General features: G+C 45.8%; 11 protein-coding genes and 2 long non-coding RNA genes across 16 annotated transcripts; 9 read left to right on the top strand and 4 right to left on the bottom strand.

Annotated features, from left to right (window-relative positions):
• The first annotated feature begins 15,321 nt into the window (after positions 1-15,321).
• LOC129589530 (uncharacterized) lies at positions 15,322-18,935 on the top strand. The gene is made up of 5 exons (XM_055484322.1): positions 15,322-16,074; positions 17,022-17,124; positions 17,190-17,762; positions 17,876-18,008; positions 18,105-18,935. Exons 1-3 carry the CDS (start codon positions 15,436-15,438, stop codon positions 17,294-17,296), a joined length of 849 nt encoding a protein of 282 aa, XP_055340297.1. The 5' UTR covers positions 15,322-15,435; the 3' UTR covers positions 17,297-17,762; positions 17,876-18,008; positions 18,105-18,935.
• Positions 18,936-26,114: 7,179 nt separating this feature from the next.
• Positions 26,115-28,898, bottom strand: LOC129589523 (uncharacterized). The gene is made up of 4 exons (XR_008690610.1): positions 27,876-28,898; positions 27,517-27,669; positions 26,884-27,453; positions 26,115-26,668 (listed from the first exon to the last, which is right to left on the bottom strand). It is a non-coding gene; the product is annotated as an uncharacterized LOC129589523 (long non-coding RNA).
• A 1,703-nt stretch (positions 28,899-30,601) lies between these two features.
• LOC129589524 (uncharacterized) lies at positions 30,602-35,611 on the top strand. Its single transcript, XM_055484317.1, has 6 exons — positions 30,602-30,978; positions 31,713-32,233; positions 32,389-32,475; positions 32,982-33,081; positions 34,399-34,751; positions 34,942-35,611. Exons 1-6 carry the CDS (start codon positions 30,698-30,700, stop codon positions 35,421-35,423), a joined length of 1,824 nt encoding a protein of 607 aa, XP_055340292.1. The 5' UTR covers positions 30,602-30,697; the 3' UTR covers positions 35,424-35,611.
• A 10,832-nt stretch (positions 35,612-46,443) lies between these two features.
• Positions 46,444-47,597, top strand: LOC129589458 (uncharacterized). Its single transcript, XM_055484235.1, has 2 exons — positions 46,444-46,716; positions 46,824-47,597. Exons 1-2 carry the CDS (start codon positions 46,564-46,566, stop codon positions 47,262-47,264), a joined length of 594 nt encoding a protein of 197 aa, XP_055340210.1. The 5' UTR covers positions 46,444-46,563; the 3' UTR covers positions 47,265-47,597.
• Positions 47,598-47,730: 133 nt separating this feature from the next.
• Positions 47,731-50,172, top strand: LOC129589496 (dynein axonemal assembly factor 3-like). Its single transcript, XM_055484273.1, is given in 13 exon segments — positions 47,731-47,980; positions 48,069-48,181; positions 48,281-48,362; positions 48,427-48,520; positions 48,584-48,650; positions 48,714-48,805; positions 48,893-49,007; positions 49,085-49,210; positions 49,282-49,359; positions 49,361-49,424; positions 49,673-49,793; positions 49,852-50,008; positions 50,062-50,172. Coding segments are annotated over 13 exon segments (1,353 nt in total). The 5' UTR covers positions 47,731-47,847.
• Positions 50,173-51,110: 938 nt separating this feature from the next.
• On the top strand, positions 51,111-54,041 carry LOC129589451 (uncharacterized). Its single transcript, XM_055484225.1, has 3 exons — positions 51,111-51,701; positions 51,935-52,591; positions 53,318-54,041. The coding sequence occupies exons 1-3, from the start codon at positions 51,389-51,391 to the stop codon at positions 53,680-53,682; spliced, it is 1,335 nt and encodes a 444-aa protein (XP_055340200.1). The 5' UTR covers positions 51,111-51,388; the 3' UTR covers positions 53,683-54,041.
• Positions 53,098-58,989, bottom strand: LOC129589449 (mucin-2-like). Of its 3 annotated transcripts, XM_055484219.1 has the most exons (8): positions 58,820-58,989; positions 58,649-58,710; positions 58,406-58,595; positions 56,942-57,198; positions 56,253-56,436; positions 55,834-56,087; positions 53,949-55,261; positions 53,098-53,802 (listed from the first exon to the last, which is right to left on the bottom strand). In XM_055484219.1, exons 1-8 carry the CDS (start codon positions 58,869-58,871, stop codon positions 53,742-53,744), a joined length of 2,373 nt encoding a protein of 790 aa, XP_055340194.1. In that variant the 5' UTR covers positions 58,872-58,989; the 3' UTR covers positions 53,098-53,741. The 3 variants fall into 3 exon arrangements, with proteins under 3 accessions (XP_055340194.1, XP_055340195.1, XP_055340196.1); XM_055484220.1 differs by lacking the exon at positions 58,820-58,989 and having other exon boundaries at positions 58,653-58,713; XM_055484221.1 differs by lacking the exon at positions 53,098-53,802 and having other exon boundaries at positions 55,096-55,261; positions 55,799-56,087.
• Positions 58,990-59,249: 260 nt separating this feature from the next.
• Positions 59,250-60,957, bottom strand: LOC129589452 (ropporin-1-like protein). Its single transcript, XM_055484226.1, has 5 exons — positions 60,603-60,957; positions 60,320-60,434; positions 60,086-60,247; positions 59,727-59,902; positions 59,250-59,664 (listed from the first exon to the last, which is right to left on the bottom strand). Exons 1-5 carry the CDS (start codon positions 60,749-60,751, stop codon positions 59,475-59,477), a joined length of 792 nt encoding a protein of 263 aa, XP_055340201.1. The 5' UTR covers positions 60,752-60,957; the 3' UTR covers positions 59,250-59,474.
• A 356-nt stretch (positions 60,958-61,313) lies between these two features.
• Positions 61,314-64,311, top strand: LOC129589450 (uncharacterized). 2 transcript variants are annotated; one of them, XM_055484224.1, is made up of 5 exons: positions 61,314-61,549; positions 61,707-61,763; positions 61,982-62,682; positions 62,755-63,540; positions 63,654-64,311. In XM_055484224.1, the coding sequence occupies exons 3-5, from the start codon at positions 61,990-61,992 to the stop codon at positions 63,819-63,821; spliced, it is 1,647 nt and encodes a 548-aa protein (XP_055340199.1). In that variant the 5' UTR covers positions 61,314-61,549; positions 61,707-61,763; positions 61,982-61,989; the 3' UTR covers positions 63,822-64,311. The 2 variants fall into 2 exon arrangements, with proteins under 2 accessions (XP_055340199.1, XP_055340198.1); XM_055484223.1 differs by having other exon boundaries at positions 61,314-62,682.
• Positions 64,312-76,613: 12,302 nt separating this feature from the next.
• LOC129589476 (uncharacterized) lies at positions 76,614-77,324 on the top strand. Its single transcript, XR_008690607.1, has 3 exons — positions 76,614-76,655; positions 76,762-76,935; positions 77,181-77,324. It is a non-coding gene; the product is annotated as an uncharacterized LOC129589476 (long non-coding RNA).
• Positions 77,325-92,056: 14,732 nt separating this feature from the next.
• On the top strand, positions 92,057-94,206 carry LOC129589497 (uncharacterized). Its single transcript, XM_055484274.1, has 3 exons — positions 92,057-92,832; positions 92,970-93,821; positions 93,900-94,206. Exons 1-3 carry the CDS (start codon positions 92,110-92,112, stop codon positions 94,038-94,040), a joined length of 1,716 nt encoding a protein of 571 aa, XP_055340249.1. The 5' UTR covers positions 92,057-92,109; the 3' UTR covers positions 94,041-94,206.
• An 18,926-nt stretch (positions 94,207-113,132) lies between these two features.
• LOC129589475 (uncharacterized) lies at positions 113,133-114,996 on the bottom strand. The gene is made up of 2 exons (XM_055484252.1): positions 114,312-114,996; positions 113,133-113,942 (listed from the first exon to the last, which is right to left on the bottom strand). The coding sequence occupies exons 1-2, from the start codon at positions 114,622-114,624 to the stop codon at positions 113,323-113,325; spliced, it is 933 nt and encodes a 310-aa protein (XP_055340227.1). The 5' UTR covers positions 114,625-114,996; the 3' UTR covers positions 113,133-113,322.
• An 8,645-nt stretch (positions 114,997-123,641) lies between these two features.
• LOC129589498 (uncharacterized) lies at positions 123,642-136,939 on the top strand. The gene is made up of 3 exons (XM_055484275.1): positions 123,642-124,257; positions 124,339-125,930; positions 136,752-136,939. The coding sequence occupies exons 2-3, from the start codon at positions 124,346-124,348 to the stop codon at positions 136,937-136,939; spliced, it is 1,773 nt and encodes a 590-aa protein (XP_055340250.1). The 5' UTR covers positions 123,642-124,257; positions 124,339-124,345.
• Positions 136,940-141,755: the final 4,816 nt, after the last annotated feature.

Consider the following 141,755-nt stretch of genomic DNA (forward strand, 5'->3'; position numbering starts at 1 on the left):
GGGCAACGGGTGAAGAAAAGTACAAAGCGCCAAAAGGTCAACGTAATCAGGAATACGTGACTATCCGCCAAGGCCAAGTTGAAAATGTACTACAACACAGGATGGCAGCTGCACCAGCTCAACAGCCAGTGGAATACCGTGTGGAGACTCCGGTCAGAGAGGTCACAGAAAAGGTGACCTTTATCGACAGTCAGACGGGGCAACCGATGACATATGCAATGGTTGCGGCGCTACAGGCGGCGGCCCAAGTGAGGCCAGTACCCCAGAATGTGGCACCACCGAACGCGGCGATACCGCAACAGGGAATGCCAAATGGAAACTTCGGTGGAAACGGTTATGGAAATGGAAATTGGAATGGAGGTCAGGGAAACTTCCAGAATCAAGGGCAAGGTCAAGGCAACTTCCAGCCAAATAGAGGAAATCAGAACAATTTCCCGAATCAGCAAAGTCAGCAAGGGTCACGAACTGAGTTCAAGTTTCAGATGATCGACGGATGGGTTGCAAATGGCGTGCAGATGTGCCAGTACTGTATGTATGGCAATCATCAGACACAAGGATGCAAGTTCGCCAACACACCGCTGGACCAGAATCCAAACTTGTTTGCCTTCAGAGAGTGGCAACGGCTGCGCAATTCGGGCGGTTGGCGACAAGCAGTGGCAAACGGATATGACCTGATCGCTCAATGGTATCAGGCCAAAGCGAACTTTCAGCAAGGAAACGGAAATTATGGAAATGGAAACGGAAATGGCGGCCAAGGCGGTGGCAATCGTGGCGGCTACCGCGGCGGCTTCAGAGGAAGGAACAGAGGCTTCGGTCGCGGAAATTGGAACGGTGGCAACCAAGGCAACGGAAATGGTGGTGGCCAAGGAGACTACCAACAAGGTGGAGGCGGCCAAAATAATGGTGGCGGCCAGAATAACGGAGGCGGACAAAATTATGGCCCGGTAAACGACGGCGGACAAAGAAACGCACAAGGAAATGTGCAAGGCGCTCAACAAGGAGGTGCGCCGGTTCAGGGAAACGGGCAAGATCAGTAGGCGCCGGTGAGCCTACTGATCGATCCGACCCTAAACCACCGGATAAAAGGGAAATGGAAGGGTCACCACTGCAGAATAGTACTGCAGTGAATGTGACCACTGCGACGGCTATAAGGATGCCGTCGGCACAGAAAGAAAGTGGACCGGCTATATGGATGCCGCAACCACAGCAAACGGCTATATGGATGCCGCCACAGCAAATTGAAACGGCTAAATGGATGTCGTCATTGCAAAAGGAAATTGAAACGGCTATAAGGATGCCGTTACAGCAGCAAAACGAACTGGTTATCGGGAAACCAGAACAAGTGGATAAAAGGCCACCGCAGAATGGTACTGCGAGTGGAAACGCGCAACGGGACCAAAGGTCACCGCAGAATGGTACTGCGAGTGGGAATTGTCGTGACGGTAGCGCGACACTGCACAAAGTGCAGCAAAACGAAAGGTCACCGTACTGCAGCGAAGAGGTGTTAGCGCAACGACGCGCACAACGAAACGCAAAGATTCAACAGGCGCTTCTGAATCAAAAGAAACTGCAGAACGACACTGCGCAAGAGGAAAACGAGCAACATGCGAAATTCCGAAAATATTTGGCAGAAAATGACAAAGTGAATGAGTCACGTTGCGACTGTTACGGAGGGATAAAGCCAAAGTTCTGGAATTGTCCAGAGGACGAGGATGAGAAGTTGATAAGACAAAAATGGATGGAGCAGAATATTACTGCTAACAGAAAAGATGAAAGGTCACCTTCCGTAGGAAAAGTCCAAGTGAAAAGTAAAGGAGCAAGTGCGAACGCTAAAGGTCACGGTGAAAGCGCCGTGCTGAAAGGTCAAGAAACAGACTTGACACTGCGAACAGCGCAGCAAAAGAATAGCGAACCGGCACAACAGAACTCCGATGACTCACTTGTGGACGCAGTAACGCTGCAACGGAAGGAAATATGGCAAAAAGTGGCCTATAGACCGAACGGGAATCACGGGATGTGGATACCCGTAACGCCGAAAGCGAAACAGAAAGTGGGAATGTCTCAAGAAGATTACTGGGATATGCGAGAATTGCGAAAGGAAACATGAGAGAAAACGACTGGAGGAATTGGTTACCGGGAGAGAAGTTAAAAGGTCACCGAACTCTGCTCCAGTATTCAACGCAACGGAATACAAGAACGCACAAGTCGACCTGAATAACCCGCGAAATGCACCGCCGGAACATAAACCGCAAAATTATGGAGAAAAAGTCCCCATACAAAAGTTGTCAAACGGTGGATTTGTTATAAAGCGCAATGAAAGGTCACAGGACTTGGCGCAAAATGAACAAAAAGGACGGTCAAAAGAGACGGTACAAACGCAACAGAATAGTGCAGTTAAAAGGTCACGGGACTTATCGCAAGCATTACAAAAGTATGCCAACGACAAGTCACCAGCCCGAACGGACGGAATGTCTTCGCAGACTAATCCGACGAAAACGAATAATGAAGTGTCAGCAAAGGTGATTGAATGGATGACCGAAAAGGGATATGATATGGTTACATATGAAAGGTCACCAGACGAGTTGAAAGAGAGCGAAGCAGATGAACTGAAGCGAGCCGACCAAATAACAAGTGAAGTAATTGAGAAGCTGCGAGATAAGCGAAATGAAAACCGTAAAGAGGAACTGATCCATCAGACGATAAATGAAGTGACTAAAGGTCACGTGGACAGCACAAAAGCAAAACCGCAAGTGCAGAATAACGAAAAGGTCACCAGCGATAAAATGGCTGCAGAGAAGCAAGCAGATACTAAAAAAGGCGCCGAAATATTACGATGTCCGAACTGACGTGCCACACAGGATTGACAAATTGAGGGAGATACTGAAAGGTCATAGCACTCCCGCGAAAGGACAAGTGCTTCCCGACATGGATCCGGGACCAGTATCTCTAATTCCTGTGAAATGCAAGATACACACATTGAAGATTCAAAACGGAAAATTGCCCAAAAGAATTGAAGCGTATACACATGAAGTGAAAGTGGGAGACATGAAGGTCAACGCAATGTTGGACACCGGCGCTGAGACGTCGCTGATCAGCAAACCGTTTTGTGAAAAGAATGGACTTCATATGCTCCCATTGCCACCAGACAGACTGGTGAAGATAAATGGAATTAGCGGAATGTCAGGATTCCTGGTGACGCATTATTGTGTAGCACCAGTGACCTTAAGGAAGAAGACTAGCGAGCATTCGTTCTACGTCCGACCGAAGTGTGACGACGTGCAGGTGCTACTGGGATTCGACTTCTTAGAGAAGAAGTTCGTACTGATGGATAATGAAGGGGAAGAAGAAAAAGAAGATGACCCGAAACCAGTTGCCAAAGTACAAGTCGGAAAGGTCACCGAACTTGAAAGACAGACGGAGAATGCTCAAACGGCTAATAAAACGCTAATCCCAGTACCAGAGGCACCGGGAAAGGAGAAGAAAAAGATGGCGAAAAAGGAATTGTCAACATTTGAGCAGTTGAAAATGATCCAACAGGAGATTGAGAACACATTAAACCGGACACTGGTGACACAATGGGGGAAAGAAAAGGTCATCCCAGTACCAGAGGCACCGGGAGTGACAAAAGTGCAGCAGAACGTGATAAAAGCGGAACAGGAAGAAGTTATCCCAGTACCAGAGGCACTGGAAACGACAAATGAAAATGGAAATGTCGAAAAAGTTATCCCAGTACCAGAGGCACTGGGAACGAAGAATGAAAGGTCACCAGTTGAGAACTTGGCGTCAGAGCTGGATCCGAAAAACGTCAGCAAGACCTTTTTCAAACCACGATCTGCTACCGAAAATGAAACCGAAGAAAAAGATTTGCAGAGAGTACCAGAGCGTACCCCGAATCTTTTCGAACCTCGATCTGCTACCGAAAATGACGAAAGGTCACCAACACTTGAAGAGATAGCTGCCACACAGAAAGAAGCGACAGCTGCAGCGAAACAATCGCTTGTGCCTGGTATGGAGTGGGCAAAGCCTATCCCAGTACCAGAGGCACTGGGAATAAAGACGGCCAAAGTCGGGAGAGATAAAAAGAGTGAAAGGTTGCGGAAATTGAAACGAATAGCTGAAGAAGAACAGATGTTCGCGAGCGAAATCCGCAACAAAGCGCTTGAACAGTTGAAAGGTCACCAACTGCACAATGAAACAGAGATTATTGAAATATCCTCCGACGAAGCAAGTGTAACCCAAATTGAATGCGAACAAGATGCCACAACACAGGAGAAGGTGGTTGCCAACCCGCAAATGAGTCGAAGGATATTAACTCCAGAAGAACGAATGGGGAGCTGCGGACACGGTTACTACGAGGATCCGTGTAGAGTGCAACCACATTGGGCATGCACAGAATGTTGCCAAAACGCCTCCCAAGATGACCTTTCAGAATGGCCGAGATGTAACGCTGCATTAGTAGATCTTAAAGGTCACGTCCAGAAAGAAGTGAATAGCATAATGCGGACAAACGCAATGTGGAAACCACACATCGAACGGTATCATTGGAACAGATATCGGACTTGGTTGTCATGTGTGAAAAACTTCATTATGGGGAGAGGAAAATGGCTAAACCATTGGCAGCAACGTGTGGAGAATGGAATCCAAGATCCCTTCGACCCGGTAAAAACGGAACGGAAACTTGAAAGGGAAATGAATGAAGAGGTGCAGTTGTGGGAAGAAGCGAGGATAGAACTGTTCTGGGACTTCCGCATAAACCACATGTACAAAGGTCAAGGGAGAACGGTTATATTCCCAACAGGACTTGGTACACCGGTATACGAATCGGTGGTGGTATTCTGTAAAGCACTCAAAGATGATAACTGGGAGATATTCGACAAATACTGGAGGAAATTTGAAGCGGAGATTCCTACATTCGACATAAAAGAGATGCGAGAATTGCAAGTAACCCGGAAAAGAAGGTTACCGGGGTTGATAGAGAAGAAAAAGGTGACCTTTGCACAAGATCCAGATGGAGTGGACTACCCAGAACGAGGTGGTGACACGTGGTGCATGTATGAAACGATTCCGAGTGATGATTGGGTTACCGAAGAGCTGATGGCGAATTGCGTTTTCGTTGGTTCCAAACGACCAAAAGGTTACGAAGCGGTCCAAAAAGAAGCAGAGAAGGAAGAGGCAGTTAAAGAGATAGCTGAAGGAGGATCGAATGAGACAGAAGAATCACACACGTCAGCTTTTAACATTGCAAAGATGTTAACGGACAGAGGAGAGATGTGGAAGAAGTTTAAAGAGGAAGTTGAAAGGGTACCAAACAACAGCAAAACCCAGTAACAGAAGCAAAAAACGGGGAAAGGTCACTCGATAACGGTGAGGAATGTCCGCCAGTCGAGTTGACCGAAAAACCATTAATGAGCCTTGAAGAAATCGATGAACTGGAAAAATCAAAATCGGAAGAAGAAAGGTCAAACTCCGACCAATCAGAAAGGTCATCAACAAGAATCCGGGTAGCAAGGAGTCATCCCAGAATCGCCGCACGAAATGGACGAAAGACAAAGGGAGCGGACAAACCTCTGCTCAAAAATCCGAAAGCGAAAAAACTTGGCGATTCGCGAGAAAACGAAAGTGACCTTTTACCAGAAGACGAAGGAGTTGATGAGCGTCCACTCGAAAAGGCTGACAAAGGTCAAGCCGCTGCACAAGAATACGAGAGCAGCGATTCGGACTCGGAATGGACGAGCTCAAGCGATAACTCAACGACTTCAGAAGATTCGGGAGTAAGTGACCTTTCAGAGCAGGAAGACTTATTGGACCTGGATGAAGATGATGAAGTGGACGAAGAAAAAGAAAAAGAGATAAAAGTCAGAAGACTGAAAATAGAAAGCAAGGCTTTCGAAAGATGTGATTAAAGTTTACAGTGACCAACGAATCAAATTGAAACCGTCAAACTGCACACGGGTAAAGGTCAAGATGGGAAAATATGCACCGGCTCAAAACAAGCTGATGTTCACACCGGTCCCACAAGTTGAAACTGATGTGCAACCGTTGGCAGGAGTGACGGACCATAGAGGAAAATATTTCGAAATCGTAATCGCGAATCACAGTAGCAAATACCAAATCGTGAAGAAAAATCAGCTTCTCGGCTACGTTGAACCGTATGAACATATGGAGAATGTAAAGGTCAATGCTGGGACAGTAAAGAACGTACTCGAAGACCCAGAGGTGGATGATACGACGAAAGCAGAATTGACAAAGATAATTGGAAATCTGAAACTAGGACCTGACCTAACTGAGGAACAAAAGAACGACGTGTATAACGCGTTCTGGGAATTCTGGAAGGTCTTACCGACATCAAAGAAACCGTATGGAGACGTGAAAGGAGTCACTCACGTAATTGATACGGGAGATGCGAAACCAGTTAAATGTAACCCGGCCAGAACGAGTTGGACAGGCCGCGAGTTTATAACGAAGCATATAGAAGAGATGTTGGCACAAGATGTGATCGAACCGTCAGACGCCGAGTGGAGCTTTCCAGTCGTGCTGGCAAAGAAAAATGGCGACGGAACAATGGGAACAAGATTTTGTGTCAACTACATCATGCTGAATAAGTTAACGAGAAAGAACAATTATCCGTTACTGAATCCGGACGAGTTGCTTGATGCGTGTGCAGGCAATAAATACTACGGAAAAATGGACCTGCAAAGCGGATTCTGGCAGATCCCAATGGATCCAGCGTCAATCAACAAGACGACCTTTGTAACGCAAGATGGAATGTATCGATTTAAAAGAATGCCATTTGGAGTCTGCAACGGACCAGCAACATTCCAATTGTGCATGGATAAAGTACTGTCGAAAGCAAAAAGAAAAGGTTGCGTTTTCGGGTACATTGATGACGTTATTTTCGCCGGAAAAACTTGGGCGATCTTCATGCAGAATTTGAGAAATGAATTGATGAGCCTAGTCGAAGCGGGATTTACAATAAAGCCAACGAAATGTGAATTTGGAATGAGACAAATGGGATTTCTGGGGCATATACTCAGTGAAGACGGAATCAGAATGGATCCGGAAAAGGTCACCGCAGTATCCGAATTCAAACGACCTCACACTGAACGACAATTAAGGTCATTCCTTGGACTGGCGAACTATTACCGCAAGTTCATAATGGGATATGCACAAAAGACTTGCCATTTGTACGAACTGTTGAGACAAGATAAACAAGTGAAGAAGGACTGGACAAAGGTGCACGAAGAGGAATTCAACAGTCTGAAACAACTGTTATGCGAAGGTCCAGTATTGGCGAAATTTGACCCGGCAAAGCCGACCGTTATTGAATGTGACGCGAGTAAAGAGGGAATCGGAGCGGTATTATCTCAAGATGGCCACCCGATCGCATATGCGAGTCGCGTGTTACATGGAGCTGAAAGAAATTACGGCGTAACGGAATGGGAATGTCTGGCGGTAGTGTTTGCTGTCAGAAAATTCAAGCCGTTTATTGATTATGCGGAATTTACTGTAAGAACGGACCACCAGGCGCTGACCAACCTATTGAGTTCGGAAACGAATAAAGTTGGAATGAACCCGCGTTTGACGAGATGGGCAATGGCGCTGCAAGGTCACCAATTCAAAATCGAGTATAAGCGGGGAAAGTATTGTGACAATGCGGACGCGTTATCAAGAGCGCCGATCGAAGGGCCAACGTGTCAAGAGGAAGAATTCGACGAGATTCCAAACTTTGAAGATTATAAGAAAGAATTCGACACGAAAGAACCAGCAATTGAAATTGGACAGCTGTTCCTACAGATGGTGGAACAGAGAAAAACGCTTAAAGGTCACTTCAGCTACGGCGAACGAGTCGGCTGAAAACGAAGCAAAAGTGAACCGGGTGAAAAGCTGGTTACCCACCAATAGCGATTTAAAGGTCACCGGACTTGACGCAGAATCGAAAGCTCAAAACCAAAAGGTCACGGAACGTGATGAAATACCGGAGAATAGAGATGACCTTTGGGAAACGGACAAAGTGACACAGGCGTTGAACGAATGCCCGATCAAGTTGTTGAGATTCCCAAAACAGACGAAAAAGAGATACAAACCGCTACCACGCTGCAAGGTCATCAAGGACTGGAATGAACTCAGCACAGCGACAGTCCGCATTGTCAACCTGCAAGGTGATGAGGAAGGGGAAGATGACTCGAACTTGCAGTTGCGAAATAAACAGTTAAAGGACCCCCATCTGGCAATGATAATAGACGAGTTGGAACATCTACCAGACGCGGAAACAAGATCGAAATTTGAAGTGCATTACCAGTTATGGAATGGCATGCTGTACCGAGTAAAGGATAAAAATGGGAAACTTGAAAGGTCATATGTGGTGCCATTGTCAATGCGAAGACCGATAATCCACGCATTGCACGACGAGAAAGCGGCAGGACATTTGGGATTCGAAAAGACGTTGACAGTAGGGTTGTTAACGGTGCGGTTTTTTACCAGTGCACCGGTGCAATTAGAAAAAATTGCGGTGCGATTTTGAAAAACAAATTGGTACAAGCGGTGCGGTTTTTGAGAAAAACCGCACCGGCGCACACCGGTGCGTTTGGGAAACCGCGTTGACGTACACCGGTTAACCACCGGTTAATCGACGATATTCCTAAATTCATAATTATCATAAATAATACTTATGCGATGACGCTGCAAGCTGTGCACACGCCCACGGGAAGCACGGGCTGTGACGATCGTACGTCTCAAAATCGTATGAAAACTGACAAGTACAGTACTCAGTGCTCACTCACACTCCCTACTCCCTAGTTTCAACTTGTAGCTGCTGCAGCAACCGGGTTGCCATAAGAAAGAAAATGCGTAGCACTGCTGCGCAAGAACAAGACAGCTTGATTTTCCACGCTCTACATTGAGTTTGTTTTCGTCACAGAAATTCTTAGAGAATTTGTTTTCGATATTTTACGTTTCGTGACAGTTTTGCTACGACTGGATACATCCTGCTAGTCTGCTAGTGATGCCCTTAGAAGGCTTAACGCTAGCAGTGTCAAAAGGTTCTGGAAATTGATAAGTAATAAAATCGGTAATTTGTTGCTTGTTCGGCAACTAAAGTGCGCTACACCGGTGTAAACCGGTGCGGTGCGGTGTGAAAAATTGCGGTGCGATTTTGATTTTTCACCGCACCGTTTGGTGCGGTTTTCCCTTTACACCGGTAAGGTAAGTGCGATTTCTTGCACAAAACCGCACCGACGGCACACCGGTGTACACCGCACCGCACCGTTAACAACCCTAGTTGACAGCAATCCGACTACAATATTATTGGCATCGAATGAGCACAGACGTGAAGAATTACATAACTGCCTGTCAAGGATGTCAATTTCGTAAGACACCAAGGAAATGCCCGCCGGGTAAATTACAAGAAATAAAGGTCGGACACCCGTTCTTCCGGGTCTACGCGGACTTGAAAGGACCACTGCTACCAACGAAGAAACGGGGATATAAGTACATAGCGGTGTTCATCGATCAGCTGACGAAATACGTGATTGCCGTACCAATGAAGACGGCTACAGCCAAAGAATTTGCAAAGGTGTTCGTAAAGCACGTGATATTGGTACACGGAGCACCGCACATCCTACATACGGATCGTGGACGGCACTTTACGGCCGAGGTGTTGACAAAGGTCACCAATGTGTTTAAGATTAAACACACATTTGGAACAGCATACCATCCAGAGGGCCAAGGCCAAGTCGAAAGACAGATGCAGACGATTGCGGACGGCTTGGCGCAATACTTGAAAGCGGGAAACGAAAGAAAGTTCAACAAGTACCTTCCATACGTCATTTCGGCGATGAACAGAGTTGTACACGCCACGACCGGATATTCAGCATATTATATGCTGCACGGCAGAGAAATGACCATGCCGGAGGATGTGGTCACAAAAACGAATATCCCAGACGATTATGGGACCCCAGATGAATGGGTGGAGACCATGAAAAAGAGTTTGACCTTTGCCGAAGAAGTGGCGAGATGCAACATCAAAGACGCTTACGAAAAAAATGCGGAAATTTACAATAAGAAGAAGTCGGACCCGAATTTCAAAGTAGGCGACTTGGTACTCATACGTCTCCCGAAGGATACGAAACCAGGGAAGAAGGAAAACCAGTCCGACTTTAAAGCAAAATATGATAAAGTGTGGAAAATTCTTAGCTTTCCAAAATTCTTAGCTTTCCAGCGAAATGCAACGTTAAAGATGCTTACGAAAAGAATGCAGAGATATATAATAAGAGGAAGTCAGAACCGAATTTCAAGGTGGGTGACTTTGTGTTGATACGACTTCCAAAGGATACGAAACAAGGAAAGAAAGAGAACCAATCGGACTTTAAATCGAAATATGACAAAGTATGGAAGATTCTCAGTTTCCCGCGAGCAAACGAAGCGGAGGTCATTGAACAGAACCCGAAGAAAGAAGCAGACTTAAAGGCGGTTTCGATCGACCGATTAAAACCATGGCATCCCCCATTACCGGATGAAGAAAAAGGAACGATAGAACGAGTAACAGAGCGTACTCAAAAAGACTCGGAGAAATCTTTTTTCAAACCACCTCTGCTACCCGAAATGGAAAAAGCTGAATGCGAGCACGCTCCGAAAAACGACACGAGCCAACTTTTCGAAGCACGCTCTCTGCTACCGGATACGAGCGGAGACAAACCGAAAAAGAAGAGAGGAAGAAAAAGGAAAGAAGATAAAGATTTCGAAACAGCAGTTACAATTAAGTTAAACACGGAAGCTGGAAATTTGGCAGAAAGGTCACCAGAACTGAAGATGAAGTAGCCGAACGCGCTTCGCAAAAAGAACTTGAACCGAACCAAGATCCTTTTTTCGAACCACGCACTGCTACCGACAATGAGAAAGACCTCATAAAAAAGAGAAAAGAAGAGATAGAAGCGGTCAAATCGAAAGCTGAACAATTGGGCCGTGATATAGCGAAAGCAATCGATGAGCGAAAGGTAAAACAGAAGAAGAAGAAACTAACTCCCACAGAATTGCTCACCCAGAAAGGTGAAGTGGAAGATGCGGCCGACAAAGAACTCCTTGATCGGATAACTAAAGGACGCAGAGATATTAATCCGAAAAATTAGATTAACGGGAGTTTACGATACTAGGAATGGAAGTTTGGAAGGTGTAAAGGTCATACGAAGTATAGTGGAAGGTCACCAAACTCGGACGAAAAGTCATCAAAAACGTTAAAAGGTCATCGAAACAGACGTCAGAAAGGTCATCATGGATGAAACGTCAACAGAAAGGTCTCCCAGTCAAAAGGTCATCAGACTCTGACTGAATCATACGAGAGAAGCGAAAGGTTATCGAAAAGTCGAGATACTCCGACCGAAATTCAAATGAAAAGGTCACGAAAGTCCGGAATCTTCAGAAATTATCGTCCAGTCGAAAGGTCATCGGACTCTGACTGAAGTACAAAATGAAGTGCAAACGTCGATTGAAGCAAAAGCGGAAGAAGGTCAATCGAAAGGTTAAGAGACTCGGGCAGAAATCCAAATGGAACAGCCAAAAGGTCACGAAAGATCTGGATCAGCAAAAATGAAAGGTCACCAGACGAGATTGTGAAGCCGGATCACCGAAGTCCATAAGGTCAAGTGACTAACGAACCAAAGGTCAAGCGCAAATAAACCTAAAGGTCAATTGTCAAATGAACCAAGTGTCAAGTGAAACGTCAAGTGACAGACCAACTGAAAGGTCACGGGAATTGGTCAGAAAAAGACGAATAACCTAAAGGTCAAGAGACGTATGGAACCGTGGAAGAGGAAGCGCAACCTAAAGGTCAAGAGATTTCCGCGTCTACGGAACAACTGAAAGACCATGAAACTTCGGAAGAAGGGGAGAAAGAAAAGGTCATGCTCCCCATGGAAAAAGCGGCAGCAGATGCGGAAAGCGATTCGGCGCGTCAAGTGTTTCAGAAATCCTTGAAAGAGGCTACGGGAACGGAGAAACCGAAAGGTCACGAGACCTTGCCGCAAGAAGAGAAGAATAATGAGCCGAAATTGGCCCAGTCATCATTGGCATCGTTGGCGAAGTTGAAGATTGTTGAAACAGAGAGCCAGGAAATCGACCCAACGGACTCGGCATTATCCCCCCAGAAACCGGATGCTAGCGGTATACCAGCGAGAAACGTACCGGTGTACATACTACCGGGGCACAACAATAAAAATTCGTGAGGGCGGCCATAACTGATGCGGCCATGGATATTATCGTCGGAACAAACGCAGTGACGTTGAATGACCTTTTGAACTGCATGGCTGTCTGACTTTGATATGTTCAAACTGAATATCGGAAAGGATGGAAAGTAAATCAGAAACTCTGTTGAATGTTTGATTAACGACGGAGCACTTGAACTGGCGTAAACGACAAAACGTGAAAGGTCACCGCGTTAGAATGAAGCAAATGACCTTAATGATGTAACGAAAAAGGTCACGAAAGGTCATCAGAAGCGAATATCATGGTTAAGTATAAAGGTCACGTAACATGTTAACTTAAACTGCATTCGTGTAATTGTTGTTTTCAGCGTTTATAGCACAGAATCAGAAGAAAGAAATCATGTGGAAAGTGTTTGGGGTTAAAATTGATTCGGTCACCAAAGCCGGCCCCAAAGGAGTTGCTACGGCAGTTAGCCGGCTCTCCTCTCTAAGCGATTCAGTGTTATAAATAAACTAGAGAAACTACGGTAATCAAGCCGGATCTCTTGAAGACGAAGGGGGCCAGAAGCGGCGGAAAAGAGAAAGACAACAGGTGGAAATATTAATGGGGTAGACTTGATGCGGCAGTCAGCCGGCCTCATTAGAGTTGCTACGGTAAACTATGCCGGCAATCTCTCCAAGCGACTCAGTGTTATAAATCAACGAGAGAAGCAGCGGTAATCAAGCCAGACCTCTCGTACCGAAGGTGGGCCACAAGCGGCGAACAAGAGTCAAAGATTAAATGTGGAAGCGTCGTGGGGTAAATTTAATGCGGTAGTTAGCCGGCCCCATCAGAGATGTTACGGTAAACTCTGCCGGCACTCTGGCCGCTCAAGGCATGTTGAAGTTGGATGTGCGACGGAAAGGTCAAATCGAAAGTTTTACCAGGGAGGCAAGCGAAGAAATGCTTGACGGCCGCAGAAAATTGGCTAAGTTCCTCCATGACCTTTGATGGAAGTTTGAAGAGAAGTCGGATGACCCCGCTCAAGAGAGTCACCGTATCAGAATTTAAGTCGCATGACCTTTTGGGACCATTAACCCAATACGAGTCGCACATCCCGGATCATCTCAACAAAGGATGACCTTTACCAGGGAGGAAGCGATCTACGCTTGTCTTCATTGACGTCCCTCCATGACCTTTTATGGATCTCATTTGAAAGTCGTACAATTGATACGCACCATATTCCAAAGATTGAAGCAGTATTCCTAAGTCGTACTTGATACGCACCTTATTCTCAAGCGGATTGTGATGAAAAGTCGCACTAAGGATGCGCGGAATTGCTCAACAGAGCGGAATGGGCCAAAGTGCGGAAAACGGTGGACAGGACCTGTGACCTTTACGAGTCAGAAATGGAGGATCCTAGTCTACATTGATTAATTGCTTTTGTTGATCTGTTTAACTGTTGATCTGTTTTGTATTAGAATTGATATGGAATAGTATTTTGATACAGATCTCTTTATTTCACATTGTGCATTTGGAGTTGATGTGATAAATGGAATAAGAGAATTTGATGTTTTGAGCACGCACAGACACCGGCGATCGTCTCTTCGTGGATTCGGGAGTGTGTCCAGCCTCAACGGAGCTCGGCATCCCCCCAGAGGCATGTGAGACAAGGCTTCACTAGCGTTCACGTCCGTGGCGCTAGGCGCTACGCCTTTGGATTACGGTCTGTGTTGTGTCTCGCTCTGATTGGCTTGAGTTGTGTCAGCGGGCGCGGCATAGCACGTGCTGCACACTGTAGAATTGGCTCTACGATTGACGATCGAGCTGCGCCGATCATTATGTTGATTTCTGTTGTGCAGATTTTCAATATTATTAAAGTTATCAATTAGCGGTGCGACGTCTTGTGTTTCCGCATAGCTCGCAATACATATCGCATTGCTCGCTCCACGGGATCTATTCCGTTTAGGTCGCCATCTCTGGATCACAGTTGGATCTAGCATTAGAACGCTGTTGCGCCCCAACACCAATGGGCGTCAGCGGGTTAATAAAAAATAAAAATAATTTCATTTCACTGCTATGGTGCAAGCAATAACACCGGATGACATTCGGGCCTGTGATAGAAGGCATAAAAATCCTAGTATTTTCAAGCCCTTCATACAAGAAATTGATATAAAAAATTAAGGTTTCTTATTACAGCTTCCAGTTCGTGAGTTTCTAATTTTGAATGAAAGTTTTTCTTGCGCATTCAGCTAATATTTGTTTGCACAAAGTGGCAAAGCCAGTATAAAATGCAGTGGTTTACATCGCGTATTACACAAGTAACAATAACAAAAAATTCTAATTGTATCTGTAGAATGCAGAAATAGTACGTAATTCAATCCTGGACGACTGCGTCTGCATCTATAATAGAACAGTAACTATAAGTAAAATAACTGTTGCAACATACAACAAAATAGTTATTCTATGCACAGAAATGGCAATCTAATTGGTATGAATACGCACTTGAGTTAACTCAAGCCAAGTACTTACTATAGGCTAGCGATAGTAACTCCAACGTACGCCTGCTTTCAGTGAACCAACCGGCACAGTAGTATCCAGTTAACGCGTACCGTTTGCGCCCAATCGATTTTCTATACCAGCGCAGCATAGACAAAGCAATGTATACGGCATGACTAAGTAAGCTTATACCGTGTTCGGTATTCCCATAGTTCCCATACCGGTCGACCAGAAGTATCGATCGAACTTGATCCTATAACCAACGCGCTGCCCATCTTGGATATGCTGTTAACTGCGTTGAGCAACGGTTACGGACACACACCGGATCGGATGCTAATGCACTGGCGCTTACAAAATCCTTAAACTCCCACGTACGTGTAATGCAATTTTGATCATTCAAACGTATTTCTATCAAATTTTTTCATTTGTTCCTAGCTGAAAACGTTTTATTATTTACTCTATGACAAGGATAAAATCAACGTTGCATGATTAAGTGCGCGAAATCATTGCAAACGGAAACGGAAGTTTTTTTTTCGAAAGTTCTCTTACCATTCCATCATTGTGTTAACGCCATGTCTGCATCCACCGTATTCCTGTTCGAGCGAATTTCACACCCACACCGAAACTTTGTTCCGGTGGAAAATATGACAAATTTCTGGTGGATATAACCAGCGATACAGGCTTTTTAATCCGGGGATACGTCTGCGACTTGAAAGACGGGCACTTGTCCGTGAAGACCAATGTCTGGGACGCAACCGGCTTATGGATCCCGTTCGACCGCCTGTTCGTACAAACAGGGGATTCTGCATCAATGCTGCACGGAGCATCGGTTGCTGGATGATCCGGCGCCGCAGCGTGGCACTGATCAGCCTTGGTCCCGATCAGCCAGCCGTCTGGCTACCGGCACGCGGTTTGCAGCTGCACATGTATAGACGCAGCAGTAACCGTTCTTGGTGGCTGCGGTGTATTCAGGTTAGCGTCGACGGTGTGGGGAACGCTGAGTATCTCATCGGGGAAGACGCACGCTCTTATGTACAGCAGCGTTTCTGCTACCGCGGATTTGGACGTCGAGGGGGAAACGTGACACAGGACACCTTTCGCAAAACGGTTGTGCAGCTGGAGTCACGGGTGGCCGAGACGTTGCAGAAATGCCTGAGCTGCCCTAATTTTCATGTTGACTGGTTGGAAGATACGCGCACCCTGCTTACTACTATAGCGGACGACTGCATGGAACTGCTGAGCCGTGGCCCACTAAAGAGGAGGGCACAGCAACGAATCGAGCGGCTCACCGGCGCTGACGCCTTCGAAAGGTTATTCTGGGTCAAACGTATTATCTTGTCGCGTCTGGTTCCGCAGCACAATCAGTTCCACCAGAAACTGTACTGCATCTCGACAATACTGGTAAATGTGTTAATGATGACCTTGGTTTAAGCTGTAGATATTAAAGTGAATGGTCGTTTTCATAAAAATATTTTCAATTGTTCAGTAACTTACAATAATTACCTGCTTAAGGGATTTGGCCGGGTACATAGTAACAAATTCGGGTACATACACGGGAACTTTCACGGTCGCGCACTCCCAAACACTTTTTACATTGCTTTATGACATTTTGTAGCCAAAGATTTGTACACGTAGGCGTGAAATCCGTCTGCGCGCGCAACATCCGGTTCGGGAGTTATTGGTGAAATAAAATTCAAAGCGCGGTGAAAGTTATGTCCGATGCTCTTCATGCGAAAATGCACAGTACTCGTTTTGGTACCGAACCAGCTTTCTACCATTTTTTTTCAAATTTTAAAATGAATTTTAAAATGGTCCAAAAATTAATTTAAAACTTTAAAAAAATATTGGAAAGTTGGTTCGGTACCAAAACGATATTCCCAGTAATGTGCATTTTCGTGCAAAATTTGAAGAGCATCGGTACATAGCGAGACTTTTGGTACACCTCCGCGCTTTTAAACTTTTGGAATTTAATTTCACTAATAACTCCCGAACCAGATGTTGCGCGCACAAACGGTTTTTTCGCCTATGTATATGAATCCTTTAGGCTACAAAATATCATAAAGCATTCTCGTATCATGCGCATTCTCGTAGCTACAAAGATCGTTGTTGCACCGATACCGCATTCCGGCACTTTTTTAATGTCAAAATGAATATTTTAATCAAATATCAGCGGTGTCCAGATTCAAAGTTATTATTATGTAAAATAATCAAAATTTTGAGTACAAGTAGCGAAACCACACTTTTATGTTATGTGAACTGTGTTTATTCTGAAACCATCTGAGAGCGTTTCGTCAAATGCCGCAAATAAGAAAGCGTTGAGAGGAATCTCACATTGGCTTTGAACATAGATTACCCAGATCCAACGACGTCGAACAGCGGGAGCATTCCCGTCGACATACTGGCAGACGTCCTATCGTATCTCGACATCTACGACCGTACGCTGTTGCAAAGGTAACCTTGTATTCCCGTCAGGTTTTGATGATTCATCCAACGACTGGGGTTTGTTATCTTTGTAGAGTTTCTGAAAACTGGAAAGCGGTCATGCATTCCACAGGCGTTCATTGTGACACAATTATACCGCATCGTTCTTATCGATGTGACCCTCAAAACGCCCACGACCTAGCCTATCGCCTTCAAATGTCCGTGACCAGAAACACCACCGTCGTTTATGTGACTGGACATTGGTGGGACTTCCTAGAGACGGTCTCGATCGTCCTTTTCTACATGTCCGTCAAACTGGAGTGGCTGGTGATCGCTGACAACGAATCTGCCGGCACAAAAAAACTATTTACAACCGATTCCTCGTCTCCAACCGAACCGCTGCAGCTTATTTGCTGCTATATTTCCCTAAAACGATGTGGCTACCACTTCTGGCCGGGCTTAGTGGAGAGTTTTGACTTCACATATTCGTTCAGCACTGCATCGTCCCACGATGTGCAACTAGCATTTTTTAATCACCTGAATGAAGTGGCCAATCCAATACGAAAATCGAAATTCACTGAGATACAGTCGTGCATCGACATTCTGTCTAAACAGTCACGATTTTGGAGAAGAGCAAACTGGAAAAGCTTTCGTGCATGTTTTACCCGGTAAATTGTTACGGATAAGGTTTTGTCAGATTAATGTTTTTTTGTGTGTTCAAACTGCCGCTTTGGGTGTCGGGGCAAAACTTACGAATCCATCAGCAAATGTGTTATTTCAGATGGAGAGTGCCGCCGCCAGAACATCTGAAGGGTCTGACAATAGCTGCGTTGGCCAGCATGCCCCGGAAGAACTTGGTCTTTCACAGCTTAGCGCTGTGGGCAGCGCATATCGGTGATCAGCTGCGAAGTTAGGTATTAAAAACTGAGATTACCGTTAAACATGATGTACTGAAATTTGAATTTTTTTCAATTTTACATTCGTTTGCTCTAATTCCTACTGTGTTGCAGAGCCAATGTCGATATACCCGAGAATATTGTGTGGTCTAAATGCCGGCGGAATTTCTGTAGCCTGTGAATTTCAAGCATAATGCTCACAAAATTTTCTCAAAACAGTTCCTGCTAGTGAACGACACGCTGGCTGGAGGCCATGCTGCACTACCGACAGGACGACCGCATCATCTTGCCCGGGCTGGCGCCGAGTGCTGCCGTGACCAATAGCATGGTTAGCCGGCCGCGTCTCAATGAGGACACGATGGTCCACTGCAGTGCGCCTGCCGGGGTCGGCTGGCGCGGTGTGGCGTGGCTGCACTAGAACTGCCCGTCTTCGATGTCGGACAGCCGCAAGCGCTGCTGGAGGAGGATACCACCGGGCAGCAGTACAGTTTCAGCCGCGTCAACCACGCCCTCTCCCAATCACGTGATGTGGGCAGCATGGACGCATCGTCTAGGGCCCCTGGGAAGCGCCGTATGGGCTTCCCGGACCCGCCGCGGAAGAACTGCAGGAAGTCCGATCATACGCCGACCCCGGGCGCGACAACAGTCCTGGACCGGCGGCCTACGCGACACTGCTCGTGCAGCCGGTCACCCTGGACGACCACGGTTACATCCACTGCCTCTTCCGGCCGCACCAGGACGTTCACGAGTGGATCGTTCAGACGATGAGGCTGCTGGTTTTCCCCAAGAACAACTCGCAATAGCCCGTAGCACTGGCAGTATGTGTGTATAGTTGTAGAATATTCGGCAAAATGTTCTCGTGTTAACAATCAGCTGACACTTTACGTTAGCTTACTTACTGACGTTACAGTAACAGTAATAAATCCACTGTCGGTTTCGTTCATGGATGTGCAAATCTATAAGTGCAACAGTGTCATCCTTTATACTAAAAGAATAAGAAGTGCTCAAAATTCAACTGCGGGGAGTCAGTCCTAGCCACACACAAGACCAAACTTCGATATCTTGGTATCATTAGATTCTTATCGCCCCACAGACGCGATATACGGTCCGGTGTACGATACGGTGGGACATCGTATCGTGCTATACCGTTGATAAGCTAGAGTGATCGCAGCGCGCAGACGGTAAACGATACGGTCCAATCCTGCCTCTGACGTGAAACATGCTGTGGTTCAAATAAGTTTTAAGGCTTTGGCAGATGGTAACAATCGTTCAGCTGAAATCTTGATGAAAACTAAAATTCTAAACTATTTTTTGATACCAAAACATCCGGATTTAACAGCCCATGAACTTTTCTACGAGCATTTGAATTTTAACACAGGCGCCTATGGAGTTTAAATGGCAGCTCGCGCAGAGTACTCCAACGGCTCCGTAAGCTTGGCATGCTAAATTCAGATGGCTGCAGAATCGTTCGTTTTCAGATAAACTGCCCTCGCTTGGTATCAAAAAATTCCTTAGAATTTTATCTTTCTTCTAATATCCTTTTCTGATGAATCAAGAAGAATTAAAAACCAGAACAATTTTAAAGTTGCATGATTTGGCAGCTGCACACGTTGTGCTTCATGCCACTGCCACTACGGGAGGTTGCTATATCGCAGATGTCAACGGTAGGCATTACGATATCTCAGCCTTCTACCGTCAATCCTACCGTCAAACGGTCCGGTAAGGGTACGCCGTGATGACGTAGAAGAGCCTACCGTATATCGTACCGTCTATCGTAGGTCCATTTTGCGTTGCGATAAGAATCTATTCGATAGCTCTTATCGTGTAGTAGAGCCATCAAAAGTCAGATCTGAGAAAAACAGTTCCAGTTTCATAAAAAATTGAAAAAACGTAACATGCCGAGTCTACGGGAGAAGTGAAGAATCCACCATTGCAGAACCGACCACCTCACCATTGTCTCAAATAAACAGCCAAAAACCTCTTTGCTGCCAAGCAGCCACGGGCTTCCAGAACGTTTCACTGGAACGAAACTTGAATGTTTATCAATTATAGGGTAGCCTTGCGTTTCTAATTTCTCATCGAAACTCAGACTCCGAAAGAAAGGAGAGTTTGACGAAAAAAGCAACGAAGAGTCGAAGCGTATCGCGCAGTTTCAACCATAATCATTAAGACAACTGCCCTCCGCAGAAGTATGACCAGTTTTAAAGTAGCAGCGCGCCCAAGGGCAGCAGCTGGTGACTGGTGAGCAATGGAAATACGCATTTTTTGGCAGACATGGCTCGAAAGCAGTACGAAAGGATTTTCTAAAAATTTCTGTTTGGTAAAATCTGTGACAACCAGCAGAAGGCGAAGCAGCCTGGGAGAAAAAGTTTAAAAAAAATCAATAAAAATCTGCAGCAAAAAATTATCTACAGAACGATGTAAAGCCGATTTAAACCGCGCAATTGCACGGAGTCTGTCATTCGATACACATCTTACATATCAAAGTCAGCAGCAGAACCAGCAAAAGTCTGATTTGAGAAGAGTAGGCAACGGTGGCTCCAGATGTCACGGACCATTAGGTTTTTCCTTTGCGTCATAAATTTTCAGAAAATCTGATTGTTCTCCAACGAGTTGAATAAGAACCGAAGACAAAGCCGCAGGCGACGCCGAGCTGCGGCGCGAGCGGAGCATCAAGTGATGCAGTAATCGTGGCAATTTTTTTTGCACGGGATTGCATTCCGCTTTCCCACCACTTCCCATACTGATACTTTCGGATTTAAAGGGCATGGTGGAAAAATTATTTTTATGGGTGGGATATGCAGAAACCAGAAACGTCAAATGAGCAACATGTGCTCCATAGTTCTGAATCATAATGCTGTTTCCGGTGTCCGACCTTGAGAATTTACGATTGCTCCAAGTTTGTGACGTGGCTACGAAAAATTATTCGCACATACAATACAACGCATAATACGAAAAGTTAACCGTGATCTTTTTCACCAACAAATAAATAGTACGAGGACATTTGGGTGCTGTGAACATACCCTGCACGATAAGGCTGCGATGAACAGCCGGCTAAATTTATAGCCGTTTGCATTCAGACCGAGCTACGGCTAACCAGCTGTTCATCGCAGCCTAATCGTGCAGGGTATGTTCACAGCACCCAAATGTCCTCGTAATCATGATATCCTTATGATTTTAAATCGTTCCTATTCCGTGCCTATATGTTGCGCGCAATTTGCGCGGGGTCTACTAGTTATATTATGTTTCTCATGTTCAAGTTCCGACTCTTTCAACACCATATCCGCGTCTTAGTTGCCAAATGTATTTCGTATTGACATAGATTAAACTTGAACACTACTTCGTATCTGTAATTCGACACTATAATATTATACTCTTACAGTCACAACACGATTGCAACGTACGAAGGAATTTATTTTCCGCGTGAGAAAACTTCGCTGCTAAGAAACTCACGGTCATTTTTGATTTAGAACAAATACTGTTAATCGCTCATGGTTTTAAGCGTGCATGTGAAGTGAAACGTACCTGTCACCTGATATCTTTTCCTTTAAAAATTTCAGATATTATTATGCTCCTAACGGATATGGATTTACAGATTATTTCGCAATAGCTTGACTAATGTGCGCTGTGTAAGACGAAGAAACGGCATTAAAGCCGCACCCTCGTCAAAAAGTTTGTTCTAAACTGTATCAACATACCTCAGATGTTAAGACGTTTATCATAAAATGTGCCGACGGCATGATTTTGGCAGCAGCTCTTATGTAATGATTTATATCAATACGAAAACGTATCGAAGTTACAAAATTTATTCGAAACTCGTACCCGCGTCTTCGCAACTGTTTAGCCAAAACGTTAAACAGCAGCAAACGTAATACAAGAAGAACAAAAGCTTTGTCGGTCGACCGACATGTAAATAATATCTCGCTCAGCAAGAAACAATTCCAGAAAAATAAAAACGATAAACCAGCCAAATTCCAAAATCCTGCACTACGAATTACTCCGCCCATGTTAATTGCCAACAGTCCCGCTCATGGTTTTAAGCGTGCATGTGAAGTGAAACGTACCTGTCACCTGATATCTTTTCCTTTAAAAATTTCAGATATTATTATGCTCCTAACGGATATGGATTTACAGATTATTTCGCAATAGCTTGACTAATGTGCGCTGTGTAAGACGAAGAAACGGCATTAAAGCCGCACCCTCGTCAAAAAGTTTGTTCTAAACTGTATCAACATACCTCAGATGTTAAGACGTTTATCATAAAATGTGCCGACGGCATGATTTTGGCAGCAGCTCTTATGTAATGATTTATATCAATACGAAAACGTATCGAAGTTACAAAATTTATTCGAAACTCGTACCCGCGTCTTCGCAACTGTTTAGCCAAAACGTTAAACAGCAGCAAACGTAATACAAGAAGAACAAAAGCTTTGTCGGTCGACCGACATGTAAATAATATCTCGCTCAGCAAGAAACAATTCCAGAAAAATAAAAACGATAAACCAGCCAAATTCCAAAATCCTGCACTACGAATTACTCCGCCCATGTTAATTGCCAACAGTCCCGAAGCCGTCGCGGTTCTGGTTCATTGCAAATAACAATGCAAGATATTGCATCTAAAGCAAAAGCTTTGTCGGTCGACCGACATTGATCGCTACGACACATAACCTAAAAAGCGATTTTGATCCATGTGTCGCGGTTATAGAGCAGCAAAGTTTTTTTGCAGAACCTTGATAATTAAGCAGTTATGAAAGGCATAATTTCTGTGCAAGGACATGATCCGTCGACCGACTAGAATTATCCTCAAAAGCAAAAGTCGCAAAAACAAAAAAGAAAAAATCGCAAAAAAGAAGCAAAAGTTTGTCGAAACAAAAAACAAACTCCTCCAATTTACCTAGTTGGAGGCAAAACGTTAACGACAAAATTTTGAGTAATACCTGACACTGCCCACGCGGTGGCTGCATTACTTTTGCTGCCGACTACACACACACCGTAGGCTACTTTCATGCTGCTTCTGATTGGCTGTATGGCAGTTTCAGTGCTCACGGCAAGTCTACGTTCAGCGCCGTTGTACCCAAGCTGATTTTGACAGCCAGCTTTGGTAAAGGCAATTCTCAACTTTTTTGTAACTGTACTTTTGAAATGGTTTCTCATTTCTGGTATTTTGTTTGAAGCATTGACGTTTTTTGTTTTATGGCTGTCGACAGCCAAATTTTATTTCAAAACATTTAAAAAAACACTGCTAGTGTTGATATTTTTGCGTGATCCTGTCACACACGGCATGCTTATGGAAAACGTGCAACATTCGACAGTATGCAATGATGCGAGGACCCACAGCAATTTCGGACGAGTTCTAGGGTAAGGGCTTATCGAATAGTTTCCAATTTAAACATCATAAAGATAGCACGTGTCCAATATTGTGTGCGTTTTTATTTCCAGATCCTTAGGAGGTTCTGCTTAGATGGACAAAAGTGCATGAGGACATGCAGTCAAGCAACAGGTAATCCAGTTGTGTAATAGAGCGCTATTTTCAGCTACAATACGATAAAACAAATTTTAATTTAAGGGGAATATTAGACCTTTTTGTTACCTTAAACACAAGAAGCGAGCAGAACCTTAATTTTTTCCTAAAGTTTTCTTTGGGTATTTTAAAGTGCAGCAGGGACAAGTTCAACGTATTAAAATTGGAGTTGATTTAAGTCTTTTTTATCGGTTATTTGCATGTCGACATGCCTATTTCAAAAGTTGCAATCAGTGCGTAATTGGTGGTGCGTATATGAAGTGTCCATAACTTGTTTTTGCCATTTTTCTGATTCTGTTTCAAATAATAATTTTTTAAGAAATAAAAAATAATGAATTAATGCGTTGTTGCTGCACTGTCCTGACCATTGCAGCTGGCTCATGAAAACAATACAGAATATTAATGTCAAAGTGTCCATTTTCCATTCGCTTTATTCTATTGGCCAAATGCTCCGTTAACAAAAACATTAATTCTTAATTTAAGGTTTTTCGTTTGAAAACTGCATGTCGACATGCACAGCAATTTTGTTGCTGGTGTATTAAACGTCCTAACACGCAGCGCTTTTTTATGATGAATAACCGTACTTGAATGCAGTAGATCAGGAACGCAGCATCTGTTGCGTTCCAATAAACCTTGATTGCAGTTGTTGTGCATCTGAAATTATCTTATTGTAAGTAAGTTAACCATGCTGATGGTTAAAAATTTGAATGTTTTGCAGGGCAGATGAAGTGTTGCTCTCCAGTCCTTTGCCAGACGCGAATTCACCGGGAAGTGCGTGGATGTCGACATCCATGATTGTCCTTGCCATCGTGGCGATAATTGACTTGTTATGCATTTAGAAGTCGCTAATGCTTCCATGCTGGCTCTTTTGCAATTTCTATCGCTCTTGTCAGTTTTTCGTTTATGCTTCTGGCGCATTATCCAAATCGATTTTTTTACTAAATTATGATTGTGTTTTCATGAGAAAGTATTTCTCGGATGTTGGCTTTTTTGTGCAAAACTAGTTATGTGAAATATGCCGAAATAAATACAAAATGCTATCTGATATCCATACCTAAATGTTTCATATTCGTAAGTTTTATATAAAAAATGAGGTAATCTGTAATATCTAAGGCTAATTCAAAAGTAATCTTTAAACTAGATGATATTTCTGACGAGGGGCATCTAGAAACGCGCTGATTGGCTGCAACCTTGCTGACTATTGTTACTTGCGCTGGCTTGACCATAGCGAATTCGGTACAAAAGCCGACACTAAATTTCACTGCCAACACAACTATCAATACGGAAAACCATCATTTCCCGCTGACTGGCATACGACAAGTGCGGTGCACTATAGTGCTTGTGGCGTGACTCATAGAGATAAGCACGAGTATATTAAAAACGGAGCTGTACAGCGCGGTATCTTGAATACGCGCCGTGTGGTTGTTTTTCCCATGCGGAGCCCAAAATAAGCTCCGGATTGTGATGGCGATTTCTACTACAAGTTATGCACAAAGAAAAACAACTGGCGTTTGGAAGATACTCATGTGTGTCTGAAATTGCGTCTGAATTTTCTAGCCGTTACTAGTGTCACCATCAATAACTACCAGAGTGAGTGAAAAGACTATTGGTATTGATTGATGAACGTGATTGTTTTGTTACTGTTCGCACTGTTTTATCAGCATTCTCAACGAACATTTAACCAAGTTGGGTGCAGAACTGCTCTTTGCTCATAATTGGACTGGTGTAATTTATCTTGTTGAATTTTTTGGAAAAATTCACAACCGCAGCAAAGTAGAATCTGGAATGGACGATGGTACACCTCTATGCTTACAATTACACAAATAGTTCCAACCATTATCACATTCATTTCGCTAATCATAGCTAAAAAACGTCTCCACCGGGATCCTCTGCCCACAGTGACAAACTCTTCAGGATCCAGTTTTTCCGTGGCATTCTTTCCAAAACAGTAGTTGTGAGAGCCTTCAGGTCTTGTGGTGGCGGCACTCTCCAGCTGAAACAAAAAACATTGTGAAATTTCCTAATTTCCTTTACCCGTACTAGAACACAGTACTATGATAACGCAAGCTGCTTTCTCATGCGAAATTAAAAACAACAACCGCTCTCAACGTTCTCTCCAAACAACCAAAGCAACGGTTGGAATGGAAATTAAACCGCAATTCTGCTCTGTTTTCTGCCATAACAACTTACCGAGTGAAACAAAAACGAAAGTTTTTCCAGTGCGATGTCCATGTGCCTGTCACGTCCCAGAAGTTGGTCTTCACGGACAAGTGTCCGTCTTTCAAGTCGCAAACGTATCCCCGAGTTAATAAGCCAGTGTCGCTTATAATATCCACTAGAAATTCGTCATATTTTTCACCCAAGCAAAGTTTCGGGGTGGGGGTAAAATTAGGTGTAACAGGAACTCGTTGCGATGCGGTCATGGCTCATGTAAACTACAGGAAAAATCTGCGGGCAGCTTTCGATAGAAAATGCGCCGGCACCGTTTCGTTTACAACGACTTCGGGGGATCAATCGTGCACTTTTAATCTGATTTCTGCAATTAAAAACATTTTAGAATGCTTTCAGCAAGGAAATAACAAAGCTGTTCTGGTAGAAAAAGATACGCCTCAAAGATTTAGACTATACGATTTAGATTTAGACTAAGACCTCAAAGATTTAGATTTAGACCCCAACAGTATAAGAATAAGGTCACGAGGGTATAAAATTCGGTGTGCTGAGAGTAGCTTAAGATGCGGACACGTTGCAGGTAAAACAACAGTAAAATGTACACATAATTTCCGATAAAAATACTCTCCGGTAAAAATAATTAACTTAGTTATTTTTACCGGAGTTTTTTTTTAATTTTCTCATTCTTCCATTAAGGATCGATTTTCAACACTCGCTGGATTACCTTGAGTGATCATCGTTAAATCTTATCAGTATCTAGGGCAACTTTGTACGTGTTTTTATGGAGTGCAATTTTTCAACGGCAACAGTTACAAGTTACAACAACTTTCACTTTCTATCAGTTACAGAGTAATTGCACTTTTCCAGCTGAATTTGAAACTTTTCCGCCCATAATGCTAAACTTAGAAGGACTAGGTTTCTTCGTGGCATTCTTTCCAAGGAAGCTGCAGTCAGTTCTTTCATACTTTGTGGTTGCGGCACTCTCCATCTGTAATAAACAGCACTGTTAACGACTACGAAAACACAATGCGCTTTTTCGATGGTACGCGCCGCCTTCTACTGAAAGCACAACGCTCTGTACGACGGCAGCTCGGATGACATGCGATTGGCCGAACAGGTTTGTTTTTCGGAACAACTGAAACGCCGGTTAGCTAAAATTATTTTAAACTGCTTTCGCACATTCACACAGCCAAATGAACATACTGTTTAAAACAGGAACGCAGGGATTTCCAGTGCTTCTTCTTCCATAACCATGGCTTCTTGGACAGAATGACAATGCACGACTGTATTTTAACGTATTTCGCCTCTTCTACTGGATTGGCCAATTCATTAAGGTGGTTAAAAAACACCCCTTGCAGGTCGTGTAAGCAACCATGGGTGAACGAATACGTAAAGTCCAAACTGTCCACCAAGCAAGGCCAACGGTAGAAAGCATAACGTTTTAAAGCAATATGCCGGCAGATTTGCGGCAGGTATTTGGCGAGCAACGTGGTGTCGCCCGTAGTAAATAATTCTTCGGTACCGTCAGTTTCATTGTCAGCAATAACTAACCAATCCAGTTTGATGGACATATAGGATAGAATAGTCGCGACCGGTTCTAGGAAATCCCGCCAGGGCCCCGCAAGATAAACGACTTTTGTGTATTCGGTCACCGACATTTGAATTCGATAAGCTAAGTCGTGGGCGGATTCCCAACGGTTTGGAGCGTGCGGTATAACTGCATCAGAGCACACGGCTGTGGATTGTATGGCCCTTTTCCAGTTTGTAGAAACCCTGCGAATTTTACACACGCAGCGGTTGGAACAGTCGGCCTACTATGGTATTAAGGTATTGTACCTTCGCAACCTGGTACGGTCGTACATGTCGAGGTACGAAAGGATAGCAACCTGTATCGGTAAGGTGATGGATTCGATGGTCGACTCACAGCAGTTACCGCTTATTCGCCCCTTTGCCAAAGTGCGCACAGAGTGCATGCTGGTTCGTTCTCACCTACAACACGACTTAAATAATACACAGGTTAAGTTTTGTTATATTTGCAAAAAATTGGCTCAGCCTGGCAGGCTAGCATTACGGTCGAAGTGGTAAATAAAAATTATCATCTGCTGAATTTGCTGAATAAAAGTTTTATGAGAGCATTCCTGCAATAGCATGCGGACACCATTTGGCTTATGGTGCTGTGTATCTACCGGTCATACTGAAGCGCATCATGTTGTTTTGGATCACAATTTGTGATGTGGAACGCGCCGCGGGGAGAAACTGCGCAACCCAGTTAACTCTCTCGAAGGCTTCGACGCAAATAAATACGTCAATCTGGCGCTGTGAACGCGGATTCAGCGGACCACGGCTCAGCACTTGCATGCGATCACTGACTATAGCCGTAATAAGGGTCCCGGTATATTTCAGCCAATATTCGTGAAAACGGCGGCAGTTTAGGCATTTCTGCAGTTTCATGCCCACCCGAAGTGGTAACCGCAGAGTAGTTTTGCGGAAAGTGTCTTGTGACACGTTGCCCACCGTTGGGTGCCCAAATCTGCGGTAGCGGTAGCGTAGTTGCACGCGTGACCGGATATCTTCCCCGATGAGATATTCAGCGCTCCCCACGCCGCCGACGTCGACGTGAACATGCCGCAGCCACCAGGACCAGGGATAGCTGCGTTTATAAAAGTGCGTTTGCAGCTCGCGTGCCGGCAGCCAGACGGCTGGCCGACCGGCGCCTAGACTGATCAGGGCCTCGCTCGGGCGTCGGAGCATCCAGCAACCGATGCTTCGTGCGAGGTTTATGTTAAAACCTCCCTTCCCACGATTAGATGGTCGAACGGGATCCATTTGCCAAGTTTATCCCAGAAATTGGTCTTCACTAACAAATACCCGTCCTTCATGTCAAAGACATATCCTCGGACTAGAATTCCTGTGTCGCTGATTACATCCACTAGGAATTCGTCATATATTCCGTCGGAGCAAAGTACCGGTGTGGGCATAAAATTCAGTACGAGAGCAAGATTTGGGGATGGGGACATGGTGCTCGTAAATGTTATAGAAATGTATCAGAAGATTTCGATAATCAAATTTTCGGTTTCGCTTATGACGGTCTTGGAGAAATTAATACTGATCCAAGTCAAAGAACAAAATTAATAATAGCACGCTATTAAATAATAATAGCAGCTAGTTTGCTCTGGTATCGTTGTAAGGAGTTAAAAATTGATAGGCTCTGGTCGTAGTCGGATGATTTTGATTGAATGGTAAGCGATAAAAGTGAGATATTTACAGTATGCTATTACTGAAAGTCTGAGCATAAGCTGTACAATTGAAAATACAATACGCCCTTTACAGTATTAAGTCTTAGCGGTGCAGCCTGCTTCGGCGGAGATGGGTTGCCGTTAGATGTACGAGGAGTATAATTTTCGATCGATACCTAATGCCGATGCTCGAGCAGCGACACTGCTGGAAGCCACCGCAACGCGCCGCAGTTATGTATTCGCTCATGCATCTGCAAATCGCAACGCTTTGCTGCTTCCCGTAGACGAAATTTTGATTTCCACCTGTCGGCAAGTGTGAAATTGGTATGGGTCAATAAGTAAAAATACTGCACTAAAAACAAAATATGTGAAATCAATCTGTTGCGTTTGTTCCTTTTCGGCCAGCGATGTCATGTATTTCCTTTCACATTTTCACAAGTAGTGCATAATGCCTTTAAAGGTGATAAAACGCCAACATACTGAAAGAATTTGTTACTATTTGCTATGCCTTTTTGCTTTTTTTTAGCGGCGTTGTACAATGCCGCCGACATACTGCAAGATTTTACAATACATTTACAATACACCATTTACAATACACCAATACATTACAATACATTTACAATACACCATTTACGATACACCAATACATTACAATACATTTACAATACACCATTTACAATACACCAATACAATACAATGCATTTACAATACACCATTTACAATAATTACAATACGTTTACAGTGCATTTGATACGCCAATACATTACAATACATTTACAATACACCATTTACAATACAGCAATGCGTTACAATACGTTTACAATGCACCGTTTACAATACATGATACGTTACAATACATTTACAATACACCATTTACAATACGCCAATACGTTACAATGCGTTTACAATACGCCATTTACATGCGCCAATACGTTACAATACATTTACAATACACCATTTACAATACACCAATACATTACAATACATTTACAATACACCATTTACAATACGCAATACATTACAATACATTTACAGTACACCATTTACAATACGCAATACATTACAATACATTTACAATACACCATTTACAATGCAGCAATACGTTACAATGCATTTACGGTACACCATTTACAATACAGCAATACATTACAATACATTTACAATACACCATTTACAATACAGCAATACATTACAATACATTTACAATACACCATTTACAATACAGCAATACATTACAATACATTTACAATACACCATTTACAATACACCAATACATTACAATACATTTACAATACACCATTTACAATACACCAATACAATACAATGCATCTACAATACACCATTTTCGAAAGGCTAACACGAAATGTTCCTGTACTCAGAATGAAGTTGAATGAACTTATAACTACTGTGCTACAACGGGATCCGAGCAGGCTGACTGATAGTTGATTCTACAGAATTTTCCGCAAATACGGAGATCGATATTAGTGCGTATAGTGTGTAACTAACATAAGCGCCTCGAATGGGCGCTAGTGTCATACTCCTCCATTTCGCTCGCGCAGCTTGTTTCCATCGACGCTATATTATTGATTTTCTTCCACCTTAACCATTCACCGCCTGCATTCTTTGCATAAACACTGCTACATACAAGTCTACCTCGGTACAGCATTTATCAGTAAAATCGAATATTGTGTGGATGTGTAAACCAGCCAGCGGTCGTCCAACATTTGTAAAAATGAATATTATGTGGATGCGTAAACCGTATCAAAGAATTTCGAATGTAAATGATTATGGCCAATGCAACTAAGATTCTCAAAGATCGACTGTATTTATCACAGTTTTACGACAAATTTGCCATTGATGTCGTAAGGGATAGCACGATTTACAGAGGGTACGTGGTAGATGTGGCAGATGATGGGCTGATTATCGACTATCACCATTCTGGTCCATGCGTCGAGTGCGTACGTTTCTCGTGCGCCCGAGTGTTGCCGATAAAGCTAACTTCGGCCAGTCGTTATTGCCAACTACCACGTGAAAACGAGGAAGTGCTGACAAGGAATTCTATGTAAGCCTTGCTGCTTAAGATCGGCCGAACTGTCTTTGCTGTTGATTTTGGAGTTTCCGGGGTTCATTGCCGGCTACGGCATTACAGATTGCTCAACGTTTTCGTTATAAAAAATTGTTTGAGCTTTTTTACGGTTACATACAGTATATGCATGACTCGACCACAATTACTGTCCAGTTGCTCTGTCGCTCGTCGCTAGGGAAATTTGGTTGTTCGGTCCCTGACATCTGGTAACGGCTAGGACAGAAAATTTCTACTCATGAACTTCATTCCATACCTTGTTCAAAGTTTAATATTATATTTTCTTTTATCGTTGGGATTCGTTGCTAATGTCGATAATGGTTGGCGCTTTTCATTTTTTTTTGTCGTTATTTATCTGAAAGCTATCCTTTTGTGCGTGGCACTTGCAGTTTTCTTATCTAAAAAATAGTTGTTTCTTTAGACTGAGTTACGGCAGTTGTACGACTTCGAAATTATGCTGTGTATTACTACATTTTGATACAATATTTAATGTCAATATTTAATATTTAGTTTATGGCACTACGATATTGCAGAAGATGGATGTTTCCAAACAAATTCAGTGGTAAAGCGAAAATCCGTGTTATACAGCCTCCACATGCAGTAACTGTCAACTCGATGGCCTAATAAACTTCTACTTTGCTATTCTTCGACGTTCCTTGGTTTGAATAATAACAATACATGTTTTTCTCATGATAGCACTGTACTTGTTGTAGAAATCACCCTCTGACGTGGACGCCAGCTACATGCTTAGCCCTGGTACCTGAATACGGCGATAAACCACCACTTCCTGCCGAAGAAGTATGCGCAATAGTGCGCATAACAGCATCTGTACCACCGCAGCTGCTGGCGGCAAAAAACGAACACTATTCTTATCGCGCGTCACAAGCCCGCGTTCGCCAGGCGCGATGCTGGATGCCGGTGACCCATAAGACTTTCGAGAAATTCACCGTGCGATTCACCGCGTGTAGCCAGCCAACCTGCCCCTTTCCGGTGACACCGCTGTCTTACATGCTGAGCAGCCTGGACGTCGGACTTAAGCTATTCTGGCTGCAATATACCGGCACGCTGATTATATCGGCCAATGATGATGGTATCACCGTTCTGCGTCGCCAAAAATTTAAAAGGGTTTCAAAAAGATTCCATCGATTGGTATTTCATTTGTACGAGCGCTTCTTGGCTTCCTTTTTCCGCAAAGATTTAGCGCTTTACAGAAGGATATCATTCACACAAAAAGGTGATTTTCTGAAGTTATTGGGTTGCTGGCAGAGGAAAACAAACAAAGATAATCAAGAAACGAACGTTGCAGCGAGCTTAATTAATTATCACGAACTTATGTGCTTTTGCAATGCTCCTCTGTGCGTCCATTAAGTTGACTGTATGCATTCTTAGATGCAAATGGGAGTTGGTTTATGACTACTTGGCGGAAGATGCAACTCTTTCCGAAATGGTTGGAAACTCATCGTCTGGAAGCTCTCGGTATACTGTGATCCTTATGAGTACTCTATAGCTGCCAGATAAATTGCACCACAGAGCCTGGTGTCCGGAAACTGGCGCTCACTATGCGCGATGTCAGGCAGCGGCCGGATCGGAAGGCGTTGGCATTTCGTCCAGCGGCAACAGTGATTTTCATATCATTTTATAGAGCGATATCTGCTTTAAAGTGGAAATCGCATAAATGCGAAAACCACGGTTCATTTGCAATAATAAGAATTTCATTGGCCAGTGCAGAGTGCAGTGTAGATGACCTTTTTGCACAGCTGAACACTATCGTTCTGATGCGATTGTCATGGAATATGTTTGTCAGTGATTTATATTCTCATTTTTTCGACAAATAATTTTTCTAAGCGTAGCTTCATGGCATAATTTGGTCAAATTACGGTATTTATAACTTCCGAGGTATCACAGCAGTCTACTACTGTATGTTCAGAAATTTACGGACTGATCCTGGTCTGATAACCCTATATTGTGTCTTCCAATTTCAGATCTTCCCGAGAGCTGCTTTACGTTCTCTGACTGCCCTGATGACGTCCTTGTGCAGATTGTGTCGAATTTAGATGTCATTACCCAGAAGAGTCTACGACGGTGAGAAAATCACACTGTGAAAAGCTGTGTCACTTGCTGTAAAAAACCATGAAAAACATACGTTTAGCATGCTTGCTTGGCATGGGAAAATATTTTAATGTCGCATCCCAAATGAACAGAGGTAACGAGAAGGCCAAACCCATTACCAATACGTACGTACTCGTATATTACGCTGCGTTGCTGGCGCCTAGTAGTAGTAAGTATTGAAAAATTTGAAGCTGTGAAAGCAGTAGTGACCGCTCGAATATTTGTTCACATATGCAGGTGTTTTTCGATTGCAGTTATCGAAAAACAGGTCGACGGTTTTTCGACGCCAATCCATATTGGTTGTTTTTTTTTATTGTAAAATCCATTGCAAAAATGATGGGGCTTTCACATCAAAGATTTTGGCGCTTGCTATGGGAAAATTCAGTACTAATGATAAGTTACAAGATGTCGCCGTAAAACACGAACAAAACTTGAATTTTAATGTCTGTCTAGCACAAAGTTTGTACAAACTGAATTTGCATTTGCTAATTTGCATCTATTTAATTGTAAGTAAAAAGTATTTGCTAATTTGTATTTGCTAATTTACAAATATTTAATTGTACTGTAGCGGCTCGATCAAGTGGCACCACAGAGTTGGTGTACGGGAAAACAGCACACATGCAGGCTGCAGCGTGTGCATGTCATGCGCTCGCAAGCTCGAGCAGTGCACACACTTTGCAAGTGCTGATTTCCCGTACACAAACTGTGTGGTGCCACTTGATCGAGCCGCTACAGTAAACAAAAAGTGCAGGCTATGTACAGCTAAGGAGCTGCTTTGCAAGGGCCAGAGTACCATATGTATCACCCTGCTGCATTGTATCTGTATCTATGTATTTAAAGATTCTGCGCTGCACTGTATCTGCATCTACGTTTACTGTAAAGAAGTTAAAACAGCAACAAACCTTACTTATACTAGGAAAAATTCACGTTGGCGTGCATTTGGCAGACCGGAGCGTAGCAGCTTTTCCGGCAAAAATGTCCGGGGGGACAGGGGGGACATTTTTGCCGGTCACACTCGCGAGTGATAATAAATATTTAGCATCCTACTTGTAGCACGTTTAGCAAATACGTAACATACAGTAATTTAAATATAACAACAATACCAGCCAGCAGCAGTTTCGTAATGACCTTCCATCACGGACAGGAATCAACGAAAGCATTAGTCTTGAATACAGAAGACCTTCGCTACGCTCCGGTCGATCAGTATATGCAACGTTGTAAACTGCTGCTAACGAATAAAGACATTTTTATTGTATCTCTACGTATCTCTGACATAACTGATCGCTTTAGAATATGTCGGACATGGAACCGTGTGTTGTCCTGCGCATCCATCAGCCGTGAAGTGATTGTCAGTGCTCCCTTAGGCTACCTTGCTGGATATAATCAGGCGCTGTATTTGGCCGATACGCTTTTCAGCTACACCACGACAAGAACGCGAGCTGTACTGCTGGACCAGTTCAGCCACAGTCACAGCGGTACGATCCTTCCTGTTCTCCACGTCATCGGCTGTCCGGTTGGCTATTATCTGTCTTACCGCCACCGCAGCATCTGTCTGTGGCATGAACTTGATCTCTATCCAGACGCTGACAACATGCACATATACTGCACCATGGTAATGGAAGACGACACGCGGAAAACACTAGGTAGGTTGCGTGAAGGCAGGGAACAGGGTGGTGAGTAATATAAGGAAAGAGCGGCCTTGTACAATTGTAGCCATGCTGAGTACATCATTATAAGAATGTCTTGAACACGGAGAAGCGCGTTCACCTGCATGCGATCCATAGTGCACACAACACATTTAATACAGTATTTCATGACGTGATTCTGCTTTAGAGATTCTGCTAGGCACGAAGAAGACATGCCAGAAAACCATAGCCTCATCGGACAAAGACTGGACGTACTGCTGCACGACCGGTACAATGAAGCAGGCCATTCACGGAATTCCGCTAACGCTAAATGTGTTAAACAATTTGTGCTATCTACACGAGCAAAAGAAGGAACGATCCTTAGAAATATGCAGTTACCAAACCGAGTGCGACGAAACACTACAGAGACTGGAAGAAGCACGCAGCATTTGGCCTATTGCCGCAGCAGCCACCGAAGTTCTGAGGAAAGCTTTCAAAGGCTACCGCTATACAATGCCTGATCGTAAGCTTCCGGTTCTGCAAGTTCCTCGGACGAGAGATTTGGATGACTACGAATCTGGCTCCATGTTCTGTCCGGAAATCCTAAAAGTGCTCATCCGCGAACGAAGGAGCCAACACACCGGGTGCCACTCATCGGTCCCAGTGGCAAGCTGGCTGCGCTTTTGGTGAATACATTTTCGCTTTAATTTGCCGGCACCGCTTGGGAGAAGTTAAAACATTTGCGGGCTTGGGAGAAATGATTCTGCTACAGTCGATAACCGGAACGGATATTCTAGTGGGCTTGGCGTTATTGAGAGCCTGCCCGTTTTTACGAATCGAGGGAAGCACTGATGTCCAATACAAACGCTCGGTTTAATTTTGAAATGTTCCGTCACTCAAGTAAACAACATAATTAGTCATAATAAGACGAAATTCGGTATTAGCAGTACCAGCAGATCCTCCCCTTAAGCGTTCACAGATAATGGACCACGAAATTGTAAAACGCGCTTCTACAAAACGTTTGCACCTGCTTGCGGTTGATACAAGTAAACCAAAAATAGTGAAAATTGTAAACAAGACAGATTTTCATACCAGAAACGCAATGTATCAAAAAATAGCAGAAGTTACCCTGACAAAGAAAAACGGCTGCCGACGAACCTCAGGAAGTTTAAAGGACGTCGTAAAGATCCGCAATAGCCGTCAGCTCCGCGAAGGTGCCGGTGCTTTTAACCACTTGAACAACGGGCATTTCCGGGGAGCTATCGATAAAACTGTCATCAGTAGCATCCCACATTCTTTGCGCGATGACGATGATCTCCGGCAGCGTCGGCATGTACTTCGAAATGAGCTCTGCCGACTCCGATCCAGTAAAACAGTACTTCCGTGGAGAATCCGCGCCCTTGTTCAGCCCCTTGCTGAAAATTAATGCAATTAGGCAGGATTTTACATATAGAAATAATTTTGACTAAAAACTCCAAAGTGCTTGGAAGAAAAGCCACTGAACCGAAAACATGTCGCCCATTAGCGAACAGATATTCCTGTGTCAGTCATTGCATAATATTAAGGCTACCTACTTCGCTGGGCTAGCGCGCTTTACAATCCATCGCTTTAGACTTTCGCAAGTCATTCTTCCTGGGTTAATTGTAAATAGCAGAGTGTTGAATGGAGAACTCTTGACTTCATGGTTGGCAATAACTATCCCCTGGATACCCTTTTCCGAAAGGCGCCGAGTAGCGGTGGGTATCTCAGACGACGTATCTAAAACATACAACAGATGCAATGCGAACGAAAAATACAAGCTGAAACGAGTTCACTTACTGTTGGTTATCAAGACGATGTACTTGTATAAACGATCGGGGGGTCGCTGTTGGGGAAACGGCGACTGGTTTGATGTGGAAGAAGCGCAAAGCGTTGGCGACCGCTTTTGCGGCGATGCGCTGCTCGAAATCGTCAGCGAAGGGGGCACTTGCAGTGATTCCTCAGAATCGGGGTTCTGCGCCGATCGCGTTTTGGAAGGTTATGCGCTTGCGTGCATTTTTACTAGCATTTGAATTCTAAGCGTGCACTCATTCAGTGATTACCAGGCTAAATACAGGCATCCAATCAAAAATCGTTGGTGAGCGCAATTCACTTCCGGTTCTTGCAACTAGAACCATAGCCGTTTGTTTTCCGAGTACAGTAACTTTGTTTTGCGCGTGGAGCTTGAATTGTAATTTACCGATGATAACTGCCGGGGAATATACCAGCCGTTTAAAGTGCCAAATATACAATTTGTAACAATGGTACAGTAGGATGCAACGGCTGTTGCCTTACTCCAGTCCGTTATATTCTCGCATGTGCTTCGCTGCCAATGGTAATAGCAATCACAGATTTCGGATTTGTTGAACAACAGGATTCCTTCTGTGACCTTTATTAAGTATTTTAGTACAAGTACACATTCCGCGCGGTTTACTTTAGTGGAAACCGGTTTCACTAAAATTTCTTCGGTGTCAGTAAGTATTAGGAAAATTCAATTTGCTTGAGCTTTCCCGTATATTTGTACGGTCGCTTTTAACTTCGCATCATTTAATTGCCACCTGTAGAAATTGCTAAACATAATCCACTACGTCGTTAAACATCGCAGCCGAAGTCCCGACCACGAGCATTCCACCTGGAAGGCTGCAAGCTGGATTTGTAATTCAATTGCGCTGTAGATGGCTTGCAATGAAGCCAGTGCACGCATCGCAAGTCTGACCGTACGGAATTCCAGCATGTAAGCGCTTTCCTACCCGATTTTGCTCAATTCTTTTATGGTGTACTGTGTGATGCCCTCCGCATGACGCACATTACTGTGGAATTGATGTGGGTACTTATTATGCACCCATGCCCAGCCGGCCCCAGCGGAATCGACCGTTTTAACCATGTCCTCGTTTTGGGCGACGAAGGGTTTCTGCGTCTTGGACGCGTGGTGGACGTGGCGGCCAGCGGACTTATCGTCGACTATCTCTGTCCTCACCGGGGACGCGAATTCCACCCCTTGGGCACGTCTTCCTGCCCTTCCCCATTTGCACAAATGATTTTCTCGAGGAATTTGCCGAAAACATTCCCTTGCAAGTGTTGGTATCCGAGACGCCGTCCGGACCATGGACTTGACTGGACGCCCAAATACTGAGTAAGTAACGCGGTTTGCAGTATCGGAGCTGCGAGGCGGCCCTTGGTCTATGGAGGAACAAGGGCAGCGAAGGGGACCGCATTGATGTTGTCCCGATTCAGCGTCTTCGCTGGTCGCTTTCTGTCGAGCGGGAGTACATAGATTACGTCAACGATATCATGCAGAGCGTGCCTGTCAAATTAATGACCCTTCAGCTGAACCAGGAATTCCGCTCATTGCCTAATGAAGAAGCCGCTGATCAAGGCAGTCAGTGCATATTACCTGCATTTCGATGGGGCGAAATTCTGCATGACGAATCTCGTGGATGGATAGTTGGACCTGGTGCACATTTCGAGGCACTGGAAGAAACGAGATGCCAAAGAGAAATCTCGTCTGGTGAGGAAGATGAAAAATGTTAAGAATTCTATTTTGCCGTGTCAAGTAGTCAGAGTGTAATTTGCAGGCAAAGCTGGCTGGTCGCAAACTCAACCAGATTCGCTGCCTAAGATTCCCACAGGAACGACAGAAAAACGTTGGTGACAACTTCCTGCCTCCGGAGTTATGGATGCAAGTATTTTCCCATTTGGACACGGTGGGCGCAGAAATTGGCTGCGCGTCTGTTACGTGCTTATTTCGTAAAGGCGCGGATGTTACTGTGAGCTTTAATGATAGAACAAGCTAAAGGATACAAATGTCAGCCGGCGCTTTATAAGCCGAGCTGAGTTCCAAAACACATATAAATAGATTAGGGCAGGCGCAAGAAAGATACTTCTATGATACACATATAAGGAGATATTATTAATAGTTAAGCTAATGTATACTCGTAACACGTCGTATCGGCCTTCTGGAACGACATCATCACCTCGTCGACGCTGGCTGCCACGATTGTTATTCCCAGTCGGGAATACCATGTTTACTCCCGCTTCCTTCTCTCGGCCGCTATCTACAAATGCCTCTGCACCCGCACCCAACACCTTCTCCTGGCGGAAATCGAAGGCGAGGACCCTCTTCGCACTAGGAATATTTTGGCGGTGCTGGGCATGATCCACCATGTCGCTACGCATCAGACCGGAATCTGGCTGCGGACCGTGTTCTTCCGCCGTTTAACGTTGCGCCTGTTGCTAAATCGCTCCACGGATTTTGTATCTGTAGCATGGGAGGGGTACAAATGCGTGCTGCATAGAAAAGAGAGGGAGAATTTCGGAATTTGCGATAAGCAAGCGGCCAGTACCCATGTTATAGATAGCATGACTTGGAGGCACCGCGTCCTGCGTCTGAAAGGGATGCTTGCCCCTTTCGCCTTGCGAAAAACTGCACGCGCAATGGACCGACCACGGGCAGAAACAGGGCAGACCAATTTCTCCCTCCTCCTGTGTCTCCTCCATTGCTTTACATCGTGTATGCGCATGACCACTACCGGACTCCGCATAGTCACTTTTGTGAGTCGGGCCCGTGCCTGTGGGAGCAGGCCATGTCGTAGAGAGCAGCGTCTTAATTACTTTTTAATTACTTTTTATGGCCCCTGCGCCCGGCTTGTGCGCCTGCTCTCTTGATCGGCGGCTTATCGCAAATCAGGTATTATCAACCGATAGTGAACACTATGGCAAGCTACTTTTGTCCCCTGCAGGATTTTGTGGAATTATGCAGCGGTCTTCCGTGTGAAGCTTTGAAATGTGGTTTACAGATAAATGGTAATGTAGCGGCTCGATCAAGTGGCACCACACAGTTTGTGTACGGGAAATCAGCACTTGCAAAGTGTGTGCACTGCTCGAGCTTGCGAGCGCATGACATGCACACGCTGCAGCCTGCATGTGTGCTGTTTTCCCGTACACCAACTCTGTGGTGCCACTTGATCGAGCCGCTACAGTACCATTTATCTGTAAACCAAATTTCAAAGCTTGATTGGCGTTGCAGATACTGTGTGCTGTTCAATCCAACGATCCGCGTCCTTCGTCAAGTTACCGCAGGAAAGATGGTGTGTGGACGGCGGGCGTAAAAGATTTGCAGCCGGCGAAACTGTCGCGGCTGTCCCTTCACGTTCTTTGGGTTTTTCGAGTATCCTGTATGCACTGAAGAGCGAGCTGTGTGACACTCGTCGTGCTCCGCTGATCTTGATCCATTCGTCTGGGTAGTTACTCGGCGTATAAAGTCGTTAATAATCCTGTCGATATAACTAATTTTTCTGTTTTGGGTAGATTGTGCATTAACAATGTTTTTAGCGGATTAGCAGATTGCAGTTTTTTTGGGGGTTAAACAAGCTGTGTTCGGCAGCATCTTGTGATCAAACATTCTTTGAAGTCTGTGCAAACTTTAATAAGCAGGCACGCATGTACCTCTTTCTGTTTCGCTAAAATCTGAACCGAGTAAACCGATTACCAAGGTGCTTGCAGATTTCATCTGAGTTGGGTGTCTACAGTACATCGAGTTCATTGAACGCGGCACCCGGTATACCCGGTACAGCTAGAGTATCCTCAGAGTAAGGATGCCTATCACGTCGGCCGAAAGCAGTGTACTGGGTGTGTGTGTGTGTGTGCGAAGGGATTGGTAGATAAAGCGAATACGGACCATGTTCCCGAGTACCAATGACCAATGTGCGCTTCAGTGTCGGCGAACCGATGGCAGGGTCCCATAACGCCAAGACGGTGCACAGTACCAGAGTACCTTCTGCATCACAGTCTCCAAATGGCTAAACACTTCTAGCTAACATATGCGACTGGTTGATTCCTCAAACTGCATAATCTAAACGATATCAACCCGGAACCTCATGACGGTCGTCGTGTGCGGCCAGCGCAGACGATTAAAAGAAACGATGCCGGTGCACGGCATTTCCGTGCCTTTATTTTTCCACTGGACAACGTCCGCACCGAAGCACTGGCCCCGTACACCGCATGTCAATCGGCCCATTGCAGCGTCCAGCAGACCCACGAACCGGACGCGGTCTCGGGTACCAGCGCTTGCACAATAAGCTTCTTTACATACTTTCCAATTGGATCCCGTTCATTAGTAAGACAGTGCCAGAAGACGCTACCAAACGAGAAGAATTCGTGTTTTCGATTCGAAGATAGCAGTTCGACGAAGAAGCCGTTGTCGGCAAAGTCCACAACGCAGCCGAAGCGCAGGAACCCGTCGTCGACCAGGACTTGAATGTCATTGAGACGGCCCATGCCTCGAGGCATGGCTGATAATCGATTCGTTCAGGAAAACGTCAAAGTTTAGGAAACGTCTGTGAAAATGTTGCTTTTCGTGCCGATTGTAAGAAGAGCAATCATAGGACCCCAAACAGAAACAAATATAAAACGTGCTCGAACCTCTGCGATTTTTCCGGCTATCGACCTGGTTAATTTGAGTTTCATCTTTATGCATACTATGTAAAATGGGCACCCGCCTCGATGGAGGCGTTCAATTCTTCGTACTCCGCTGTGAACCTGTTATGACTGCATGTGGACAGTTGCAGCTATTTTAGAAGCACTACCAGCCAATCAAAAACGTTCCAGAAGGTACGTCATGCACAGATTGTACGCGTTGGCTCACTCGGATCCGAAATAAGGGCACCTAATTACGACTAGCCGAGGCACTACCGCACGGCGCACATGTGCACCACAGTTTACTGTTGGGATTGTTGGTACTAGTATTCTCACCTTTGGAAGGAAATTCATGCACATTAAATTTTATCGTAGTTTTCCGCGAGTCTTCTTACGGCAATCAACTAGACTGCCGCTGCTGCTTTTTATATCATCACCCAAGGACTTTGCTCTCTTAACCTGGCCGATCACCGATAGCAGCCATGCCCAGCGGAATCGGCCTTTTCAACAGTGTCCATGTTCTGGGCGAAGACGGGTTCGTGCTTTTTGGTTGCGTGGTGGACATGACCGCCCATGGGTTCTATGACCGCCCATGGGTTCTACATCCACCTACTCTGTTCTCATCGGAGACGCGAATTCTACCCTCACGGAAGCGTATCCCTGCCTTTCCGAATTGATGCTCTTGAATATTTCGAGGATTTTGTCGAGAGAGTTCCCGTGCAAGTGCTGGTACCCGAGACGTCGTCCGGACCATGGATCTGGCTCGACGCCGAAATATTGAGCACAGAACGCGCCTTGCAATATTGGAGGTGCGAAGCGGCCGTTCTTCAGTGGAAAACCAAGGGCAGCGAAATGAGCCGCACAGATATTGTCCCAATTCAGCGTCTTCGTTGGACGCCGGCAGTCGCGCCGGGATACTGGAAGCAGAGTGTGCCTGTCCAACCTACGGCGTTTGCCCGTGTAGCTGTGCAACTGAATGAGGAATTTCGCTCTATGTCCGCCGAAGAAGCCGCAACGCTGATGAAGGCATCCCGTGAATATTATCATTCTGTGCTTCGGCCGGACAAGATTTTGCATGACTGATCTCGTGGATGGCGGGTTGGACTTGGTTTAAAATTCGAAGTACCAGGGAGACCTAGATGCCTCTTAGAAAACCGATCTGGTGAGCAAAGTGTTCTACAGTCAAAATTTATTCTGCCGAGTAAAGTAAATATAGTGCAATGTGCAGGCAGAGCTGGCTGCTGGCAAACTCAACCGGCTCCGTTCCCTACGATTCCCGCAGGAACGACAGGAAAACATGGGGAGCAGTGTCTTGCCTCCGGAATTATGGACGCACGTGTTTTCCCACTTGGACACGGTGACGCAGACGAAGCTGCGTGTCGTATCGGTCGCATGGAACGCAATCATCACCGCGCCGACGCTGGTCGCAACGCTACTTATCTCGAGCCGCAGACACTACGACTATTCCCGTTTTCTCGTCTCGGCGGTCATTTACAAATGTTTGGGCACCCATACCCAGCACCTTCTAGCGGAAGGCGGCCGCTTGGTCACTAGGGATATTGTGGTGGCGCTGGGCATGATCCACCATGTCGCGGCGCATCAGACCGAAACGGCTGCGGACCGTGTACTTCAGCGGTCTTTTATTGAGCCTGCGAATCCATCGCTCCACAGAAGACGTGTGGTGGAAGCCGAACAAATGCGCTGTGCATGGAACGAGTGAAGGCAGTAATCAGGCGGTAGTCGATGCCAAATACCTGTGTTCCCTGTCGGATTTTGTGGAATTATGCAGCAGCCTGCCGTGTGACGCCATCCGCCTGGCCAACTGCACGGTCACCCTGCTCCGCTCCGTAGGTGAGGAGCTAGTACATGGAATTGGTCCGTTTTCGTCGCGAATGTCACTGGGTTCCGATTCCGGCTGTTCGCTGTGGGATGCCCTGGAAGCGGCGCTGCCAGCGCTACTGGAGTCAGAACGGCGGGATTTGTGCTCGTTCCTGGCTCAGGTCTGTAATGGAACTGGCAGCGCAGAAGATTGGCATATTGACAACGCCCTGCGGAAGGTGAGAATTGAAACTGTACGAGGCAAGCGACAACTCCTTCCCATCGCTTGAGTAAATTTTATCACTTTCCCTGTTGCATCTTACCCGTGTGCAGGCGCTCACGTGATACTGATATCGTATCCACTGTAATCAGCGCTTACTGAGCCGGCGATAAAATCTCGCCTGCCGTGCTCTTCTCTATATTCTTTATCAGTTTGCACAATCAACTATAGCTGAAAAACCGACGTGAAACGGCTGGAATCAAGTATCACGTGAGCGCCTGCACACGGGTAAGATGCAGCAGAGAAAGTGATGTAATTTACTAAAGCGATGGGAAAGAGTTGTCGCTTGCCTCGTACAAATGCTTCCAGCGCCGGTTGCAGTACGGTTATCTGAAACAGGAGCTGTGAACCCGAATGAGTGCCGTTAGCATTTATCTTTAAACCACAATTCGAAGCTTCGTTGGCGTTGCAGACACTGTGTGCTGCGCAGTCGAGCGATCCGCGCCCTTCGTCCCACTACCGCGGGAAACGGTGGTGTGTGGACGGACTAAAGGATTTGCAGCCGGAGAAGTTGCCGCGTCTGTCCCTTCACCCTCTTTGGCGTTATCAAAAACCTCGGCTCAGCTGATTGTGAAGAGATGGCTGTGTGACATTCATCGTGCTCCGTGCATATTATTAATTTTGCTGTCCATTCGTTCGGATGGTTACTCGGCGTATGAATGATGTTGATAATAGTGGTGATATAATTTCACTGTTTCTTGTAGAGTGTTCAGTTCAGTTTTTTTTGGGTTAAATGAGCTGCGCTCGGCAGCATCATCTAATTAGATGATGCGCGTTTGCTACGAGAGTTCAGCTGTTAACCGCTTAATTTCCTTAATTAATCATAATGATTAAGGAAAATAAACAGGAAAACATAATACCGCGGTATTTTTTAATTATATTTTACCGTAAGTATACTATGCGTATCAGCGTATGTTAACAAAGTATGCATATCGAGCTGTATTTATTCGTTAGATGGATTTAACTTTACTACCGGTAAATTACCAGGTATCTGGCTCTTGAAATAATTATTTTTGCATTTATCATAAGTTCATAAGCATACAGATGCTTAAGAGTTTAGTAACAGTACTGTAAATAAAAGCGGACCGTTTCAGTTTTGTGCTTACCATGGTTAGGAATCTAGATTTAATCTGCAAAATTGCAAATAGGTTTAATTTGCAGATACAAGGCCATTAATTTTTTTAAGTAATTAACTTAATCGGTTAGTATTTCATGGCGCGTGTGAAACATTACACATGCCGACTGTCATTTACAACGTCGTACTCATTTTTTAGCTGCTACCAAAATACGTAAGTTTGCAAGTCATGTCTCTGTAATTGTGCGTACTCTCTCTAGATCAGTGAAAGTGATATTAATATAATAATAATTACAGAGTGCTTCCTATATACATACATATGATTATATACGTATATGCAGGTGCATAAAGATGCATACTGCGCTTTACGCATGATTGCTGAGTTAAAGGCAGATTTCATAATCAATTATGAAGAATAAGAAAATTAAGAAAAAATGCACAATGGGCGACTGGAAGTGGAAAGCGCTGCGCCTGATCACTTGTTTTCACAGTGTTCTAACATTACATATAAAGCTTATACAACCGGAGCTTTGCACATAAACATGTAGGTCTATGTGTAGAAGCGAACTGCATTCCGATAGATTCTTGTCATGAGCTGAAATTAGTTTTTGTATTTCGGAACAAAATTTGTCAAAATACGACGGAATTCGTGACGAACGAGGTACAGTTATAACTGCCCAGGCCTTATCAGTCAGCGCTGTAAGCGATTTGAGCGATTTGCATGAACCGACATGCACTCTTGTGAATCATATGCGGTTATCTGTGAGCCACTCATCCGAAACATATGAAACTGTTGTGAGCGCGGTGGTACTGTGCGTTAGCATTTCCATTTGATTTGGAAATTCAGTGCGTATCTCCCATATGGAGATTCAGTTCAGATAGAGCCTTTATATGATCTATAGATTTACTAATGCAGCCGGTGTAGATCAGTGGTAAGACGGACGGCTACAGGCGCAGCTGACACGGGTTCGATTCCCGTCATCGGTGATTTTTATTTATGACCAAAAACCTATTACCGAACCAACATTCGCACAGTATGCATTTGCGTTAGCACCCTTTCCTGTCGAGAAGCGTCGTCGTTCTAGCACTGTCTTTCCATATAAATGTTGTTAATAGGGTAATAAAAATTTCTGGGACGTATACAGTAGGTATTCAGATATCCATCTGCCTTTTTTCTGCTTTTCCTAATATTTGCTACCAGCTGACTTTCAGATGTAGCTGCAGCGCACAAAGACGCTGCTCGTGGTCGTGAATATTAAATCGAATGAATGTAAGCGGTTTACCATGTGTGACTAACAGGTCTGGTCAGCTTCCTATGAACGTACTCGTAGCATGATTGGCGCTTGGCTGGCATCCGCACAGTGAACGGGTGTTTCTCTCGCTCTGGTGATCGTGATCATAGCTGATTCGTGACCTTACATCCTTTTCCAACCTGTACACTCGTAAGCGCCCTCAAAGCGTTGATAAGCAGTACGACTTGAGATGCTTTAAGAGCACCGTTTTAATGTACACTGGCTCCATTTTTGCAAGTTCCAAATGGAAGGAATAAAGAGCGGCATTTCTCACCATTGTACTGTAGTATGGGCCCGATGCTCTGTAGTTAATTTCGGTGATTCAGAAGCAGGTCTTTTTTCAAAACAAAGACCAGATGACCCCTTTATCTAGACATGGTGCATCCGGTGGTGCTAGTAAATTTTTAGTTTATTTGTTGGTGTTTTCTTCAAAGTTCGTTAATTTTCTTGAATATACAGCGTCCATTAAATATCCCACGAAACTATCCGTTTCTACGCAGATCAGACTACCGCACTTGTTACAACGCATTATTGCTGTCTTTTTATTTTAATTTTAAGCCTAAATGATTTGTTCTAAGAATTTGAGATCGAAATAAACTTTAAATAATGATATTTTTCACTAATGCCGTAACTGTCTTTAGCGTTTTAGTGGTAGCGTTCTCGATTGACCCTTTTATTACTGTATATAAATTAATAATGTCGCTTCAAACACGTTTAATGCATGACCGTCCTTGTAAAGGTGATATTATATTGTAAAGTATTAGATTTACAATCATACGAGTGCTTTATATGCAGCCAGCTAGCAACCAGACACAAACACAACCCATCAAAAACCAATTATCCAAACACAATTATTCAAAAATTTTAACACACAGTTCATGCAGTACTTTACTACCTCATAAATAACACATACTACGGGCGAACCGCGCCATCATGAATCGTCTGATGCTGTTCGTACTCTTCACCGGCCTCTTGGCCAGTGTGTCCGCCGGATTCCTGGACGGGATTAGCAGCGCTTACGAGAGCGTCGCGGGGAAAGCGGTGGAGACCAAGGACGACGCCAAGAAGGCCATCGACGACACACAGGTGAATTTACAGCGCAAAACATCCGCCGAGAAAGCGCTGATAGAGTACGTCGTCGTAGCGAACCCTGTTAAAGCCAAAGCGTAGTTCGTTAATTCGTTCTCCTGCAGGAATCGTTCAAGGAACGCTGGACGCAAGTTCAGCATCAAGCACAAGACCTCAAAGACCACGCCGTCGACACGGCGGCCCAGAAAACTACGGAGGTGAAGGCTCAGGTCGCCGATACGGTGGAAGCGGCCGCGGAAGCACTGGAATCTGCCAAACAGCATTACGAGAAGAAGAAGGCCGAAGCGGATCATAAACGTGAGGAAGAGCAGAAAGCGGATGCCAAGCATAAACGGGAGGAAGAGAAAAAGGCCGAAGCGGAGCACAAGCGGGAGGAAGAGAAGAAGAAACAGGGTGATGTGTTGCAAGCAAAATTAGATGCCATGGGCGACCTTACGGCTAACCAGTTCGATGATTTGACCGAGGCTGCTAAGAAGAAGTACGAAGAGCTCAAAGACACGGCGGGCGGGGCTTTCGATGCTTTGAAAAAGGCCGTCGGAGTCTGAGGCCGTCTGTTAACAAAGGTCACAAACCGGAAATATGATTTTCGCTTCCAGCCAACAGATTTGGGTTCGAAAGGCAATGTTATCCGCGAGAATTTTCATTCAATTTTATAGTACGTACGTGTATCAGTGAACGCAGTTAACTGCAAGTGAATAACAACTGATGACAGTACTGCAGTTTTACAGAGCGTGTATCACGGTATGTATCATTCGTCTCGTTACTGTATTGTCGGGAAATTTTGCTTTGCCCGTTGCAGTGTTTAGCTTGGCAACCGTCGTACAGCTTTTCTTTCTTTCACGGTTGTTTGATTAATGTGGAAATAAATAAATTTGTTGCTTAAAGTTAATATTGAATAATACTTCAAATGTACAAGTATTCGTGGCGTACTAATGTTGCGCCAATGCAGCTGCAAGTGCACAAACACGCATAGCAAGAAAGTTTCGAAAATAGTAGGTCACTTAGTATTTTCAAATAGAATGCAATTTTTAAATAGAGTAAATTGAAAGACTGCTCTCTTCTTTGCCTTGAGTTTTTCCTATTTTTGGCACTGTTGATCGGTTTTGAGTAAAATCGTGTGTAATTTATATGGCGACAAAATCTCTGTCCAGCCATGGAACGGTTGCGTACTGGGGCATCACCCCGGCGCTGGACCTGCTAGCCGAGCAGCAGAATACTACGCATGTTAAAGAGCTTAATTCATCACAAAGTACGGACGTCTGTAAGTGCGTATGTCTTTCGTTACATCATTATTCGCAGCTCGTCGGTTAATTTTCCTTCCGCATGTAATTTTGCGTGCAATTTACCAGCTTCAAAAAAGCCCATCAACGTGCTGATATGTGCGGCTGCGGATTGTCGTCACATTATCAAAACACTGGCTGAACGCTGCCGCGATCCAGAAGCGGCTCAGCAAGATATTCATGTAAGAAAAAAAAATGATAAAAATGTGATCAAATTAACAAAACACAAGGTAGTCAGTAAAATATTAACAAACAGTTCACTGTTTTTTAATGCTGTTTAGTTTTACATCCTTAATCCGCTGCCCGAAAACACAGCGCGGGACATTCTGCTGTTGAGTACGCTGTTTGAAGATATCACTCGAGGTACCTATGCAGTTCTCTGAACAGCGAAAGCGCCAAAAATTGGTTCTTATTAAACTCTTTGCAGCCAAGTCAGAGACGTTCCTTGATCTATACGGTAACCTCAGGATTCGCGACCAGACACAAGCGTACCTGAAGCAAGCCTGTCAAGAACTGACCAAGTAGTGTGCTGATCATAGCCGCATTTACTTGCTGTATCCGTTAGAACCTGCTGCATATTGTAGGTGGGTGGCGAACGATCCCGCAACGAAGGTCTTCGCTAGTAACCAGTTTGATATATCCCACTTGAAAGTATGGAGCTCTACCGTTCGTTATTGAGCAAAGTGGCGTTCAAAAGCAAATGTATTTCTGCAGTATCGGGAGCGCGATGAGCTGGAGCTGATCTTCCGACGCTGGGCCGGAACCGGTACCGGAAACGATCAACCTGGCTAAATGCTGGTGCGTTAGTTCACATAATTATGCAATTTGCTATTTATTTGTGCACACTGCGCAGTAACTAACCGCCATTACGAATAAGCGCTTCTGTCATTCAGTGTCAGGAAATGGTTTTACAGGGAGAATCGACTGCGCCGCGATCTGGAGCGCCGCTACGACCACCGCATCGGCGCCTTCGACTGGGATTTCTCCATGAACCTGTGCGAGCTTGGAGTGCGTGGATGATGTACTGTATAACATGCATTAACTTTTAAATCATCTTCCCTTTCTGACCCTGGGTTTCTTTGCAGGCTACCGTCATAACCGCCACCAAGTACTTCCGCTGGCGCGAATCAGGGATGGCGTTCGAGGCGCGGGACGAGAGTGCATATATCCACCAGAACCCCACACTGGTGTCCAAGTTCTCGGTGTTCACGGTTGGTTAATCACGCTATTCGCAGTTACTCAGCCGTGTTAGATGGAGCCCGTAATGGTTGCTGTTTTGCAGAAAGATTCGAGCTACAGTTTACAGGGATTCTGGGGCGACATGCTGACTAGCCCGTATATCGCCTTCGGAACCGGGCAGTGATGCGGCACGATACCGCAAACTCTGCAACAATATCGATACCATTGTACGGAAAATATTTATTTGCATATAAAATCGTCATTTTTATTTTTTTCTTCGTTTTAGAATGATTTAATTTTCCTTTTTCTTTTTTTTATAATTTTTTTCTTATTTTTTTAGTCGGCCGCGGAGATTTCCGAAGCACTGATAACTGATTTCCTAGGAAGATAGATAAATCGGAGCGGATCTGTGAATGCGATGGTACAACAAGCTCACGTTATGCGCTGTTATTTTAAATCTGACCTTTTCTAAGACCTTAAATTTGTGGCTACAGGCGATGGTAACACGGCGCCACCGAAGTACAAATTCGTCTTCCTCTCGCCCGGTTCATTCGGGAAGCTGTGCGAAAAATCGAAATACCATGGACTGTTCGATGTGATTTACATCGGAGGACGGTGAGCAGTTTTCTGGCTTTTTAATTCGGAAATGCAGTGCTTAAAAAGGTCAATTTAGGGCGACTGTGGAAAGCACCGGCGCTGTCGCCACCGTCCTAGCGCCAACGGGAATGGTGCATTTCGAGTCGCCACGTTTCCTCATCGGATTGAAGAAAGACCGCTGTACAAAGTACTACGAGCATATCCATCCCAAGATGCTGCAGTCAGGATTTCAAGTACGCTTGACCTCGCCAGGAAATCTGGATGGGACTAAAAGTGCTTGTTGCAGGCGCTGAGATCGTACGACGAGAAGCCGGACGATGTGTTCAGCTACGCGCGTAACCCTACAACTGCACAGAACGATGTGAAGAATGCAGAAGAAGCAGTTGTAGCGGAGTGAGAATTATATTGGACGTTCGCATGGCATTTCACCCAATCGCTGCAGACTCCTGCGATGATTCACGGCAATTTTAGACGATGTCTAAGTCGGGTGATTGTGACGTGCGGGAGCGTTGTGTGTGTTAGCAAATGCGGCGGGGCAGCAGTTTATCAGACTTTCAATAAGATTCAGTTAAACGGTCGACGCTGTGCACGTTGATGAATTAAAACGCGATTCTGACCAAGAATAAAACAAAATAAAGAAAAAAAAACATTATAATTAGAAAAATATTTTTTACAATAAAATTCGATGCTGACCAAGATTCTGACCAAGAATAAAACAAAATAAAGAAAAAAAAAACATAAAATTAAAAAAAATATTTTTTACAATAAAAATTATCGACCGGAGCGTAGCGAAGGTCCTCTAATTCAGCGCCAATGCAAAAATGTCTCTGTGTCCGTTACGAAAGGTCGTTACGAAAGATCATTACAAAAATAGTGCTGGTTATGTTGCTATGTTAAAATTAATGATAATTCTAATGTTATGGGTGTTACTGGTAGGACGTTAAAAATTAGTTCACTCGCCCAAGCGAAAAGCTGCTGCGCTCCGGTCTTCCAATGCACGCCAACGTGCATTTTTCTAGTATTTGTTTATTCAGTGAGTAATTGCTGTATTTCGCATAAGTTGATTATAAAGATAAAAGACAAAGTTAAGAAATTGCTTACAACTAGCCTACTAGGTACTGTGCTGTAGGTACTCTACGCACGCATTACCAGTGGTATTTTTTTAATTAATAAAATGTCGCTTGTATTAAAGCATCACATAATATTACAGTGTACTTGTACTTACATTAAAGCGGCAGAACATGTTATACTGACTACTGAGAGATCAAATTCATGAGACCAGTATTAATCTGTCTTTCTGATGTGCATATTCTTAAAGGACTCGGAACCATGGAAACCACAACAAACATCAACGCGTTCCTGTTACGCTACTGTACTGTTACAGGTTACGGACATGGGCTGCACATCGATATGTACACTGCCACGTCTAACGTGTGTGATCTGCCTAACACAGTGCTCCCGAAGCACTCACCATCAAAATGTTTAAATTGAATAAATAGTTTTTCTGGTAAGGATTTGCACTACACGCAGTATCTGAAATCAACCGTAGTAGAAATTCTACAACCGTTTGCCTTCTATCTGCAATTACCTTGTGAATTATTTCGCTGAACAATATGAATTCCGGTGGTAAGAAGAAGAAACGGGGCGGTCGCCAGGCTCCCAACGCAGCTAGCGGCAATAACGCCCGTCCGCCCTCCCGCGCCGTACAACCGCTCGAGGCGCCCGCCGCCCCACCTCCTCCGCCGAGCCCGCGGACGCCGGTGAAGCCGCCCATAATGACCGGGACGCTGACCATTGAGAACAGCAAACTGAAGAGCACTCCGTCGTTGAACGGCGGGGCGTTGTCGGCACGCGGGAATTCCTACGCGGCGGTGCTCAAGCCGGGACTGATTGAGATGACACCGCAGATCAAAAGCATGATCTTTGGTAACTGTCTGTTAAATGACACAGTCCGAAATAATAACGTATGTAGTAAAAAGTGGTCTTCAATACTGGCGATACTAAAGCATATTTTTCAGTTCAGTACGGTTCACTGCAGTGCTGAACAGCTCCGCGTTAACGAAGGCTTGCGAGCAATGAAATGAAACTGTAGCGTAAGAAGGCATTTTAAATCTGCTTCGATTATGGTTCTAATACGTATAATTCGTTTTCGCTTGTAGAAGATCCCATTCCAACGCCGCCCTTGCCGCCGCCACTGGGGTCTCGCCCGGCGATCCACATACAGTCCAGAGAACCTGGCCCCTCACCGAATACTCATCATGCTTCTAAACTGCCAGTTCCCAGCGAAAGATCCACTTTTTCCGCGGTTCCGGCGCAAAACTCCGCGCCAGAATCAACGGTCGAATCCCTGGATGCAGTTCCCGACGAGCCCGAGCCGGAAGAATACGTGCCCCCACCGCCGCCCGTCAAAGACTCCTTCGTCCCGGGATTCCTGGTCTCCCAGTTGGACAGCCACCGCAGCCCGTTGGAACCGCTGAAGACCGCCGTGGAGGTGACCGTCGAAGATCCCGACGCGGTGATGGAGACGGGCGACGACGCCCTGCCCGTGGAAATGGAGTTCCATCTGCTGGAGACGGCCTGGACGTTGTACCACATGAACGCGGGCACGCGGAAGAAGGGATCGGATTGGAATGCGGGGATCCTGCCGGTGGGCGTGTTCGACACAGTGGAGGCGTTCTTTCATGGATTTAACAGCATGCCGCGTCCTTCGGAAACCGCGCGCCAGCAGGATTACATGTTCTTCCGCGGCGGGAAGGGACCAAATACGGACACACCCGTGATACTGGCAGCTTGGGAGGACAGCAAGAATGCAAAAGGTAGAATGACCTTTAAAAACTCAACATGCTATTGAGGCCTTCTTCTTAGATTTTTATTGCCTAACTGCCGTAGGAATTTTAATTGTAATTAACCATTTGCCTCGTAGAATTAATTAGTTTTGTTTACTGTCCATGTCTTTTGCTAAACTGCAATTTCATCACCCGTTAATTCTTTATTTATTTTTATAATTTTTTTACTAGGTATTCTCGATGAAATTATTTTCGTTAATAAAAATTAGATAGAATAGCTAATTTAAAAAATCAATGATAAATTAGCTAGTTATGTTAATTATTTTAAAGCTGTTTTGCCTTTTGTTTATTTGTAGACTGAAATTTGAAGAGAAATTATGGGAATGTTACATTGTTTAGAAAATAAAACAATACACCGAAGTACTTTGGAAATGCGGCAGTTGTTGAAATTCAATTTCACATTACTTCCTACACTGCAATAATTATTGCGATTATTCTACTTACTATTCAGTATTCAATGAATTGCCTTATTTGTGCTACTTTCTGCTGTTAATTTGTTACTCGAATCCATAAATTTTTAAAACCAACTTTCGGTAGTATTATCCTGGAACTAAAAATCGGCAAATAGATGTATAAATAAAAGGACAACTCAAAACGAACAACAGTCTTTGAGGTGGTTAGGATTTACGCGTACTAATCCCTGTGATTATTCAAAGCGGAAATCATATCACTGGTTAAAACGGTTTTTGTGTTCAGGTGGAATGTGGCGCTATAGTTTTCCCATGCGTAGTAAACAAGCCGCCCAAGTAGATTTCTACTGGAAGGAGATTTTAATGGCGCTAATTGGCGAGCAGTTCGGCCTGTACAACGACAGCGTTAACGGCTGCTATTTCTGCAACCGCGGCGACGAGTACCGGCTGCAAGTGTGGATGGGCCACAACGATGTCGCCACCGTTACCGCCGTGGGCGTACGACTGGCGGAGATCATGAATCTGAGGGATATCTACTTTGACTACTGTTCGCATAAAGAGATCCACGATAAGGGCAACCGGGGCGCGCTGCCGTTGGTCGATCACAAGGAGATCTTCAGCCGCTTAGAACGGCCGCAAATGGCTGCGTAAAAGGTGGGTTTCGCTCGTCCTCGCTCGGTTGGAACGGGCGCAACTTTTTGCGGATTGTATCATCGTATAAATACGAAGGGGAACTTCCGGCACAGACGAAATGCCAGGAGTGACCAGCAGCTGCAAAATAGTAGTGTGTGTTCCTAGTTATCGTCCGCCTAATTTCGATTTTTCTAACAGATTTAATCCATTTTATTAATAAAATAATTATATTGTTTTTTATGTATTATTATTACGAATTAAATTAATTTAAATAGATTTATTACCTGTTATGATTTGGTTGTATTTCTGTATGATGATGCACCGGAGGTGGTGCATACCCGGTAAAATAAACAGGAAGAATCGGCCGAACAGGTGGCGCCGCCGGTTTGATTATAATCATGGGCAGTGAGTTGTCGTCTTCATCTGCTGCATCGATAGCATCCGTAGTGAAATTTAGTGCAGTAATATGTCGGCCAGTAGTCCGCGTTGTTGTCGGTATGGTTGCAGTAGTGGTACTGATTAACGGCGATGGACGCGTAAACACAGTATCGCTAGAGAGGAAAGCGGCCGTTGTTGACGCTTCCATCGATGTGGTCACCATCTCCGCCGTCAGTTGCTCCGATGAGGAAGTAGCTGACGATGATGTCGACGTATTGGTGGTGGACCTGCCGTCCCAGCTGACAGTAGATGTGGGCGTCGTGGTCGAGGGTTGCGGCCACACTGAAGCTGTTGTTGATTCATACGTTGATACTGGCTGCGACGAAGCCGTTGTCAAACTTTCTGTACCTGCACCAGCCGTGGAAATATCGGCCGTTGAGCTTATTGTCGTGGAGGTTGACGGTGCTGTGGGCTGCGCGGTTGGTGCCGTGGTCTCCTGCGGCGAAGTCGGTGGTGCCGTCGTAGTAAAGACCGAAGATTCGACGGTTGTCACCGCTGTTCTCATGGTCATTGGCATCGTGGTCGTTGGCTGCACGGTATTCGTCGCCGTGGACGAAGGACGTATCGTGCTGGTGGTCGTTGACGTCGAGACGGTTGCGGGCGCTGTAGGCACCGGCGTTGTTTCACTAGGCGACAGTGTACTGGTCTGTGTTGGAGTAGTCGGCCGAGCAGTACTTGTAACGGTTGTCGTCGGTATCGTTACGGTTGTCGGCGTTGTTGGTGCCGTTGGCGGAGTCGTCGGTGTCGGTGTCGTGCTAATCGGCGCTGGCGCACTACTGCTTCTCGTCGTCGTGGTCGTCGTCGGCACAGTAGTCGTTGGTTGCGTAGTACTGCTCGTGGTTGGCGTGGTCCGAGTGGTTGTCGTTGTCGGCGTCGTGGTTGTCGTGGCGGTTGTGGGCGCCGTCGTCGTTGTTGGCCGCATTGTGGTAGTTATAGGAACTGCGGTCCGCGTGGTCGTCCTTATCGGCGTAGTTGATGTTGTCGGCGTCGTGGTTAATGTGGTGGTTGTTGGCAAGGTCCTCGTTGTCGTTGTTGGGCGCATTGTGGTAGTTATCGGAATTGTGGTGCGCGTGGTCGTCGTTGTCGGCGTAGTTGATAATGGCGTAGTTGAAGTCGTCGTGGGCTGCGTTGTTGTTGGCTTTACGGGTGGCCACAAAAACTGTAACCACAACAGTTCCTGGTTATTACATTACAGAGCATTACAGACCATTTTGTAAATTATGACCTCCACACTGAATCGCCATTCTAATTAATAGACCCGCTCACTAGAGAGTTCATGGCGAAGCCGACATAAGAGTTACAAGATACAGGCTGTTTTCTCAGTCTTCATTCAATAAACGCCATATGGATCGCGAGCGTTTCGTGACAGTGTTATTTGTAACTGTAAAATTCACAGAAAGCGCCAGTAGCGGAAAGAGAATAAGGCTCTAAACAATTTAAGACATGCGATTGTCCTTCTCGAAAGGGAGATTTCTCGCAGGAAATGAGCTGAACGGGTTCTATTTCTGCGACCTAATTCTACTCCTGCGATGTCTTTGGTCGCAGAAAAAAATTGGCTTTTTTACTGTTTACGACGCAAACCGATTGGTGTGTTATATACGCTTGAATCAATTACTGTACGCTTTAATGAAAAAGAGAAGGTACACAGTTCGGTATTTCCTATGATACAGTTAGGCACTTGCTACAATAGCGGTACCGCTTGCAGGAAGCGTGCCAGAGGAAACCTCGTACCGACGAGTTGGGAGGGTACTCCGTGCCCATCGTCTTCAGTTCCGGTACGTCCAGCTGCCAGTTACAATTATGCTCCACACACCGACAGACCAAATACGTGGGAACTTTTGCAATCGTGTTGATCCAGCGTGTGCACAGGAACGTACTGGCCAAGGGATACCTCAGATCCATCCCCTTCAACAGATCAAAGTTCGGCTGGTCCTCACCACATCCGCGGGATATCGACATAAACTTGCCGATCATATCCGACACGCCTGCATAACGTTGCGTCAAAGGCTGACCCGGGCTACGTAATGTACACAAAATATAAATTGTGGCATAAATACCTCGTACATTCCAGATAAAGTCAATTCGGTACGAAATGTAATACAGTGTTTTGAGCAAACATGTATTTAGTTTGGCCAAATGGCGGCATGTACCGTAATATTTTCCGCGTATACTGCAGCCATGACGGCATGGGATGCGCTTGATGCCCAAAGGGAGCTGGGTGGCATTGCTGAGGACGCAGTTGCCACAGCTTATACACCATAGCGTTCCGACGGGATTATTCGCCGGTATCACGCTGTCGGCCAATGGCAGCGGAGCCGGAGGATTGTAGTTAAACTAACAGAGTCCAAATTCAGGTAGGAAATTAGCGATTCCTACTTCCTTGTTCCTCCTACTTTCTTCACAACCTACTTATATACTCGTACCACTTACTATAAACCACGTACTCCTCGCACTTCTTACGTGTGTACTGGAAAGGTCAGGCTTGAATTTATGAAGTGTTTGCTCAAATAATTGTTATAATACTATTCATGGTGTATCAGTACAGCTTAGGAAAGAAGACGCATAATCCCACCCATAGTATTCCGAACGCATGCAGCGTAGTGCGCTGTACGACCCAGCTAAAATATCCGGTTGTCGTAAAAGTGAATTTGCCACATGCGTACGGATATCTGGGCATGGGATTATGCGTCTTTTTTGTCCTAAGCTGTATTATTTCATTTTTATTGGCAAACCCAAGACGTCTTTTAAAAAAAGAGTGTTAAGACTTCGACACAGAGTTCAGCGTCGTGGATGGAAAACCACCACCCCGACTGCGAAAAACCCGCACCTACCGACTTACGTATATCTCCCATCCGGGATTCGGCATCTCGTACGCCAAGGTGTAAATGTCCCGCTCGGTGATACGGCCGTTGCAGTAGTCCGTCAGCGAACAGCGACAGACGATACTGTGCCGCCCAAAAGCAGCGTGCATACACATGAACCCGCTGCGGGGCAGGGTCAAGTTAAAGATGCCGGTATAGTCGATCCATCCCCAGTTGTCACCGCAGGTGCGCCGGACCGAGCTGATCTCACGCGGAGCTGATCCAGGGTAACGCGCTGCAAAAAAGCCCACAACTTGGCCGTTGTCAAATCATCTGACAAAAAAATTTTATTAATTTGTTTAATTTATTAAATTTAGTTTGGGGAAATTTAATTACGCCTTTTCATAATTTTCATAATTTTTGATAATTAAAATATAAAGTAAGATTAATAACATCTTAACAATGTCATGATAATATAAAACCATAGGCTAAAATAGTGTGTAGTGATACACATTTCGTGTAGTGATAAACGTGTAGTGTGTAGTTTTAGTTGTCCAAGTGTGTAAGATTAAAAAAGTTCAAAACCGTTAAAAAAATTAGAGGGGGGTCTCTTGAAAATAAAATAATCATAATTTTACTATTTTTTATAGAATTTCTAGCAATTCTCACAAGAAAAACGTGCGTCGGCTTCGCGCTGCGCGCGAAACCAGCCTCATCTCTTAATTCTACTTCGATCTTAGCATCGTATTTCGACCTTAAACTTTCGTTAGCTCAAATAATTTGGTGATAAACGCACTAACTTGCTATTTTTACTCAAAACTTCCGCAATTTCCGCAGTAAAAATGGTCTCCGGTTTCGCGCTTCGCGCGGAAGTGGACATTCACCTTAATTTTTAACACTGAACTCGTATCATGCGTGCGCTGGTTTTGCCTTCTCTTAAAAAAGAATAAAAAGATTTTTATTGGTTTTGGTAAAATTTATTGCAGTCACTCCCCCCAGGGGCGCCCCCCAGGGGCGCCCAGGGGGAGTGTGTAGTGATAGAATCTGGATATTTTAGCCTCTGTTAATAAAACAGACAATAAAAGTTGCATTTCCGGCCTAAATTCTTAATATAAAACTTGAAACAGCTAACGCAATAAATTAACGGCAGTAAGTCAACGACTAAAGTGATTTGTCGCATTTTATTGGTAGTAAATTTGGTGAACGGTAGAAAACGTGATTTCCTAATGAAACGGTTTACGATAGTTTGGCTGTCATAAAGGGAAACGATACTGTGGTTTTAAGAACGTGACCTTTTAACTCTGAAGTGAGGAGCCATAGGAGATTTTGATAATTTTTCAATAAAGTATTTCGATTTTAGCGGTAAAGTAGTGTGTCCGCGTTATCTGTTTATGGTAGTTTGATGGGTTTTGCCTAATAATGTGATCATTCATCATTTTGTGACGCGTGTTAATAGCATACGTTCAGAAAGACTTAAAGAAGCTAAAGGGTGTTGAACTTACTGCCAAGTTCTGCCACCACCAGGCAGCCATGCTTGCACTTTGCCACTGTGACATTAGCCGGAAGGGTGGAGGGCGTGGCAGAGTACAGGGCGCTGCTGGCGCAGGCAGGCGTGTAGCGATCGTTCAGGCAGATGAAGCATTGCGCGTCGGGAGTCTCACGGCGGGCTCGTGGGGCTCTTGTCAGCCCAGGCTGTCCAAACAGAAATTAACCGTGTTTCATGAAGGGTGCTTGCTTGCACGTACCCACCCGTTGGGCTGTGTCTGGCTAACGTTCGCTCGCGACGGGATCGTTGTCCAGGAAAACACTGTTAACAGCTGCGTTGGTTCATCGAAATTAAGATTTATTAAAACAATATTATGGAAACGGTCCTGTGAAATTATTGGTTATGGGCGATTGGCGCCCTTTACACCTGCCTGATCCGTTTAACCACATCAGTGCGAATAAAATCCTTTGCAACAAGAGCATCACGAAGTACGACGTTTAATCTAGGTTTAGGAGTATGTGATTAGGAAAATCCGATTTCTCGCACGTCGCAAAGAAAATCAAGTCGAATTTTTCGATAACTGCGTACAAATAAAATCAAGATTTATTGGAGAAGCATGAGTTAAAAGAAATAATTGCAGCACGTATTATTTTGACGTTCGTTGCTTAGATTCGCAGTAGTTAAGAATGTTGTTCAGCTTACCAAATACCAATACTGTATTCGAAAATATAGGCCGGAAGTAATCCAGTAGTGCCCATAATTGTGAAGTGACTAATGACTTATTGTATTTAATTATTATTACAACGCCAGGGTTCTAAAACTGGCACGGTTCGATGCAAGCACAGGATATTTTCATAGCTTTATTCACACACTGGTTAAAGCGTTCGTAGCTCCAATGTATGTACCGTAACATAAGAATTACTCGTGGTTCATTTAAATTCTATCAAAATATATTACAAAATACGACATTAATTTTTCCTTCGCGTTATTGCTGCAGGCTGCAGCTACGTTATGCAATAAGCCCACTAACTATAGCCAATTCTCGTTGCAACACCAAATCCAGAAAACGCTAAAAATTAATTTCCTCAATCACTGCTGGTAGTGCCCTGCGTAAACGAATCCGACGTTTCCGTATCCCCGTACCGCCCGACACTGCCCTTCATCGACCGCTTCGTCGAGCGTTTTCCCTGTCGGCTGGACTGCGGGCCGGCCACCATCGGCGGAGCGTCACGGTAGGTGATGTTGCCGGGATGGACCATCCCGCCCTGTTTTTCCCTGCAAAACTGTCATGTCAAACAAGAACCGACTATCGCGTAAAGAGCAATTCGTGAACTTACGCTACGGAGTTCATGTAAGCAAGAAAATGATCCTGGGTGGCGTCGTCGATCTCCTCGATGGTCTGCGCCACGAAGGAGTATGCGTCCTGGAACTGGCTGAAGGGTACCAGGGCGTTACTGCCGTCGGGTTCGTTGGTTAGTACCAGGCAAAAGTTTTTGAAGATGTCTTCGATTTGCTGGAAAATCATAAAAATGTACTTCAGTATAATAACAAGTATTGACGTTTTCTGGACGTATGATGCATCGTGTTTCGCAACCGCATCAGCAACAAGCAGGACAAAAAAATTGCCTTTACTATTTGTTCTGCATTAAATCAAGCCTGCATTAAAAACGGCCTACATTACGGAAAAACAATGTACCTCGCCGAGTTTCCCGCACGCAATCACCACAAACCGGTGCCATTCCACCGTGGCGGGGAAATTTCCCACATCCACCAACTCGGTGAACTTATCCGGTCCCAGTCCCAATCCGGTCCAGTGCTCCTGGATTTCAGCCAGACTGACGACATTCTTGTGCCCAAGCTGTAACACGCAACAATTATCCAATTTTCTCTTTTAAAAAAGCAATAAAATCGAAAATTCGGTGGCACATGCCTCACGATGGAGGATCTTGAGCAGACCTAACGTAAGATCATCATAATCGTCCGGAATCAGCTCCAGGCGATCTTTAATAGGCAGACGCTGTCCAGTGGCGCGAGCGCGGAAGTAGCTGGAAGACGGTAACTAAAGCGTAACGCTTCGCATAAGAGTTATGTCTCCTTCGTGTCAAAATAACCGTGATGTAGATAATGCGCACCATATTAACAATAAATGTATTTTATTTGTATAATTTTGATGCGAAAAAAAGCTGCAGAAGAAAATGTAAGTGAAAGCTTACCTGCTGGCCCACTCAAGGAGATCCGGTGGTTGTGTTTTTATCGCCGCTTTCGTGAACTGCTTGAGGATCTCCGGCAATTCGGGCGGGACAACAATCTGCTCGGCCGTGTAGAACGGTTCATCCAACTGTACGAGGTTGGTCGGGTCCATTTTGGTTACAATAAAACAGTTCACGATGAATCATGTACACGTTCCCTAAAATTCATCCGCGGCAGGGTCGCTGTTCGAAGACAGACGAAGTTCCTCACTGAATGAATTAGCAAAAACCGGATAAAGAAATACTTATATCGTACGTTTGATAAAACCCTGTGCGCGCACAAGTACGGTACTAGCAGTTCTGATACACACCCTGAAAAGCCAGAAACGCACACGAGAGAATTTACAATGCTGCACTGCACTGACGTCTGATTAATTTCGGTCTCTATGCAACAATGCAGGAACGTTATTTTTACACAACCTGCGTTCTGTTGTATTTCCGCTTAGACCTTTTGGCATGAATGCAGCGGATATTATAGAATATCAACTTACTTACCAGGGCCTCGTTTATAGAGGAGCATCCGCTTAAGTACTATAATGATATTTTCTCCTGGAAAATGCTTGTGTAAAGCATAAAAAAACTAAGTTCTAGATAATACAAAAATATTTATCAATACAGTGTAGAATAATATTCTGGTTATAAAAAGCACTGTTAAGCCAACAAATATAGAAATATTTAAATGAAATAAAAAACATTAGTAATGTATTATAAGGTTCACCATATTTTTGGAACTGAGAAGATTAGCTGCGGCAAATCCTGTAATGGTCTCATCAATACGAGGAATCTAGTTAAAACAGGAAAGATGTCCGCGTTGCACCTTGCTCCGTAAAAATGGCGAGAGCTGCTGTGTAGTCATTCTGATGGATGATATTTTTAAATGCAACAGCATTCTGTTACGAGTATTAGCCATGGTTCGTTCTTTTTCTATTAATCCAATCCAAAGCAGCCGAAATAGCTTTTCAATGCATACTTGTAAATTGATTAGCCGAGTCCTGCAGCCGGATATCGGAATTTTCGAACATAATCAGCTTATGCTTAATTACATACTGGTTTACTCTGTGGTTCCAGAGTATAATGAAATGTGATCACCAAGCTGCACTAGCACTTTCGGCTTATGCTAATGCGGTAAGACTGTGCGAGTGTGCAGTTTCTTATTTTCTGCTTGATTGCTAGTTGCTACTGTTAGCACCAGGCATTACACCGGAGCTGTTGTTTTCTCTGGTCTTCTTCAAGTGCTTACAAATTATACGAGCGTCACGACGTTAGGAGGATTTTATTGGAACATCATCGAATCCACTGCGCACATCGTGGTTCGTTGCGTTATACTTTGCTTGCCCATACAGGACACATCATGCTGAGGCTGCTGAGCAGAACGAGCCATGGCACCAGCGTGGAGGTTCTGGGCGCCGACGGGATGATGCGGTACGCGCGCGTTGTGGACCTGGCGGACGATGGTCTCTTCGTGGACATGCTCTGCCCCAACCGACGTCGGGAACACGTTCCGTACAACAGCGTCTTCCGGCTAAATAACACACCCGTGGATAAATACAATGTACACTACAACGGATATCGTTCGGCCCTTTCCGTGGAAGTCCAGGTACCAGAGACGCCGTTGGGACCGTGGATTTGGTTGTCCGGGGAAACGGACCGTTTCGAACGCCATGCGGCGCACGAGCAGTACGCGGGGTCTGTAGTCCATTGGCGACGGAAGGAGGACGGAGTGCTGTGTTCAGATTTCGTTCCAATCGGACGCCTTCGCATACCAGTGGACAAAACTCTTCTTCTGCGTCGGATGATGAGGAACAAGCGTTCTGCAGATGACGATGATGCTGTACCATCAGATCATATTCGTCCGGGGACATTCGTCCAGCGCACTGTCAAGCTGGATGACGAATTTTCTTACATTTCAGCCCACAAAGCTGAAGCGCTGGTCAAACGACTGAATTCCTGCGAATATGTTGCAGAGCTTTCATCTGGTAGTGGCTATGCTAATGGTATTCACTTCTTGGACCTCGTGCATGGTCAACTACGATACGTGTCCCAAGTGAGTTATTCCCAAACAAAATACTTATAGAGTTATACAAAATACATATAGACTGTGCTGTATGGTGTTTAGGAAAAGACAAAGCTCACTCTTTGGTATCTCTTCTCGATCCTGACGGATATTTGGCCACGGGAGTCCGCGACAATCACCGAAGAATTGGCGCTGCCAGGGGAATTGTGGCTGGAAGTGTTTTCGTCCTTGGACACGGTGACGCAGACGAAGTTGCGCGCGGTCTGCGCAGTGTGGAACGCCCTGTTAAACGCACCAGCGCTGCGGCGCCGAATTCTGGTCGGGGATTACGATGACAAGAGCTGGGAGTTCTTAAACTTGGCAACGCTGTATAAATGCTTGCATCCAGGCACTCGACACATTGCGATAGACGCTCGAAACAGGCAGATGAATATGGGAGACATGATGGAGCTGTGCGATATGATCCGCTACGTGGCGGACCAGCGAACCAGAATCCGGCTGCTCACTCTGCAGTTGAGCAAGCTAACGTTTCCCTTGCAGATCGGCCACGTCGTGAATGGTACAGTCGCTGGTGACTGTCGCCAGCATCCGCGGGATCCATCAGACACCTGGACGGATCCGGAATACAGTTGTGGTCGCCTGTCGCATTTTATTGCGGTCTGCAGCAGTCTGCCGTGTGATACCGTCGTCATGACCAACTGCGTGATGTCTTGGGACTACTGGGTTCTCGTTTGGATGGAAATCCCTTTGACGCGACTGCCAGTAAATCAGTTTCGCTGCGCATTGTGTGACGCATTAGATGCGGTGATGCCGGTACCGAGTGCGATGAAGGTTCAGGCATTGAACGACCAGAAGCTATACCGGTTGCCATACCGTTGCAATAAAGAGGTGAGGTTCGAGAATGCCATGTGCGAGGTAGAATTTACTGTTTTTGAATAGTTTCTTGCTTGCTAAAAGATATTGACGCTTTGTCCAACACCGATTTCGGATTGATCTTGCAGATACTGTGTGCAACACAGTCAGCTGATCCACGCCCATCGGCACACTTTCGGGGGAAGAAGTGGTGCGTGGACGGTCTGCGGGATTTGCAGTTGGAGAAGCTGTCGCGGATTTCCCTGAATTTTCTGGTTGAACTGGTGGGAAACAAGCGAATTTGGTTTGCTGATTAGCCTGATGAATGTCAACGGAGGTTCGAGAAGCGTCCGTGCTTGCTGTGTACGGCAGCGTCAGTCCTTTCACTCTTTGCGTTTATCATTACTTTCGCCAGCGGTGTGAGCTTGTTTTTGGGAGCAGAATTATGTTATCATCGCAAAATTCGCTGTACCCTTTCGTGGTACTATAATTGGGTTAATACATTGGCCATTCATGTAATGACATTCGTACTCGAAAAGGCACGATAGAGTCGGCGCAAGGGAAAATGTATGGCGTGTTTCTAAATGTTCAGACGTCTGCAACGTAGTAACGCACTGCGATCGCCAAATTGGAGTAAAGTTAATGTTTATTTGGATAGTATTTAATGGCATCAAGACATTTTTGGTGGACGAGCCAGACGAGTGGACACTTACGCCAAACGTACACGATACGATGGACATACCGTATTTTTCGAATTAGAAGCCCTGGGCTTCTAAATTTTCAAAGGTGCCTGGGGAGAGGCTTATACAGCAGAGGATGCTTATATTGCGGAGGAGGCCTTTAAATTTCGGAGTGACTATTTCGCCGCAGTTTTTGCGGCCAATTAGCTTGTTGGCTATTTTGCCGCACACTGCGAGTGTTCAGCTTGTCAGCTATTTTGCCGCCGTCTGATAGCTGGACTACTCTTTTGGCTATTTGCATGAAACCAGAACCCACATACCTAATTTCGAAAAATTTCCAAAATAAAACCGTGGGGAAAAAGGAAAGCAAGGACATCGTAATCGCCTTATTGTAAAGTTTTTCACCAAGTCGCAGCCGTAAATAACTACGAATACTTGTATAGTAAGTACTGTACACAATAACGCGTAACACTGTATTCAAGGAACTTGTCAAAAATGACAAAACGATTCGCACTAAACACACTTAGTGCATGACGATTTTAACCGAAAGGAAGGAGAAAACGACGCGCCCAGAGCCAAATTCGGGAAGAAGAATAAAGGCCAACGCTATACGCAGGAGTTTTTCGTTTTCAAGAAAACTCTGTACACCAAAATCTGTACTAGAAAATGTCGTAGAAATTTAGTTTGCAGTGCACTTACGAGTTGTAGTACAATAATTCATGTGTGCGTTGCGTTCTGGTTCGCATACACATTACTTGGATAAGTACGTGTACAGGTATTTTTTGTAGGTACTGCACACCGCACGTGGGTTAGTACAGCACCTATTAAAATCGCTCTTGTGTTAAAAGCAATCCCGTGTGCCGTTATAAGACGGGAACCTGGCAAGGTTCACGTCGTAGAATCGGAGTTGACGTAACTCCGTCTACCAAGAAAATCTGGCAATGCTGTAAGCGCCTACGCTATGGAAAGCGAAAATATGGCGTGTTTGCTAGAGATTTATGACAACACTAATTTCAATAGAAATTCCACGTGGCCAACTTCGCACTGTTGACCACAGCAGGCGCACGTAACCGCTGCACTGTGCGGGTGCACACAGAACCCCAAGGCACTGCCACGCATAAGGCGGGCGCGCAATAAAACACAACAGACTAGCGAGGGTGTACCCATAGTACGCCTGCGCTCATATGCCTCTGGGAGGGATGCCGAGCTCCGTTCGAGGCTAGTCTCCAATTCCAGTTCCTTGGGAATCCATCACGGCTGGTTTGTGTGATTAAAAAAACATCGAGATTATTCTCCTTTTAACATCACAAATTCCATCTTACATGTGAATAAAGAGATCTCGTAACAAAAGTAAACAGTAAAAAAATATCAACAGAATTCTTAATCAAGGAGACTAAGATCCTCCGACTCGTAAAGGTCACTGGGTCCTGTCAACCGTAATCCGCTTTGGCCCATTCTGCTATGTGAGCAATCTTTCATCACAATGAGATCTGCTTTTAGGAATAAGATGCGTATCATTGCACGACTTTAGGAATACTGCTTCTTCATCTTTGGATTCTTTGCGTATCAACGTACGTCTTTCGTAACACTGAGATCCTTCGAAGGTCATGTAGGGACGGCCGAAGACAAGCTAGATTGCTTCCTACCTGGATAAGGTCATTTTCTTGTTCCCATGACTCCCTTGAGCAGTGAAGTTCTCAAAGGTCATCCTTTCTCTTCTGATGTGCGACCCATTTGGGCAGTGACGGTCCCAAAAGGTCATCCATTTTCCATACTGACTTCACCATTAAAGGGCATGGAGAAACTTAGCCGATTTTCTGGCTTTTAAGCAATTCTGCTTGTCTCCCTTGAAAAGGTCATCCATCATTCTTCATTTTCTTCATTTTTTCTGTCGCATATCCTTTCTTTTTCTTTAGTGGAGAAGAGGGCCGGTGTGACGCCGTAACCTTCTTCCAATGACTTGCACTTTTTCTTCTTCTTTCCTTACCAGTTTAGAGGGCCGGTTAACTGCCGTAACTCTTCTCTTAAGGCAGACATATTTTGTCGCTGTAACCTCGTTATGTGACAAGTTTCTTCCTTTCTGACTCTTTCTCTTTTTCTCCCTTGTCCCTTCTGACATTCCGCTGGAGTGTGCCGACTCAGCAGGCCGCAACTACACCCCGAAAGTGACGTTATGTTGAAATGAGGAAGGCCAGTTGTCACCGAACTTTTTCTCTTTGAGGGCCGGTTGACCACCGTAGCTCGACAGATGTAAGATAGCATTGATCCCCTTGTAACAAAACTCTGCAAACAACAAGACAGGAACGATATGACAGTTTAAAAAGTTGCGTCCTTCCGCCCTGATACTGTACCTTCATAACCGTTCACTGTTCTGCCGACTGACGGCCGTAACTAGCACATCAGCGATGCTCTTAAGGTCATCACTGGTCATTTGAACCATTGTCGCGGTTCCAATCGAAACGTCGTCTCTCTTTTTCGTTACGATCTGACGTCCGAACTCGAGGTTCCTTTTCTCTCTCTTGCAACACGTCTCCTTCGCTCCGGTTGAAGATTTACTGTTTCGATTTCGACTGCGCCGACGCTGAATGCGTATTAAGTGTTCCCGGGCGTCAATCGTTTGCGCTTTCAGTCTTTCGTCGTGCGGATTTTCGCATATCCTTTGACATATGTCGACGTAATCCATATGCAGCTGTTGATTTCGCCGTCCGCGCTTTCCCATGTCATTGTTCTGAGGTCGTCTCTCAAGTTCTGGACGGTGACTGCTCTTGTTAACGCTGATCTCTTGGATGAAATAGACAAGGTCTGACGGCTGGATGAACTTCGTCCCCATCGTGCGTCTTATCCGTTCCGCGCATTGATGAGCGTACATTTGTGACTGGCGTCGAAGATATTCATCATTCATTGCTCTCTGGCAATCTTTCAGTTGCTTCCTCACCGTTTCAGAAGAGTTAAAGTTTGCGATTGACATTCCCATTTTTATGACCTGTGCTGTTAGTGCCGGCGGAATTTCTGTTCTTGTTTGAGCGCTCTTTCGCAGCTGATGATGCGTCTCATGATGACCCAGCCTTGCCGCTAAGATCTTCTGGATCGTAACTCGATGGTCTGGCGGTGAGTCTGGTTGAACTGAGAATCCTAACGCAGCTCTTCCTGCGAGGAGTCGTAACGCCGGATTCACATGGCGTAACATGAATTGCGCTACACGGAGTCGTCTCTCCTTGATGTCCCTGTAGCAGAACTGCGTCATCCCTGTTGGGTCTGGCGCATCCAGGGCAGTTTCCAAGAGACTAAGATCAATCAAATTGACGAGTCCGCATTCTCGCGTTGGGAAGTAATTCAAGTTTGAAGATTGTTGCGTGATGATCAAGTCTTCCCGTTGACCGTACTCATATTCCTTCGCGTATCCGCAGTCTACCAACACCTGTTCTAGGTTGAAAAGAAGCCAGTACACTTTATCAGTTCCTTCTTTATTCTCTGGCTCAATGCCCACTGAACGGCAGATCTCATTGGTTTGTTCGGTGAGGTCATTCATTTCAAAAATCAGCTCGATGGTGATGAGCGACTGGCTCTGGTGAGTCCAATTCCGGGCCCGACCTTTCTCGACTTCTGATTCTGGCGGTGCATTACTTGCCGTTCTGCGCTCGTCAACTGACGGTCAAAATCGAAAATGATATTTCGTCTTGATGGTGGCATATCTTCGTCTACGTAAACTTCAGTTGCGTTTGAGGATGACGGACTGCATTCCATCTGCTCATTTGGCTGCTTCGCTGATGGTTTCTCGGCTGATTCGAACGTCGAACAGACAGCGTGAACCGTCGACTTCATTGTTCGCGGACTCTTCGGTGCGCGGTGACCTTGCGAACTGGATGACCTTTTACCGCTATTGCTTTTGCCATCTCCGAATTCCCATTCGCCGGAATGCAGTGTATCTCGCACCTATTCATCGTCATACGGGCCTTTTGACGAAGTTGATTTGCCCGATCCTTCGCTTCGCCCTTCTCTACTCGGATTTGTTTCACTGCTTTGCGCTTCCTTTGCAGCCTGCTCCTGTTGTCGATTACAGGTTTCATTGATCTTACTATATTCTTTCGCCAATCTCTTATCTTCTGCTTCTTCTTGGCGGCGCTTCTCTCTTTGCTCTCGTTCTCGTCGGATGCGCTCTTCGTCCCTTCTCTTCTGCTCTGATGTACGCGTATCTTTTGCGTATCCGCTGTATCTGTCGTAACAGTTAAAGTCCCGTGACCTTTCTCGTGACTTTCTTGCGAGCGGTCTGACGACCTTTCATAGCCGTGATATCTGTCATCCTTAGGAGGCGATTGTGAACGTTTGAACTCATTTTTCTTAAAATTCCGAAGTGCTTGAATAAGGTCCTTCTCTTGCTGTCGGAAATTTCGCATCTTATCAATGCGTTCTTCGATCGCGATTTTAATGACCTGAAACGGTCTAACTCCTTTCGACAGGTTGACCTTTTCCGCAAAGAATATGGCATATTCGTCTTTCGTGACTGCGAGCGGATCTTGCAGAATGACATCGATTTGCTGTATCAGCGATTGTCTTATCACAGCCGCTTCTTTTTCATCAGGTCTTTCAGTATTGCCAACAAAACCGGTACTCCAAGTCCACTATGACCTTTAGGTGCATCTTTCCGGGGTTCAAGGATGATATCCCAACCCGGTCTGCGTCCGACCAACATTCGGTATTTGTCTTCAAGGATCATCCGATCTTCCGGTGACAGTTTCGTCCATGTTTATCCCAGGACCAAATGTCGGAAAACGTCAAGGTTGCCGCGTTGCGCTTCCTGAGGAATTATCAAGATCTGATTTGGCATCGGCACGGCGATCACGCAACCCCAGCAGGGATAACGTTCATTTGACAAAGCGTTATTACGCTTGCAGTCAGGACAATTCTCGTTGTAGTTCGTCAACGGATCCCCGGTAACCTTTTTCGCCGGCTGTCCTTTCTTTGAGCTGAGACTTTTCCGATGCTTTTCTGATTAGCTTAAACGTCTCGGGTCATATTGAACTATGTACAAATCCCTTAGGAAAATCTTGAACGTCTCGGGTCATATTGTACTATATACGATAGTAATCAAAAATGGGTGCCTATAATAAACAGGGTGCGAAAAGGGGTGCCTATAAGAAACAAGGGTTTTAGGGGGTGCCTATACAGTGAAACTCATCTTAACATTTCTATAACATTCACCTTCCTATAACATTCACCCCTTTACTGCATACAAGAAGCTGGGAACCAAACCACCCGGTAGACTATAACACAGGAGCAGTTCTGTTTATAATATTCACCCCTTTACAGCTATAACATACACCTTTTATGGAACCGGTAACAGCTTTTCCAGCTTATTCAACCCCTGCGTAACATACGGTTTACTAGGCTGGTGAAGAAAACCATTTCGGTGTCTCTAAAATAAGGTCCCGGCTTCTGTTTTTAATCCGATCAGTACCGGATCTTCCAGCTCCAAGCATACAAAAGGGCAGCAAAACCAGCATTCAGACCGATAATGTCCATACTCTGATATTTTGTTTGTTTTTTGGTTAAATAACACTCCCGGGGGCCGTGCCCCTGAGCTCATTAGGGCAGTGCCCCTGGGGAGCATACACCCTCTGTACATTCTGTAACATTCAGAAAGCCTGGAACGGAGGGTGTATGTTGTAGAGAAGTTTCACTGTAACGCTTAAATAACGGTTTTATAAATAATTTATAACGAATCTGCTAGGAGGATTTAGTATTATTAACTTAACAGCTGTTGTAAGAATTTTGTCGTATCGAAATGGTAGTAGATAGCATCCGCTTACTACTCTACACAGCACGCTACGCGCGAACGAGCACGGCAAGCCGTTGTTGCGCCACTTAATAATTTTTTTATACCGTTAAGAGGACAAATTTTGTACGAGTACAACAATCATTCTTTTACGCCGGTATGCGCATAGCGGTCATCTGAAAGGCGACGATGTTTATGAGCTTTATTGCTAAACTTGTGTTTGGGTATGATGCGTTTCAATACAGCTTGGTTTAATTCCCTGTTTGTGTATGGATGAGTTCGTTATGGCTTTGGCCATAACGCTTACAATCTAAGAGGCTGTTCTCATGTTTATTGTCATCGTGAAAGTTAATGAACATTCTAGAATTGTTGCAACACGGTTGCACTTGGATATAAGGTGTTGCTTTGCTGTGTGTGATATCGATCATTCCATCGATCGGCCTACCATTTCCTGTTGCTTTCCATCTCATTGTTATACCTGCTTGTTTTGTGGTTAAAGTTATAGTTAAGAACTACCACTTTTACTTTCCGTCAACACAGTATACGAGTATATTACGCAGTCATATACGGCACTGGTCCCTTTTATTCTATAATGTCCCTTAAATATACAAAGATACAAAGATTCAAATATCCATAAAAAGTAACGGCGTAGATTCAGTTGGTTTTTACCAAGGAATCGCGAAGTGTGACAAAATGGGTTACCAAGTGACGAAAACCTATCGAACCGCAATCTGCGGCAAAATAGCTAACAAGCTGCCTTGCCGCTCGAACTGCGGCAAAATAGCCTATGGCTGGTGAGCCGCAGTGTGCGGCAAAATAGCCAACCAGCTATTGTGCCGCATATTGTTGTTACTGCGGCAAAATAGCCTTAGCCTTTAAATTTTCAAAGCCTTTAAACTAGCGTAATTGCTATACACCGTATATAGAGAGAGGCTTCTAATAGGGAGGAGGCTATTAAATTTTCGAACTAAGGTGGGGGGAGGCTTATACGATAGAGGAGGCTTCAATTTTGGAGGAGGCTTTAAATTCGAGAAATACGGTAGTAAACTTCCAACTCACCGTCTCCGTGTTGCGCTATGGAGCGTTCTTCAGGTGTTAGGGATCGCACCGTATGGAAATTAGCTAAGTCTAGCAGCACTTGGCTTCTAGAAGTCGTTCCTCGTGAAATACGGCACAGAAGCAACCAAGCAAAAATTTCAAGAAGTGCCGAAATAATTTCAAAAGTTTCAGAATGCAAAGGATTGACAGTACGCAGAATCAATTTGACCATTTTTAACGCAATAGCTGCAAGTACAGTCACTGAAAATAGTGTGTCAATGAACCTTCAGTTGATGTCAACCCTCTCTTATCTTACCTTTGTAGAGCTAAAAACGTACTATGCGATTGTCTAAATTATTGGTTTGCCCTCATATCGGCATGAGCAGCAAGCATTAATGCGGGGAAGGAAGGAGTCGGTCAAAATAGTCTGTTTTTTGGGTTACGTAGTTTATGAATGCCGCCTTACATTTTTTGCTCAATCAAAAATAAGCTGATGAAAGCAAGCGTAGCAGCAGTTGTTTAACGGTAATTGCTGCATATGGCAGCGGAAATCTAGTGCAAAAAATATAGGAATGGAAGGGAAATTCATGCGGTTTAGTGGATTCCAACAACCTTTCGCTCACTACAAAAACTCATTAATTCATTGTATGTATCTGTTATTAAATCTGGAAACAACCTACACGAACTCTGGACGGATCGACAGTAGTGGTGAGCTGAGAGCTGGTAGCGCTTCACTACTGCTCCAAGCACTTCGCTTTGTCACTTAAAAGTTTTCCCTGGGTGTGCCGATTACAGTGTGAGGTCTTTAATAATTATTTAGCCACTGATCTTGATAACGGCCGATCAGATCCCCATTCTCTTTATTACAGGCCGCAATAAAATGAAATAAATAGAAAAAGTACAAAATAAAATAAAAAATCGAGATGAAGTTAATTTTTTAAAAGCTAAGCTTATATTCACAGTGACAGCGCAAGAATGCGCTCAGAGGTAAAAGTACTAACGACAGGTAAAGCCAAACCGATGCGACCTATGCAGAAAAGGGCTTCAGAGTGCAAATCCATGGTGAATCGCTAACAGGCCGTCGCCAGCCACCGATGGGATCTCTGAATTTCCATGCGCTAATTCTTGCAACTGCCCAAGAAAACACAGACTCATCCGCGACAGTTTCTCCAACTGCAGATCCTGCAAGGCGTCCACACCCCACTTTTTGCCGTAATTAGGCGCCAGTGGGCGCGGATCAGCCGACTGCGTGGTACACAGCATCTGCAACAAGCAAGCATAGTTAAGTATCATTTTGGTGACCGAAAAAATGCGATGGAGCGTTAGTGAAGCTCTTGGCATATCTCGTACTTTGCAGATGGCTTCCTGAAGGTCCCATTGCCGACTGAAGTCCTGTTCAAACAGCTCTTTCAATGCGCTACCCTGCGGCGTCGGCAGCGTCACCTCCAGAGCATCCCACAATGCGCCCCCGAAATCCCGTCCAATCAACAGTCGCGCCGCAGGAATGCTGGTTTCAACGCGGACGGTATGTTTGTGGCGCTCCCATCCCAGAACACAGGAGCAGATCAGATGCACAACACAATTCGACATACGGACAATATCGCCCGGCAGACTCTCGCATGCTGCAATAAAGTCCTGCAGCCCGTATGAGCGGTACTCTGGATCCCGAGTTGGAACTGATGGACGCATGTGTCAGCATTAGAGTTCATCTGCAGTTCAAATTGAAAACCGTTCATATGCAGGCTTCTCAATCGGATTCCAGGATTGCTCTGAGCCATATAGAAGATCAGGTCGCACAGCTGTGTCGTGTTATGTGACCGCCAACGGTACTAAGAAGTACGGTACTAAGAAGTATTGACTAACAGCTCTCCGGACGGGATCGCTGTAGTCACTATCCCTGCCTTGCTCAGTGGGTAGTACAAACTCTTAAATCAACTGTTACAGTAAATACGGATAACAATCAGGAACACGAACCTTCAGGAATCCCTAAGCAATTGTGCTGAGATTTACTTCTAACTCCGGTCGATACACATGCGGGTCGGACGAAGCACGAGCATACCGTGTTTACCACGCTATAATCCGAAGCTAATTACGAACGTCGATAACCACAGAAGATGCTTTACTTCGCTAACACACAGTCATGTGCACAACACAAGGAAAGTTAAAAGCAAATTAGCAGTCAAGAATGATCAAGACTCACCCGGACTGATTCTGATATTAGCGATGACAGGAGAATTTATAGACTACGAGGAGCACAAGATACATCGCTATCAAGATGAGAACAGGCGAACCACAGATAGCGATAATGAGCAACCGCAGTGACGTAGGAGAAGGCGTACACCAGTAATAATAGGTAAATAGATAGGTACGTACTACTAGCATCTACACACGTCACCCCCACAAACGGTTCTTTGCTCCCGCAAATGTAAACAAATCCATCCCGTCCATCCCGTATGATTGTGCGACGCTCCATCCTGATCCATCTCCGCGCAATCCACACGTGTCCATCCGGTGCCCATAATGACTGTACGCCTGATCCGAGTAAAATTTGACAGAGGTGGGATCTTTGGCGCTCTCTGGGATCCGGAGGTCCACGGTGATTGACATGGCGGGAGATCCAGGATCCAGGAGGCGTCCGAAGTCCAAAGGGAAAAAGCAAAACAAAAACAAACAGAGAAAAGGAAAAATTCAGTGCGCTTTGTAACAGGGCTAAGAGCGAAAGTGCAACCGCACCGCATGGCAGTTACAGTCAACATACCACTTCCGGTTGCGAAAACTGCATGCTGCCAGTGCACATTTTTGCTTTTTATTGTAGACCCACAGTTTTGACAGCGTTTCTTCAAATTATAATATTTTTCTATCAAAATTGTGATTCTTAATAAGTAAAACTCCAAAATTAGAGTTTTCTTGTTCTGGTCTGCTTGGAATCTGCTGCGAAGGTAAGACATCTTCGGGACTGCTGTGTGGTGCGTATCGGGAATCCACTACACAGTACTGCTGACGCTGTCTGTCGTCGTTCTGTTGCTGCGCAAGCGGGTACCTCGCAACCTCTTTTCATACGGACTACCAGGAGCCTCGTTTTGCTGCAATCTTTTGCGACAGTGTTTTGTTGATATCCTGCCATGGATTTTCCAACATCCATTCACAGGTAAGATTTTCGACATTTTGCAGAATACGAGGATGCACGCAGTCAAACCGAAAGTAAATTTTTTCAGCGTGACCAACCGCCAACCGTGCATATAGTGCAAGCGACTGCCAACCAGGCTGTCACCTGTGCCACTCATACAGTGCAAACGATACCTCTCTTCCACGAGTGGCTGTTACGTGAAAAAATAATCTGCCTGTGTGCGTGGTTGTCGGTTGGTCTCACTGAAAAAATTGCCTGTCGGTTCGACTGCGCGCATCCTCGTACTGTAGTCTGCAGAGAACACTAGGATATACTACTGTGTCACGCTTCCACCACATCTACTGTCCAACAACTTTTTCCACAACTGTCGGAGACTTCACAAACAAGCCTTCCAATTTGGATTTCATTTGAACAACAGCTAAAAATTTTATTTCAAAAATTTTCACGAACAACATGCTGGGATACGTTCAGGATATTGCTGCGTACGTTACAGGCTACCGCTAACGGGGAGACAGTCAGCAATGCGGATTGCAATCCGAGGATGGCAATTACCCAATATGGCAACGACAAATTTTCTCACTTCGCTACTTGCGAAGTTACTCGTTCACGTCCCTACTTGCCAATGGAGGTAATGGATTACGCAGTTCTGCCATAACGAAGTTATTGTTAATATTAAAATTTAAACATTCCTCGTCTTAATTGTTACTAACACAAACATTTAACATACTACAAGTTTGTTCGCAGATTTTTGCTGGAAACTGGCAACATCCAGCCCACACAGATCATCAGATTTTTCTCTTCTTACAGACTGGCGGTTGACAACTTACAGGCTCATTATCTTCCACCATGACAGCCGCACTACCTTCTCGCACAACACTGACATTTGGTCGACATTCCGTACATTTCTTTTTGAATTCTTCAATGTCAACACTCATATTCGGCCAATAATACCGCCGCACTAGAAACGGAGACAATTCAGCGCTGGCACCATACACTTGGTTGTGCACAATTATCTCGTGGAAGCGCGTAATCAACTCTTTACGCCACTGACAAGATACATAGATTTTCGGAGATTTGCCATTGTCGTCTGGTTTTTGGCATACCAACCCTTCAGTAAAAATGGAACAATCAATTTCCTGCGACAGGGAATTCGGATTCATTCTTTTACGATATTTAAGATGTCTGTACCAGCTTCTACTATCTGCGCACTGTTTCTGTACAGTTCTCCAGAACTGTAAATCAGAAAAGTCCTGCGTGGACGCATGTTTGTTCACATCTGACCGACTTTCCCTAGGCTTCATCCGGGACAAAGAATTCGGACTGCGAACACACCACGGTGATTTCGGACGCTCGTGCACGTTGTCAACATTTCTGTGATCGGCCGGTACAGATTCAACTTTAATTGTTTTATTACCGATTACCATACATTGTGCTGGTGTTTCGACATTTTTCGCTGTTTGTTTAGGCGGATGCACTAAGGCTTTACCCCCACAAACTTGACTGGAGCATACGGATGTACAGCTGATATCAGAAGTACTGGGCTTTACATCACAAGTGGGTGGGTTTGTTTTACCGCACCCCCACAAACTTGACTGCTCATTATTCTGTTTCTGTGAGTGGTTATTACCCCCACAAACTTGGCTGGGTACTGGGGTTATTTTCACTGGTGCTGCCATGTCGATCCTTTCTGTTAACATCAGTGCTGGGATTGCAGGCGACGGTTTAACACCTGGCGGAATCACTGGATCAAAATGATGCGCCCTAATGATATCGGCCATCGAATGCATTTTCCGAGGGAACCATACTGGTGAATTCGGACGCTGACGGGATAGCCTCCACGTCATAGTGTTCATGTCCAGAATAAATGGTTTCGTTGCCAAGAAGTCCAACCCAAGGACGATATGGTCTCTTTCAAAGGTTGAACTGACCAATACCGCATGTTCGAACGACATACCGAACTCGTGGATTGTGATTATCGCGCACATTGGTTCAATTAATTGCCGTCCTTGGTATGCCGTATGAACTACTCTTCTTGGATGTGGTCCGGACACTGGTGAATGTTCAATTTCAATTCTTTTGCCATTTGGTGGGACATCACCGAGATGCTAGAACCGGTATCAATCATCGCTTTGACTTTCTGGTAATTTACATCGATTACCGAATATCAAGCTTGTGCATCCATCGTTGGTTTTAGACAGACATGGTTTGCGACCGGATATTGATTGATGTCCACGACTTCCAGAGTATTACACCTGATCAAAGGTTCGTTATTTGCTGTGGAAGTACTTGGCTCAATTTCCATAATGTTCATCTGTGGCGCGTTGCATTTAATTAGTATTTCCCGCGTGGGTCGATACAATCTCGGAATTGCTAATGGATTTTGGCATGACGCCGCCGGATGCATTCCGTGACAAAGGTAACAAATTTCATTTCCTAGAATTGTTTTCCATTCTTCCTTACAGATATTCCGCTCATCAAACGGCTGTTGTTCATTTTGCCGGAAATTTTGATTATTATTCGGCTGCTGATGACGGTAATTATTATTATTTCCACTTCGTTGATAATTATTCCCGTGATAAGTATTTCCGTAGTTATTTGGTCTAAACTGGCCTTGATTTATCCAGCATTATTATTTACAGGGGTATTTAAAGGAAAGTTAACGTTCGGATTCTGCATCTGCGGTACAGGCACATTGGCATTTACCGGAAGCGGCGGCGCCTGTCCGTGCTGCATTTGCCACTGGGGAGACTGACCGTTCTGCGGCACCATTGGCTGGTACTGCATGCCGTGATTATTTTGATAAGCAAACTGCGGTGCGTAAGCAGAATTCTTATTTGGCTGACGCTGCTGATAATTACCGTAATTAATATTATTATTATTATTACGATATCCGGAATTACCATTTCTGTGCGCACCGTTAGGCACAACATTTCTGTTTTCATAACTTAATGAGACTTCCATGGTCTCTAATTTCTGTAACCGCTCCAACCATTTCGTCCATAGTCTTCACATTTTGCGGATACAACTGCGTAAACCAATTTTCCTTATTTTGTTTTAGGCCATCCAGAAAGACACCAACACGCTCTTCCTCTAACATCTGCAATACTTCGAACCAGTGTAGGAAACTGTCCGTGTACCTGTACGAGGCGACTGTGTCATCTGTACGGAAAATACGGGCATTCATCTCGCGATGTAATTCAGCAGGCGTGACAGCCGAATTAGAATGTTTCAACAATTTGGGACGGAAGAAGGTAATCCATTGCTCGTTTGGATTATCTTCAAACAATTTTTTAAACCAAATCGCAGCATTATTTCTGAGAGCAGCAGCTACCTCTCTGCACGTCCTCTCGTCATCCCAGTCGTTTGACAAAATACACATATCGACATTGTTTAGCCACTGATCAATTGGGCCAGATTTCTTTGCATTTCCGTACTCCTTCAGATGCATAAGCTTTTCCGTTCTTCTCGAGGAGTTTTTATTCTGGGCAATTAACAATTCCAGCATTTTATTCTGTTTTTCATTTTGTGCTTTATTCTGTTCTATTGCGATTTTCGTGTTCTTTTCCACTAACAGCTGAACTGTTGATTCCAGGGAAGCACGGGAACACACGGATAAAGCGGGACTTCCACCACGAGGTGAGACCGCACCATGATCAACCGCAGCTGGATGAGCATTACCATTGTTATCAACATTTTCAGGGGGAACATTCTGCTGCGAATGCACGTTACCACGTGCACTGTGCCGGCTTTCAACACGTGATTCGTTTTGTGCAACGAAAATCGGACGCATGGGTGCCTGTAGCTGCGACTGCATATGGACACCTGAATTATTATTTATTATTACCGATCCCTGTGGCGGACGCACTTGTGGATACGGCTTTGATAAATTCAGCTCAGAAGGGCCAAGGTTTTGTCAGTCATATTGCGACATACGCGGGGGTACTCGGACTTCACCCGTGCCAACAGTTACTTCTGCTTGATGAACTGCTTGACCACCGCCATAGCGCACGTTCTGATTTCTGTAATGCATTAATTCCTGTTGGAAGCCAGCAAATTCTGCTTGCATATTTCTAACCGTTTGTTCACCCTCACGAAGAGCCGTTTTTAGCTGATCATTTTCTCTTCTCAACTGAGTGACTTCTTCCTGTTTTTCATAAGCAGCAGCTTGCGCTTTTTCCTTAGCCGTAATCGCCGTATGGCACACCGTGCAATTCTTACTTTTGGCTGCAGTGCACTCTTTTTGCGCCTTCTCTTTCGCTTGTTTCTCGTTCGCGTAATCAACTTTCAACTGCGCTGTTTGTGCCTGTAATGCTTCTTCACTATCTTTACAGGTTGTTGACAACACTGTACGCGTTGACTGGTGCATAAAATCGTTTTGAGAGCGACAAATCGCTAACTCTTCTTCCAATTTGGATATCCGTTCCGACTCTGGTACGAATTTTTGCTTTAAATCCTGCAGCTCATCCCAAAATTTCTTACGCTGCTGCGCCACATCATTATAATTTCTTGACGTTTTAGCATGATTATATTTTTCATTTTTCAGTTCATCCTGAACCTGATCGAGCTGATCCTTCAAGGAGGATACTTCATTTTTTAAAGCGGCACTAGACTGGACATCCTGAGACTGTGCCAGCTCGGAGCTGCGAAACTCATCCAGCTCTCCTCTGGCGTCTTCCAGGTAGTTTTCCAGTCTGCGATTAACATCTCTTAATAAATCCCTTTCCTTATAAATTTCGTCCAGTTCACCCTTTAAATCATTCATGTTATCCCGGTATGTGATTAAATTTTTATCCTGAACGCGTACTTTCTCTTTTAATCGGAATACTTCTTCTCCAACTTTATTTAATTTAACGCGTATTTCATTATATTTTGCGCGGAAATTATTTTTATCCTGCTTTTCCTGTTCCAGATCAGTACTCAACTGTCGGATTTGACCCATGGACTGCACGCTGCTGTTAAAAGAACCGATGAGTTTACGTATACTTCTGAACACCGTGCCAGTTGACTGCCGTGCAACTTGCGCAACATCATTATCCGTTTGTGTCGCCTCAAGTGCTTTATCAACCTGCACTACTTTTTCCATAAACGCATTATCGGGAGGAGCAAAATCGGTTTCCGTTAAAATTTTTCTCAAATATCGCTGTGAAGGATGAACTACCATCACTTCCGAATCTTCAGCAGTATTACCAACTACGGCCTGATTTAACTGATTATGTTCCGGTGAACCGGCCGCTGACAGGAAATTTTCTTCACCGGATATCGGCGATTGTACTGCTGATTCACTTCTCGTAATCTTTGAGAAGTCCATAGGCTTTGCGCCATCTGACACCACTTCCCGCTGATCATCCAAAAGGTTGAGCTGATCAACTGGAGTGTTAGTTTCCTGTGACTTATTTTGAGTCACCTCTGTCAGTGCATTTCCACTAGACAAATCCTGCGTACTTCGTGTTTGACGAGTCGATTCCATTGGCGGCGGCTGCCCGCTTGCAGATACTGCTGCTTTTCGCTCTTCCGTTTTCTTTTTATACTCGGGTAATTGTTCATATACACGTTTAACCGCTTCCTGAAACTCTTCGTCTGAAATTTCCAGGTACGCTTCCGGTATACACTGTTCTGATTCTACCCAACCACGGTAGTAGAACGGTGCTCTCGGTTTCGGGTTCGAAAACTGTCCGATTTCCTGATATTCAATCCAGGTTTTTCCACAAAATGCTTTCGGCTGGCTAGGAGATTCAACTCCTAGTACTTCGTACATCAGTCCCAAAGGAATTACTTCCGCATTAAATTTGAGTTTTTTCTGTTGTGATATTGCCTCACACGGGCCTAATATCACTCGCTTTGGGTCAATTGTCAACAGCATCGTATTTGCGTTCAATTTATCAGACATTTTTGTCCGATTTTCTTTAATCGACCTTTAAGGTTTCGATAAAAGAAATACAGTAGCAATAAAGCTACTGATATACCACGGCTATTGTGCCCACACACAGCAGCTATTGTGCTACTGTTCACAAAAGCAACGTCTCTCCTTTAAGGCTTGAGACGTTGACTACTACCGCAATTTGCTGCGGTATCCTTATAATTAATTACTGTGGATAACCTTTGCGGTTATTCCACGATTTAATTTTAATTTCCTCTTGTCTCAGGTCAGTCACTGACTGCCTGGATTGTTTACGTTTTACCAGCCAGCTATCACTGACTGCCGATCAGGCTACCGATTTGGCTTGCCTTTTGTGTGCAGTTAGTGAAGATTTTATCTAGCCTTGCCAGTAAAGATTTTATCTAGCCTAGCCTTGCCTTGACAATGGCTCGGCTACTGCGCCTTATCACCGTTTACAATCCGTCTGCAGCCAGGCACGTTGACACTGCAGATCTGCTTTATTTTACCGCGGTCACTGCTTTGCGCAGACAACCCGGAAATTACCCAAAAATTACGCGATCTATTCGCCAACCCAGCCGATCTTTAAGGTTTCGACTGTAAATTTACTGCTGACTTCGGTCCGATTTTAATTATAATTAAATGGCGAGAAAGCTCAGCCAGTTATTGGGCGAGGAAGCTCAGCCCGGGGAGGAAGCTCACCCAATAAAAAACCCTAGGTCAGATCAGGAACGCTGACCTCCTTCGGCGTACCTTACGGTTCAACGCCTTCTACTAACCACTCACACACATTCACACGTAAAATACCATCCACGATTTTTACTGTAACATCGGAAAAAATTACGAACCATCGGTGGGCGCCATGTCGTGTTATGTGACTGCCAACGGTACTAAGAAGTACGCGATTGACTAACAGCTCTCCGGACGGGATCGCCGTAGTCACTATCCCTGCCTTGCTCAGTGGGTAGTACAAACTCTTAAATCAACTGTTACAGTAAATACGGATGGAATAATCAGGAACACGAACCTTCAGGAATCCCTAAGCAATTGTGCTGAGATTTACTTCTAACTCCGGTCGATACACATGCGGGTCGGACGAAGCACGAGCATACCGTGTTTACCACGCTATAATCCGAAGCTAATTACGAACGTCGATAACCACAGAAGATGCTTTACTTCGCTAACACACAGTCATGTGCACAACACAAGGAAAGTTAAAAGCAAATTAGCAGTCAAGAATGATCAAGACTCATCCGGACTGATTCTGATATTAGCGATGACAGGAGAATTTATAGACTACGAGGAGCACAAGATACTCGTACATCGCTATCAAGATGAGAACAGGCGAACCACAGATAGCGATAATGAGCAACCGCAGTGACGTAGGAGAAGGCGTACACCAGTAATAATAGGTAAATAGATAGGTACGTACTACTAGCATCTACACACGTCAGCTGCATCATTTCCGCAGTCTGCATCCGTTGGTTTCTACCGTTGAACACCACGTGCTGCGTGCCACGCTGCAAACCATGGTACACTGCTGCCAGATTGAAATACTGGCTGAATCTCCGTTTAGAATCGGCGCAGTCGCCCACCACAATCCGACCACGCAACGCCGGCTGGTCCAGCATCAGTTTCCATGCTGCACACACATTGCGCAGCTTCACCTGCGTCACAGTTCCACAGTGCGAGAAAACTTCCGCCCATAGTTCCAGAGGCAGCGCTAACTTGTCGCGCGCTTACCCAGTTTCATTGGAAAACGCAGTCACATCGATCCGCTCGTTGTGGACATGCGCGGCGGCCGCCTGAACCGCGTATAGTACGCTTATGTACGTCAGTGACGATCCAAAGGGTTTCCCAGCGTCACTTCTTCCAAAGCAGACCAGCTCACTGTCCAGGAGATCCACCGCGGCAACCGCACATTGAAAGTGATCGAGCTCGTAGTCGTTCAGTTGCTTGATGAGCGCCTGTGCTTCTGGGGGGCGCAACGAGCGGAATTCGTCCGTTAGTTGCACAGCATACTTAATGAAGGTTCCTGGATGGACATCTGCGTGCAGTGCCGCGCTTTTGCCAGCCCGAAGATATCCGTTGTTCACCGCCATTTGACGGTCAGCTTGTCGACGCGGGATCCCAAACCAACCGATACGATCTAGAGGGACGATATCAACACACCAGACTCCGTTTTGAGTCCAATAGACCGGCGCGGCTCGGCATGACTGGTGCGGCACATGGCGTCCAAAACCAGGCACTCCACCTTCCACCCAAATCCACGGACCCACCGGCGTCTCCGGCACTAGAATTTCCATGGCAGTGGTTGAGAAGGCGTTAGAGGTGACGCGCGCCAGATCTTCTTCGCTTAGTCTGCCCGGCAGGAAGATTCTGCCGAACGGGACGAATTGCCGTCGTCGCCGGGGACAGAGCAGATCGATGAAGAGACCGTTGTCGGCCATGTCCATCACGCGTCCGGACCGCAACTACCCGTCACCACCCAAAACGTCAACGACGTTGACGCAGTGTAGTCCACTGGGCATTATGGACGAAGTTAGGCACGGAATGGACAATAAATTCAGGCACCAGCCAGATTACTTCCGTGTGTAAGGTCACTCTTCAATAGTCAACCTTGTAATCCAGAGCGTGTTCTTCTGTAACCTTTATTCGTTTACAGCTCGCAACACACTGGCTTTTGCCGTAAAACATAAATCTCTTTTATACTCTTTTTATGACAGTTATCATCCACAGGATCTGTGGGAATATACTAGCGCCCATCAGATATCGGGCTAAGAACAGCGAACGTTCAGCGAACGTGCATGACACAGCATGCCCACAGACAATAGACTTTAAACTATCGGACATAGTTCATATAAACATAAACTATCATGTTGCTGTGGCGTGACACTGCCCTCCGCCTGGTGTTTTGGTCCTCCAAAACGGAAGCCTATGAAAGGGGGGCAGTCGGAATGGTCCGGAAGTGTCCGGGCAGGTCAGTTGACGGAATATCCGGGTAAACCCGAGGAGTAGTTACTACGACCAGGGGAATCTCGACTCCTGGTTCCATCCGCGCTTGTCCAGGCTCCATGTCCGCAGCCGGTCGTCGAATCCTGCGCTCCCATTGTTTCCGACACACCGTTGTTAATCGGGAAAATCCGTTGCACATGCAACACGCGAAAACCACACTTCCAACGAAAAGTATGATGACGATGGCTGTGATCACGTACTTGATTATCGTGACCCACGAAGCCACCAACGGTAGTTGTCGTCCAGACTCAACTCTGTACGAACTCGTCCGCATGACGAAGGCCATTCTCCTCCATCGCCCCTGCGATCTGAGCGAGAAGCCCATATGTGTACCGGTGTTCACGACTAAGAGCGTTCGACAACGCTTCGTGAGACAGCTCGGTTGACACATTGAACTTGGCCAGCAGAGACTGATGTGATAGCCGCTGTGTCGGCTGCTTCCGCATCCAGTCTCCGTTAACAGCGATGAACGGTAAACCGTTCAAGTTTACAATTTCAGAATGCCAGTAGCATGTCTGGAACGGAACTAAGCTGTACCCATCGTAAGCTATCGTCCAGTTACGATAGCGGGCTGAGGCCCACAGGAGGTTGGAAACACTTCAATCTCCACTTCCAGTGCTTGGCACTGTTGCATGACGGCGTAGCTCCCAAAGCTACGTACATGTTGACAGGTCGTGTACCCTAGCCGTCGCGCGGCCAAGATCCCGCTAACATGGGATAAGGTCACGACGTCCCACATCAGAGACTGATCCATCTTGCACCTCAGCTGGTTAGTCGCTTCGACCAACACGTTCTCGTAATCCGTTAATGTGCTCCGGATCCACTGAAGATGACTCGCCAGATAATCGGCCGAGCTCAAAACTAAACCGTCACTCGATCGGTTTCCAGTTCCAATCACCGGCGCTTTAGCTGGGCTACTTCGGAGCCCACTAGTACTCCCAAGGACAATCACAATACCAGGTTTATTTGCCACCCGGTAAGTTAAGGAACTGTCAAAACCACATTCAGCGGTTTTGTTTCCAAGCAAAAACTCCATTTGCGCCGCCGGGTCACGGACCCGAGTTGTATTGGCGTCTTTCAAGGGCGTTCCTTCACGGGCCGATACCCGTTCCCATCGACACGCTTTCGCGGCGTATTGTTTGGGTTCCCAAACAATCACGCGATGACCGAACCACGCCATCCCATCTGTGGCCGTAGAAAGGTCACCGAATACGGATCGCACTACTCAGGTCGGGCATTCACGTTCCAACGTGACATGCTCGTACTCGCAGTTCCGTAAGGTGTAGTTCTTGGTTTGCATCCAAGACCCGTCACCAGTCGGTTCCTGTATGTAAGCCCAGGTCAACCCTGACTTCTCCATGGCGTTTTCGCCACACTTCCCGGTCCGAATTATGTCCCAGCACTCATTTGCTCCGGTGTCTCGTACTGATTCACGAAGTACGGTATCGGTCCAACCGGTAAATCCTTCTTGGACTGAACGGATCCGATTCCATGTTCGACAGCTGTACCCTTGGAACATCTGACCAGTCTTTGCGGCCTCCAGGTACACTTCAAATTTGATTGGCGTTCCTTTTAACGGCCCTTGATAGTCACGACACGAGGCTAAACCTTCGAGACTGACTACTCCAAGGTACGTTGGCTGGCTACAGTCGCATCCCACCACCGGGACTGCGTGTACCAGTCGAGCCATGAACCACAAGGCTGCCAATGCTACGATCCACCACATCGAGCATGTGACCTTTGCCTGTCCCTGAACCGATAATCGGTTTGGGCATCGACGAAGTTCTTTCTGTTTACGCGGCTGATTTCCGACTACACGAGCCGGTTCAACCCTTCTTGGTCGAGCGAGTATAACATTACACTCGTTGACATAGAACTTGGTCTGAGTGGTCGCTCGCCCGGATCGGCGCAGCGGTTCCACATCAGATGCGGCACCCTCACTGTCGGAGTCGATACCATCTGCATCTCCTTCTGGCTGGTGGGGTACGGGCTCACCAAACACTGTTGATTGGTCCACTTCTGCTGATTTTCCTTGAGGGGCACTCGTTTCTTGTCTTCCTCCCGTTGAAGAAGATAAGAAACGGTCATCTCCGCTTTCCGTTTTGTGGATGACAGACTCATCTTTGAGGGGTGCTGTGGGGATCCACCCTTCTCCTTCGCCGTCTTCGGAATCCTCGTATAACTCGTTACGGTCATAGTACCGTTTAAGTTTACTCACGTGGACAACGAACTCTTGCTTCCGTCTTTTACCTTGGGTCTCGACCCGATAGGTAACCGGAGACATCTTGGCCAAAATACGGTATGGACCATAATACCGGCTCAAGAGTTTGGTCGCCTTACCTTTCTTACCCGCTGGGTTAAAGACAAGGACTGCTTCACCGGGTTCGTACTGAACATCTCGGTTGGTATCGCGTCCAACGACATAGTTCTGTTGGACCTCGATCCGCGCACCGGCTAGTGCGTGCACTTCTGCCAGCCGCTGTCCGACGTCACCGACAAACTTCGGGACATCAGTCGGAACTAATACGTCCACCGGAAGTACGGCTTCTCGCCCATACAACATCCGGTACGGAGAGAACCCAGTCACATCGTGACAGGAGGTGTTATAGGCAAAGACCACGTATGGTAACGCCTCATCCCAAGTCTTTTGGTCCTTGTCGATGAACTTGGACAGCATCCCGGCAAGGGTTCGGTTGAACCGTTCGCAGGACCCGTTGGTCTGAGGATGGTAGCCCGAGGTAACTAACCTTTTCACGTTCAAGAGCTTATAAAGCTCGGTGGTCACTTCATTTATGAGCGGAGTACCTCGGTCGCTGAGGACTTTCAAGGGAATTCCGTGACGTAGGAAGATGTCGAACACGAGAAATCGTGCGACAGTCTCCGCCGTTTGCGCAACCAACGACTTTGCCACTACAAACTTGGTGAACAGGTCGGTGGCCGTAATGATATACTTCTTACCACCACTTGACCTTGGTAACGGACCCAGTACGTCCGTAGCCACAATTTCCCAAGGGCCTTCGGCACAAAAGGGCTGCAGTGGCCCCGCCGTAGCCGTGGTCGGAATATTCCGTGTCTGGCACGGTACACATGTCGCGACGTAACGTCGGACATATTCCACCATAGCCGGGAAAAAGAATCGTTCCCGGACCCGATCCCACGTTCGTCCGAACCCGAGGTGCCCTACGTACTTCTCGTCATGGCACTCTCGTAGGATCTCTTCACGGAGCTGCTTTGGCACTACCAACAGCAACTGCTCCTCTTTGGACCCGTTCGCCCGCCATCGACGATACAAGATCCCGTCCTTCAACACGTACGACTTTCGTACGATCGTGCCCTCCGCCTCGGATGGAAACTCCCGAAGGCGCTCCAAGACAAACGCGTCCTTGGCCTGCTCGGCACGGAAATCTCTCTCCGGCCGGTCAACAACAGCAACGACCATGTTGACCTGTTGGACCGGTGGATAACGCGACAAACAATCACCATCGTGGTGAGTCGCTCCCGGTTTGTACCGGATCTCCAGCTCAAACTCTTGCAGCCGCAGCGCCCAGCGCACAAGTCGGCTGTGCGGTGTTTGGATTCCTATGATCCAACACAAGCTGTGATGATCCGAGAAGATGGTCACCTGTCGTCCCAAGAGGAAGTGACGGAACTTCTCAAACGACCATACGATAGCCAACGCCTCGCGTTCGGTAGTATGGTATCGCGTTTCAGCGTCCAACAGACGCCGACTTCCATACGCGATCGGTCTCTCGCGACCTTCGTCGTCGCGTTGGACCAGCACGGTGCCCAGCGCGTACCCCGATGCGTCGGGGTGCATCTCCACCGGCTTCTCCGGGTCGAAGTGTGCCAGTACCGGTGCGGTACACATGGCCACTTTGAGGTCGCTAAACGCTTCCTGCTGAGCTTCCCCCAGAAGAAGGGCTGGTCTTTCTTCGCCAGCGCATGCAATGGCGCGGCGATATGTGCAAAGCTCTTGATGAATCGGCGATAGTAAGAGCATAAGCCCAAGAAACTCCGCAGGGCTTTCAGGTTCTCCGGTCGTGGAAACTCGGCGACCGCCATAATTTTATCGGGGTCCGTTTCCAGTCCTTCTCTGGTAACGATGAATCCTAGAACCCGAACCCGGGCCTTGAGAAAATGACACTTCTCCGGTTTTAGAAGGAGTTTCGCATTGGCTAGGGCCTTAAACACCGCCTCTAGTGCCTCAAAGTGGCGTTCGAGTGTGGTCCCTCCGATGACAATGTCGTCGAGGTACACGAACACGTCAACCCACAACAGGCCACTAAGGACATCGGTGATCATCCGCTGAAAAGCAGCGGGTGCGTTCCGTAGGCCGAAAGGAAGAACTTGGTACTCGTAAAAAGCACGACCAGCCTGAAAGGCTGTGATCGCTTTCGAATCCTCGGCCAAAGGTACTTGCCAGTACCCGGACTGACAGTCAAGTGTCGTGAAGTACTTCGACCCACTCAGACATGTCAGACAATCCTCCACATTTGGAAGCGGAAACTTGTCGGGTACGGTCAACGCGTTGACCGCCCGGAAGTCCTGGCAAAGCCGGCGCCCCTTCTTATCGGAGCCCTTTTTAGCTATTACCACCGGACTACTCCAAGGGCTCGTCGACCGACGAATCACGCCCTTTTCCAACATACTTATGACCTCTGTGTCTAACCATTTGAACTCTTCAGGCGAGTATCGGTACTGCCGTTGCGACACCGGTTGCGCACCAGGTTTCAACTTTATTTCAAACGGTGACACGTCTGCATTACCCATGCATTTGTCATTAGTATGAAATAGATACATATATCTATTAATTAACTTTAGCACTTCTGGGCCCACATCTCGGGTCTCCAGGTCACACACGTCAAAACTTTCTAACGACAAAGTTTCCCACGTGTAGTCCCACGCTGACAGGTCCAGTTCGGCTTCGGCACCTGTAAGACGCGGAAAGTTAGTATTAGATGGTGCAGTTTCAGCCATCAATACTTCTTGGAGTACCTTTGGTGGCTCTTGCAGCCCACCTTGGTTCCCACTGATTAGTCGCTGGGACGTCACGTCCACGAGCAGGTCCAACTGTTGCAACATGTTGCAACCGATCACCACATCGTGACCTTTCATGGCAAATTCATCGAACACGATGAACGGGACGATATCCCGTTGTCCAGCTGTTGCCACTTGCAGTAGCACCTGTCCCTGGGCCTCCATCATCTGACCGTTGGCACATTCGGCTTCGATGGTCGAAGGGGCCAAATCGGCTCCCAACAGGTCCACCAGGGTACGTTGGACAATGCTGATCGTAGATCCAGTGTCCACGACCGCTCCGAACTGTACACCATTCAACTCGATGGTGACCTTTGGCAATGGGGCAGTTAACACTGCTCCGGCCAACCACACGACCTCTCCTACAAGAGAGCGTTCGTAAGCGCGCTTTCGGTCAATTACATGCCGCAGGTCATTCGACTTGACCAACCTCCTTGGTCCAACCAGCGGGGTTGTCTTGTCGACAGAGAGGATTTTCTTACCTCTCTTCGGGTGTGCTTCCAAAACACACACTTTCTGCTTCTTGGTTAAGGCCAGCTCCAACTCCTTGGCTGCTAGCTCTAACTCCTCGGCGCTGACCCCGACCTTCTGGTCGTGAATGCGCACCAACGTAGCCTGACCGTCAACCCGTGACAAGCCCAGGCTTAACTCCACCAAGTGCATCCGGTTCAGCTTTACATCTGCTGAACCAATACGTCCGTCCAATGCTTCCACTTGCATTTCCCTCCGGATGGTGACTTTATATCCCACAGTTTTGTCCGGTATGAAGACGTTCCATTCCACGATGCACTTCCGAGTACGGACTATATCCGCCCCGGTCCGACCATCCAACAGTCCGACCCGAACCTGGATGACATCCATGGGCACATCGTTAGCAAACGACGCCCGAACCCGCAGCAGTCCATGACCAGTCACTGGCATCATGGAAACTTTGACCATTGGTGGTCCTAACAACGACTTCTCGTGCCCCATTGTCACGTCGTTGTCCAGCGGGTTCACGTCCTCCAAAGCCCGCTTCACCGGCGCTTTGGCGACGGTCTCCTTCATCGGCAGCGTTTTCAACGCCCCGACCATGCGTGGCACTCCTGGTTCCGATTTTCCCGGACACCATTTCAGGCCACCGCGGTCATTCGCTCCGGCCGGTGCATTACCGGCCACCGGTTGCTGTGGCTTAATACCACCCGGCTGTTTGACCGTGCTAACCGATGGCTCCGATTTCTTCGGCAGCCCTGTCGGTTTTCGCAATGCTTCGTCCAGCTTCTTCGCTGCGGTGCTCGGTACCTTGACCGCTGCATCCGATTTCACCGGCACGGGGATCCAACTTCCTTGGCACCACGTCCGGTTTCTTCGATCCACCGCTTGGCTTCTCCACCACGGTGTCCGCTTTCTTCGGTGTGACCGATTTGGCTGCGACCGACACGTTAGTCACTACCGATTTAACCACCGGCTTCGGCGTGACTTTGGCAGTCGGTTTCGGTGGTTCCGGTTCCCGGACTTCCACTTCTACCGGCTCGCTGTCGGGACTCGGCGGTGTCCACTCCCCATTGTCCGACACCCCGAATTCCATCGCCTCCTCCTTACCGACTGACAACTCCAGTGCATCCGGTTCTGGTGCGGGCGGTACCGGCGCTGGCTGTCGTTTTGACGGCAGCTCGTCTTCCGAGCTCGTGTCGCTGTCCGATGTGGTCGGCAGACCGGCCAATTCCGGTTTCTGCCGCTTGAAACTCCGGATGCGTGCCTTAAACGTTGGTTTAGCACCAGCTGACTTAAAGGTCACTGGTCTCACCACGCCTCCACTGACACGCCCCACCACCATTCGGACTTCCGCTCTGGTCTTGGGTTTATTTGACGGGCACTCCCGGGCCAAATGTCCCACCTTCCCGCAGTTGTAACAACTGCGTTGACCTCCGGGGGTTGGTTTACCTGTAAAACCACTTCCCCCTGGTTTGGCGGTAGCCGGCCGATTTGCCGACTCACCATCCCCACTACCAGACGGGTTCCGTCCGAACGTGCGACTGCGCCATTCCTGACGCTTCGGCGGTCCGAACCTATTTGACGGCTTCGGATGCCCTGTCGTGGCCACCGTCGTTTTAGCATGGTCACGTTCCCGTTGCTCCCTCCGGCGAAGCGCGTTTTGCGCCATAGTTAGCTCCCCATAAAACTCCTGGGGAGTCTTCGCCTGTGACAACACGACCATCGTGTTGAAACGATCGAGCAGGCCATCCTTAACCTGTTCGATGACATCCTCATCCTTCATCTCTCGGTTGACCAAGTAACATTTCGTTACTTTCTCGATGAAGTACGTCGCGATATCTTCGTCTGGTTGCTGACGTCGCCTACGTAGCTCGCGTTTGTATTGCAGAATGAGGTCCTTCGGGCGGAACCGAGCGCGTAACTGCGTCTCGAACGTTGCCCAACTCGTGAAGCTTTCCGTCCCGTCCTTGGTGGTGTGATCCCACCACTGCCCGGCAAACTCCTTCAGGCACAATGGAACCTGGCGCAACTTCTTGCGCTCGTCCCATTCTAACGCTGCAGCATAGCGGTTAAACTCGAGTAACCACTCATCTACAGCGTCATTCACCATGCCGGTGAATATCGGTGGACGACTGTCCGATGCGATCTTCAGATCGCTAAACTCCTTGGCAATTTGCCGCGAGTCTAGAACAGTCGGCGCTGTCGCTCCACGCGCCGTCCCTTGCGGTGTCGTTTCCACCGACGGTCTACTAGTGTTGTCACCTGGTGTCGTCATGTCCCCAGTGAACAACCACTCTAACATCAACCTCTCCCTTAATCCGGGACGAGCGTTAGCTGATATGTACCGTTACTGTTTAAAAACAGTCCACGGTTTCGGCACCAATTGTAAGGTCACTCTTCAATAGTCAACCTTGTAATCCAGAGCGTGTTCTTCTGTAACCTTTATTCGTTTACAGCTCGCAACACACTGGCTTTTGCCGTAAAACATAAATCTCTTTTATACTCTTTTTATGACAGTTATCATCCACAGGATCTGTGGGAATATACTAGCGCCCATCAGATATCGGGCTAAGAACAGCGAACGTTCAGCGAACGTGCATGACACAGCATGCCCACAGACAATAGACTTTAAACTATCGGACATAGTTCATATAAACATAAACTATCATGTTGCTGTGGCGTGACACGTGGAACACCGGGTACGGTCCACGACTGCTTGCGAATCTTTGTCTAGACCTGTAATGCAAGCACAATTCAGAGGAGAAAAAAGGAACCGAAAGATCCATAAGTTCTAAAACAAAACACCGGGAACCGAGCAGACTTGTCTAACGGCATTTAAGCATGGTGTGGAAAAGTCAGAAGCTACCTACCAGAAGTAGAAAACGTTGAAGTATTTACTGTGTCTGCAAATGGCAAGCAAGAGAAGCACAAAGAAGTTCCTGACTTAATATTTTGTTCGTCTACAAAGCGCGAGCTCATCTGTACCGCTAATTTCGGCTACGATCTTAATTTTTTTTTTATAGAAGATGAACATCCATGAATGTCTTCGCTGTCAGGACAGCGTCATATCAGCATTCGTGCTTGTACTGAACTTCTTAGTGTTCTGTACGAACGTTCACTTATACGTACGTACGGTCTGCCCACCGTGCGCTCTGATTGGGAACCTCTCATTATTCTCTTCTAACCGTCTGCATACGTACTAGTATTTAAAACGCACAACCAACCTCTACCGTTGTTCCAAAGTTCCTGTCGCTTCGACTCGCCGCACAGAGAAGTAAGCAATATTAATTATAATCATAGCGTAAGTAATAATAATTCTTGGCAAACGAAAGCGTATATTCGGGCCCATCCAGTGCCTGTTGTTGTGGTGAAGACCGTGCTGCAAGTAATGCCAGCGTGCATCTTCTTTTTATTTCATCAGTAAAGCTATCACGTCGCATCCTATGGTTTTCCGCTGCTCGTTTCCCCTAATCCAAGATTAGTTTTAAGAGTACTTTTAGTTGGCGGAACTCCGCTCTGCACATTGTGGTTAATTCAGCATGACTTCCTTCTCCCTCGGCCGCCTCACATCTTCAAGACTTCAGCCATGCCGAGCGGAATAGGGCGTAACAATAGCGTGGACGTACTGGGCGACGACGGGATGATGCGGTATGGGAGGGTGGTGGACGTGTCCGACGACGGCCTCTTCATCGACATGCTCTGTCCCAACCGACGTCGGGAACCCGTTCCGTACCATAGCGTCTTCCGACCGAACAAGATGAGCAAGTGCGACCTGAAACGAGAGCGCAACAGTTCCCTTACTGTCCTTTCCGTGGAAATCCTGTTACCTCAGACGCCATCGGGACCGTGGATTTGGTTGCCTGGTGAATCAGACAGTTTCCTATTAGAAAACGCGGCCCACCAGCACACTGGAGCTGTAGTGCACTGGCGCAGTATGGGCAACGGAAAGTCATGCACAGATTTTCTCCCCATCGAACGCATCCGGTTGCCTGTTGAAGAGGCGCTAAAACAGCGCCGAATGATGAGAAACAAGCGTTGTGCGGATGATGAAGATGCTGCTCAATCAGACCATATTCGTTCAGGAACCTTCGTGAAGCGCACTGAACAGCTGGACGACGAATTTCGCTCGGTGTCCGCAAAAGACGTCGCGGCGCTCATCAAGCGCCTGGATCTCCTGCAACTCTCTTTCTCGTGTGACTATGAAAACAGTGATGACCGTGATAACCCTTTCTATCATGTGGACGTGGTGGACCTCGTTGATGGGCAGTTGGGGTACCTGTCCGAAGTGGGAGCAGCAGAGAGATCTCAGGTGAGAAAGTGGTTTAACTAGGGTAATTACAAGTAAATACAAGGTAAATAGGGTACCTACAACGGCTACAAGTAATTCAGTGCGGGTCCTCGGATTATTATTTCGTCAGATTGACTTGTTTGTCGTACGGTTTTCAGTGGGGCAGAAAGTTGCTGCGAGCCATGATGGTGTCGAATGCTCATGGTAAATTGTCAGAACTGGCAGCGATAGTTGCTGAAGAGATGGCGCTGCCGGTGGAATTGTGGCTGGACGTGTTTTCCTACTTGGACACGGTTACCCAGACGCAGCTGCGCGCGGTATGCGCCGCTTGGAACGCGCTGATGGAATCACCAGCGCTGCGCTGCCGTATCATCGTCGGAGACGAGTCGTGGGACTGCATAAAGCGAGAATACCGGGTATTCTTAAGCTTGGCGGCGGTTTACAAATGCTTGCGCCGTGAAACACAGCACATTGTGGTGGACATTCGACGCCGACGGCTGGATTCAGGAAACATAGTGGCGCTGTGCGACATGATTCGCTTCGTGGCAGACCAGCAAACCGAAATCAGACTAAAAAGTGTGCTCTTCAGCAAACTGGTGCATTTCCTGGTGTTTACCCACGGCGTACATGATGTTGTCCTTGCGGACGACGCCTGCTATAAACTGACATATTCGAGCTCCGTGTGCTCCCGCACACTACCGTTGCAGCATTTCATTGCGATATGCGCCAGTCTACTATGTAATACCCTCGTCATGGCCAACTGGCAGGTTTGTTTGGTATACAAGTACCTTCGACGAGGGCGAGGACGTTATCCCGTAGAAGGGATCGTTTGGGCAAAGGTCCCTTCGGCGCGACTGACGACGGGTAGTGATTTCCGCTGCGCATTCCTGGATGCCTTGGAGACAGGATTGCCGGTACTTACGGATCAGAAGCTGGAAGATGTGCGCCAGGAGTTCAACTCCCTGGGTGATTCTCCTAACGATGTCAGTGTGAAGGATGCCGTCTGTGAGGTAAAGTAACAGTTATGAGCTGTTTCCTCAGTTGCTGTTCTCCGGCTTCATAAACCACAGTCCTCATGATTTCTGCAGTGGCTAAGCGCGGTGCAGTCGGCTGATCCACGTCCCTCAACGCACTACCGCGGGAAAACCTGGCACGAGGACGACTTGCAGGGTTTGCAGCTAGAAAAACTTTCGGTGTTGTCCGGCATTTTCTGGTTGGGCACGGACTGAGAGCGATGGTCCCGTGGGTTTCGGCTGCTTAACAATGCACCTTTAGTTGCTTGAGCACCGTCGTCCAGAGTGGTTGCCTCGGCTTTGAGTATTCGTCTGCCGATAACAGTAAGCAGTGAACAATATTGTCGAAGTTCTAAATCATTTGCTACATTTTTTCTTTCATTTTATTTAGCGATTCTTTTGATTTTTACCTGTTGCACTTTCAATCACAGAACTGTATTTGCCCTCACAAACGCGAAGCGCTTGTACGTTCATTTTTGGCACGCCTGTTGTGGCGAACCCTAAGTCTTTTGTAATAAAGTTCGCTCAAACAACCTCTGGTTTCATTGGTTTCGGCATTAGATTGCTGTTGAGAGGAGGAGTGACCTCCCCGCACACCCGCACTGGTGCGGGTGCTAAGTTGTTTTGCTGTTTTTGCTAGTGATTTTCTCCATCTACCAGCTCTTCGATCTGGTAGATTCTTCAGTTGCTAGCCATCGTCGTCTGAGTAACTTGCTGCTATTTTGGCCCCGCAGCATTCTGAATGCTGCGGGAGCTTCTGTAGTGTCATGTGAATGGGATAAAGTGTGCAGTTGATTGTCGGGTGTCTTGCGTTTCCGCATAACTCGTAGTATACAACACTGCTCACTCTGCAGGATAGATTCCGTTTCTGTCTCTGTCCGTGGATTCTTCCTAGATCCACCATCATACTGTCATAGATTAATACAGTTATTATTACCATGTCGCCGAAGACTGTAAGTACTCCATCGCAAGCATCGGTGCCGTGCCGTGAAGACAGTACGCAACACCAGTGTGCAGTTTCCAAGTTCTGGTTGATATCTCCCGTCAAAAAAGCTATATATTCTTAGCCCATGCCTTTTATTTTTAAAGCTCTTGGTCAACGAATCATGATTGCCCGAGGGGTGCAGGATTTTTTTTAGGAGAATTTCGTAAACCGTACTTCGCAACCTGTGGCTGAGTGGGTAAGACCGATTTTCTCCCCATCAAACGCATCTTCTGGTCAGAGGAAGAGGCACTTACTCTGCGTAGTATCATTAGTATGATGAGAACCAAGCGTAGTGACACATGAATATTAACAAAACTACTTTAGCTGCATAAAGACAAGTGAAAAACTTTCTCAAAAACCATGGCACATGCAGTTGGAATCGGATAGTCTGTCAGCAAAAGTAGCTGGATACGGTCAGTCCGTTAATGAAAATATTGCATTCTATTGACAAAAATAACGCTACTACGGGACAGCTTGTCCCACTGCAAATCTTTCAGTCCATCCACGCACCACTTCTTCCCACGGTAATACGAGGAAGGACGCGGATCAGCTGAATGCACTGAGCACAATACCTGAAGATTAAGACTTAAAGTGGTTTTTAAAGCAAACGAATGCCGGTAAAATATACAGCATAACAGTGAAATAAGAAACTACCTTGCAAGCAAGTTCTTGAAACTCTTCAAACTTGGTATACCCGAGTGGGCTCAAAGTGGATGGAGGATACCCAAGTGGGCTCAAAGTGTACCGGAGCCGTCCCCATATTCGTTCGTCCGGTACCGGCATCGCCGACTCCACGGCATTCCACACTGCGCAGCGGAAACCTGGACCAATCCGCAGTCGATTTGTAGGGAGTTCTACCACGCTTACACATGTGCGGCGATATCCACCCATGATGCAAGGAAAGCACGCATTAACCTTGCACTTGGTCAGGAGGATCGTACTGCACGGCAGACCGTCGCATGCGGCAATGAAATCACGTAGCGGCTTCCCATCGAACCTGACTTTTGACAGACCAGACGGATGCAGGGCGCACTCGTCGGTCTGGAAATCGAACCCATCGCTGTTAATCTGCATGGTCAGGTTTCAACCGCTTAGATGCAGACTTCTCAGATGTGCTCCGGATTGTTGCTGAGATACGTAGCGAATCATGTCGCACAGCATCATCAGGGCATTCTTGTCGTTCCGCTGCTCATCGCTCCAGCGCGCGACCACCAGGTGCTGCGTGCATGGGTGCAGGCGTTTGTACACGGTCGGCAAATCAAATGCATCGTCATTACAGATATACTGCTTGGAGTAATCCCGTTTTCCAATCAGAACCCGGCTTCGCAGCGCTGGTGTGTCCATCAGCTGGTCCCACTGTGCGCACACTGCGCGCAGCTGCATCTGCGTCACCGTTTCCAAGTACGAAAATACTTCCACCAACAGTTCCACTGGAAGTATCATCTTGTCGTTTTTTGGCAGGTTCTCGTCCTGTAGCTGCGATGATTCGATCAGTTCCTGATACACTTCAACGACGTCCTCCTAAAAATCGAATAATATTCCCAAGCCCCTTGGAAATCCCAAAGAGTTTCCTTAGTAAAATAGCCTGGTTCGAAGAATTATGATGTTCTGCAGCTTTCTCCTTGTCCAAGTACCGCAGACGGTTGTCTACGAGATCAACTATCGAGATCGTATCACTCCCGAAATACTTCTGCTTCACTTGTTTGATGAGCGGCTTTATTTCTTCGGCGGACAGCGAGCGGAATTCATCATCCAGCTTCACAGTACGCATGACGAGGTCCCCGGGACAAATAAGGTCTTTAAACGCAGGGTCATACACAGACCAGGAACACCAGGTTTTCGTTGCTGCCTGCCGGCAGCCATCCGATGCACCGAACGTTGAGGGAAGCGAAACAAAAAAACGTATGCTCCGCACGCAACGCAGCAAAATACCAGACGCTAACGAAATACGTTAGAATCTTATTGTTCAACACCTACCTCCTTCAAATTCCTTTTTTAGGCCAACGATTCCAGTTCTGGACCAAAAAAGCTTTGTCGGAGGGAACCCATTCGTTCCGTCTGCCGGGGCATCGAAAACCCACGACGAGCCCGCGGTCCGTAGACGCTACGACTTTACCACACTGCAGTACTCCATCGTCTCCGGAAACTTCCACATCAGGCTCCAGCTGCGTGTTCTTTGCTATCGATGGTTGTGGTTGTGCACTTGCCATGATGTCGTCAGTCACGGACTAGATATGTTTCTTGTCTTCGGTATTCTGCAAACAGTAAATCTGGGGAACGTCGCTATAAAATTACGGAAGGCAGAATTTCAGATTTTAAACGGCATTTGAAGCGACTGCAGTACAGCTGTGGTTTTGCAGGCTCTACCGGTTGCCCTAAAACTGGCGACCAATTCACAAGCGCGCGTACGTACAAACACAGCTTTGAAAGCCGTTGTAAAAGTTGCACGGACCGTGATTGCCCAGCTTGTCTTCTGTCATTCGGTCAGCGCAACCGTATATTACAATAACAAGGTGGTGGTTCTCTCACACAGTTCCACAACTACTTGGAGGTGCTACACGTTGCACGGTTGTACTGATAAATGTAACAAAATAAACAGAAATCAATCAACAGAAAACATTATGCAAGCGGTACTAGCCGTTAATAATCGTTAATATTCCATGGAGAAATTTGTTACACTGCGGAGAGACTAAAGCCCCGGTCATACTTGGTGTTCGAAGCCTTTAAAACAGTTCTAATCAAAATATGTGTTAACAGTATGACCGCAAGCTGTTCTAAGCACCTTTTTCTTAGAACAAAAAACTGACCACTCTTTGCACAAAATCTTTAAAACATGTTTTATAGCCATATAAAACTTGTTTTAGTGGGGAGGGGCCTAATCAAACTTCTTAAGGTGTTTTAATACATTTAGACAATGTAGCGCTCAGGACCGGAACTGGATCCTGGTCACACATTCCCGTTGTTTTTTTTTATTAGCACAAGCCAGTCACAGTGCAAATTTTGTTATTAAAACAAGATTAATTATAACAGGAAAATTTCTCTTAAGTTGTCCGTTACATCCATAGTTCCAAAAACGGACACCGCATTTCCCCGTTGAATTTCGATAGACAGACGCTGGCGTAGAAATTCATGTGATCGCGGTTCACCAGTGTGCTGCTGCAGTCGCTTGCCGATTTCCTTCACTAGAGCGGATGCCGACTTTCCCCATGGCCCGAGTGTTTCGAAGGCCAAGGGCGCGAAAATGTATCTGCCGTCAAGGCACGCGTAAAGACTGGTCTTCCTGTCTTCGGCATGGGCAGCGGCGGATCCAGCGGTTGCCGAAGTGGACTTGATGTGCGATGGGGCGACAGTGTCGACGCAAGTGACGTCCCAGGCCAAACACATGCCACGTTTCCAGGCGAACGTCGTGCACCCGTCCGGGCGACGATCGGACGTGTGGGATGTGCCGCGGGGCTCGAGCTTCGCTGGGATACCCGCCGAAACTAATGATCGGCAGACAATACTGTTTAACCCGCCATGGCGAGCGTGTCTACCGGCAGAGAAGGAGCATGACAGCCCGTGGTGGCCATAAACGTCAACTGGTTTGCGGCATTTTGCACATGAGTGTGCTTCACAGATTACTGCGCCCAGCCTTAGACCGACTGAAATCTTTAAAGTATCGTCATCGAGGAGGTTTCCAATGTGTGCCGAAGGCAGCGCATTCAACCAGATGCCGGCTTCTGGTTTAGACTGGGCAAGCAGGCGGGCTCTGTTAATTTCGTCGTCGCGAAAAACGTTCAACAATGTTGACAGCGACGCATTGCAGAGCGGTAGGTCCCATGATCTCTGAGACTTTTGGAAGTTGAGTTCGGGGGGATCTGTCTGGCCACTCTTCACTTTCCACTGTTCCCGTGCAACAGTAGTGTCCACTGCAGCGTGATTGGGAAGAAGCAATGACATTAGCGCAGATGCGGAATGAATCGAAGCCAAGTAGGCTGGGAGAGCTAATTCTTCCGCTCGACGAATGCCAATACCACCTCTGCTCACGGGGAGAGACGCTTGCCGCCAACACGGATAATCATTCTTGTTGGTGCGCACATTGCACAAGGTCTGAAAACACTCGCGCGTCACTTCGTCAAGCTGGTAGAGCTGTTGCGGTTGCTTCCACGCGTTGCAGCACCGTAACATGTTCCCGTTGTTATATCAGCCGGCAAATGCGGATATTGTTTGAATGGTACACTTAAAAAAAGTGCGTCCAACTGTCAAAAACACATAGGTCATACTTTGTGAATTTATTTTCAGATACGGGTTTTGCTGCTATCATTTAAACGCACCCCATACGTAATAATTAACAAAAAATTGTAATAATTTGACCGTTTGTAATACTTAGCATGTAATAAGTTACTTTGAAGGTAACTCTGTTTTGCAGTAAGAAAATCTGTAAACATTGCGGTTAAACCGACTTACACACCAAGCAGGCGGTTTAGTTGATACGGCGTGCGCTGTACTATAAGAAGCATCGTTGTCAAGTGTATTTGAAGCGGTTGTGGCAACGGGCTCGAAAACATCAATGCAAGCAAGCAGGTACGATGTTTTACACCCAGAAGTCAAATTGATGTGATGTAGATGTGGCTCGTCTAATATTTTTTTCCGGCAGCCTACCTGATGTATTTTTAGAAAAGAAGCACCTGGCGTTCAGACCATAGTACAGGATCTGATGGACGTCCCATATGTGCCAACTGTTCGAAAGAAAAGGCGCATCGAAAATGTTTCCGCAACTGACGCCATCTTTGAATGTTCTTATTTGTGTTTTCCGCAACAAAAATGGTAAAAGTGATTTGATGACATTTAATGTTATGACTAGTGGTCAGGAACACAAAAGTCGGATCCTGTATCGCATCAGCGTGAAGACTTTACCTAAACGCAAGGTAAAACGTGAAGTCGACATTGTTCCGAACGCACCAGCATATTTTTTTCACCAAGTAGATTATCCGTTGTCAAAGCACAAACTTTCCAGCCAAGTTCAACATTCAGTTGAACGAAAGGGAAAGAAAGAACCTGAGAACTCTGTTGCAGGTACGATTTCCAAAAGATTTACGCGACACATCTAAAACGTGATTTGGTTCAGCAAGCACCAGAATGATTTCTTCTACGTAAAAGATGTCCCGTGGATCAAACGTATACTCCCCAGCAAATTTCATCATTCATTTGAACGAAGCCAAATGAAAAAAGCTGATGATTTTCATGCGGGTATGATTCTCCTTTATTAATTTACGCAGCGCAAACTGAAAAAAGTTTCGCGCAAAGCAGGAACCCTCCTTAGCATGGTTTTGCTGAATCGAAAGTTAAGCTGACTTCAGTGCTTATTAATAGTAGTGGCAGCAAAGCATAAACGTAGGCACACAACTTCAGAGGAAGGAAGTCCATATCCATCATACCAAGCGGAAGTTTAGCTTTTATATAATGATTTCGGGTCATGAAACCAAATTTCCAAATTTAAAGAATGTGATCGCATTTCCGCATGTTAAAATAAGATTATGCGCCAACTCCGCTTCCGTCGAATCAAGCAAATCGTGAGCTTTATTTACGGAAATGTTTTCTTGAATTATTTCGTTTTGCTTAATTTACGCTTATAATTTCAGCCTTTTATGGAAACACAACTGACACCCGCTTTTACATCGTTAAACAGAAGCTCGAAGGGCAATTGTATGAAAACAGTTAGTCTTCAACGTACTGTGCTGAAGTTTGCTTATATCCTAGAATGCTCCTTCCTATAACAGCAGCCGTCTCACAGTTTTTATGGGAAGCATTAAAAAGTGCCACGAATTGGTGTGCTAGGAGCGCGTGCTCCATTAATGTGACTGCGCCTTTCTGAGTGGCGTGAAATGCCACTGGAGAACAAACGGAAAAATAAGGAATCTCCGAATATTAAGGTCTGTATGTCTAACATGATGTTTTGTAAATATGTAGGTAAAAAATTTGTGTGTAGCACCAAGCGGCTCTAACTGATTTCACGGCGATGGATATAATACGGAGATGCGGATTTGAAACGTTTGTCAAAATTGCTGGAATAGTCAAATAGCAAGAACAAATAAGTGTTCTGGATCATGAAATGTTCACGGTAAGGTTTGGATGTTTAACTAAGCGATTGCAGTTAGCTTAGAAAATGCTTCATGCATTCTCCTTCTTTTGTCCACTACGCTCTGCGCGTACGTATTACAGGTGCTAAGCTACAGCTGTAAAATAGAAGTTAACGGTTTAAGTAATATTTTTATCTTCCTTTGGTGCAACGGAATACAGGGCGCTATCTTAAAAACTGAAATACATAAAATCCAGGAGGTATTATCACCCCCTGTTTCCACCTGTCCGTTCGAATGCATCCGTTCAACTGGTAGAGGAGGAAAGCTTGGACTTCCTATCGGTTTGGAACATCACCACGATTACGCAAAGGTAAAAGCACTCAAGTTTCGAAAAGCCTAAAACAAATGTTTCTTCCAATCAAAAGCACCCGTTGGTTGTGTAAATCGTGTTCCATAAAATTTCAAAAGCTGTGATTCTTTCGGCTTTTCTTGGGTTGCATATCACATGGTTATTATACTGGTGGTTACTTCAGGAATATTTTCTGATTTCGGTGGGAAGCCTAAGACCATTCTGAGGCCATCGGTTCGTTGTCGAAAATATATCGCGCGATGCCTGTACGACATGGTTTTCGATCCGAAAACGGAAAAATATCATATTTACCCAGATCCCGAGAAATATGTGCGCCTAACCCGGGAGCTGTTATTCACCAGGCAGTTGTGCAGCTTTATAGTTCAGAGCATGTAAGAACGAGTAAGCGGATTATATTTTGAATGGATAGTTTTTTTGATTTGATTTTCAAGTAGCTGTTATGCAGGGTGAATTGCCAATCGACATTTTCGGGGATTGCCAAAACGTTTGCGCGCGGTAACAAAATTTAGTTGTAAGTAACAGTGTACCTGTTTCTAAGTACCTTTTGATTGCTGTTTTTTTCAGATATAACGGGCAAGAAAATTTTTCTGGCGTTTTTTCGCTTCGAAGTGGAGAATGAGATGCGGGAAGAAAATATGCTGGACTATGACTTTGTCAACGACACGGACTGGGATCACGTTCTACCAGTTATGGAAAAAATTCGGTGCGCAAAAATGTATCAACATGTTTGCGTCGAAGCATGCGAATCAAATGGTTGCAAATGGATGGTAGTTGGGGACGGCATCTGTAATCCTACGTGCCGGCAGTGTGAATACAAACAAACTGTAAGTTTACACAAAGACTTTAAAATTCCACATCTAATACTAGTAAGTCGTAGGCGGTAATACTAATGAACAGTTTTGTGCAGCATACCATCAGAGGAATGCCCCTTTTGAATTATCCAAATACTGCCAGGAAGAACCAGTTAGAGGACGGGATGAATTATTTTGCGCCAAGCATAAAATCATTGCTGAAAAACAAGGACTACCCACAAACGTGTCTAACGTTACACCTTAGACCTTAGCGCACGCGAAATTGCATTTACAAGGTAGCAGTGGCATTTCCTTGCCTCATGTGGAAATTTTAGTAGCTCAATTGTTGTATTAAATTTTTTGTGAGGACTTGAACATTTGGGAAATTCCGTGCTTGGTACGACTGAATTGCCTGAACGCTGCGAGGGTGGAAAGTTGCCCGAAAACGATAAACAGGAAGATGTTGCCACCTTTTCTCCAGAACCAGAATTGGATGAATTATCTGAAAGCCCCAAAGACGTTGAATTGCCTGAACACGAAGAATTAAAAGATCTTTTCAGTTCTTCTCCAGATCCAGTTTTGGCGGTTGTGGAAGCTGCAAATAACAACGTCGGCGACCTCAGTTGTTCAAAAAACCTTAACGATAACGCGGAATCGAAATCGTTTCAGATGTTGCTGGACAATTAAAAGATGATCGTGCTAGATGCTTTTATAGCTGTTAGAAATGTTCTACGTTTAGAAATCACACTAAATTTTGTAGCATTGTGATGGTGTTAGAGTTAGATAACGTGGAGTTAGATAACATCAGGTATATTTCAAACAAAACTAATCCGTTATTTTTTAAAATCGCTAAATAGTTCATCGATTGTCAGAAAGAAAAGGAAATACCCTATGACAAAGCATGTCGAACCCCCCAACGCGACATATGTAAGCGCTCATTTTCCCAGCGCCGATCCATTCCAACTGCATAAGCTGTTTACTCATTCGCCTGAAGAACGGAGGAAGTTCTCTTGGCTTGCGTTGGACGTGAGCACGTTGATACGGATCTCAATAGCTTAATGTAGCACATAATGTCCGATGCAGCACATAATGTAGCACATGCAGCTTAATGTAACACATAATGAAAGAACTCTCCAGCAAGCGACCTCAGAAGCCTCACTCAGCCTAACCATGTCTGCGGGGTGCGGTACGCAAGCTTGAAACATTGAGAGAGAGTATGCACTGAAAGCGACCACCTTTGCGGAGCGTTATGATATCTGCATGGAGCATTTTTTAACGGCCCGCGCTCAAGCTCTGACTCAGACTCTGACCGCTCAAACTCGGACTCTGACTTTCCAAACTCTGACTCTGAATCTGACTAAATAACCTAAGAATAACTTAAGAAACCTAAGAAACCTAAAAAAACTAAGAAACCTAAGAAACCTAAGAAACCTAAGAAACCTAAGAAACCTAAGAAACCTAAGAAACCTAAGAAACCTTCAGAGTCAGAGTCAGACTTTGAGCGGTCAGAGTCAGACTTTGAGTAGTCAGAGTCAGAGTTTGAGTGGTCAGAGTCAGACTTTGAGTAGTCAGAGTCAGAGTATGGGTGGTCAGAATCAGAGTCAGAGTCAGAGTTGGAGTCTAGGCCTTTTTTACTACTTTAGCCAAGGCTCGCCACCATCAGAAGGTAGCCTCTCATCACGCGGGCTCGTCACCTAGCTCACGCTGGACAAATGACTGCACCACATTTACTAACTGCACCCCGGTGTCGACCTCGGAACTCTTTCTCCTTGAGTTTCTTGCATTTGCCGAGTCACAGCGTTGCCGTCTGTTTGACTTTGTTTGCTCAAATTGTTTAGTATTCCGTTGAAATGCTAAAGACACGAACATGTCTATCGGAGCATGTGTACTGTGCCTCAGATGTACTCTGAAGATGTGAATGACTGGAATTTGGAAATGTCAGTACTGATCCCTCTACAACTTAAAGAGCTTATCTAAAATTGGGTTTTCGGAAATTTGCCTTGTTCCTTCTACACCAAGTGAAAACTGGGAACAACAAACCGGCTATTACCGTCTGTAACCGTCCAAAACGTCCGGACGTCTGAGACGTCCGGACGTTTTGGACGGTTACAACCGTCACATGAACGAACTTCTTCGCATAGGATTGGCGCCGACATGTTCTGCATGCGGCAGCGATAAAATCTTGCGCGCACAGATTTCCAAGAAGATACGTAAATGACCAGGGATACAAGTAGGGGTGTGTTTTTATAAATGAAGCACTGGCCACTGCATAGGCATCCACGGGATTTGCTCGAACAAAACTCAACGCGCGACGATGTACATACACCGCATTCGCCGCTCACGCCGTTAAAGAGTTGCTGCAGCCGTGCCGGCGTTCTTCCGGTCATTCTGCTTGCCACAGGAACGTGATGCCGGTGACGAATATTTTTATATGGGCTGCTTTGTCGCTTTGTCTGTGCTGTGTTACCTAATCAAGGTTGTGGCTGCTTGGGTTGGCTGCGCTATATTAAAGAGCATCGGGATCGGGAGCGGAAGCGGGGCCGGGATGCGGCATATGTGGAACTCTTGACCAGTGATGAATAGCAGTAAACACAGCTCATAATTGTTTCAAGATTATATCACTTGCAGATATGTTCACGATGGTATGATTAGCTGTAAAATATTGACATACGACTGCAGTGCAGTAAGCACAATTTTTGTTGATTGCTATTGCTAAATCACTACGGTTTCTTAAAGATGGGTTGGGCATAAAGAAAGAGTCCAGGAAGGCGTGATGAAACATAATTCGTACAGATTGCCGAGAGCGCTCTGTGAAACGCAGCAATACATTCGTCAGCACTGTCTCAAACGATAAACCAAAAAAAGCAATATTTAGCCTGATTAATCCAAAAGACTCAAACACAAAAACGAGCGGAATTGAGAAAAACCGAGCAAAAACTTTCCAATCAGCCGAAATCAAAGCCAATTTGATCGATTCGGCCTGTAATTTAGCTCGGAAAAGAACGTAGAATAACGTAGAATTTTAACTACACAACATTTAAAGAGCCACAGAAAACAAGTATGAAAATCATAAGATCGAAGACCACAGCAATAAGCGAAGAAAAAAAGTTCGAACATAAAAGAGCACCCAAAAAACAAGTGTCATGAGAACGGAAACCTGATATTACCATGTTATAAATTAAAAATTGCTGTTGTTCAGCAGAGAGCGTTGATGTACCTAACGTTGCAATTTCGGCTTTGGGGGTGGTCTCTAGTTTTTTTATGTAAAGAACTGGAGTATAATAGTAACCGTGTTTTGCCAATACACGGAATGGGGCGATTAGGCACGGGACAATTTTCATGAAATTCTTAAGCAGAGATTTTGATAGCAAATTTCTGGCCAGCCCTTTAGACGTTTATCTGGTTCAACACTGCCTCTGCAAGAGCTACTGCAGCTACTGATACTGTAAATTACATTAGCTACTGTAAAAAGCTAGAACCGGCGATTTTTTGTGCAGCTCGTATTGCGGCAAAAAATCAGGGAAATACTTCTAAAAATCAACTAGAAAACTAACTTATCAATTAATTTTCCGAAAAAACAAATTTTCGGAAAGCTACCAAGTGTTTTAACTGGATAACTGCATACTCGCCAAAGTATGAGGAAATAGTTGTTGTTTTACCTAGACATTCATTGTGTGGTGTATCGATGCAGCACCGCGAAGAAAACAGTGTCGTTACTCACCTCTAGTAGAGGTGAGTAACGACAGAATGTTTGTATTTTCTGGTCACACTCGTTCATTTCAATGTAAATTACCCACAAACGTACTTTTCCAGCCACTGACTACCTGCTGATTTTTTCACATTGTCAAGATTGATGAGCACGAATTCAGGCCGATAAAGATCTCCAGCATGGCGGAGGATTTATCCCCGGCCTTGTAGTGAGAGAGGGTGCGCCAGAACGATGTCATATCGTCGTCGTTGGACACGATCAACGGTAACCATAACCGCAAATCGTTATTATTTGATTTTGACTTTGGTAAGATTGAGTGAGTCTAACAAACTTTAGTGATGTCCGTTAAAAGGAAATAAAATGGTGTTGTGAAAGCGAAAGCAAACCGTGCTCTTGAACTAGCACAAACTTAATTTCCGGTGCTGGCCCTGCCTCCAAAAGCAGTAAGTACACTAAGTGCGACCGCCCTGGGTAATTATGACTGTTTCGCTGCAGTAAAACGCACTTGCAGTTTCAGCGCTTGTTGGCTCTTGCAAACCGCAACAAAAAGTGAGAATAGCCGCTAGATGAAGTGGCTCCACTTTTAGATCTGGCCGCTGCCTGGCCCTGGCCGGGCACTGAGCACGAACCTTCCTCCCACCGGGAGGCGCGCACTTTGCTTTTTAATATTATCAAACCCCTCTCTCAGATATCAATCATATCATCACTTTGACACTGATCACTTTGACACTGTCTAAATGTTATTTGTGAATATTTTTTCCGTTTAAAGATAATTTTTATCCAAAATATTCTCCTTACCTTCGTGAGAGCTCTGGCTATCATAAAGAAAGGCCAGAATGCCCATTGATGGGATATTACACCCCTGCCCCTGCCAGGGGCACCCCATAAACCACAAAAAACCAGATTTACAGACATCAGAGCTCTGGCATTATGCTCTTACTCTAATTATCGTACGTCCCTAACAACTCCAAGAATAAGAGAGCTAGCAAAATAAAATTAAAACATGTAGAATGTCGGTAGAGTCAGAGTGAAAATGTTTGAAATCAAAAATAATTCTGTACGAGAAAAGTGTGTACACTGGGCGTGCATTTTCCCGTATACCAGACTCTGTGCAGCCAGTAGGCGCAGCCACGCGTCCGATCACTTCGGCCGCGTTACATTTCGGCCGCACAGGTTCATTTCGGCCAACGTTCATTTCGGCCGTGGCTCACTTCGGCTAACACTCATTTCGGCCAACACTCATTTCGGCCAACGCTCATTTCGGCAACTGGATGTGTCGGCCATCTTAGGCTCTCTTAGGTTTCCTGAGTTTTCGTAGGTTTGCTTAGGTCTTCTTCTGTTTTCTTAGGTTTTCTTATGTTTTCTTAGGATTCTTAAGTTTGTTAGGGTTTCCTAGGTTTATTATGGCTTCTTGGGTTTCTTAGGCTTTCTTAGGTTTCTTAAGTTTATTATGGTTTCTTAGGATTCTTAGGTTTCTGTTTCTTAGGTTTCTCAGGTCTCTTAGGTTTTCTTAGGTTTCTTGGGTTTCTGTATAGGTTTTCTTATGTTTCTTAGGTTATGGACCTATAGTTTATTTGGCTTTCTTAGGTTTTCGTATTTATTCTTAGGTCATTCTCAGATGATTAAGATCTGATGATTTCTTTCCGTTTTTTAAATTTTTTTCTGGGTGTCGTGCGGCTAACTCACCCGGGACGATTGACTTCGTGTGATCGATCTTATAACGGTCGACGATGTGTTAATAAGAACCCTTGGAAAGGAGAGACATGATGGTGCATTGGTGACAGTAGGACTTCCAAAATTGTTTGAAAAACAGTGGGTGCTGGATGAAGTAGAAATACTTTGTAGAAGAAAAGTTCGTGCTAACGATAATTATTCAGCTACTTTTACGCTGCAGAATAAAAGTTTTGGCAAGGCCTATTTTCGCCGAAATGTACTTTGGCCGAAGTGAGTTGCGGCCGAAATGAATGACGGCCGAGATGAATGGCGGCCGAAGTGAGTGGCGGCCGAAAAACTTTGGCCGAAATGAGCGCGGCCGAAATGAAAACGGCCGAAGTGATCGGTAGCCGAGAAGCCACTTCATCTAGCGGCTGCAGTACTTGGGCACTTTTCAAGTATTAATAATTATACTGCAGCTTTTGATGCCATTCTCAACGCAAAATTCAAATCATTATCCCTCTTTATCCATTGTCACTGTTTTATATGATTTGATCATCCCGGAGTCTACCTTTGGCTGCTAGTTACCGTGTTTAGTCTGTATTCGAAGGAATTTGTCACTGGAAATGACTCGCGCCTAATAATTCTCCAGTCCAGCTCTTTCATGCTTCGGAACAGGCCCAGACTCCAACTCTGATTCTGAGTCTGACTCTGACCGCTCAAAGTCTGACTCTAATTGTGAGGGTTTCTTAGGTTTCTTGGGTTTCTTAGGTTTCTTAGGTTTCTTAGGTTTCTTAGGTTTCTTAGGTTTCTTAGGTTTCTAAGTTTTCGTAGGTTTTTTAGGTTTCTTAGGTTGTTTTTTGGGTTTCTTAGGTTTTTCTCAGGTTATTCAGTCTGAGTCAGAGCTTGAGCACGGGCCTTTGGAACACTGTGTTGGTCGGCTACTGCTAGTTCCACTTACTCAACGTAAATTGTGCATTATTCGTGCAGCAACGGTAGGCTCGCGATGGATACGTCCCATGACAATTTGCTGGGTAAGAATGCGGGTTAGCCATTCCTGTTGCACTGTCAGCAGCGCAGACGAAAAGGATCGCTGAAGTGCTGCGTAACCACTGCGACGACGTACGACAAATTCCATTTAAATTGTAACGGATAGCACAGTGCAGCTAGAGCTAAATTCCGCAGCAGTTCAGGATGATAGAGAAACGTGGAATGTAACTCCTGTTCAATTACATCGTGCATTGCACTACTTTTTATAGCGCCCCGTGCCAGTAGCGCTCTGGCGATCTTGATACAGATTTTGATACGGTTTTGATACAAGTACTTAGGTACTTGGGAAAACCGCGGACCGTGAACCGCAGAGAATAAATGATATTTATTCGCCCCAGCAATTAGAGGAACCCATTTTGCACACGGACGCGCTTACCTTGTCACCAGAATTACCCGCAATCCCGTCTGCTCGGGTGGAATCCCCAGAAACTGACTTTGAAGAACCCGAAGTAAGTCTCATGCAGTGGATTATGTCCTCGTCATTGTCTTTGCGTTATTTCATCGATACCTTTGTTTTGAGTGCTCTTTTCTTACGCTTTTCTATGCGCTTTTTAAATTTTTCGTTATTGCAGCAGAACAATCTTAGCAAGCGAAGCCGTTGAAGTATTGTATGCAAACTTTAAAATAACCTGATGTATAAAAAGCTTGTCTGATTTGGAGTGTGCCCTGATACAACTGCTTCTAAATTAAGCGCTTACAAATTTGGTTGTGATTAAGTAGATACACCGACTTTAGTCTATCCACGGCTTTCCCCTCAATCGCACACGGTGTTCGGAAGAGGAACAGCAACAGCTTCCCTAGTCGAGCGGACATCGGAATTTGAAGGGCCGACAGAAAAGAGAAAACCACCACAAACCAATTCGCACAAAGCCAGTGTCAACAAAGCGCAAAAATTTGGACAGCAAATTTTTTCGCGATCCCTGCCACAGTCGTGTATTCTTTGCTCTTTCACTGTTTCAAAGTTATCATGTTTAGTTGCAGACTTTCAGTGTTCGGTGTACACGTGTTCCAGTGTTTCACTGTTTCAAAGTTATCAAGTCTAGTTTCAGACTTTCAGTGTACGGTTATTCTTTCGTTTTGGCGGCCCCCGGTCGTTTTGGACGGTTTAGAGGCTGAAACTACCGGCGGTCGTCTCAGACGACCGGTCGTTTTGGACGGTTACACATGTGTTTCAGTGTTTCAAAGTTATCATGTTCGGTTTCGGACTTTCAGTGTTCGGTGTACACGTGTTTCAGTGTTTCAGTTTCAAAGTTATCATGTTTAGTTGCAGACTTCCAGTGTTCGGTGTACACGTGCACATGTATATTTTAGCTTTAGGTTTCTATGTTTTAGGTATCCCTTTGTGCGGTTTCCCTTAGTTACCAGAAAGAGCTTCAGAGTGTCGATGTTTCAGTGTTTCAGTGTACATGTTTCTGGTTTCCTATTTTGTAAGCTTCTGCTTTCTGTCTCATTTTTCGTGTTTCATTGCTCTTACTGTTTCGCTGTTACAGTTGTTTCAGTGTTCGGGTTTCAGCTGCGATATTTTCAAGGTTTATGCTTCGTTGCGAAACCAGCACATTAAGATGCTTCGCTTCACTCGGGTGTTGATTTGTGTTTATTGTTTTATATTATATCGAGATGCTCTAGTATAACCTTAAGGTGCTTGATTGTGTACAACTCTTGCTATAACGCACTAAAAAGTTTTATCCCAGCTCGGGTAATCTATGGAGATATTGTCTAAACGGGAGCGTTATTATACTAAATTGTATGCGTAACGTTAAACTGGTGGTGCGTGGTTGCGAGGCTACGTTTTGAACCGCGGACCGACTGGCCGATTTGAACTTTTTGTCGTACATTGTGCCTCAAACTGTGTTGGAGCCTGCAGTGCCGTTAATTTCCAAAATGGTGCCGTGATTGATTAAGTCAGTCTTTAAAGCTGTCTCTGCTCTTCTTCAAGCTCGTCAAGTTAACAACAATTATTCGAGCGTCGAAGATTTAGAAGAACTTTTAGTGAACGTCACTCCGCTGTGCGAATTGTGGTCCACTGCGCAAAGGGTTTGTTTGTCTTCTGGCTGCCCTACACCTTCAACCATGCCAAGCGGAATGGGCCGGAACACCAGCGTGGACGTCCTGGGCGACGACGGGATGATACGGTACGGCCACGTGGTAGACGTGAGGGACAATGGTCTCTTCGTCGATCTGCTCAGTTCCAACCGACGCCGTGAATGGGTTCCCTACAACCGCGTCTTCCGAATGAAGAAGATCAGCAAGTACGAGTTGGCTCAGAACTACAGTAGCCAACGTTCGGTCCTTCCCGTGGAAGTCCTGGTACCGGAGACGCCACTGGGACCGTGGATCTGGTTGCCCGGAGAAGCGGGCAGTTTTGATTGTGATGGGGCGCGCCGCCTGTGCGCGGGGGCGATCGTCAGTTGGCGACGCCAAGACAAGAGACAAGAGCCTTGCACCGATTTCGTCCCCGTCGAACGCATTCGCTGGCCGGTGGAGAAAGCGCTTACTCTGCGTCGGATGGCTTTCCCGCAGGCAGTAAGGAAAGTCAAACGTTCTGTCTATGACGAAACAGATGCAGATCAACCAGATCATATTCCGCCTGGGACCTTCTTAAAGCATGTTTTGCCGCTGGGCGAAAAGTTTCGCTCCGTTTCTGCCAAGGAAGCAAAAGAACTAGTCAAGCTACTGAATTCTCCGTACTACAAATATTCTCTATCTTATAACTTCAACTCTTTTTCTCGCGTTGACGCCGTGGAGCTCAAAGATGGTCAGTTAGGGTTCCTCTCCCAAATGGGTGAATCCTGGCAACGAGAGTTCTCGCAATCGTGGGTAAGGAAGAGACTTCTCTCGCTTGAAATCGTTTCCCTAACGTGCACTTTGCGATATTCAGGAGGCGAAGAATTTAGATAAGAGGCTGTTGTCGATTCTCGGCGAATTATGGCCGCACGAGACCGCGACACCGGAGAACATGGCGCTGCCGATGGAATTGTGGCTGGAGGTATTCTCCTTCTTGGACACGGTAACGCAGACGAAGCTGCGCGCGGTCTGCGCAGTGTGGAACGCCATGATGGACACACCAGCACTGCGCGACCGTATTGTGGTCGGCGAGCACATGGATTCCGAGGAGATTTACGGCAGATTCTTATGTTTGGCGGCGGTGTTCAAATGTCTGCGTCCTGGTACCCAACACATTGGGTTGGTCGGTCGGAGCAAGGGGATGGACATGGACGAAGTGTTCGTGCTGTGTGCCTTAATCCGCTTCGTGGCTAACCAGCGAACCGGAATACGCCTGAGAAGCCTACAGCTGAGCTATTTCAGGCTTCGCTTGCAGATTGCCCGTGGTGCTAATACCGCTGCTGTTGGTGACTGTGGTCTGCATCCGCTGGATCCATCCGAGCTCCAGTCGGATGCAGAAAGCGGGACGGTTCGGCTGTCGCATTTTATGGCCGTATGCGGCAGTCTGCCGTTTGACAGCATCTTTATTGCCAACTGCCGTGTTACGTTGAAGCACCGCCTTGCGCTCCAAGTGGGAGTTCCTGAAAAAGAGGTCAGCGTGTCGATGAACGCTCCTTCAGCGCGGCTGCCAAACACCCACCAGTTTCTCTGCACTTTGTGGGACGCATTGGAGGCGGCGTTGCCGGAACCAACTGACCAGATGATTCAGAAACTGACCGACACGAAGCTACAGCAACTGCGATGCAGTTGGAAGGAAGAGGTTCAGTTCGAGAATCTCATGTGCAAGGTAGGATTTGCCGTTAACGGGTGGCGTCGTCATGTGTGGGTATTTCGAATGTTGAAAAATGGAGTTTTGGCTATTTGTAGATGCTGTGTGCGGTGCAGTCGGCTGATCCGCGTCCATGGGCGCACTACCGCGGGAAGAAGTGGTGTGAGCACGGCCTCCAAGATTTGCAAGTGAGGAAACTGTCGCGTATTTCCGTGTATTTCCTTGATGAGTTGGAAAGAACCAAAGCAGCGTGGGGCTTTTGAAGACCGGATAATTTTGCCCGCAGGCTGCATATCCGACATCATTTTCTCAGCTTCTGCCTTGATATCCGACTGAACATATGTATGCGTTGGAACGTTGTTATTTCGTTGTACCCTCTCGTCGCTTTCATGAATTTTTCCACATTGACTGTTAATTATTTTGTTTTCGCGTTCGGAAAAACATAATAGTGTCTGCGCTTAAACGTTTTAACAGCTTAATGCAGGATACAGATTGAGGAACCTATAACAAGAAGAAGTTGTGCCTGTTATGGAACTGAAATTTGCCAACAGCTGTGACGGCTGTAGCAGGTGGCTATACAGTTTAGATGAACACATGCCTTCACAACCTTCAGCACTACATTCACTCCGTACACGGTTCCGTTTATGTTGTCTCCACAGCCAATTTATGGACATCGAAGATAGCAATTTATTAGCGTTATCGTATATATAGAATTTGTTTATGTAATTTTTTTAACATTGCAAAACTATAGTACAAAAGATAAAGTTTACTCCAGCATCTGATCATGGAAGTCTTTGTGAACGCACCGGTCAGAGATGGCCTAATTACAGATAGATTTTGCATTATTTTATTCGACTGGGTGGTACAACCGGTTTCGATTTATAGAAACGGAAGACGACCTAACACGGGCGAAATCGCGGTGTCGAAAATAATAGCATCGCAGTCTGCATTTGCATAGGTCCCTGTATATTAATAAAGGTCACGCAATTCTCGGTTTTTATTCGTCCTAGTTGCAACTACAGTAAAAGAATATTTTTCCTAGTTATTCGGTACACAGCTTAGAGCTACAAATAAGTTGATTCATTTATCACCGAAATAAAATTTAGAAAAAAGGTAACGAAAAACTGGCAGTTGTGCAAATGCAGTCGAAAGCCCCTGGTGATACGGGTTCACGGTCGCGGTGGACGCGTATCCGGCCACTGCGGCACTTTGCCCATTTTCAAGAACGGTTTATCCAACAGCTCATTGGCACCTGGTCGCGTGACCGGATCACGTGACAGACAATCCGCCACAAAGTCCCGCAGTTCGTTGGGTATATCGTTGGGAATAATCGGCGATCCACCACTACCGATGTAGTACATGGCGGCCAGATCGGTCTTCAGGTCCACTTTCTTCCCGTCGACTTCCTTGACGAACCGCGGGAATCCGGTGATCATCTCCAGCACCACACAGCCGAAGCTCCAGATATCGGTCTTGCGACCGATGTTGAAGCCGGTGTCGTTGCCCATGATCATCTCCGGGGACATGAAGGCCCACGTGCCTTTGCCGTGCGAGACCTCCTTCGGCTGGGTCATGTTGGCCAACAGCCGCTTGATGGCGCCCAGATCGGCGATCTTGATTTGGCACGTGTTCCAGTCGGGACTGCTCAGCAGGATGTTGACGCCCTTGATATCGCGGTGGACGATCTTTTTCGCGTGCAAATATGTCAGGCCGTCGACAATATGGTGGGTCCACTTTTGGAAAAGTGCCGCGGGAATGTGATGTTTTGCCGCGGCGTGAAGCGTCCCACCTTTAATAACGACACAGTTAAACAAACTAAATAATTACATGAACAGTAGACAATAAGAATAAGCACACAACTATCAGATTCATTAGAATCTGTTTGAGTTACAAAAAAAAATAATTTTGTCTTAGTGGATTAAAACTCAGCGATAAAGTTCCAGTTTCGGATTAATTTAACGCAAGGCAATTTTCAAAGTAATGTGAATGAACTAATTAAAATGTACGAAAAACGAGTAACTAATTATAACTGAGTAAATAATTAAAATATGGGCCTGTTTAACGCAGTACTAACGGCAAATGTAACGTTAAAAGTAGAAAAAATGTTAGTCGGAAATAGTTTCATAAAATAGTACAAGCAACATGATCGCAAATTTACCAGAACAATATTCCATAACGATAATATAATTCGGCACATCAACTATGCCGGTTTCTTGGGGATTTTGGTGCGCTAGATGACGCACCAAATTCGGATGCTCCAAGCTGAGGATATTCCGTAAATCAATCTCCAGCGCATCCGCCTGTGCGCGGGCATTTTCCCGGTTCAAATCCAGATGGGCCTTTTTTACCGCGATCTCGATTGGTCGAATGCCATCCGTGCGGTTGGCTAGGAAGACTTCGCCTTGAGCTCCGGACGAATCTATCATCCTAATTAGCTGATACGGAATAGGCTTACCAGTATTAGACGCCATAATAAAATAAGTCTTTTAAAATTGCAAAGATAAAAGAAAACAGCGCTTCTTTAAGGCAAATAGTGGTAATTTAAATGCGACTTATCCTTTTATGCTGCGCATAAACGTGCCACACTTAAACGAAGCCGAGTTTTCTGATCGTCTACGGTATAAGCGTAACTGTTGTCTGCTACAGTTGGAAGCCGATTCAAGTCAACACGGTGATAGCGCCGCCGATAAGCCCGCTAATGCGTTCCATCAAATACGGCACCGATAACAACGCTACATGTTTATCAGATCGGCGATAGGGTTGGGCCGTGACGAGATTGCCGTCGTGTTTAAACAGTTTCCGGCGCGTTTTCAAGGACAGTTTATACCAACGTAGCGGCATGTGTGGCCTATCTGTGGCGCTAGCTGTTCTAATAAAAACGCCAGCAGCAAAATTTAAACCGGCTTAGAAATGCGCAGGCACATATAAGCACTGTTTGCGTTTCTAGTAGCGTTATCAGTAGCAAAACCGGCGCTGATAAATTATTGAGTGAGAGTGAATACAGAGACAACTTCTTGTCCGTATAAATAACATGACATTGTGAACAGTGGCACGATTCCGGTGCGTCATTGTTAAACACGAGGAAGGGTAGCTGAAAAAAATGTGCATTATTATGAACTCTGCTTTGTGCCAAAATAATCCATAGTTTTTGCTTGCTGTTTAATGCAAGATAATAAAAACTTCCAGCACGCCGTTAGCCGTTTCCTGCGTTGCACATTTACGGCGTTAGTGGGCGCGCCGTCACCGTGTCATTAAATAATAATTATTGATATTGCCCACGGATCATAACACATCTCAGCGCATAAAGAACGCTGCGCAGCTCCATAATCATTAATCAAAGCGTCGATTTTTTTGGTTTAGAAAACAAATTATTGATGGAAAACCGTTTTTTTGTTCACCCTTTCATCCTTACCGACCGTGACCGACGTAATCAAAACACGCATACGAATAGAGCCCTAAAGGTAAAAAATTGCTGAAGCAGCAAAATAAATGACATTAATGTCAGGCATGAAATTGCCTGAAGACGTTTCCTTTTTTAAATTTATCCTAAAAAATTGGGTACATAATAAATTCAACGAAGAACACAAAAGCAATGTAACTTCAAGTTTCTCCTCTGCCAATTTACAGGCTGTCTGCGCACTATTTCTTCCCGCAAAAATAATGCAAGGACGGGCGCGGATCCGCTGACGCACATGTCAGCAGCAAAACAAACACAAACAGAATTTGTGTTAGCTCAGCGCCAAACATGCCGCGTTAATACGAAAGGAGAGCTCATCACATGCAAGATGACTAAGAACAGGGCCAGGTCTCTTCAACGTTGATTCGCGCGTCAGCCACTTCAGAGAACAACAGGCATTGGACCATGGGCGACAATCGATCCATATCAACCAGTTCAAGTTTCTCATAACTTCCTCTAAAGTCTAAACGACTTCCAGTACGTGACACCCTCCCGCGGATCGTCAGCCTGCCGGCGCCAGATAATCTGTAAAGCGTGGACAGTTGTACGTAGGAACGATTCGTGCAGCATCGTCAGGGACAAACATGTTTAGCGCTCATTTTCTATTAACACTCGCACTCGTCTATGGTTTAATTACACGGAGTTTTGTTGTGTGCCGCGCAGGCGCAGCCCATGGATTTGTCCTGATCTGGTGTAGAACGGTCTGATATTCATCCAAAATGTTTTCCACACTTTGTTCTTCGTTTTTATTAAGCACGCAAACAGAAAGAGTTACTTTCAGTTCGGTAAACTGAATTTGAAAGAAGTGAGGACTTCGCAGAAAATATTCGCAGCAAAGCCAAATCACGCTGCCACACTGGGAGGCTGCCATTTGTTCACCAACCGGAAGCGGTTGGAATTTGCAGTTTTTAAGTTTTCAGTTCATTTATTTTTAGTAAATGTTTGAATAAGTAAAAAACAAACTAATTTTCTGAGGAATTCAGGCCAAGGAGGAAGAAGTCAACTGCCAGTGTAACGTTCCATGAATTTCTAAATGATTAAATGTGCCTCTCAGGCACATGGACGAGGGCGAGTGTTAATGCAAATATCAGCAGGCATTTAACAATATAGCCGCTCAGCAAAAGCATCGCTCCATTTCCGTGTCTTGAGCGCAAAGGCTACAAGATACTTCTGTTGGTCATCCAGCAGCGGACATGTCGTTGCTCGATCGTGTCCCACCAGTAAGCCACCGTCAGACACTCATCGTGATCCAACCGTCCAATCGCCACGTGAATTGTGATCGGCACGTAGCCATCCTACGAAGAACATATCTCGCGCTCGCAGGTAAAGTTCTGGACAGTCACCGAACGAGACATCCCAGCCAGTGAGTCAAACACCTCATAAAGAATTTTAATCCAGTCCTCATTAATAACCGGATAACTACTGTACGAGCACTTCATGTCCTTTAAAACCAGATTCCCCAGAATTTCCTCGGGGTTTACTTGAATAATCTCGCGCAGCAGAAAGCCCATCACACAACGGCCATAGAGCCAGCGTAAATTGTTCTTGCACACCACTCAGAACAGGCGCGCCTACAACGGCTACCACGCGATTCCTGCAACAATCACCAGTTTCATACGGGCGGCGACTCAAATCAGCTTCGGTTGGGACCTGGATGCGCAGCACACGCTTTACGGCCGGCGATAAATGAGTTAACAGTGGTCCGTGGTCACTAAAGCCGCACTGTATCATCAGCGCACAGTATACCGTGGAAAACAACTGCATATCATCCGAATAGTCACGTAAATTTCCGGTTAGTTTGCGGGCTATTGCTTTGAACACCTGGAAGGTGAACAAACCCGCCCACATGTTGCCAATTACTAGTATCTGGAACGGTCTACAAATGCTGACCGCTTTGACACTTCCACAATCATGAACTAACATACCAAACATGGCCCTCTGGCGTTTCGTGGGACTTGAGCCATTGTACGTCTGCAACGTTGCCCGGACAACGTCACAAATTTTGTGCAATATCTTTTACTTTGAGGCGAGTTGCACGCTGCTTTTACATCTATTTGCGTTATCAGGGCAGTGCCCTGTACTTTTTTGTGCAGCACTACAGTTTTGTGTACTGTACTACACTGGTAAGCAAAAACATCTCTAAGGCAAATCAGTTCAGACAAAGTCCAGTTTATCAAATCTAAAGATCCGGAAGCTACCTATAAGCATACTCGTAGTGGTAACCGAGATTAAAACCAGTTAGCGATGTAAAAATACTGGAAAACGAAAGAAAAACGCCCCATATGCTAAATTTTAAAACAAAAAACCCGCTTTAACTATAAAGCAGATATACTAGTATCACTTCGAAAAGTGTCCACACTACAGTTCCAGTACCAAGTTCATGTTAAAGTTACAAGGTATCCAGGATACGATAACATTGCAGTACTGTACGTATACAGTACTGTATACATACGCAAAGCAGATACATAGTAGCCAGTCAGGCTGATCCAGTATGTATCGGAGCAGATACTAAAAGTGAAGAAAAAATCGCCGCCTACTCGAGAAACCAATCAGATTGGATAAATAGTTTTTTTAAACCGTAGCTAAGACCTAAAAAAACCGTTGACGATTCTCCACCAGGATAGCGCCCGTGTCAATTGGGAGCCATACGCAAGCTACGCCCAGAAGTAACCCTTAGCGTGTAGAATCAAATCGAATGCCGAACCAATTTAATCGAATGTAGGACCGATTAACTAATTAACGGATTCAGAAAGAAGATATGTACAGTACAACAGCTGATGTAAGCACCCTTGGCGTGTAGAAACAAATCGAAAGTAGAATCGGTTTAATCAGATGGAGAACCGATTTCGTAATTAATCGATTTAGAAAGAAAATATTTACAACAGCTGATTTAACAATTGTGCGAAATATGCGAAATCTGCGAAGATCAGAACTACGATGGACCACCTTTAGAAATGACCCTAAAAGTACCCTTGGCAAATGCGAATATGGGAAATTTAAATCTGGCATGCCGTTGTATATGCTTACTCAGACACTTTTAAGGAACCCTATTCGAACACTGCGATTGCTGCGGAAATCTAAATACTTCAACCCGGCATGCCGTCAAATATGGAAAAATTAAACCCGACATGACACTGGGTATGCTTACTGTCACAGGTTGGGTATGCTAACTGTTACAGTAAACGCGTTGAACTTATTCAAAATTGAATTACCAAAAAAAGGCAGTACAGTACAGCCTATGTGCAGTACTTACGTACTGTACATAGACAAAACCAATGGTAAACCGTACGGAGCTACTACAAATACCAAGAATACGCCGAACTAAATCAGCATATTTAAACTGACCGCTGTCGCACCCTTGGCAAAATGTTCGAAAGCTTCGAGATGCGAAAATCAGACCCGGCCTGCCTACGGTTAGGCTACAGACCCTGCCTGCCAACGGTTGCTTAAAACTGACCTTAACATCACGCGAATATGGGAATATCAGATCCGGCAAGTCTCTAGTTATACTAATTAGGCTTTCCTTTAAAGTACCCTTGGCGAACGCTGCGAATATGAGAAAATCAGAACCGGCAAAAAAAAAATCTTTGGCTAGGCTTACTTAAGCTTCCCTTTAAAGCACCCTTGGCGAACGATGCGAATGCTGCGAATATGGGAAAATCAGAACCAGCAAGCCGTTCGGTATTCTTACCAAGACTGACCTTTAAAGCATCCTTGACAAACGCTGCGAATGTTGCAAATATGGGAAAATCAGACCTTGCATGTCTTTGGATAGGCTTACTTTGGTTGACTTTTAAAGCACCCATGGCGAACGCTGCGAATATGGGAAAATCAGAACCGGCACGCCGTTCGGTATTCTTACTAAGACTGACCTTTAAAGCACCCTTGACAAACGCTGCGAATGTTGCAAATATGGGAAAATCAGAACCGGCAAGTCCTTGGTTAGGCTTACTTGCTTGACCTTTAAAGTACCCTTGTCAAATGCTGCGAACATGGGGAAATCGGACTTGGCATGTCTTTAGTTAAGCTTACTTTAACTGACCTTTTAGGCACCCTTGGCGAATGCTGCACATGCTGCGAATATGGAAAAATCAGAACCGGCAAGACTTTGGTTATGTTTATTTTGGTTGACCTTTAAAGCACCCTTGGCGAACGCTGCAAATGCTGCGAATATGGGAAAATCAGAACTGGCAAGACTTTGGTTATGACCATATAACGCGGGGCCGTATGGGCGCCACGCGTATCTTCGACAGCGAACAGCGGTGAACCCGGATGAGGCTTTATTGCCGAATCTAATGCGCACCGTGGCGCAGCAACACCAGACTAACGAGGAAGGATTCTGCAGCCAGTGCAACTGTGCTGCAGATCCGTCAAAACAGCGCAGCAATGTGCGGGTGGAAATCCCCAGAAACAGCGAATAGCTACTCGGGAGGGCGGGGCGTCCCGCCCTTACAATGCTTATTTTGGTTGACCTTTTAAGCACCCTTGGAGAACGCCGTGAATGCTGCGAATATGGGAGAATCAGATCCGGTATGTCTTTGGCTAGGCTTACCAAAGCTGCCGTTTAAAGTACCTTTGCCGAACGCTGCGAATGCTGCGAATATGGAAAAATCAAAACCGGCATATCTAAATTTTACAGTGACCTCAGCAGCCACCTTGGAGAACTGTGCGTATGCTGCAAATATGGAAAAATCATAAGTATCAGACCTGAGAGATTCCGACAGCAGCCTTTACGGACTGTGCAAATGCTGTGAGTCTTGATTAATTTAAGGTCTGACTGCCCAACTCATCTCAACAGTTCATCTAAAAAACTCAGCCTGTGCAACTGGCAAGCGCAAAACTGCCGTCAGGCATTGACATGTTGTTAATGGCTGAGTATAAACTGAAAAACTCATTCACGCTACTGCCTGTTTACAGATAAACCCAGATTAGCTCTCAAGAGATAATGCAAGTTGTGTTTTAAACTGCGTACGTAAATTACGTACGCTACCTATATGGGGTTACTGATCCCATTCTTTACCCTGCTGGTTCGTCAATAATGACTCAGTTATAATTTACGCTACGGTTCCCCGAAACTAATTCAACCAAGATCTTTTAAAGATCCGCCCCGGGTCCGAAATTCCGGATCCTCCGCACAATACTAATGCGGGTTCGTCAACAATGACCCGGTTATCATTTACGTCCCGATATCCCAAAACTGAACCATCCGGGATCGCTAAAAAAGTCCTCCTCGGAAGGAAATTTCTGGACCCTCTATTCAATATAATTTACACTACGGTTCCCCGAAACTAATTCAACCAGAATCTCTTAAAGATCCGCCCCGAGCCCAAAATTCCGGACCACCCGCACATTACTACAGCGGATTCGTCAGTAATGAAATTTACGTCACGGTTTCCCAAAACGGCTAAAAAAATTTGCCCGGGTACAAATGTCCGTACCCCCCGCACATTACTACGGCGGGTTTGTTAATAATGACCCGGTTCTGATTTACGTCACGGTTCACCAAAAATAAACCACCCGGGATCGCTAAAAAATACGCTCCCGGTCCAAATTTCTGGACCTCGGGAACCCGGCTCTCTGCTTCGTCACGTCACTAACTTTAAATTAAACACGCTCGCTCGCTTCGCTTGCTCGCTTGTTTAACATTAGATGAAGTGCGGGCAGTCATCTGGTAAATGCCGACGTGGGTGGTCGGATACTTTCAGTCTGTATGGACCGTCAACGTGCGAACTGCGAAAGCATGAACACATTTTCCGATACGCTGACGAAAAAAATTTCGAGTTACGCTCCTGACTGGGTTCGTGTTTGCTGCCTGAGTCTGCATTGATTACGTTCTCATATTTAGGATAAATTTTCGAACAAACAGCAAATTGACGTTCAAGGCCTGTGACTGGATCGCCGTGTTTTAGGAATCGGATCTCAGGTTTACGCTTGAGCAATATACGAGTACCTTTTGCCAAACAGAGTATTCGTTGGCGTAAAAAAAGTATCGCCTGTTACAATGGATGGCATATCAGTCGTTGTCCGATCGGATTTTTCAGCAACCAGTTCCCTCCGTGAGCTCTGGAAACAAGGACGCTTTTGTGACGTAGTGTCGAGAGGGTCGGAACGCGATGCGAAAGATATCACCGTTTGGTACTTGCTGCGGGCAGCGAATATTTTTACAAAATGTTCACTCTGCCGATGGAAGTGTCAAGAGGGAAAAAGCCTGTGAATTTTCCAACAGTATCCACGGCAATCCTTGAAAAGTATGTCTATCAATGTCACAATCTGGTCAGTCGATTCGGGAAGCAATTGACGGTGAAAAATACAAGATACATAGAACTAAGAGTCTAAGACCCCTAAAAGTTGATGTTAACGGGACTGCTGAGCTGATCGCACTGTCTCCAATGCAAGTGTTTTGCTAGGTTGCTGCATTACGCGTATTTTGGAGAAATCATCATTGCCGTTAACGACTGGCAGGATATTATCAACGCTGCGCAGATGACGGACTACGGGAAAATTGTCGTCGGGTCCTAGGAATTTGTTTTGAGTCAGATGGATGCCACTAACTGCGTTTCGGTGTGGAACCTAGCGGTGAACACACACCACGGCAATCCCCACGTCGCCGTCAGGTCAAAGTCGTTCGCTCTACAGCATTTTATGGCATTTTCCCATCTCGAGGAAATTTCTGGAGTTGGATCTGGAAGAGTCAAAACTAAGCAAGGGAGTGTTTTATAGGCAGGTTGACACCGCAGGTCCCATAAACTGTAGCAGTCAGAAAGCACGCTACTAAACTGTCGGAGGCCTCAGGCTTATTCTGCTTGTAGATACTGGAGATGATAAGGTCTGATGATCTCCGAGTGGACGCCGAGATAAGCGTTCTAGAAGCTGTTGATGGATGGATTGACCATTTGCCACAGCAGCGTCGAGTTCGCACCGTGGAGCTTTATTCCCATATTCGCTTGCCATTTCTACCTGACGCTGCCCTGGACGATATGGCGGTTTCTTTAGCAGCGCTTGGTGGTGACGCTGCTGCTGTCCTACGTGAGCGTGTCTTAGGGCCCGTTCTGGCATACACCTATCTATCTTAATTGCTTAGCGAGATTCGAGTTCAACCGGGGACAAACGCCTAAGTGCATTAGGTCCCAAAATTGCGTTCACGCAGTACACCTATGCTAACGTTAATTACCTAGCTCTTAATTGGTAGATAGCAGAATGCAGCTTGAACACTGCTATGCTATCCAAAGGTACCTTTTCCTGTGCTCCGTAGAGACAATGGTTAAAACAAATAGGAACCACTCGAGGTTCCTATTTGTACGGATATGTATACATTTCTGATGGAATGCATTCACAATAATTAATGATGACCTAAAAAATGTTTGATTCAGGATACAACTGATCTCTATTATTAATTACTATTTCATGCATTCATGCAGTATACTGTCAGACTGGAAGTAGGACTTGTATCTGGACTTGAAGACTTTAATGTCCGTGGCGGCCAGGCACATTAAGGGCACTTTAAGCACTTTTCTCAGCATTTTTGAAATTTCATATTTTTGTAATTTGTTGCACTACCATTGAAAAGTAAATCTTGTGAGTGAAGTATCATGTCATTATGTCTTTCGTTTGTGATCTGTGTGGAAAAGTGTGTGCGACTAAGCACGGATTGAGCAGACATCGGGCCTCTGATATCTGTCGTACTGCTCAAGCGAAGAATCTCCGTCAAGCACCACAACTTCCTGGATCATCCGCTCCTACAGTAGTTTTGGAGACCATCGAAACCCGTATATTTGCAGCTCGGAAAAAGCACCCCATTCTTCGTCACATTCCAGCAGGAGCCAGGCGCGCCTGCGCAGAATCCTACACGGCTGCAGTCAATGACGTGTGCAGTAAGAATGACGAAGAGTCTTGGGCCAAATTGTTGCTGTTTCCACTAGACAACCTCCACGCTCCCCTGCCAAAGCTGGACGAGGACCTTCCCCAGCTGCGTCGGTGAAGGCGAATTTGCGCGGCACATCTGCAGATTCTCCTCTCCCTAACACTGTCCGTAATAAGACCAGCAAGAAGAAGACTACTGATGAAACCTTACGCAAACTGGTGAATGCCAAACTGCAGGATGGTGACATCAGCGGTGCTGTTAAAGTTCTGACGTCTGAAGATACGGTTGCTGCGCTGACGGGAGACGTTATTAAGGCGTTACGTGATAAACATCCAGATCCACCAGCGGATCTGGATACAACGGTCTGTGACGTTCAACCTGTTGCTCACAATGTGTCTCCGAATGAGATTCTTGTCGCTGTTAAATCTTTTCCTGCAGGCTCATCAGCTGGACCTGATGGTCTTCGACCGCAGCATTTGAAGGAGATGGTGAGTGTGCCTGGAGAAACAGGGGAGTCCTTACTGTCGGCCCTGTCCAAACTGGCCAACCTAGCTCTATCCGGAAAGATCCCTGCGGCGGCCAAGAGAGTGTTCTTTGGTGGAATGTTGACGCCTCTATTAAAGAAAAACGGGGGTATTCGTCCCATAGCTTGCGGTTGCACATTGCGGCGGCTATTTGGAAAAGTTATCAGCCGACGCGTTCAAGATGAGATGGGAGAACTATTTCGTCCCGTGCAGCTCGGTTATGGTACTCGTGGAGGTGCAGAAGCGGCCGTACATGCTGCTCGTAAATTTGTACGGGATGACTGTTCTGAAGTACAGGTTGTGTTAAACTTGACTTTGCTAACGCTTTTAACACGGTCCGCAGAGATGTGATGTTGAAGAAAGTGGCGGAAGTTCTTCCTCAATATTATGCGTTTATCTCCGCGGCATACAGCACTCCGTCGTCATTGTTTTGTGGAGACCAAATTATTGCCTCTGCCCATGGTATCCAGCAAGGGGATCCACTTGGCCCGTTACTGTTTTGTTTGATCTCGGCTAATTTGTCCAGAGAATTACAGTCCGAATTAAACATCTGGTTTTTGGATGACGGCACGTGCGGCGGGGATCCGGATACCGTTTTGGGAGATTTCATGACTATATTGGGAAAAGCACGCACACTCGGCTTGCAGTTGAATTTGTCGAAATGCGAGCTGCACGTTTTTGGTGGCACTGAATCCGAGCGGAAAGAAGTCATTGAAAGTTTTCACTCTATTTCACCTGAGATTCTGCTGGTTTCGTCGGAGCAGCTGGACCTCCTTGGTGCACCACTTACTGATTTGGCGATTGGGCGAGTGTTAGATGGAAAGATCGGTCAGATACGACGTCTGACTGATCTGCTCGGTGTGTTGCCAGCGCATCAGTCATTGTTCCTTTTGAAGAACAGCCTTTCGCTGCCGAGATTGTTGTTTACTCTTAGGTGCGCCCCGTGTTGGAAGTGTCCAGATAAACTGCGCCTGTTTGACGATACCGTGAGGAGAAAAGCGGAAGAAATTACGAATGTAGAAATGTCCGACACCGTGTGGCGACAAGCGATTTTACCTGATCGCCTTGGAGGAATCGGCCTTTGTAGGGCGGAGGATGTAGCGTTGCCTGCATATCTATCTTCGTGTTATGCTACGGATCCTCTGGTCTGTGAGATTGTCCCGGATACTGGTCAAAGCCCTAGAGAAAATGTGGTTAAGGTTTATCAGGAGAAACTTGGAGAAGACCCACCGCCTATGCCGAGCCGTCGTTTCCAGTCAGCGTGGACCGGTGTGATGTACGACAAAATGCGCCGTCTCTTAGTGGACAATGCCGACGTTATCGCTAAAGCTCGCTTGTTGGCCCTGTCTACAAAAGAGTCTTCTGCATGGTTGTCGGCGCTGCCTGTGTCCAGTTTAGGAAACCTTCTTGATGATGTCAGTTTACGAGTGGCTGTGGCTTTACGCTTAGGTGCTTTTATTTGTAATGAGCACATATGCCGTTGTGGCGAAATGGTTGACAGGTACGGTCATCATGGCCTTTGCTGTAAGAAAAGTGCAGGACGAATCCGGCGCCACAGCGCGCTCAACAACATAGTTCAGCGGGCGTGTGGATCTGCGAAAATATCCGCCATTTTGGAACCTCCCGGACTTGATAAGGAAACTGGAAAACGACCAGATGGCATGACCCTGTATCCTTGGCAATATGGAAAACCATTAGTATGGGATGTCACTGTAGCTGACACGCTAGCGGCAACATATATTGGCCAAACTTCTGACCACCCTGGCGCTGCCGCGGAAGCCGCTGAGATTCGAAAACTGGGAAAATATGAGAAGTTGAGGGATCGATACATTGTACATCCTTTTGCTTTCGAAACTATGGGATCCTGTGGACCAAGCACTAGTGGTTTTATCTCGGATCTGGCCAAACGTATTCGGGAGCAGACTGGAGAAAGCCGTGCGAAGCAGTTTTGTTGCAGCGTTGCAGTTTAGAAATACAACGGGGCAACGCTGCCTGTGTTCTTGGTACAGTCGAGTGCAGTCGCAATCTCGATGAACTGTTTTTGCTTTTCTAGAGGTTTACAATGACTTGTATAGGAAAAGACTTCCCCTTTATGTATTTATGTATACCTAATTATTTTGAAACAGCTTGGTTTGTTACTGTCCATAAATTTTAAACTACTTAAAATTTCATGCATCAACGGTACTTCAACGTGCACCCTGCACAATCTTGTGACTGTTGACATCACATTTTAAATGATATCCCACGTTTTTTTTGCAGAAGCAAGTCTGTATTAATTGCATGGTACCATTTTGTTTGAAATACTCGCGATATTTGTTCTATATGCAGTTTTATAAAATTTCACTTTGGCTGCCGCGGGTTACGTATATGACGATCTAATATGTCTACAGATGGCACAAACAATGTGCACTTTTTACTGGGAAAAGATTTAATTTAAAAAGACCATCAGTACTCGTAAGTAGTCTTGTAGATGTAGAATTTACCGTTTAAAGATTTCTTCTTCCGTTTTAATTCCGCGTTTTCGTTATCTAGGTAGTCTGCAGGCGGCATGTGTTCACGCATACACGGCCATCTATTGCAAGCGCCTAAACAACAGCTTTTATGGCACCTATTCAAAGGCGTCAACGTGAACGCAATTTTGGTCCCTATATAGAAATCTATGTAGGAAAGCGCGCCGCGTTCACGCGTACTGCTAAGAAACCGGCCGTTTCGGGCGGTGCTTTAATAGGAAATCGGATAGATAGAAGTCAGCGTGAATGGGGCCTTACAGTTCCAACAAAACCATGACACCGAAGGCTTTATTCCGCGAGTGTCTTATGGTGAGTATCATCATGTTATCATTTCATGTCGGCTGATCGAAAACACTGGTATTTTTCTGTTGATCACAGATACGTACACCGTAATCGCTTTCGCCGGTACACAGTTTTCCGACAAGATCAAGTGCTTCGTCCCTGCAACTGGCGCCATTGTCACTTTGCCAGCGCTGACTCTTACAATTTCGGCTGCAAGTATCGCTGTTATGGGCCGGGGCGATTTGTACATTTGTGGTGGTTATGTGGGACGAAACAACCGTCCGTCGGGAAGAGTGTTTCGCTACGATGCCGCACTCAATCAGTGGCAGGAAAAACAACAAATGCAGACTGCCCGAGCAGAGGCTGGCATCGCGGTTATTTAGGGAATGCTGTACGCCATTGGCGGCACTGCCATCGTGGGGACAAGTTATACCGAGCTGGACTCGGTCGAGCGATTCGATCCCCAAGAAAACGTATGGGAGTACCTCGCACCTCTGCCGGTCGCCCAGACATCTTGCGCCGTTGTCGCGCACAACAAGGATTTATTGGTTTTTGGTGGCCGAACCCGCCGTGAGGATTTTTCTGTGCTCCGATACGATGCTTCCACTGATCACTGGCAAAATATTGGCGGCCTCTGCCCTCCCCGGGCAGGGTGTAAAACCTTGCAGTGGCACCTGCCAATGGCATTGCCAGTGGCATGGCATGCGATAAAAACTGGACACTCTGGCAACTGGCAAGCGATAAAACCTGGCAGATGCTACATAAAATGTGGCACCACGTATAAGCGGGTTCGGAGAGTTTGGTGTATCTGTAGTGCATATCCTTAAAACTCTTGCTAAAACATAAATAGGCCGGATAGTGCTAACAGCATCGGCCGTGCACAAAGTGCGTAAATTCGCGAAAGTATGAAATGAAACTCTGAAAGGTCAACTTTGCACCTTGCTGTGAGCGCGAAGTCATGCCTACAGGGCGTTACAAGCGTAACTGCATGATGTTAACCGGCGCCGCTGTGATTGCAGTAGGAACTGTGATTGCAGTGTACTCAATAGCAAGAATCAAGTTGTCACCGGGGACAACTTTATTTCAGCAGCGCGATAACGATAACAATTTTAAGATCTAATTACGGTGCCGTAATTAGATCTTAAAATTGTTGTCGCGATACTGAAATAAAGTGCACATCATCAAAGTTGTCTGATGGCTCAATGTAACCTGCCACGGCGAACTTTGTAATGTTGCTTGGTATTCGGTAACAATACTTTTCAGACTACGAGTGTTCGAAGGATAAAGCATTCAACACTCGCTCCTAATGTCAGAACGCTTTAACGTTTTTGTTTTTATGGTGCGCATGTTATATTCTTCGTACATCTGGCGTATTTATGTGTTTCTATCATTTTTCCATGTTAAAATGTTAAAGGCATTTGGAAGTTAATACTGTGCGCCAGCTACATATCAGCACGAATGCTTTTGAGTAGTGAAAAACTACTCGTGATAATAACATAAATAGCTGATTGTTAACTTGTTGTCACTTACAATTATTACATCATCTCAGTTAACGTTAGAGGCTTTATTTCGCAATATGTACAATCCAGCTTTGCTTAACAATTACAACCAGATGACGAATATGTTCCAACTAGCATGGGATGGGACCGTGCATAACACACTCAAGGTATGTACATGCAAATACCGCGCATTATTACAGTAGGGGGGGATTTTTATTGGGTTACACAAATGAACATTGTTTAAACAGTAGTGTCATGCAGCTCTGCGTCTAAAATCGTTGCCACTCGAGCCAACTCAAAATTATGCATACAGTACACAGTCAGTCTTTGGAGTAAACTTGACGTTTGCGCACTTGCGTGGTACAGTGTACTCTGTAGAAGTAATATCACCCTACCTGTCTAAATTTGCAAGCAAATCTGTACAAAATCTGTTGGTTGTAGGACCTTTCGAATTAGTCCGTGAACCACCAAATTTTTTTATTAAGGGTGTAATACGCATATTAAAAATACGGTGTAGTGTGTTCCGACTTATTAGAAGCGCATGTCAATAATAAATGAGACAAAAAGAGGTGGAAAAACAAATTAAGTTACTTAATGTACTACTTACCCAAATTGGCATCGTAGTCGAATACTCGAACACCGAGAACGCAGATACGGACTTAAACGAATTTGTTTTTTCGTAGCGTGTCACTATGATCCTATGATTCCCAATTTCCTATTCAATTTAAAAGAGTTCATATTTCAAGGACGGGACAGTGACAGCAAGTGCTGCAACTGTTCGGTGCTAAAAAAATTAGCGCCAGAATTAGAGTCAGATGTAACTCTTCAACGCAACTCGGCAACAGGGTTTAAGTCCGTTTAACGTATGCACACCGCACAGCTGGATATAATTTACACTTACGTATATATACTGGCGCTCCAGTTCAGCTGCTTGTGTCGCATGGTTTATTTTCGCCGATATAAGCAACTGTCAAATTTACCACGTATTGGGATTCAGATGCGAATTGTATCTAGGTCAAAACGCTCGAGCGCGCTCCAACTCACGCACTGATTTGTGAGTCAGACAGATTCACTGATAACGCTGCGCGCATTGGCCAGATGGAGAATCAGTTGCTGAATTATAAAACCGAGCTGTTGAGCTCGGTTTTATAATTCGTGGCCACATTCACGACCGCACATCAACTCGTTAAAGTTATCCTGAGCTGCTTATAAATGTTCGTGATGATTCCGTGCTGCATTAAACTGTATGAAATTACGCTATAGTCCGTAATTAAGTGTTGAGATAATATGGTTTAATTAACTTAATTAACTAAATTCTAATTAAGCAAACTTTAATGAACAGTTATAACTAGAATCATTTACGCCTAATTAGAACATTTAGCACCTAATAATTAATTTCGCACTTAAGTAGTAGTAATTTTGCACCTGAATTTTTAGCACCTAATTAGCAATTTTGCCCACATGAAGAAAAACTTAATTATTGCATGTCATTAAGCTTAAATTATTTTTCTCATTAAGTCTGAACTTGTTGTGTTGCGTTGACCATGGCAATAAACGGCAATGAAGGCTGATTTATTGCAGAATTCACGGTGCTCTCAGATATGGTATTTTTTCTACTCGTGTATCTGTTATCACTGGTGGGAACATATTTCAGTTTTTTTTCTCTTAGTCATAGAAGAAAGATGAGTAACAGATACGTGCGCAGCAGTCGTGTCGCAGATACAAGCGGGCTGCTGATATCTGACAGTTGCTATAATACGAGTACAACTGCAAAATAATCAGTTAGCTGTTTGTCGAGCTACCGTGCGTATGTAAAAGTGCGCGTATAAATGGCGCCGGTTGTTTTGGAATAACAGCAAAGTTCATGTGAAAGTATACGGCGAACAGTTGATACGAGCCAGTGACCGGTACTGTAGAACACTACAATCATTAAAAATTAAAACATGATAGACATTAGACAGTCACCATGTACGACCTTGCTTACTTTGGCCTGTAGTTTCAATAGATCTTCTTTATTAATAATCGCATAAGTTCTGGTAATAAAGAAAGAAATACGCTATCTTATTCACAACAGCAAAACTTCATTTAAACTATCCACTCCGTCCATTGTGCCAAGGATAGATGCTGCATTTCCACGCTGAATCTCCAACGATATTCGTTGACGCAAAAACTCATGTGATCGACGCTCTCCTGTATGCTCTTGAAGTCTTTTGCCCAACTCCTTCACGATGGCGATAGCCGATGGGCCCCAGGGGCCCATCGTTTCAAAGGCGATGGGAGAAAAGATAAAGCGCCCTTGCAGATACGCATACAGTCGGGACTTCTTATCTTCTGCTTGTACAGCAGCAGCTGCAGCCGTAACCGACGTCGAAGGGAGATGGGAAAAGGCCACTGTGTCAACGCACGTCACATCCCAGGCCAGACACATTCCTCTTTTCCAGGCGAAAGTTGTACAACCGTCAGGGCGTTGATCTGTTGTAGAGGACGTACCGCGTGGTTCCAGCTTAGCGGGAACACCGGCTGAAACGCACGCCCGGCATACAATGCTGTTTAAACCACCATGGCGCGCGTGTCTACCGGCCGAGTAGCTGCATGATAAACCGTGGTGTCCTAACTTGTCAACGCGCTTCTGGCATTTAGTGCAGTTATGGGGCTCGCAAATATCCGCTCCAAGACGAAGACCGATTGAGATTTTAATCGTCTCATCGTCGAGGAGGTTACCGATGTGGGCTGAGGGAAGCGCATTCAACCAAATAACGGCTTCAGGACAGGACTGAGCGAGAAAACGAGCTGTGTTAACGATGTCACCGCGAAACAAGTCCAATAAAACAGAAGCCGACACATTACAAAGCGGTAAGTCCCATGTTTTTTGGAGCTTCCGGGAACCAACTTCTGGAACTTCTGTTAGGCGGGCTTTGGTTTTCCACAACTCCACCGCTTCTGAAGCGTTCACTGCTGGTAGGTGAGGAAGCATTGATGACAACAAATCAGATACGGAATGAATCGAAGCCAAGTAGGCTGGAAGTGCTAATTCCTCCGCACGACGTATGCCAATACCTCCTCGACTGACCGGAAGTGTCGCTTGACGCCAGCATGGATAGTCATCATGGTTTACCCGAACGTTACTGAGTTCTTGAAAACATGAGCGCAGTGACTCGTCTATTTGATAAAGCAATTCCGAATGTTTCCAGGCATTGCAACATCTGAGCACGTAGATAATCTTCGGGGCACCCAAGCAGTGTCGAAGTAGATATAGTGCATGGTGGCGAGGAAGAAGTTGCAACCGTTCACAGGCTTTCTTTATGGCGCTTGATTTCTCAGAAAGAGTTTCACCAATCGCATCATCCAGCACCGGGGCGCCTAGCAGGGTTAGAGTTGAGCTTGACACCACGCGGAGCTGTGGGTGGTGCGAAACAAATTCATCAACCACGGCTTGCCGTTCAATTTCGGAGCCTCCCGATACAAAAAGTTCACATTTAGCCTCGTTTATGTCAAGTCCAATAGCATGTGCGCCTTCGATGACACGTCTGAAGTTTTCTGCAACAGTTGCCGGCGTTCCGCCCAGGGTTCCGTCGTCTAGGTACCAGGCATTAAGCTCGGTATCCAGCGTGGCAATTACTCGAAGCAAAGCCAGGCAGAACAGCAGCGGTCCCAACGGATCGCCTTGTTGCACCCCAGACTCAGACGACATCACCATTTCATCAATGAACAAAGAAGAATGATGTCCATACGCCGACCAAAAGAAATCATCGTATTCCGGGAAGTGTGTATGTACAGCTTCCAAAACCACTTCACGAGATACGGTATTGAATGCGTTGCGAAAGTCGATTTTCACGAGTGCTTTAATGCTCTCCGGCGTAGACTGGACAAAATGTCTGGTTGCGTGGACGATGGCCTCGGCTCCGCCCCGTACGTTGAAGCCAGACTGCTGAGGAGTTAGCAAGGCGGTTGCCCGGTCCGCTATTCTGCTGCAGATGATTTTGGCAAGTAGACGACGCATCGACAGTCCTACCGCTATAGGGCGCAACCCGCCGTCTTTCTTTCGCAAAGCCAGCAATTTACCTCCAAAAAATATCGGCCGTATATCAGCAGGTACTTTGCCTTGCATAACCAAGGACAGCACAGAGGCCATGGCTTCGCAAAAGGGACCGCTCAGATCATCTAACTTTGAACCCACCAAGTCCAGCAGATGTTGGGGCCTTAAGCCATCTGGTCCTGCTGCTGAGCCCCGCGGGAAAGTGTGGATGCCAGCAAAAACCTCTGCAGCAGTTATTACGGGCGCAGCAGGAGCGGTGGTAGCGCGGCGAGCCGTTGACGGTGGGGCGCATAAGGGGTGCTTCTCTCGTAAACTTTGGAGAACTTCAGGGGTGCAGTCCGCCACTGAATCAGTAGACAACAAAACCCGCATTGCTCCGGAGATGGATCCGTCGTCAATCTTCTGACCGACTTGACGAACGAGATCTTCATCGCTGCTGCGTTTTCTCCGACTTGACGGTGGGGGGCTGGGAGGCACATCCGTACCTTGTTCGTATAACGCGAGGTTTTTCTTCACTGCAGTTGCAAGTGAGGCTGTTCGCTCGGATTTGACTTTATCTGGGAGGCGGAGTGCACTAGGGCAGAAAAAGAGCAGTTTCGTCCAAGACTGGCTGTCGTTCTTGGTGGCGACCTGTTGGAGCACTTTCTGTAGTGCGGATCTCACCGCAGGTCTTGCACCATGGGGAACGCGGCGTAGTATTCGCTCCTTACTCGGGTGAAAAGATGCGGCCGTAGGTGGGGTAGGTGCAGCTCCCCGCGAATTGCTAGAAGTGGAGGCAGCGCTGGCGGCTGGGATCAGCTTCAGGTCCTGCGACAGGGTTTTGGGGCAAACGGGTCTGTGGGATCCCCAGGCCTGCAACAGTTTACCGCAGCCAGAACAAGAAAACTGAGGCATGGTGGGGAGAACATTCGCCGATGAAAATCGCAGTTAAAGGAGCAGATACTGTAGTGAGGGACTTACAAGAAAATCGCTGGTGTGTCGCTGGATGCCTACGGGACAGCTGCCACCACACAGCCTCTGGAGAAACGATCTACCAGACTAAGGTCCCGTAGCCACCCTCCATACTGAATGACGGGAAATTTGTCATTCAGGGGCAAAAATCACGAGCCCGCAGTAAAGATGAAAGAATTAAACGATTCAGGTAGTCCAACATAATGGGCATAGTTGAGATTTCCGAAAGCGTCGTATTACATACAGTATTAATTACATACAGTATGTATCACATACAGTATGTATGTAGTTGGTAGTCAAAACACTTTAACAAAAACGCGGTCGCGTTTTCACTCGATAAACTGATAATCTTTTTCTCTGGAGACCGTAATGTTTGCAAGCAGTTATAGCACTAGAGCTTAATTTCCGGTCGAAAGACTCGAAACTTTTTGTCGTCCATAATATTACTGATGGCCTGCCGTTGAGTGCTACGGGGAATGTTTAAATAGCATTACACTGCTGTGCTTTATGAATATTTCAATTATGTACATGGTTGTAGAGGTAGGAGCATTAGTATTATTACCAATAATTATTTCGATATTAGTGTTTCTGTTGATAAATATGCAGTTTTGTCGTCGATATATGTAAATTATTGTTATCAAACAGGAGAAACGATTGGCCTAATAATAGGACCACGTTGTTTTAACATTTGATCTAAATTAGCCGAAACAGGTAATGTCATGTGCCTGTACAGTGCAAAATTTGTAAAATTATTGAATAAATTAATACCTTATGTATTCAGTGCAAAAAAATAGTATTCAGTTTGGGTATAATCGTTGCCACTCATCAGTAGTGCAACGTCATACTGCATGAACTGCTTATTCGTCTCTGAATTATTAGTCTACAGGAGAGTGGCAGTCGTGCAAATTTTAGTCTGGATTTACTGCTTATAACTCTGCATACTGTAGTTCACTATTGTCACAGTATTGTGTAACTTTTATGTTAACAATTTTTGGAAACAATCACGTCAGTTTTTCTTCTGGTTTGACAGATGCCTAATTATGTAGTCGCTGACATTAACTTAATGAAATAATCGTCATAAGCTAAGCCACCAAAGGAGTGTGCGGAGAAACTTAGCTAGAATCCTAATGTAGATAGTGGTATTTGTCGATGAGCTGGCTTCTATTAGAAGTTTTTTACCAAAGCGAAAAAAGCCCTATGCTCAACTCCAAGGCATATTCCAGCGGTGTGCGTCTTAAATCGGGAAGAACCGCAACTGTCTTTAAATGAACGTTTTATCCTTTTGTATTGTATTTGTGGTACTTGGCGCACAGGGCAAACTGCAAGTGACCTTTTGAAATTTTATATGCCGGAGCGTCCTTTAATGCAAACTTTGTGCATCGTCAATACCGTTAAAACAATGAAAGAGAACTGCATACATACTGCCAAGAGTATCTACAGTAGACCAAACGCGCCGAATCCGCTTATACGTTGTGCCACATTTTATGCGGCATCTGCCAGGTTTTATCGCTTGCCAATTGCCAGAGTGTCCAGTTTTTATCGCATGCCATGCCACTGGCAGTGCCATTGGCAGGTGCCACTGCCAGGTTTTACACCCTGCCCACTCCCCGCATCAGCTGCAGCGTCTGTGTCGGCAACACAGGATTGGTGTATGTTTCGGGTACGTCACTGCAGTAAGCATTCTTGCCCAACACGGTGCTTTAAAATTGCAGTTCCTCATATTTTGCTAATGGTAGCACGTAGTACAGTGGTACGGTACCCTGTTAAAGGGTGGCTCGATGACGTACTACACGCTTCCATGTGCTAGTCTAGTCATCAGCCCAGCTATCGCGTCAAGGCCATACGTAGCGCGTACATGAATGATAACACTTCGGTCGGTTAACTGGAGCGGTTCAATGGAGCATAGAACGACACTGGAGGCCTCTAATCCAGCCGTCTCACCAAAGTCTGTACAATGGTAGAAAGTGAACATGTTTATTACTACCTTAACAAACAAAACTTGACTGGAATGCAAGCTGCTCATTCTTTGTTTATTGCGCAAGGAACAGCGAGTTTCATGAAACAGGTCTTGATACTGAATGGGAAACTGTTTGCGCATGAGCCAAGAAACAGCCATGGAAAAGGCACACTCCCATACGGCTGCGAACCCATCCCACCACGCGCTCAGATGCCGAGGATAGTACTGACTCAATCGTGGACTGAGGGCAGGTAGTATTCCAATTGTCATTTGCATGGTGGCGCTTGCAGTTCTTGGCGTAACTGCACTGCTTAATCACAGACTGTCGTGAACAGCCGTACCCGGTACAGTGAAAGTGCGCAACCATGGACCGCAAAATAATAGATATTTTTGCCATACACGGTCCCATATTCAGCGCATAAAAACCCGGCAGACTGGCTGTACAGTAACTCTACAGTGTTCTAAAGTCCCTTTCTACAGTATTCCCTTTGTACCGTGTCAACTCTGCTCCGCTTGACATATTGAAAACCGTAGCCGGGATCAGTTCAATTTATTACGAATAACATAACTCGTCATAATGGTCTGCGATGCATCCAAACACACAAGTCGCATCGTCGAAGTACCCGAGTTGCAGTTGGTACTTTCCACTGCGTAAGAGCAGCCGTACCACACAGTGGCACACACATACACTAGTGGTGGGAAACTGCTGTCGGTGCCATTTGGCAGTCATTCATTTCCTGCTGAACTACGCACCATTGCAGAGGAAATGGCTGAGCGTTTGAAATGTACAGGGTGCCGTGAATTAAATTCTAGGAGTCACTCGTGTGAGTCGTGTCACATTGTGCTGTGTTATACTTTTACTGTTTTATTAGAAAATGAGGTCGTATTTACCGGCAGAACGTATGTAAAAAAGCGCAACAAAATTAGAGATCTACGACGGAGAGATCTACGATCGTAGATCTCTTGACGGAGAGATCTACGATCCCCAGCGAAACAAGTCGACTGAAAAATGTAAGTTTTCAAAGAAGTGTAATTTAAGTAGTGTGCGTCTTGTATGGACTGACTGGTTATCAGCACATGATTATTCATTTTTATTAATTTGGCATGAACGGTGACCAGTCTTATCGTTAACGAAAATTCATCCACTGTTATGAGGCGGAGCTAGCATGTTGTTGAATATTGTTAGAATACACTGAAAACTAAGAAAATAAGAAGCCCTACTGCAGGAAAGTTACTTTTGTACAGTGAGTTGAATGCTAATCGGATACGACTCGCTGAAGAGTCGTTTTCCACAAAGTGCCAAGTGGACTCAGCACACAGGAAGTTTTCCCGCCCTCGATGTATGGTAGTATCAGTGCGACGTCCTAAACGTAAAGTTGCAAATCAATATTAAAGAGATTATGCAAGAAACGGCGACGTAATCATGCACCTTCATGACCCGCATGGCCTTTGCAGTAGTTTGCTGCTAGACGATTTCCTTTTCTGCTACTGCTTTGCTACATAAACAAAATTTTTTTGTAGTTGTCACAAATTCGCGCCGAGTCGAAGGTGCTATTGTCAGCACTGGTGGCCGCTTGTATATCATGGGCGGCATGTCGCTTCCGCGCCACGGCATGAAATGGAGATTCAGTGGTGCAATGAGGCGAATATTCACGGAGGATGGACGCTACATGAAGGCCAAATCCCACCGGGCCGATGTTCTGGATTGAAGTGTTCACAGCTGTTCTACTGCTACCAAAAGGTAAGCAAGCGACAGTTATTTTAATCTCATGGAACTTTTTCCTTGACATTTTGCCTCCATAAGGATCCGTGGTTTTGCCCCCGCACTGAGATTTCATCCCATTTTGGCTGTGCTGTTCGAGAATTTGGACTGTTTGAGCTGCAACTGAAAAGCCAACATCATCAGGACAGGTCGAGTGTATACCATAGCGCATTTCTTTTTAGTTTGTCTCTGAAATAATTTGTCCACGCAAACTATTTGTTGATAAGCTTAATCTCTTTATTAATGCGATTGTCGAAGAATCTTCGTATGAGCAGGCTTTATGTACACATGCCTAATTTCTGTAGTTCTTTATGAGGTTGTACGCCGACGGTCTCCGTAGTTAAACTAATGTGTACGTCATATTAAACTGTCAGTATGCGATGCCACAAGTAACCTCCCAACAGTGTTACCTTAATCTGGAAAACCCAACGCATCATATGTGGACCTTTTGGGACGCTTATTACCTGTGATGGGCGGCATATTTGATGTGCGCGCGTAGACGTCACCGAACGTTCTCCCATACTTACTTTAGATGATTATTACACAAAAACAGTAATACTTACCGGAAAATAAAAAATTTATTTAAATACAGCACATTTTATTCTACAAAGTGATGTAAGTGTCATATTTTGGTGAATATGCGCTGATTTCAACTTTACTGGTTAGCTCGGCTCGCAAACTGTTATTGTAGGGTCACTCTTCACTAGTCGACCTTGTAATCCAGAGCGTGTTCTTCTGTAACCTTTATTCGTTCACAGCTCGCAACACACTGGCTTTTGCCGTAAAACATAAATCTCTTTTATACTCTTTTTATGACAGTTATCATCCACAGGATCTGTGGGGATATACTAGCGCCCATCAGATATCGGGCTAAGAACAGCGAACGTTCAGCGAACGTGCATGACACAGCATGCCCACAGACAATAGACTTTAACTATCGGACATAGTTCATATAAACATAAACTATCCACGCGTCTGTGGCGTGACACTGCCCTCCGCCTGGTGTTTCGGTCCTCCAAAACGGAAGCCTATGAAAGGGGGGCAGTCGGAATGGTCCGGAAGTGTCCGGGCAGGTCAGCTGACGGAATATCCGGGTAAACCCGAGTAGTTACTACGGCCAGGGGAATCTCGACTCCTGGTTCCATCCGCGTTTGTCCAGGCTCCATGTCCGCAGCCGGTCGTCGAATCCTGCTCTCCCATTGTTTCCGACACACCGTCGTTAATCGCGAAAATCCGTTGCGCATGCAACACGCGAAAACCACACTTCCAACAGAAAGTATGATGACGATGGCTGTGATCACGTATTTGATTATCGTGACCCATGAAGCCACCAATGGTAGTTGTCGTCCAGACTCAACAGCTGTCTGTAGGAACTCGTCCGCATGACGAAGGCCATTCTCCTCCATCGCCCCTGCGATCTGAGCGAGAATCCCATATGTGTACCGGTGTTCACGACTAAGAGCGTTGGACAACGCTTCGTGAGACAACTCAGTTGACACATTGAACTTAGCCAGCAGAGACTGATGTGATAGCCGCTGTGTCGGCTGCTTCCGCATCCAGTCTCCGTTAACAGCGATGAACGGTAAACCGCTTAAGTTCACAATTTCAGAATGCCAGTAGCATGTCTGGAACGGAACTAAACTGTACCCATCGTAAGCTATCGTCCAGTTACGATAGCGGGGCTGAGGCCCACAGGAGGTTGGAAACACTTCAATCTCCACTTCCAGTGCTTGGCACTGTTGCATGACGGCGTAGCTACCAAAGCTACGTACATGTTGACAGGTCGTGTACCCTAGCCGTCGCGCGGCCAAGATCCCGCTAACATGGGATAAGGTCACGACGTCCCACATCAGAGACTGATCCATCTTGCACCTCAGCTGGTTAGTCGCTTCGACCAACACGTCTCGTGATCCGTTAATGTACTCCGGATCCACTGAAGATGACTCGCCAGATAATCGGCCGAGCTCAAAACTAAACCGTCACTCGATCGGTTTCCAGTTCCAATCACCGGCGCTTTAGCTGGGCTACTTCGGAGCCCACTAGTACTCCCAAGGACAATCACAATACCAGGTTTATTTGCCACCCGGTAAGTTAAGGAACTGTCAAAGCCGCACTCAGCGGTTTTGTTACCAAGCAAAAACTCCATCTGCGCCGTCGGGTCACGGAACCGAGTTGTATTGGCGTCTTTTAAAAGCGTTCCCTCGCGGGCCGATACCCGTTCCCATCGACACGCTTTCGCGGCGTATTCACTGGGTTCCCAAACAATCACGCGATGACCAAACCACGCCATCCCATCTGTGGCCGTAGAAAGGTCACCGAATACGGATCGCACTACGCAGGTCGGGCATTCACGTTCCAACGTGACATGCTCGTACTCGCAATTCCGTAAGGTATTGTTCTTGGTCTGCATCCAAGACCCGTCACCAGTCGGTTCCTGTATGCAAGCCCAGGTCAACCCTGACTTCTCCATGGCGTTTTCGCCACATTTCCCGGTCCGAACCATGTCCCAGCACTCATTTGCACCGGTGTCTCGTACTGATTCACGAAGTATGGTATCAGTCCAACCGGTAAATCCTTCTTGAACGGAACCTATCCGGTTCCATGTTCGACAGCTGTACCCTTGGAACATCTGACCGGTCTTTGCGGCCTCCAGGTACACTTCGAATTTGATCGGCGTTCCTTTTGACGGCCCTTAATAGTCACGATACGAGGCTAAACATTCGAGACTGACTACTCCAAGGTACGTTGGCTGGCTACAGTCGCATCCCACCACTGGGACTGCGTGTACCAGTCGAGCCATGAACCACAAGGTTGCCAATGCTACGATCTACCACATCGAGCATGTGACTTTTGCCTGAACCGATAATCGGTTCGGGCATCGACGAGGTTCCTTGTATTTACGCAGCTGATTTCCGACTACACGAGCCGGTTCAACCCTTCTAGGTCGAGCGAGTACAACATTGCAATCGTTGACATAGAACTTGGTCTGAGTGGTCGCTCGCCCGGATCGGCGCAGCGGTTCCACATTAGATGCGGCACCCTCACTGTCGGAGTCGATACCATCTGCATCTACTTCTGGCTGGTGGGGTACGGGCTCACCAAACACTGTTGATTGGTCCACTTCTGCTGATTTTCCTTGAGGGGCACTCGTTTCTTGTCTTCCTCCCGCTGAAGAAGATAAGAAACGGTCATCTCCGCTTTCCGTTTTGTGGATGACAGGCTCATCTTTAAGGGGTGCTGTGGGGATCCACCCTTCTCCTTCGCCGTCTTCGGAATCCTCGTATAACTCGTTACGGTCATAGTACCGTTTGAGTTTACTCACATGGACCACGAACTCTTGCTTCCGTCGTTTACCTTGGGTCTCGACCCGATAGGTAACCGGAGACATCTTGGCCAAAATACGGTATGGACCATAATACCGGCTCAAGAGTTTGGTCGCTTTGCCTTTTTTACCCGCTGGATTAAAGACAAGGACCGCTTCACCGGGTTCGTACTGAACATCTCGGTTGGTGTCGCGTCCAACGATATAGTTCTGTTGGACCTCGATCTGCGCACCGGCTAGTGCGTGCAGTTCTGCCAGCCGCTCTCCAAAGTCACTGAAAAACTTCGGGACATCAGTCGGAACTAATACGTCCACCGGAAGTACGGCTTCTCGCCCATACAACATCCGGTACGGAGAGAACCCAGTCACATCGTGACAGGAGGTGTTATAGGCAAAGACCACCTATGGTAACGCCTCATCCCAAGTCTTTTGGTCGTTATCGATGAACTTGGACAGCATCCCGGCAAGGGTTCGGTTGAACCGTTCGCAGGACCCGTTGGTCTGAGGATGGTAGCCCGAGGTAACTATCCTTTTCACGTTCAAGAGCTTACAAAGCTCGGTGGTCACTTCATTTAGGAACGGAGTACCTCGGTCGCTGAGGACTTTCAAGGGAATTCCCTGACGTAGGAAGATGTCGAACACGCGAAATCGTGCGACCGTCTCCGCCGTTTGCGCAACCAACGACTTTGCCACTACAAACTTGGTGAACAGGTCGGTGGCCGTAATGATATACTTCTTACCACCACTTGATCTTGGTAACGGACCCAGTACGTCCGTAGCCACAATTTCCCAAGGGCCTTCGGCACAAAAGGGCTGCAGTGGCCCCGCCGTAGCCGTGGTCGGAATATTCCGTGTCTGGCACGGTACACATGTCGCGACGTAACGTCGGACATATTCCACCATAGCAGGGAAAAAGAATCGTTCCCGGACCCCATCCCACGTTCGTCCGAACCCGAGGTGCCCTACGTACTTCTCGTCATGGCACTCTCGTAGGATCTCTTCAGGGAGCTGCTTTGGCACTACCAACAGCAACTGCTCCTCTCTGGACCCGTTCGCCCGCCATCGACGATACAAGATCCCGTCCTTCAACACGTACGACTTTCGTACGATCGTGCCCTCCGCCTCGGGTGGAAACTCCCGAAGTCGCTCCAAGACAAACGCGTCCTTGGCCTGCTCGGCAGGGAAATCTCTCTCCGGCCGGTCAACAACAGCGACGACCATGTTGACCTGATGGACCGGTGGATAACGCGACAAACAATCACCATCGTGGTGAGTCGCTCCCGGTTTGTACCGGATCTCGAGCTCAAAGTCTTGCAGCCGCAGCGTCCAGCGCACAAGTCGGCTGTGCAGTGTTTGGACTCCCATGATCCAACACAAGCTGTGATGACATCAGTGATCATCCGCTGAAAAGCAGCAGGTGCATTCCGTAGGCCGAAAGGGA

This window comes from Paramacrobiotus metropolitanus, unplaced genomic scaffold (assembly GCF_019649055.1).
Source record: "Paramacrobiotus metropolitanus isolate TYO unplaced genomic scaffold, Prichtersi_v1.0 Parri_scaffold0000035, whole genome shotgun sequence".
Lineage (NCBI taxonomy): Eukaryota > Metazoa > Tardigrada > Eutardigrada > Parachela > Macrobiotidae > Paramacrobiotus > Paramacrobiotus metropolitanus.

Bases quoted from the DNA above. Each gene is read 5' to 3' on its own strand.
- LOC129589449 (XM_055484219.1), bottom strand. From the start codon at position 58,871: ATGCTCTTGTTGCAAAGGATTTTATTCGCACTGATGTGGTTAAACGGA. The intron at 57,199-58,405 runs GTAAGTTCAACA...GCTTTTTTGCAG, and splicing joins GGTGGTGGCAGAACTTGGCA to CGCGTTACCCTGGATCAGCT. The intron at 53,803-53,948 runs GTAATAAATCTA...ACTATTTTGCAG, and splicing joins ATACAACCAAATCATAACAG to CTGCTGGTCACTCCTGGCAT.
- LOC129589475 (XM_055484252.1), bottom strand. From the start codon at position 114,624: ATGGCGTCTAATACTGGTAAGCCTATTCCGTATCAGCTAATTAGGATG. The intron at 113,943-114,311 runs GTAAATTTGCGA...TCGTTATTAAAG, and splicing joins CGTTATGGAATATTGTTCTG to GTGGGACGCTTCACGCCGCG.
- LOC129589524 (XM_055484317.1), top strand. From the start codon at position 30,698: ATGATTATGGCCAATGCAACTAAGATTCTCAAAGATCGACTGTATTTA. The intron at 32,476-32,981 runs GTATACTGTGAT...TTCCAATTTCAG, and splicing joins TCATCGTCTGGAAGCTCTCG to ATCTTCCCGAGAGCTGCTTT. The intron at 33,082-34,398 runs GTGAGAAAATCA...TGATCGCTTTAG, and splicing joins ACCCAGAAGAGTCTACGACG to AATATGTCGGACATGGAACC.
- LOC129589450 (XM_055484223.1), top strand. From the start codon at position 61,990: ATGCTGAGGCTGCTGAGCAGAACGAGCCATGGCACCAGCGTGGAGGTT. The intron at 62,683-62,754 runs GTGAGTTATTCC...TATGGTGTTTAG, and splicing joins AACTACGATACGTGTCCCAA to GAAAAGACAAAGCTCACTCT. The intron at 63,541-63,653 runs GTGAGGTTCGAG...TTGATCTTGCAG, and splicing joins CATACCGTTGCAATAAAGAG to ATACTGTGTGCAACACAGTC.
- LOC129589530 (XM_055484322.1), top strand. From the start codon at position 15,436: ATGGATCCCGTTCGACCGCCTGTTCGTACAAACAGGGGATTCTGCATC. The intron at 16,075-17,021 runs GTAAATGTGTTA...CTTTGAACATAG, and splicing joins ACTGCATCTCGACAATACTG to ATTACCCAGATCCAACGACG. The intron at 17,125-17,189 runs GTAACCTTGTAT...TTATCTTTGTAG, and splicing joins GACCGTACGCTGTTGCAAAG to AGTTTCTGAAAACTGGAAAG.
- LOC129589497 (XM_055484274.1), top strand. From the start codon at position 92,110: ATGCCGAGCGGAATAGGGCGTAACAATAGCGTGGACGTACTGGGCGAC. The intron at 92,833-92,969 runs GTGAGAAAGTGG...TACGGTTTTCAG, and splicing joins GAGCAGCAGAGAGATCTCAG to TGGGGCAGAAAGTTGCTGCG. The intron at 93,822-93,899 runs GTAAAGTAACAG...TGATTTCTGCAG, and splicing joins TGAAGGATGCCGTCTGTGAG to TGGCTAAGCGCGGTGCAGTC.
- LOC129589458 (XM_055484235.1), top strand. From the start codon at position 46,564: ATGAATCGTCTGATGCTGTTCGTACTCTTCACCGGCCTCTTGGCCAGT. The intron at 46,717-46,823 runs GTGAATTTACAG...GTTCTCCTGCAG, and splicing joins AGGCCATCGACGACACACAG to GAATCGTTCAAGGAACGCTG.
- LOC129589452 (XM_055484226.1), bottom strand. From the start codon at position 60,751: ATGGACCCGACCAACCTCGTACAGTTGGATGAACCGTTCTACACGGCC. The intron at 60,248-60,319 runs GCATGTGCCACC...TGCGTGTTACAG, and splicing joins TCAAGATCCTCCATCGTGAG to CTTGGGCACAAGAATGTCGT. The intron at 59,665-59,726 runs GTAAGTTCACGA...ACAGTTTTGCAG, and splicing joins GCTTACATGAACTCCGTAGC to GGAAAAACAGGGCGGGATGG.
- LOC129589451 (XM_055484225.1), top strand. From the start codon at position 51,389: ATGAATTCCGGTGGTAAGAAGAAGAAACGGGGCGGTCGCCAGGCTCCC. The intron at 51,702-51,934 runs GTAACTGTCTGT...TTTCGCTTGTAG, and splicing joins GATCAAAAGCATGATCTTTG to AAGATCCCATTCCAACGCCG. The intron at 52,592-53,317 runs GTAGAATGACCT...TTTTGTGTTCAG, and splicing joins GGACAGCAAGAATGCAAAAG to GTGGAATGTGGCGCTATAGT.
- LOC129589498 (XM_055484275.1), top strand. From the start codon at position 124,346: ATGTTGAAGAAAGTGGCGGAAGTTCTTCCTCAATATTATGCGTTTATC. The intron at 125,931-136,751 runs GTGCGAAGCAGT...ATTTTTTTGTAG, and splicing joins GGAGCAGACTGGAGAAAGCC to TTGTCACAAATTCGCGCCGA.